General features: G+C 43.4%; 8 protein-coding genes across 9 annotated transcripts in view; 5 read left to right on the forward strand and 3 right to left on the reverse strand.

The window, feature by feature from the left end:
* The window catches only part of LOC310799032 (SPRY domain-containing protein 3-like), a 26,634-nt gene extending 25,407 nt beyond the window's left edge, over window positions 1-1,227 (reverse strand). The window contains exon 1 of the mRNA XM_083661602.1: window positions 1,115-1,227. The gene's annotated coding sequence lies outside the window, so the exon portion shown is untranslated. The remainder of the gene's footprint in view (window positions 1-1,114) is intronic.
* A 3,543-nt stretch (window positions 1,228-4,770) lies between these two features.
* On the forward strand, window positions 4,771-6,596 carry LOC310799364 (insulin-like growth factor-binding protein 6; the record flags this gene model as incomplete). The annotated part of the gene is made up of 4 exons (XM_083661955.1): window positions 4,771-5,077; window positions 6,080-6,105; window positions 6,214-6,333; window positions 6,483-6,596. The coding sequence occupies 4 exons, from the start codon at window positions 4,771-4,773 to the stop codon at window positions 6,594-6,596; spliced, it is 567 nt and encodes a 188-aa protein (XP_083518081.1).
* Window positions 6,597-12,714: 6,118 nt separating this feature from the next.
* On the forward strand, window positions 12,715-27,359 carry LOC310799203 (phosphatidylinositol 5-phosphate 4-kinase type-2 gamma-like). Of its 2 annotated transcripts, XM_083661766.1 has the most exons (10): window positions 12,715-12,986; window positions 13,277-13,374; window positions 15,585-15,681; window positions 18,461-18,610; window positions 19,182-19,328; window positions 21,605-21,643; window positions 24,003-24,116; window positions 24,214-24,448; window positions 25,894-25,997; window positions 26,808-27,359. In XM_083661766.1, exons 1-10 carry the CDS (start codon window positions 12,855-12,857, stop codon window positions 26,886-26,888), a joined length of 1,197 nt encoding a protein of 398 aa, XP_083517892.1. In that variant the 5' UTR covers window positions 12,715-12,854; the 3' UTR covers window positions 26,889-27,359. The 2 variants fall into 2 exon arrangements, with proteins under 2 accessions (XP_083517892.1, XP_083517893.1); XM_083661767.1 differs by lacking the exon at window positions 19,182-19,328.
* A 6,478-nt stretch (window positions 27,360-33,837) lies between these two features.
* LOC310799113 (arf-GAP with GTPase, ANK repeat and PH domain-containing protein 1-like) lies at window positions 33,838-55,517 on the reverse strand (the record flags this gene model as incomplete). Its single annotated transcript, XM_083661670.1, has 19 exons — window positions 33,838-34,098; window positions 34,531-34,867; window positions 35,351-35,573; window positions 36,485-36,575; window positions 37,637-37,788; window positions 40,635-40,694; window positions 40,988-41,125; window positions 43,705-43,833; window positions 45,121-45,280; window positions 45,412-45,516; window positions 46,361-46,444; window positions 46,858-47,022; window positions 47,229-47,350; window positions 48,567-48,701; window positions 48,799-48,940; window positions 49,626-49,711; window positions 49,814-49,901; window positions 50,057-50,115; window positions 54,374-55,517. The coding sequence occupies 19 exons, from the start codon at window positions 55,515-55,517 to the stop codon at window positions 33,838-33,840; spliced, it is 3,681 nt and encodes a 1,226-aa protein (XP_083517796.1).
* A 4,042-nt stretch (window positions 55,518-59,559) lies between these two features.
* On the reverse strand, window positions 59,560-80,694 carry cdk4 (cyclin dependent kinase 4). The gene is made up of 8 exons (XM_083661757.1): window positions 80,499-80,694; window positions 74,583-74,817; window positions 74,314-74,449; window positions 72,932-73,099; window positions 71,225-71,334; window positions 69,642-69,692; window positions 69,333-69,468; window positions 59,560-60,542 (listed from the first exon to the last, which is right to left on the reverse strand). The coding sequence occupies exons 2-8, from the start codon at window positions 74,798-74,800 to the stop codon at window positions 60,462-60,464; spliced, it is 900 nt and encodes a 299-aa protein (XP_083517883.1). The 5' UTR covers window positions 74,801-74,817; window positions 80,499-80,694; the 3' UTR covers window positions 59,560-60,461.
* A 5,930-nt stretch (window positions 80,695-86,624) lies between these two features.
* On the forward strand, window positions 86,625-99,150 carry LOC310799134 (E3 ubiquitin-protein ligase MARCHF9-like; the record flags this gene model as incomplete). Its single annotated transcript, XM_083661700.1, has 4 exons — window positions 86,625-86,957; window positions 93,871-94,026; window positions 96,491-96,683; window positions 98,828-99,150. 4 exons carry the CDS (start codon window positions 86,625-86,627, stop codon window positions 99,148-99,150), a joined length of 1,005 nt encoding a protein of 334 aa, XP_083517826.1.
* A 2,925-nt stretch (window positions 99,151-102,075) lies between these two features.
* mettl1 (methyltransferase 1, tRNA methylguanosine) lies at window positions 102,076-117,733 on the forward strand. Its single transcript, XM_083661689.1, has 6 exons — window positions 102,076-102,216; window positions 102,532-102,659; window positions 102,811-102,995; window positions 112,896-113,009; window positions 116,171-116,272; window positions 117,413-117,733. Exons 1-6 carry the CDS (start codon window positions 102,137-102,139, stop codon window positions 117,527-117,529), a joined length of 726 nt encoding a protein of 241 aa, XP_083517815.1. The 5' UTR covers window positions 102,076-102,136; the 3' UTR covers window positions 117,530-117,733.
* Window positions 117,734-137,211: 19,478 nt separating this feature from the next.
* The window catches only part of cyp27b1 (cytochrome P450, family 27, subfamily B, polypeptide 1), a gene marked incomplete at both ends in the record, with an annotated part of 7,775 nt that continues 807 nt past the window's right edge, over window positions 137,212-144,179 (forward strand). Inside the window, 8 exons of the mRNA XM_083661657.1 lie at window positions 137,212-137,433; window positions 138,273-138,463; window positions 139,225-139,415; window positions 140,847-141,047; window positions 141,913-142,076; window positions 143,076-143,242; window positions 143,353-143,434; window positions 143,774-143,971. Of these exons, the coding sequence (XP_083517783.1) occupies window positions 137,212-137,433; window positions 138,273-138,463; window positions 139,225-139,415; window positions 140,847-141,047; window positions 141,913-142,076; window positions 143,076-143,242; window positions 143,353-143,434; window positions 143,774-143,971 (1,416 nt within the window). The remainder of the gene's footprint in view (window positions 137,434-138,272; window positions 138,464-139,224; window positions 139,416-140,846; window positions 141,048-141,912; window positions 142,077-143,075; window positions 143,243-143,352; window positions 143,435-143,773; window positions 143,972-144,179) is intronic.

Genomic DNA, 144,179 nt, shown 5'->3' on the forward strand with positions numbered 1-144,179 from the left:
TATGGCAAAAAAAAGCTCCTTGTGTTTGTGGATGCAACATAATTTAAAGTGAATGGAAACAGATCAATCCTGCCAGTGCTTTGCCCTTGGTTTGCAGCACAAGTCATTGTCAATCACAGCACAAGACACGTGTGAAGCTGTCTGATAGGAGGGCTCAAAATAACACGGGCCCAGAAAAACATTCCTTTCATGTTTCTGTTGGTGATGCAGGTAGAACAATGTATCAATTTATGATGCTTCTGTTGGTGATGCAGGTAGAACAATGTATCAATTTATGATGCTTCTGTTGGTGATGCAGGTAGAACAATGTATCAATTTATGATGCTTCCATTGTAGAGAAATTGTGACTATGGAGTGAGAGTGTTGAGTGTGTCAGTCAGTCAGTACCGACTGCATCTGTTACAGAAGCAGCAGAGGAGGAAAAGGACTAGCAATGAATGTATTCAAAGAATGAAATGGGAGTATAGATCCTCCTTAAAAAGGGAGAAATCTGTGACCAAGCGATTAGGCCTAGCACTGTCACCTCACATGCAAGTAAAGTCAGAATGGACTGGAGACTCCACTTTGCCAATGAGCAGAGTTTCTATCTGTTAGCGTTGTGGTAGTCTTCTTCCTCGTTTAGAACGTTTATCACGTTGTGAGTTGTGAACTTTCAGTGGGGGCTATTTTCTTCTCAAGATAGATCTTGCTTAGAAAATATCCTCCACTGATAGTCAGGAAAGATGAGTTTGGTTAAAAAAAAAGCGTTGAAATATTTTCCGTTCCCCACATAAAAGGAAACAATTAATGGTCATATTTATTTCCCAAGTGCCTTGACAAAATCATCATCAGCCCAAACACGACTGAATCGTATGGGTGAATGAGATCTAACTGGTACTTATTTTAACAAAATAAGCCAAATAAAACAAATCCAAACGCTATCACCTCGCAAATACGCGTGATGTGGCCAGTGGGATAAATCTATCCGCCACTTTACACATTTACGAGCCTACCGCGAACGCAGCATCACATTTCCCAAACTACTAGCTACAACCAGAACTACAACCAGCCAGGATTCCGGCAACGTTACAAACTTGTCCAATTGTATGATAACAGAATGTGAACATGAATATACCTTATGGTATCCACATATTATCCAAAGCCCCTTGATGTCACTTTGATTCCTGCTTGTCTGCTTACTAACTTGTAGCGCCGTCGTCCTTTTGTTTTCGCTTCTGTCACTGTGTATGTCCAACCTGCACTGGAGGAAGTCCCGCCCACTCGACAATCGCATCAAAGGGTAAACGCGGATTTTTAACCCATGCCGTGCCAGACCATGCTAACCCGTGCTAACCACAGGAGGCAGAGAAAACGTGTGTGTAGGTAGCAAGTTTATCTCGACTTGACCAAAGAAAATATCCTCACACAGAAAAGGAAAACACCAAACAGTTATAATATTGACGGAAAGTTCTCTCTCTTTCGGGAGCAGTGTACAAAACCAAAGCTAAAACAGTTAAATTAGGCTATTACATTTTCACGTTTACTGCCACAGTTTTGCTATACGAGGGATCAGCCTAGCAGCATTTTGGTAAACAAACCGCGTCACTGGGTGGCAACGGCAATGGAATCCTATGGAGCCCAAGTGGCACGAGGCGTGAGTGTCGCTCTAGCCGGCTAACTCTGTTTACATTTAAAAAACTGCGACAGTTCACATAACTTTAACACAACATGCATATATACATCAAACTCTTGAGCTACTTCTGCTCTCACTCAGAATGTCAAAATATAAGCGATGTGATGTATAGTTTTTGAGATATTGACATTTGTTTGGCACAACTCATACTATTAACTGCCGTGGAGTTCCGCATTTCTGGGTGTCAAGTGAGGTCACGTTGATTCGTCCTATTAACATTGAATGACATTATTTGAGATTAAGCGATCCAAGGTTGCCCCATACATAGATAGGCATAATGATATTTTAAGTTATAGGCTAGAGTCTTCCATTGAATCATTATAGCCTACATGTGTGACTCACACACAGTGGAATTTGTGGAGTAGGACTTTTGCCCATGGCTATTAATGGCTTAGTCATCCAACCTGTAGAGTAGCACTCCTACGCCATAAAACCTTGTGCCTATCCTCAGGGCCGGCCCTGTACATCTGAGGGCCCTAAGCAGGATAAGTTTGGGGGGCCTGCCTCGCAGACAGACAGTGAAGTATTCATAGAACCAGCCATATGCAATTATAACCCTTATGCATGTTATTTGTACCTCTATCAACATGATAGGCCGCAGTTCTTTTACTGCTAATTAAATAGACTCAGTGAAACACTCAAAGTCAAGCTGACTGACTGCACTTGCCATTTTTACTTCTCTGTTTTTGTCTGAATGCTTGGTGTTGAATATTTTAAAATGGCATTAACTGTGTTTATCCACTAGGCGGCTCCAAACCTCACTTCAGCATTGCTCCTGAGAAAGTGATTTTTATTTATTTATTTTAATCCAAACATAATGCTAAATGTAAATTAATGTAAATCCAGGGGTAAATAACATTATATAACCATACAGCGGGTTTGGTTCCCCCTGGCGGCCAAGTAAAAAAATAAAAAATAAATAAAATGCTGTCATCACATTCCAATGGTATGAGGCCATGTTTCATCACACATGAATGCAATTGGGCTTTTTGGATTCACAGCTGGAGTCTCGGCTTTGTTGCCATACTGAAGGTCTACAATTCCAGGAGTGTTTAGGCACCACGAAATAGGGAAAGAAAAAAAAGTCGAGAATAACATATTTTCACTGATATTTTTTTCCTGTTTTCCTGTCTTCCTGTCTTCCTGTCTTTAGGACCCTGGAGCTCTTAAACCCTATGTCAGAGGTAAACATGGCTGTGAAGCTAGACTCCTGCGGTTCTAATGACTCCACCTTAATCCTTGTACATTTTGTATCGCTTTTGCACTTTTTAAGTGGAAATCTTTTACCTTTACCATGTTATTATTACCCTGCAAAGCACTTTGAATGGCCCCAGTAAGTGCACGCCTACTGCGATGAATATAGGTCTTAAAAGTCAGACACTGCTAAACTGATTGCAGCCATAATAGAGACACTGCATGAAATAGGCCGCGCCCATCACGGGGCAAAAGCTCCGTTCATTTCCACACACCAGCGTCATTTTCCTTGAATTAAACATAGCTAAAAGCTGTTGTGTGGTGGGCTGGGCAGACAACAAATGTAAAAAAATCGCCAGTTAAAGTTTTTTTGTACTCCTGAGCAAAACAAGGAAGCCATTGAGAATTGGCGAGAAGAAAAATGTGTATCTAGCTGTCAAGAAGTAAGTTGGAGTGTTCATCTTCTGTATATACGATATTTTTGTGCAACACGCAAGCATGTACGTGACATAGGAGAACGCCAGGATTGGACAGGAGTTTGTGTTTTCCTCCGTCTTGGGCGTGGTTTCTGAATGATGACGCGTGTCTCTATATAGGGCATTTATACAAAAGTAGTGGAGCAGCACTAAAAAACTAGGGGTTTCTTACATACTGTACACTATATTTATTACATCCAGCCTCCATTCCTCTTTGGATAAGCTACATGGGGCAACAGGGGACAAAGTGATTGGCATTTCTGATAAGAGGGCAATTATTCATTTGTAAGGAAGGGTTGGTGTATTAAAGTTGCGGCTTGATATCTTGATGTGAGAGCGAGGTCTAGGAACCCGTTTGAACAAATAGCCATGCCCATTTACCTTAGTAAAAAATAAACATCACCGACTTTGGTGCTATTTTACACCCACTTTCCAGTGAGCTAGCATAACAGGGTTGGTCCTATTCGTCTGGACGTCTAGTTTCCGCGAATACCAGAAGTTCTGCTCGAGCTTAAAAACTGAGCATGCGAGAGCTTGTCAAAGACGGACTGCGCCCTGCCATCTTCTTCCCACAGGGGCCCCCTGGTGGCTGCGGGGCACCTAAGCAGCTGCTTAGTTTGCTTATAGGGAGGGCCGGCTCTGCCTATCCTTCTGCCAACTGCTTTTTCAGTCTGAGAAGAACATCTTTAAGTTTTTGTTGTTGCTAGATCAAAGCAAAGTCATGACAACCTCATTCAAAAATCCACCCTGATATCAGCACTGATCACCACAATGTCAACTCCTTTTTTTTTTAAACATCACACTATGTGATTATAGGCTATAATGTGAAATGTAATACTCACCTTTGTAGGACACCACATTCTACTTATCACCCAATTTTTGACAAGCAGCAATCAATTTTAAAGGCATTTAATTGCTTGTCTACATAATGATTGGTTGATTGTACATGTATGCGTGTCAGCTCTGGAAATAAATTAATAAATCACTTGTTATTTATGTTGTTGAAAACATTACTGTTCTAGATGACAGACAAGGAGTGTGTGTGTGTGTGTGTGTGTGTGTGTGTGTGTGTGTGTGTGTGCGTGTGTGTGCGTGTGTGTGTGTGTGTGTCAGAGAGGGGAAATGGGGGTGTGCTCAGCAGTGTGGAAATGAGAGGGGAGACTCACATTCTCCATCACGTACACTCCCATACCTTTCCCTTAGTTTTGGCTCTTTAAAAGCTGCTGTCAGGGGTCTCTGCCAGCCTCATTATCACTGCGTCTTAGCTTGAGGGAATTCCAATCCACTTTGCCTCTGTAGTCAGTGGAACTAAACAGAAACAAGGGGAAGAGAAGTGACAATAGGCACTCATCACAGACAGCATTGTCACACTTAGGAGAGTGGAGCGTTCCCAACTGTTAGTGGACAAAAGGTGTGTAGTGACGTGAGATGCCTCTATACCTGAACATCCTGACCCCGCTCCTCTTGCAGCTGGCTCTGTCAAGCCCTCGGGCGCTGGCGACTTCCAGAGGGTGTCCCACCTGCCAGGGGCGTCAGGAGCGTACGAGCCCCTCGCAGAGCACCACTGTCCTGGCCATGGGAGACCCATGCGGGGTCTACACTCTGAGCTGTGCCCAGGGGGTTCGCTGCGTCCCTCCAGAGGATGACCCCCGGCCCCTGCAGGCCCTGCTGGAAGGCAGGGGCGTCTGCAGCAACACCAGCAGGAACAGCCCAACTGAGAGGCTCCGCACTGTGGGTAAGGCTGCCACTACACTTTGTATCTGCACGGGGACACATGCACAATATATCTGCAATCGTATCGGTATTGGCCAATGTTAGTCATTTTTTATATATCGTATCGGTCCGATGGGCAAAATAACAGCAAAATAACAGCAACAATGTTAATATTGGTTATCCATTTTCATATTGAGATGAAACAATGCGGTAAATCTATGATTTATGGGCTTTTTAAAATGTTTTGTAAATAAAGGAAAGCAATATTTTTCAAATTCACAGTGTTTACACGTGTTTTTCTGCGTACAAAATTTGATTATAATACAAACTTGTTTTTATACAGATCATATCGACATCAGTAAATATCGGTTGTCGGCCATAACAGCAATGTTAATAATCAGTTATCGCTATCAGTCAAAATTTCGATATTGATGCATCCCTAACTTAAAATGAGTGTCATTAACTTTATCTTTTCAACACTAACACCCAGTGTTTTTGCGATGTTAGTTTTGGTTGGACGAGGAGCTTGAATATCACTTTAAATCCAGAATTGATTGTTCAATTGCTTTTCCTGTAATGTGAGAGATGATTTCCTTTGTAATAGCCCAGAGGAGATAATGATAATATATGACTAAAACATGACAACATGACAGAAACACCATTCAGTTACTTTGTTCATGTGCTCAGTCCAGGATGTGGTTGTATATAAAGACTGATGTTTTAGGACAGTCAGTGAAATGTTACAAACAGTTGTGGGCAAACTATTTATACTTATAGCCACCACAGGACAGCAATGGGTTTTGGGTTCAGATAGCCAAATTTGCTATTAATAAACAAAATAAAAGGTTTGTTGACAAAAAATAATCAAGCTACCTCGCCCGCAGTCAAAAAGAGTTTCGTATAAGAGTCGTATAATAGTATAGGAGCATAATTGCTGCAGACGAAACAATAACACAAGTTTGTGTTTATTTTAACAGCTATTCACATAATTAACTGTTCCATCATTCTCTCTATTTGATCTCAGACCCACCTGCTGAGGATCCAGAGAAGGTAACCGTTCTCTCCATCTGCTGACTGCCATACTTCAGAGGAACAGGGAATTACCTGAAATTAGGCTTACGCTTATCTCTTGAAATCTGTGTGTCTCTTCCTCACTAGGCTCCATGTCGTAAACTGCTTTTCACAACTGTCCAAGGTCTGAATGCCCAGTTATTTCAGTCACATCACGAAATCTACATGCCCAATTGTGACAAGCGTGGGTTCTTCAGAAAGAAGCAAGTGAGTTGGTGGTGGTACAGTGTTCATCTAAATTGACATGAGATTTTCTTTTCAATCATAGTAACAAGAGCAAATGGCATATACATTTGAATATACATATTCAAATCTAAAATAGGGTTCCACCATGTGTTTGCATGTTGTCTTTGCAGTGTCGATCCTCTCGAGGTATGCAGCGGGGCAAGTGCTGGTGTGTGGATAAACATGGTATGCTTACGCCTCCATGTGTTCAAAAGGAGGGCGCCCTGATCTGTGACAGTGCATGAAGCCTAGGCTAAAGCTGAGGAGGCTCGGCCTGCATCGCCAATGTGACATGATACGGACAGAAGAGTAACGCACAGATTGTAAAAGGTGCTGTGGTCGAAACACAGTCTTCTCCACCACCTGCAAGCAGAATGTCCTTCTTGAAAAGCTTTTTTTCCCATCGTCAGTCGGTCTCCTTGCGCCCTCTACTGAACATAAGTCGTACAACTTCTTTAAACTGGGAAAGTGAGGAGAGCGTATACTGACAGAACTTTATTTCCATTACAGCACGCTGACATCTTTTCACATCTACAGATATTATGAGGTGGGAAACCACCCAGCCAAGTGTCACACGCTACCATGGCAATCCTGTTACGACAAACTATTATGTAGTCAATTATAACATGTCTACTGTCTGGTGACCCATCCTTATGTCTACATACTGTAGGTGTAACTGTGCCTACAGTGTAGGCATGCTCATCTTTGACTTTCAGGATTTTAGCTCCATACATAAACAAAATATCTCATGTCATGAATCAAACATCAGGAACAAATATGATTTTGTAACGTACATTTTTGTCATTACTACAGCAATAGCATACAGTATCTTTTCAAAGTTGTATAGGTCTATGTGCACTCGCCATAGCCTACGTCATGTATTTTTGTCTTTTTTTGATGTTCGTCGTGCGTTTTGCAGTTTTGTTTTGTTTTTCTTTACTTTTTCTATAACTTACCGCCATTTAATGACTGTAATTGGTGTATATATCTCGATGTCATTCTATTTATGTTCCCTGTAATACATTAATATTGATGCTATTTTTAATAATAATTATTATTATTATATGTATCAGTGCTTGCCTGAGAGCAGACACCAGAGGTACATTTATAATGAGAAGAACCTTTGTGTTTATAACACAGATTTAGGGGCATTCTTTTTTATTTCTGTTTTCATTGCATTTATCCTTAAACCAGTCACATTCAACATAAATATTACTTATACACAAGGATGGAACACAGTGAATACAAGGAGGAAATTCACCTCTTGAACTGTAAGAGGAAGTGTTAAAAAAGTTGAGAATGCAAAAATGCTCATCACTAAAAAGTTCTTGATAGACTTCAGGGATTGTTATAAAAAGAAACGCCTTTGTTGAAAATTAAACAAGGGCAAATTCGGCCCCAGACCACGTGCGGCGTGTGGCAACCACGGGGGCAGGCATCCCTGGGTTGTGGCTAGATGGGGTACAGCCACAGACGGAGTGATGCAAAATCATGGCAATTGTTATTCCATGTAATTTGTGTTACTTCTTATATAGTGTCATGACGAAAGCAAAGATACAACAGGGTGAGATAAAGGCTACATCGCCCAAATATTCAAGTAGCCTATAATACAGTGTGTGTGTGTGTGTGTGTGTATCCCCCTACAATGATGACCACAGGTACCCAATACATTAGAGGCAGGGCACATGATGTTGCCCCCATTCACTTCTATAGTAAACTTTGGTTGACTAATGAAGTTCATTGCCAAAATATAACTTAATATAAAATAAAGACTTTGTTTTTCAACCAACTCAATGATCATGTTGTTTAACACCTTACTCACTGTAGAAAAGAGACTAAGGCCCAATCCCAATTCTTATTGTTACCCCTACCCCTTGTTTTTGAGTGTCCCTCACTTTGACCCTTGCCCTTCAAAACGGAGCCACAAGGGGTAGGGATTGCAAACAATCACCTAGGAAATGGGACACCACTCATTACTTCATCATTTTGGCCAACTGTGATAATAAAGCTAGCTTTTGTCATCATATTGCATATTACCAGAAATTTATTATTTTTGTTGATAACTTACTAATATTTAAATTCTACTATTTTATTAGTTGACTGGTTTGCTCAGGAGTAACTGGAAAACATGATTATAACATTATAGGCCTATTCAAATTGATTGAGTTGATATTGTAGCTACATAATATTCTGGTTTTTTACATTTTATTCTGGCGATTGGGTTGCTTCATAATCGGGACATTAAACTATCCCATGTGGTTTTCACTGGGTCGGGTGTCCAAAAATAATCTATTTTGTAGCTCCATAGTCACGTTTCAGTGTTGCAGCTTTTTACACGGACCGTCTACAGTATGTTGAAATATTCGCAAAATACCTAACCTAAACTTGCGAAAATAAATAAATGTCTTCCTTTAATGTCGATACAAAGGATCACTCGGTCGGAATGTTGAAACACCCATTAAAGAAATCGATATTTGCAAAGATTGCTGTCCCTCTTCCAGAAGCAGGAAACCAGTGCCCGCAGCCAATGCAAGGCAAAAAACATGACCAAACATACCACAGTAACGTCCGCTAATTCATCCAGAAACTAATTCCACGCAGTTAGAGCATCCTGAGTCCTCCGTATCGACATTAAACTCAGAAGTTGACGTTTATTTGTAATGTCTGGCTCATTTCTGGCTGATTAATAGTGGTTTTCTTTCAGCCCTTGGTGTTCAGCACTGTGGGTCGTGCTGCAGTCGGTGTGTGTGTGTGTGTGTGTGTGTGTGTGTGTGTGTGTGTGTGTGTGTGTGTGTGTGTGTGTGTGTGAGTGTGTGTGAGAGAGAGAGTGTGGAGGTGTGTGTGACAGTGAGTCAGTGTGTGCTCTTCGAAATGAAGCCAGCGTCCCAAGCGGGCGGGGTCAGGCGTGCATTCAAACACACCACCCCTGTGGGGAACGAGAGTGAAAGTCATCCAGCGTCCCCACAAGAAAAGCGTCCTTTCCGTTCCAAATGACTGACTGATACTGAATGAATAGCGTGTTGACCAGCGTGCTATCGCACATGGTCAAAATATCTTTGCGCTGGAAGTAAAGTCCTCTAATCCCTTAATCCAACAATCGTTCTCATATGATCAGGGACCAGAGAACTGGGACAGGACTGCCCAACGTCCATGTTTGGAGTGGGTTTGGGGCGATTATTAGGATGACCTTTAGGGGGCTCAGCCCCTAATGAGAATGTGACATGCATAGTATTACATACAGTGCCTCGCAAAAGTGTTCAAATCCCCCTGCAAAATCATTCATTTCACAATTATTACATTTATATTTTTAAATAGCCTATACATTTGACTTTACAACAATACTACTTGTAATTACTAAGTAACATGAGTCTTAGACCACATTCTTTAAGAAAATTAAAAGTTGAATATGCTGTTTGAATAAGTATTCAATCCATTTGACTTTGGGAAACCTCAATTCAATGATGGAGTCCACTGCAATGAATTTGGGCAAAACAGAAGCTGCCTTGGCATAACTACACTCACTGGGTACTTTATTAGGAACACCTTACTAATATACAGGGTAGGTATCAGCTTTCAGCTCAGTGTCAACCATAAGTGACATCCAGTGTTACAAAGTAACGCATTACTGTAATCACATTACATGTGTCTGTAACGAGTAGTGTAAGGCATTACAGTCCCTAAATCCAGTAATCACATTACAGTTACTATTCAAATGCTTATGGAATTACTCGCATTACAAGTTCTTCAATTATCTGCAGGATCAGGATTGGATCTGCAGGATTGTGGGGGAAAAAACATCAAATGTGCGCTGCTTTTTCATGCACTCAATTACGCAACACAACAACTAGACTGGATGGGCTGGAGGGACGGGGAGGAGTGAGATCTTGTGTATGTCCTTATTGGGATTTTGTGCTGATATGGGCATATGTAAGGTTTCATGTTATATTGTTAACTGGCAATTAGGTGACAATGCATCTCAGGCGCTGCTGCGGATTAACGCAAAAGTAACGTAAGTTGTTACATTCCCAAAACACGAGTAGTGTAACGAATTACCTTCCCCCAGGGAGTAATTAAGTAAAGTAAGGCATAACGTTTTTAAGTAATGTGTAATATATTACTTTTTTGAGTAACGACCCCCAGCACTGATCTGCTTTAAGGTTTGACGTGTTGCATTCTGAGATGCTCTTCTGCTCACCACTCTAGAGACTGTTGTGAGATCAACAGTTTCAGAACTCAAACCAGCCCGTCTGGCACCAACAACCACGCCACGGTCAAAGTCACTGAGATCAAATCCCCATTCTGATGTTTGATGTGAACATGACCTGAATGCTCTTATGCACTGCACACTGGTGCCACATGATTGGCTGAATGGATAATTCAAGATTCAAGATTAATTTTAATAGACAGTAAATCACATTATAAAAAACAAAAAACTGGCGGAGATAACGAGGAATTTGACTTATAAGTGCAAGTATGCAGTGCAAGTATGCAGTGCAAGTATGCAGCGCATACGGAGGTAGCAGTTCCCGCAGGGGACCCCGAACTTTCCCTGGCCACATTAGCCAGCTCTGACTGGGGGGGTCCCGAGGCGTTCCCAGGCCAGAATGCATGGAGATACAATCTCTGCACCTAGCCCTCGCTCTGCCCTGTGGTCTCCTCCACGCTGGACGTGCCTGGAACACCATGGGAGGCAACCAGGTGGCATCCTTACCAGATGCCTGAACTATACCTCAACTGGCTCCTTTCTACCCAAAGGAGCAGCGGCTCTACTCTGAGTCCCTCACGGATGACTGAGCTTCTCAGCTTATCCCTAAGGAACATGCCAGCCACCCTCCTGAGAAAACCCATTTCGGCCGCTTGTATCCACGATCTTGTTCTTTTGGCCATGACCATCCTTCATGACCATAGGGTAGGAGGGTAGGAAACGAAGATCGAGCGGTAGATCGAGAGCTTTGCCTTCTGGCTCATCTCTCTTTTCATCACGACGGTGCGGTAAAGCGAACGCAATATCGCTCCCGCTGCTCTGACTCTCCGGACCATCTCCCGCTCCATTGTCCCTTCACTCGAGAGTCACAAAGTCCAGGTTTTGGGGGGCTTTCAGGTCTCATTGAAGAGGCAGATGGCAGTTGGGTAGAAGCTGTCCCTGTGCTGAGGGGGTCTGGTACTGCCAGACATCAGTCTTCTGCCATGGGGGAGGACCCTGAAGAGTTTATGTCCAGGTTGGGTGGGGTCAGCCATGATTTTCTGAGACTGCTTTAGCATCCTGATAGTGTGTAGGTCCTGAAGGGATGTCAGGCTGCACCTGGCCACGTTTTCAGCACGGCGGATGATGCACTGCAGTTTGGAGATGTCCTTGTGGGCAGCAACAGCATACCAGACGGACGGTGATGGACTCGACGGTGGAGGAGTAGAAAAGTGCCGATGGTGTCTTTGGCACCTTGAACTTCCTCAGCCGCAGAAGAAAGTATCTCCTCTGTAATTGCATGAATGAGCAGGTTTACATGTTTTCCTAATAAAGTGCTTGGTGAGTGTATGCGGTCTTGACCACCTGTCCACTTTCTCACCTGGTTCTCCCACTCTCTCTCTCTGCACCGACTTCCTGCTCCGCTCTTTCTCATTCTCTCCCTCTATATCCTCCTCTCTCCCTCTTTGTGATGTCAACCAAAAGGCAAATATAACAGCCAGAGTATTCATTATAAGAGGTATAAATTTGCCCATATCAATTTATAACATTCCGAGCATAGTTCAATATTGGGGGATATGTGTCGTTCCCTATGATTACGGCCGCCTATTGTTTTATTTTGTAGCCTATCTTATTTGCTTTTGAAATATGCAAATTAAATACATGAATTAAAGTGTAGCCTATATAAAAGGCTATTACATTATTATTATTATTATTATTATTATTATTATTATTATTATTATTATTATTATTATTATTATTATTATGTTGGTCAAATCTTTTTGTTAAAATGAGCAAATCTATTATGAGAAAATAGATTGAAGTTTACACAGAATTAAGAACTCACGCATTCTAATATCTCGAATGATGATCAGTGGCTAGTCTAATTGCAGCCTACACATTTTTAATGCTGATTTTGTCTGAGGTTGCCGCACTTGCCGGTAGTGATGAGTAGCCTACATAACACACGCATGTGTATGATTACATTATTATTGGCAACGGATAGCCCCCCCCCCCCCTCCCCTCCCTGACCGCGACGCAAAACGGCCAAACGGCAACAGGTGTTGCTGCGAGTCCACACACAGCACACAACAGAACAAGGCGTGGCGGCGGACTTCATCCTACTTTACATAGCCTGTAGTAGGCTACACCAGGCAGAGATGACAGCAACAGCAGCAACAGCAACAACAAGATCTATTCAGCAGCACGCCTGAATCACTTCCTGAGCAACGTTATTCCACAGTTTTGGCTCGTTTGTTGTCATGTAGACTAGCTTCGTCAAAGGTAAAACAGTTTAAGCTCGCCAACCTGTCACAGTGCGATGGCTTCTCCCAGCGCCAAAGTACCAAAGAGGAAGACCAAGAAGAAACACAGCTTTGTGCAGCAGAAAGTGGAGGTTTTCCGCGCAAGTGACCCCGTGTCCAGCGTGCTCATGTGGGGTGTCAATCACTCGGTATGCTAGTGCGTGTGGCTAGTGTGTGTGTGTGTGTGTGAGTGACAATGCAGGACATTTGTTTAAAAGTAATCCAAAAGTAACGGAAAGTAATCAGTTACATTACTTTAATTGTGATACTTGGATTGTTAAGATACTGATTACAATTTTTAACAGGTAATTAGTAATTGTATAAGATTGCATTTCTAAAGTAGGCTACGGTAACCCTCCCAAACATGTGTGTGTGTGTGTGTGTGTGTGTGTGTGTGTGTGTGTGTGTGTGTGTGTGTGTGTGTGTCCACCATCTGCAGATGAATGAGCTGAGCCAGGTGCCTGTTCCTGTCATGCTGCTTCCAGACGACTTCAAAGCCAACACCAAGATCAAAGTCAACAACCATCTCTTCAACAAGTAGGCTACAGTATGAGCCTCAACCCAGCATCTTGTGATTTGCAGAGATTTCTGTGGATCTTAAGATTGCTTATCAGTTTGCAGCCAGTGGCTACTTTACACAACAAGAATAAGAAACAGCAATGCTAACTACAGTGTATTTACTACATATTACTAGGCTACTGCCAATGCTATTGCTACTATACTACTATAGGGCTGGGCGATATGGACCAAAAATCTTATAGGACGAATCAGCGTGATGTCACTGCCACCCAAAAATGCGTAACCCCGCAGCAGTTAACTAGTATGAGTTGTGCCAAAAAACATTAATATCTCAAAAAGTGTACAGCACATCGCTTATATTTTGACATTCTGAGTGAGAGCAGAATTAGCTCAAGAGTTTGATGTATACTATATGCATGTCGTGTTAAAGTTGTGTGAACTGTCGCAGTTTTTAAATTGTAAACACGGTCAGCCGGCTAGAGTCAGATGCTCAAACGCAGGCTCCATAGGGTTCCATTGCCGTTGCCACACAGTGACGGGGTTTGTTTACCAAAATGCTGCTCGGCTGATTCCTCATATATCCTTTTGGCTGAATGGCGATACACAACATATATCTCAACATATATCTAGAACAGCTAGTAAGTCAGTAGGTCAGTAAGTTCAGAAAATTACTGAACACATATTCTGACATATTACAATATCCATAATCTAAGACAATCTAGTCTCATATCACAATATCGATCTAATACAGTACCAATATATTGCCCAGCCCTAACTACTACTACTACTATTACTCCTACTATCTACTACTACTACTACGCTACTACTACTTCTACTATCACTACTACTAAAAAGCAAAGACATGACAGAGAACAGTTGAGTAGATTCACTGAAAACAATGTGAAAACTTGATGGGGCTGACAGAGGAGACGTGTGGGGGAGAGACTAGAGGGAGAGTTTGACAGAATATGTTACAGTATTTCAAGCTGCGCCATCATGGGATACTGTGTTATACATTATGCTGCCTTGGACGTTTTCCATACAGACGCAATCTACAAAACTCTCAATGAGTGGCTTTCAATAATCCTTTAATCCGTTCAGGAATCCGGGGCCTGGTAAAGGACTCATAGACAGAGGTGGGAAGAACAATAAGAACAATATATTTTCTCAAGTAGAAGTGCTGTCGCCTCAGTGAAATTGTACTCAAGTACCGGTAGTCATATTAGTAAACCTATTTGTGCTGGAAACTGGTCAAGTAAAACAAAAACGAAAGATGCTCACTAAAAAGCACTCAAAACAGTCCTTAGATATTATATCATGAACATGACCCATGACCCAGTTTTCGATATACATTATGCAAAACTTTTCAGCAGTGAATTCTGACACTGCCTTGCCCTCAAACACATTCAGTGCATGTTTGAGTAGCATTCCGAAAATATATACATTGTGACTAGAGCATTGGATAAATGAATACATTTTTGTAATTGGTTACCTATACTTCTGCATAGATTTTTAATCTTGAAAGAGGATATGAGTGGCAAAAACCGCTGCCATTTGAATTATATAGCTATACCAGAAGAGAACAGGATATGCAATGTCTGTGATCTAAAAGATGTTGAAAATGAGTTTCATTTCATGTTTTATTGTACTTTATATGATGATTTGAGGATTTCCTTATTTGACGAAATGCAAAAGCAAAGACCTGAGCTCTTTTGGGCAGATGATGGCCAGAAGTTGGAGTGGTTGTTTAAGACTGAGGTATTTAAGACTGCTAACTTTATCTCTAGGGCCTGGAATAGAAGGCAAGCACAGCTCTTTAAGTAGGTTCAGGTGGTGGTTTTCATGCTGTACAACTTTACCGTATGTATTTTGGGTGTTTCTGTTGGTTTTATGTTTTGATCATTGTTTGTTTAAATGATGAACAGTCAAAGTGTCCTGTAAGCCCATATGGGCTGGGCTTCATTCAAAGCATGACACTTAAATAAAGAAAATCAATCAATCAATCAATCATATATAGTTCACCTTTTATGCACTTATGATCCACATACAGTCACACACGATTAGAACATTTGACTTTTGTACAATATTATATTCTTGCCCAAAGTAGGGAGAAGAGACCCTGAATAGGAGAGATAACAGTATTCAGTATTGATGCATGTACCATGTAGCGAAGTAAAGTGGGCACAGACAGTAAACCATTGAATCAAATGTTGTGTGCTTCCCCTCAGAGAGAATCTTCCGGGACAATTCAAATTCAAAGAGTACTGTCCACAGGTGTTCAGAAACCTCCGAGAGCGCTTTGGAATTGAAGACCAGGATTATCAGGTACGGGGTATGAATTCACAGCACAAATCCACACATTAACTAATATGTTTTTGTCATTTTGTTGTTTTTCGAATCAGAGAATTTCACAATTGTGCATATGGTGGCAATTTCCAGAATCAAATTTAAAAATAGCAAAAACACTCAACCTTAATTTTAGAGTGGAGATTTTAGACTTTGATCCCGTTTTCAGCTCCCATAAATTGACTCTACAATGGTTACAATGTGAAGGGGTAACAAGTGGTTCTGAAGCCACAGGAATCTTTCCAGCGTTGCGCCATTTTTCAATGTTTTTTTTTTTTATCCTCTAATGAAAACTAGACACCTATTTGTTTAACAAATTCTTTTGGTCTGTGTTGATGTGTGCCCTTCTAAATTTGTATAATATTTTGCGTGTGTCAGGTGGCGCACAGCCTAGTCTTCAATCTGCTCTCTAAACATTTGTTTAGCTCACATTATGTGAGACACACAGTATGTGCATTGTCATAAAACATTTAAATGATCTTTAAACGAATGTTACTGTTGACCTACAGCAGTGGTTCTCAACCTGGGGGTCGGGGTATAGGTTGGTAACATTCTGAGGGAGCTATATGTGACTAGGCAGGTTGGTAACATCCCTAGGCAGCTATAGGTGACTAGGTATGTTGGTAACATTCCTAGGCAGCTATAGGTGACTAGGTATGTTGGTAACATTCCTAGGCAGCTATAGGTGACTAGGTATGTTGGTAACATTCCTAGGCAGCTATGTGTCTAGGCAGGTTGGTAACATTCATAGGCAGCTATAGGTGACTAGGCAGGTTGGTAACATTCTAAGGCAGCTATAGGTGACTAGGTATGTTGGTAACATTCCTAGGCAGCTATGTGTCTAGGCAGGTTGGTAACATTCATAAGCAACTATGTTTCTAGGCAGGTTGGTAACATTCATAGGCAGCTATAGGTGACTAGGCAGGTTGGTAACATTCTAAGGCAGCTATAGGTGACTAGGCAGGTTGGTAACATTCTAAGGCAGCTATAGGTGACTAGGTATGTTGGTAACATTCCTAGGCAGCTATGTGTCTAGGCAGGTTGGTAACATTCATAAGCAACTATGTTTCTAGGCAGGTTGGTAACATTCATAGGCAGCTATAGGTGACTAGGCAGGTTGGTAACATTCTTATGCAGGTATAGGTTTGTTTGTTTTTAGTTTTTTTTTTTTTTTTACATTTACCCATTCATACATTGATGGCAGCAGGCTACCACACAGGGTGCTGGCACACCATTGGGAGCAATTTGGGGTTCAGTATCTTGCTCAAGGACACTTCGACATGCAGACTGGAGGAGGCGGGAATCGAACCACGACCAAAGCGATTAGTGGATGACCCGCTCTACCTCCTGAGCTACAGCCGCCCCTTAGACAGCTATAGGTGACTAGGCAGTAGGCAGGTTAGTAAAATTCTTAGGCAGCTATAGGTGACTAGACATGTTGGTAACATTCCTAGGCAGCTATAGGTGACTAGGCATGTTGGTAACATTCCTAGGCAGCTATAGGTGACTAGGCATGTTGGTAACATTCTTATGCAGCTATAGGTGACTAGGCATGTTGGTAACATTCCTAGGCAGCTATAGGTGACTAGGCATGTTGGTAACATTCCTAGGCAGCTATAGGTGACTAGACATGTTGGTAACATTCCTAGGCAGCTATAGGTGACTAGGCATGTTGGTAACATTCCTAGGCAGCTATAGGTGACTAGACATGTTGGTAACATTCCTAGGCAGCTATAGGTGACTAGGCATGTTGGTAACATTCCTAGGCAGCTATAGGTGACTAGGCATGTTGGTAACATTCTTATGCAGCTATAGGTGACTAGGCATGTTGGTAACATGCCTAGGCAGCTATAGGTGACTAGGCAGGTTAGTAAAATTCTTAGGCAGCTATAGGTAACTAGGCATGTTGGTAACATTCCTAGGCAGCTATAGGTGACTAGGCAGGTTGGTAACATTCTTATGCAGCTATAGGTGACTAGGCATGTTGGTAACATTCCTAGGCAGCTATAGGTGACTAGGCATGTTGGTAACATTCCTAGGCAGCTATAGGTGACTAGGCATGTTGGTAACATTCTTATGCAGCTATAGGTGACTAGGCATGTTGGTAACATTCCTAGGCAGCTATAGGTGACTAGGCATGTTGGTAACATGCCTAGGCAGCTATAGGTGACTAGGCAGGTTAGTAAAATTCTTAGGCAGCTATAGGTAACTAGGCATGTTGGTAACATTCCTAGGCAGCTATAGGTGACTAGGCAGTAGGCAGGTTAGTAAAATTCTTAGGCAGCTATAGGTGACTAGACATGTTGGTAACATTCCTAGGCAGCTATAGGTGACTAGGCATGTTGGTAACATTCCTAGGCAGCTATAGGTGACTAGGCATGTTGGTAACATTCCTAGGCAGCTATAGGTGACTAGGCAGGTTAGTAAAATTCTTAGGCAGCTATAGGTGACTAGGCAGGTTGGTAACATCCCTAGACAACTTTAGGTGAGGCAGGTTCCTTGACAAGTAAATCCTCTTCTCAACAGCCATATGTGTTTAATTTTATTATGGCTCAGGGTTAGTCATCATGACTATGAATACGTAATGTTCAGGGGCTTAAATACTGTACAGGTATAACTGCTGAATTTGTCAATATATCGGCTGACAGTATATCACACAGTAGGTATAAAAAGATTTCAGGACCCTGTGTAAGGGATGACCACTGTTCACGTTACATTTGAATCTTGTTAGACGTGCCATATTCTTACTCACCAACAGGTGTCTCTAGCCCGCTGTCCTCCAGTCAAAGATGGGGAGGGGCAGGGCATGGGGCCACTGCTGACATCATACGACCGCACTTTGGTCGTGAAAGAAATCTCCAGTGAGGAAGTGGAGGACATACACAATATTCTCTCTGAATATCACCAGGTGAGACACAAAGCGACACGCTGAATGCTCCTGTGTTACACTGTTCAGGCTGACTTTGAGATTTGATAGATATTATTAGATATGAATCACAATGACCGTTACCCTTCTTTGAGTGATTTCATGCATTTTCTTAGTCAGTGTATAGTAGTAGTCAATGAAATTTATGGATCTTCATTTATTTTTCACATGTTGTCCTGTATCCTCCTCTGCATGCTAGGATGCTACAGAGGAGAGCAGTTCATTTTATGATAGCTCTGGTTGTCATGGCAAAGGTTTGACAACATCAAAAGAAAAACATGAGAAGTCTCCTTTCATACAGAAAGAGTGCTTCATTGAGTGGTAATTATGACCATGGCTTTTACAGTGAAATTCAAGGTTATAGTCATAACTCTGTCAAGCAAAGAACTACAGAAAATCTTCTAGTCAAGGGTCTTTCTGCTTTCACCATAAAAAGTAATGTCGAGTGATTTCTTCATTTATCTTGCCACACGTTAACATTATTTTAGTTTTGACAACTAGTTGAGGTCCATTTGTCTTGTCTTAATGGTCGGGTATAACCATCCTCTTCCAGCACATTGTCACCTGCCACGGCAGCACGCTGCTGCCTCAGTTCCTGGCCATGTACAGAGTCTCTGTGGAGAGCGAGGACACCTATCTCTTAGTCATGAGGAACATGTTCAGCCACAGACTGCATGTACACTGGAAGTATGACCTCAAGGTACGAGCTGTAGCAGTCATTTAGGGGGAGGAGTATAGAGAGGCAAAGTGAACGTCACTTCCTGCCTCAGCCAGCACTGTACCAGAGGTTTTTTTCCTGCAATTTATTTTCCCATAGACATTTCGTAAAATGCTTATAAAAAGAGTTTTACTTGTTCAAACCAAACGGTTCAGCTATATTTAGAATCGGGAGAGACCATAGAACATTTCACTCGGACCCAAACTTAAAAACAACAACGTTGAAAAAATATTTTCTTTAAACCTGCATTTTTTTTAACGTTTTGGTCCGAGTGAAATGTTATGCGATCTCTCTTGTTTCTAAATATATCTGTACCGTTTGGTTTGAACAAGTAAAACTCTTTTTATAAGCATTTTACGAAATGTCTATGGGAAAATAAATGGCGGATGAAAATCTCTGGTACAGTGCTGAAGCAGGAAGTGACGTTCCACTTTGGCTCTCTATTCAGAGTGGGGTTTCTTTCAGTGCAATCAATACAAACCTCTGATTGTGAATGGGACATACTCTACTAGACAGTCATGTGGGTCATGTGTTGAGAGGATAATTTCTGAATGCCATTTGTTAGCCGAAATAGAATTGTTGAACGTTTGTATTGTGACGTTTTGTGTTACAGACTTTTGTTGCAGCCCTATAATTTGCTCAGCAAACTAAAATGGTTTAACCTGACGCTGCCAGTTGGCTTGTTTTCACATAGCCATCAGGGAACGAGTCGCTCACGAAACCATTTCAAAGGGCGGGCATTTAAAAAAAATGCCCGGCAGGTGATTGGATGAACCTGATGTCTTATCATAGGCTCGCCGTGCATTCATGTGCTGTCGGAGTCATCGAAAAATGTGATTCCGAGAGGGAAAATTCACGGCCGCTCAAGTCGGAACAACAAGTCGGCAACTCTGTGAGAATTTTGGTACACGAGTTGCCGACTTGACGTCATTATGCGGAAAACATGGTGGACAAGAGTGGATGTTTTGTTTGAGCTAAGAATCTTTTTATGTAATTAGTGTATTTTGCATCAACTATTTGCTCACGTCATCATATCGTTTAATATGGTATTACCGTTAGTTGCTGTCCTAGAGTGACCTAGTTTACTTAGAAAACGTATCTATTGCGTGCAGTGTTGGGCTTTCAAAATGTAATATACTACATATTACCAGTTACTTTCATTTGAAAGTAATAAGTTACTTTACAATATTACTGTCTGTGTAGAGTAACTCGTTACTTATTACACTACTTTTGCATTACTTTCACCAAAACAACAGCAGCAGCAGAATGACATCGCTGCCCCTGAATTTCACTGTAAACAATCCAAAATTCTAAATATTATTCTTTTCCTTTGTTATTGTCATCTATAGTGGTTATTTGCATAAAAACACACAGTTTGATTAGGAAATGATTGTATCTTTATTTAAATATGTGCTTTGATTAAAAAAAAAATACTCACTTTTTAACTTGAGTTACTTGACAAAGTAACTGGTATAATATTACTGAAATCCTATAAGTAAGAAGTTATATTACTGAGTTACTGCTAAAAGTAATATATTACATGTAATATGTTACTTTTGTAATGAGTTACCCCCAACACTGATTGTGTGATAACAACTTAGGTAGGAGCAATAACGTTATCTGCATGGTGCGCCTCCACCAGTAACGTTACCTTCCCACAGATATTGCTTGCAGACTACAACCAGTCTAGTTCAAAACTACTAATCTAAAGTTCCATATTGTTTCAGGCTACGTGGATAGCAACATAACTCTGCACTGCGGTTTCTATTTTTTTGCCGCTGTTTCCTATGATTTCCATATTTCCAATCATCCCGACACTACAAGTACATGAACACCCGCGCGTCGGAACAACGACTGGCCAACTCGGAAAATCGAACCATCCGAGGAGCACATGAATGCACGATCGCTCTCGCTGGCGTCACACTAAAGCCCGCCCATAGCTGCCTCATAGGACGCTGATTGGACACTGGTGGTTCAGATTCAAACCAATAGATTGGAGCGTGGCGAGGTGGATTTGTCATGTGATCGTGATCTCGTGATCTCGCACGAATCCAGCTGCCTCGCAAGGTTAGGAAATGTTTGAAAAAGAGAGCTTGAATAAATAAAGGTGAAATTAAATGTTAAGCCTTCTTAATAAATAGCAGATTTAGCAAATTGTGAATGTGAAAGCTGCGAGTGACAACTATATAATGTAATATAATATAATTAATATAATATAATTATCAAATGAAATGCTGTGGGCTCTCCTCTTCTCTTAGGGCTCCCTGGTGTCTCGTGAAGCAAGTTTCAAAGAGAAGGTGAGATCAGACAAGTGAAAAGTCATATGATTTGCTGTTGTTAATCTCTGCATTCTGCACGCCATATTTCTTTTAAAATCTTTGTCAAATGGGTATTAGCTAGTACTGTAGTCCCCTTCTGGTTACTTTTATCAGTTTATGTTGGTATGAGAAATGCTTGTGTTATCATTTCGATGGTAACTTTAATGGCTCATATATATACTCGATTTTCATACGTAAATTGATGCGTCCGTTTCAAACGTTATTATCGTCACTGACCACGTACCTCCATGCCTCTTTCACGTTGGTATCATGTTAAGCAATACATTCACCAGTGGGCAGTAGAGAGTCAAATGTATGAGCATTCAGATGAAGGACACCTTTATAGTGTGCATAATGACTCTCTAAGGAAGACACTCTTTGAGTTGCTGCTTGAATAGTTGAGCTTTCAACCCCTCAAAGTCCTTGACATTTTTTAATACCATCAGACAACAGCCTGCTTGTCGATGCAGATTTATGCGAACATGCAAATTTGAGCTCTGAGTAAGATATAGCAGCATGCACTTTATGAAGTTTTCCAACCAGAACTCTTTAAAGGAACGAGTGAATGAGCATCTTGGGGCCGTTTTAGGGATGTGGCTAGCTGCTGAAGCTGCAAAATATATAGTTCCCCATCTCCTCTTCAATGAAAAGTGGCATGAGATCATTAATTCAGTCTAGATGAAACTCTGCTGAAGACTGAGGGTGCGGTGTCTGGGATCTGAGCATCTCCAGGTTCTCTCTTCTATAACCAAAAGACGTGCTGCGCTGTTTCAAGTCTTCGTCGTGGTCTTTTCTTTGAGCTCTAGGACATCAGTAACTAAGATGTTTCATGAATCCTGGCCAAACTGCCACTAAATTAAGTAAAGTCAAATGAAATCTTCCGCACTTTGTTTAACGCTTAATGAGGATGACTTCGGTAATATTGTAAAACAGACATGATAACAGACAATAATCCAGCTTGACACAAAAAGCATTCAGGAGTGCTTTCTTCAGAAGTATGATCTGTCAAATATGGACAAGATCATTTCTCTTGTAGCCTCATCCAGTGTTTAACGTTGGTGACATATTTGCTGCCAAGTGTGGCCTAAGCCATATGTAATACATAAACAGGGCAGTGAGCGCTATTGCAATAATGTAGAACACGTTTTAGCGTGTACATACACAGAGAGACCAGAAGGAGGTGCAAAACTCCGAATCGAGTGATTTATTAAAAAGGGGTTGTGAAGGGGAAGTGGGGTGAAGAATCAAACCTCGGGGTGAAGGTGTGAGCAGAATCGCTCCAAGCGTTAGTTGCTGATGGAGGAAATGCAGAAGCAGCTTGGACTGTCTGCGTTCCCACCAGACTCTTGTGTCCTGGCTCTTATTGAACGAGCGCTCAATCATCTGCAGCTGTGGTAATGCACTGCAGTCCAGCTGAAGGTGTGGAGGATGAGGAGTCCCTGCCCTGCCACCATGTGCTCTTTGTTGACGTGTTGGATGCTGCTGTCCGTGGTGCTGATGTTTAGCTTTCACACAGGCTTCCCGTCACAGCATCTGCACACAAGCTCAGGAGCTGTCAGTCCCTCTGAGGTCCCAGCAGAGGGCAAGCTGCTTCTCCAGTGCTAGTTTGACAGATCTCTGGTGGCAAACAGTGAAATGTTTGAAGACGGTTTACATAAACTGTAGCTTTGGAAACTTTTGAGCTTACCTTTGGATGAGAAAAATGTGAAATGTTATTTTTTCTTCTTTCTTTTTTACTTTTCTCTCTCTCTCTTCCATTTCCTCCTCAATTGTACTTGGCCAATTCCCCCTGCTGTCCCAGTCATTGCTCCACCCCCCCTCTGCCGATCTGGTGAGAGTTGTAGACTAGCACCATGCTTCCTCCGATACATGTGCAGTCGCCCAGCCGCTTCTTTTCACCTGACAACGAGGGGTTTCACCTGCAAGGACGTAGCATGTGGGAGGCTCACTCTATTCCCCCCAGTTAGGCTCCGACCAGAGGAGGCGCTACTGCAGCGACCAGGCCACATACCCTTAATCCGGCTTCCCACCCCGCAGACACGGCCAATTGTGCCTGCATGGACGCCCGAGCAAGCCGGCGGCAACACGGGGGCTCGAACCTGCGACCCTCGTGTTTATAGACAGGGAATCTACTGCTGCACTATGTGGACGCCCTCTAATGTTAAATGGACTGAGACACAATGTGTTTTACCCGCAACGGTGATGAATTGCAGAAACTGAATTGCCCCTTGGGGATAAATAAAGTCTTCTGAATCTGAATCTAAATCTGGCTATTGTGGCATTGCTGTACGTTTTCTTGCTGAATGTAACTTAGTTGATCTTCACTCTGTATTTCCAGGTGAAAGAGTTGCCCACTTATAAAGACGTCGACTTCAGGAATAACATGCAAAAAGTTTATGTGAGTGGTGAGGAGAAGGAGAAGATCATGGAGAAGCTCAGTAGAGATGTAGAGGTAAGGAAAAGGTGTTGGAAAAAGTGTCTTGTGCACAGTGTTTTTGGTGTGTTTTTTTGGCTGGTTGCGTGTACTCCTCGCGTGTCTCTGTTTCCAGTTTCTGGTGCATATGAGGATCATGGACTACAGCCTGCTGCTGGGTATTCACGACGTTGAGCGGGCTGAGAGGGAGGAGGAGGAGGAGGAGATGGAGTCGTCCTATGAGGAGGAAGAGGAGGAGGAAAACTCCACCTCCCCCGAGGGGATCGCCGGCTACATGAACGCCTTCAAGCCCATGGGCCCGGGGGAGTTCGACCCTTATGTGGACGTGTACGCCGTCCAGAGCGCAATAGGTCAGTCCTGACTAGTCATCGGAGAACAGAGTGCCAACGTCTCGCCATCGCGAGATTTCCCATGGAAGTGAATTCCCCATTCATTTTCCCATTGACGTTCTGTAAAATCCATATAAAAATAGTTTTACTTGGACAAACCAAGCATTTCAGCTATATTCTTTTTTTTCCCCACATTTCTGTTTATTGAAGTTTTCAGGGCATAGATGATACAGCACATCAGTATTTCAATTTCACTGCCTGTTATAGGACTGGAAAGACAAGATAAAAAAAGGTGAAGATATGTGTATACGGTCGTAGGAAAACAGGTTCACTGGAAAAGAAGAGGAAAAACAAATACCTATACCATACCCTCCCTAACAGCAACAGTACAAAAGTAATCTTCTCACCCTGAGATACTTCCTTTTCCTTATTAACAAAAACAAAAACAAAACAAAAGTAAAACAATAATTGACATAGTCTGATCCGATCACCCATCAGAAACACAGTGCACAAGTACATCAAATATCCATAATCTACACAGCCCACCCACACAAGAGAAAAGAAGAGAAGACAGCACAACAGACAGACATCATCAGGCCCAACACATCACAGAGAAACAGAAATCAGTCCTTTGGGATCTCAGGAAACTGCAAACCCTCCACCACCCTAAAAAATAATCCCCATGTTTTCAAAAATCTAGTTGACGAGCCTCTCATCGTCCACCGAATTCTTTCCAATTTAATAAAATAAAGAATATCTCTGATCCATAAGGTGGGCTAACGGATTTCCATTTTAATAGAATTAGGCGCCTTGCTAAAAGTGTCGTATAGGCCACAAAGCCTGCTTGGTATTTTGATAATGATACTGTGGGGGGAGGGACTCCGAAAAGAGCTGTTAGAGCTGTAGGCTCAAGTGTCACTCCGACACTTTCTGAGATAGTATTAAAGATTTCTGTCCAATACTTGTGCAAAGAGGGGCATAACCAAAACATATGAATGTATGTGGCAGGGGCCGAGTGACATCTGTCACAAGTAGGGTCGATCATTTCAGCTATATTCAAAATCAGGAGAGACCGAAGAACATTTCACTAACCTCCCCCCCATTTATTTTTCATCAATCTATATTTCGTTTCTTTTTTTGTTCTTTTTTGTTGTTGGTCCAAGTGAAATGTATTCGTTATAGCTGAATCGCTTGGTTTGTCCAAGTAACACTCTTTCTTTTTACAAGGGTTTTACTAAACGTCTATGGGAAAATAAATGGGGAACGAAATCCCTTAGGCCCCGTGCCAAACCTGGAAGAGGGGCGTGACTTTGGCCCTCTACTTAAATAGGCAACTGCTCTTGCACTACACCGTCTACACCACATCCCAAGCTAGTGACCGGCGCAGGCTAGATGATGTGTACAGACCAAGATCACTGGACCACAGTGTGTGGCTGCTCACTGCTCCTCTGCATGCTGTGCTGTAGGTGCGCCCCAGAGGGAGGTCTACTTCATGGGTCTCATCGATGTGCTGACGCAATACGACACCAAGAAGAAAGCTGCTCACGCCGCCAAGGCTGTCAAGCACGGGGTGAGTGATCAGTGTCTGTGAAGGGGACTGGGCATAAAGGGGATATCACGTTCAATTTGGGTGTGTTGTTTTCCTTCACCAAACACATGCAGTGAAGCAGGGGTTCCCAACCTTTTTTGGCTCGTGACCCTACTTTGACGTCACGAAAAAACTAGGGACCCCGAGACATTCAAATTCCGGTACACCATCGATAATGTCATCAGTGACATCGTCAGTGATGTCACATAGTATGCTTACCCCCCCCCCCCCCCCCCGCTGAATTCTGACTTTAATCTCAAAACTAACTTTTTTCTCAAAATTCTGACAGTAACTCGGATTTCTGACTTTAATCTCAGAATTCTGACTTTATTCTCAGAATCCTGATTTAAAGTTATAATCTCAAAGATTTTCATCTAAAACAATGTTGATTGAGGCTATGGTCCATTGATGGAAGCCTTTGCAGGATAGTGACATTATGTGACATTATGAATGTCCATTGTTTGGATCTCACCTGCAATTACCTTTCAACGCCATAGGTGTCACCCAAGAGAACAAAGCTGAAATGTATATCATATATAGAGATTTATATCACTTTAAACTCAGAACTTAAAAAACCCTGCAAGTGACCCTAATCATCTTCAGTAGTATTAAATTGTGTGTGGTGTAAAAAAAAAAAAAAGAAATTTCAGGCGACCCTATTTTGATTTCCAGGCGACCCCACTTAGGGTCGAGACCCTAAGGTTGGGAACCACTGCAGTAAAGTATCCTGCAAAGTCTGAAAAAATAATCTGACGTCCCCCCCCCCCCCCCCCCCCCCCCCATCCCCACCAGGCAGGAGCAGAAATCTCAACAGTTCACCCAGAGCAGTACGCTAAACGTTTCCGAGAGTTCATTATGAAGATCTTCGCCTAGTTCAACGTTTTGCAGTCTGGGCTACCATAACCTTTCAGTACGAGGGGAGATCCACCATGCAACTGTTTCAAATCAGCATCAAGAAACAGGGAAGATTCACAGTTCATTTAATTTCTTAGTGATTTATTTGTGTTTTCAATATTCTCCCTCAATATATCACACTGCAGACATTCATTGTTTTTTAGTGGCCAGTACCACCCATATCCCCCTAGCCACTAAACCTACCCACCCCCTGACTCTCTAGCACCTTCCTATCCCTATGGCCCCTTTTCCCTTCGAAAATAGAGATGTAGTAGGGCACCAATTGTTGCTATTGTTAAGCTTCTTTTTGGCACATATTTTGTAAATGAAAATTGAATGGTTTAGACAACTTTTAAAAAATCTACTACTGTATGTGATCATGTTACATAAATAGATATTGAGGCCATTTGAAATGTTGATTGTTCATTGATGAATGTATTATTAATCATGACAGCCTATAATAAATAATAAATATATTAAAACGCCTCATGTACAAAGTAAACAAATATACCAGCTTTCTCTTACTGTAGGTGAGGAGCAACTTAATGAAAAACTAAAGAACTGAGTAACATTACCGGTAGCTTCCCAGCGTCATCAGAGATTCTCACCAATTTATAGCCCGAGGGAGCACTTACCTGCTTCTGGGAACTAATTCTGTGCTGAGTGAAAAAATATAAATCAAATTATATCAATATAACGCTAGCTAATGCTGTAAATACATAGGGGACAAATGATGTATCTACAGTGTAAATGTGGGTACAGCAAGTTATCTGTGTGTGTGTGTGTGCGCGCGTGTGTGTGTGCGCGCGTGTGTGTGTGTGTGTGTGTGTGTTGCAAGCCTGTGCAACGCTGTCATGTGTAGTGGAGGGAGGATGGTGCAGCAGAAGCTTGCATCATCTGCAGAGCACTGCAGCACATCAAATACTGAACTGTAAGTTGATCAAAGAGCTTTTATGTCAAAAACGTGTGGCTTGGATCCAACCCATCGACTGAGAAAAGCAATTAACTTGAGGAAGGGATAGAACCATCACAAAATGAGCCATTACTCTGACCATCTGTCCAATCACCACAAAACTGTACATGTTTTTTTTTTGTTTTTTTTTATCCTTTATTTATACAGGGGGAGTCTCACTGAGAGCAATGCTCTCAGTTTCAGGAGTGCCCTGTTCACATTCACACACACATTCATACCTGGAAGCTGACCAGTACAACCACAGTCTGATCTGCTGGCTACTGATCAGCTCCACTGGAGCAGTTGGGGTTAATGGCCTTGCTCAAGGGCACCTCAGTGGTGGTAATGAGGGAGGGGCAAGCGCTGCCTTTTCACTTTCCCCACCCAGATTTATCCTGTCGGTCCCGGGGATCGAACCGACGACCTTCCGGTCACAAGCCCGCTTCTCTAACCATTGGGCCACCACTGCCCACATGGTATTGTTGAGCACATGTAAGGAACCAGAATTACAGGGGTATTTTAAACTAACCAACTCAGTGTCAACTAGAGGGCACTCTGTAGAGTGCATAGCTGTACCTCCTCCAACTTTTCTACAAAGGTTTGTGGTGTTATGTGAATCCATTTGGTGGAAGATAAGCGCCTTGACCATGGCCATTGCTACACCCCCTTTTGGCTAGTAGGCGTGTCCGTGGAAAGTTAGTTAGTTCGTCTTTGTCCCATGACCAACCTCTCTACAAATGATTTTATTGATGATTTTCATTTATGTAGGGCGTCCTCGGAAAAGAGAGCTTGCTCTCTATGGTCCTCCCCGTTTAAATAAAGGTCAAATAAAAAAATAACGGTATGTTATGTGAATCCATTACTTTTTGTAAATGGCTACGTCCATCACCACAACCTCTTTTGGCCAGTGGGCGTGTAAAGTGAATCAGTTGTAAGTTGGCCCATGACCTACTGTCTACAAGGCTTCATGCAAATCCGTTCATAACTTATTGTGATATCCTGCAGACATCCCGGTCAGGTAAAAATGCCATAAATGAATCCTGTGAATCATTCTGTAATGACATAATAGCCCCTCACCTTCCCTATACACCCTGGTATACTCATATCACTTCCATCACATCCATATGGATGCCCTTTATGAGATGCATCAAAACCTCATATTTTAACATTTCTAAAATTAGCTCCTGAACCCCGACCAGTGTTGGGCAAGTTACTTTTAAAAAATAATATATTACTCATTACTCGTTACTATTTTCAAAAGTAATATTATTACTTTACTTATTACTCCCTGCCAAAAGTAACTCGTTACATATCCGTTATATTACTTTTCCGTTACATCCAACAAAATTGGTAATTGCATCCTTTGTCATCATAATTCACACTTTGCATGAGTTTTGCCAGCACCTTGACACAGCTTACACCTGACTTCGATGTTCTTGTTGTCATCTTTTCCCGCCCCGAGAAGATCGAAATAGTGGGAATATCTCCAGCCGCTGAACGTAAGAGTTTCCCTACGTTCCGCCATCTTTCAAACTAACGTGGTTGTCGTCGCTTTGTGGGCTTTGCGGCACGGAAGTGACGTCGGTAATAAACAAAGACGAGTGAGTCGAGACAAGAGAAAGAACGGAAATGTAACGAGTCCTTTTGTCTTGGGGTAACGGTAATATTACTACTTCTATTCTATAGTCATTCGTTACACTACTCGTTACTTGGAAAACGCGTTACTAGTAACTCGTTACTTCCCAACACTGACCCCGACAGCTACAAATCTCAAACATAATGTTTGGGATTTGCTTGAAACATTCCCAACCCTCAAACTGCACTTGCTGTTACTCTGTGTGTAAAATGTCTGTATGTGTTTGTCCATCAAGATACCTTTACAGCTTAATAAAAATTAGAGCCATGAAACAAAACAAAACAAAAAACGGACATCGTCATCGTACAAAAGTGAATCCGTGGCTCTGACTTTGTCTAAAGTAGGTTATGGTCAACTGAGGCTCGTTAACGAGGGCAAAGTTTTGTTCCAGAAGATATCACTTTAAAGTAGCTAGTCTAACTGAAGGCTACTGGCTACTGGCAGGTGCTACCTGTTCACAAAATACTCCCAGCCTGGTTTGACACGTGAACTCTCTGCACAGCGGCTCAATGACACACCTATACTGTACTGTACAGTAACAGATGTTGCTGTCTGCTGCAGCTGCCACCCTCCTGAGGTGTTTGTCTGGAAAACACATATGGAAGTTAATTGGCCGTGTCTGTGGGTGGGAAGCTGGTGGGGGCATGAGTCCTGGTCACTGCACTAGCGCCTCCTCTGGTTGGTCAGGGCGCCTGTTAGGGGGGGGGAGAACTGGGGGGAATAGCGTGATCATCATTCTACGAGCTACGCCGGTGAAATTCCTCACTGTCAGGTGAAAAGAAGCGGCTGGCAGGGGGTGGCTGGGGGGGTGGAGCAACGACCGGGACACCCAATTGGCCAAGTACAATTGGGGAAAAATAGGAGAAAAATCAGAAGAAGAAGAAAAAACGTGATTAAAAAAGAAGGAAATATGAAGTCCTTTTAACTGAGGTGTAGGAGCCTTTTTAAAGGGTTTAAATACATTGCATCCGGTCACCACATCATGGAAATAAACCAGCTCTGAATATATTATACGCACAATAAACATCAACACATACCGCACTGTGAAATAGGTTCCCGTCTCACTCACTCACTCACTCACTCACTCACTCACACACACACACACACACACACACCAAATAGAACATGAGAGCTAGTTGTATTGATAACCAATGCTGTATGAATCATTGCATGAGTAAAAAAAAACCCAAAACAAATGGAAAGATATGCTTACATCACAGATGTGTACAATCAATGGTTTGTTTTTATGCCAGGTTTTCAAGTGTCAGTTTGTGCAACAATCAATCCTATAGAGTGCCAAAGTCACAGCCTTTTCTGAGTTTGCCATGGGATCTAATTTTCCCATATATCAGATTACTTACTGTGGCTATTAACTCATTGAATGCCATGGACGTCCTTCGACGTCCAATTAAATAGTGACGTAGAATGCCACGGACGTCCTTCGACGTCCAATGCGTTTTTTGACGGTGGGACGTCGATCAAAGCCTTCCGCAGCTCCTGTACAACTATAGTAGCTAATGGAGGTGTATAACCTATTTTACGGACTCATTAGGTGGCGACAGTGCTTGCTCGGTGCAGTCCAGATTAGAGACAGGTCCGAGAAACAGCCTAAAAGCCGTGGATCAAAGACAACCCGATGCATGCTCCCAGAGCCATTTGCTCTGTCGCGGGAGCTGACATTGGCTCCGAACAGGAGTCAATCCGCGCTCACAACTGAGCCCCTCTGTCCCTGTCTGTCTGTCTGTCTGTCTGTATAGTTTCTCCAACCGATTAGCAGCCAGGAAAGCAGCCCCTGACGCCAAACCATTCAGCAATCCGGGTTGGCTCTTCCCTGCCGTGGCGCTGAGAGCCGACAGCAGCACACAAACGCAGCACTCCGAAAATATAATGGTTGCGTGAGGCTGTGTGCAGTGTGGGGAGGAGTTTACGGGGGGAGGGGGGGAGGGGGGGAGGGGGGTGGTGCACGCAGGGCATCACACAACAACTACGTCACTACATCAGAAAATATTATCTTCAGACTCAGTGAATGTGCTTGAAATGCTGCATTTCACAAAAGGCGGATTATCTCAGCTAATAATTTGAAAAGCCTGAAAACGCTGAAAACAACCTATCTTCTCCGGCTCATAACTAAAGAACGGAAAATGGTATCAATAAACTTTTTTTTGCTGATGATACAATAGAGCCAGCTCGTTCTTGTGCGTGTTCGGTGTTTACATAGTAATATCACACAATATTCTGTGGGCCTCGAGAAATCACTGAAAACGCTCTGAAAACTCTGGCACTGGGAGCATCCGTTCTCCAAAAGTGGCTGGCACTGAATGAGTTAAAGTGAATCTTGAATTCAGAGTCACTTAGACCAAAACTGAAAATAAATGTTATAGGTTATAATATGATGTCTCCTGATTCTGAATGTAGCTGAATCTCTTGGTTTGACCGAGTCAAACTCTTTTTAGAAGAATTATTCGAAACTGGCGAATGAAATCCCCGGAAGAGGGTGTGACTTAGGCACTCTGTCTCTATGTTGATTTGTAGCCACTTATAAATATAGTCATTAGAGGGCACAGTTTTACAGATGGGAACCTTTGCCAAATTTCAAGAGTTACAGTATGCCTACTAATAGTTTAGTTGTACAAGAGGAGTAATGTTAGTTTAATCATAAAAACCCCCTCTGACAGTGCACCAAAACAAAGGTCGAACCACAGCTGTATCATCCGAATTTTAGATAATACACGCATTCTTATTTGAAATAAAAAACTGGAATACATTCAGTCAAAATCAAGGCATTTCATTTGTTGATTTACTTGGCATGTCTAGTAGCCGAGACAAGGGACTGCTGCTGGGAGTGTTGATGCATTTAGTTATGTGTGAGTTCAGCACAGCCATACAAACATAAAGTACACATCTCTGGCTTTGATGTCAAAGAGATTTTTAAAGAAGAATCATCAACTGGCTATCAAAGGAAAACTTGTAACCAACTATAGACTATCGGTAAATTGTAAATCTCTGAACAGCTATAAGGTAACCCTTTGAGTATTATACACAGAACCAACTGTACAAATAACAATCTTGAAAATGGAGCACTTTTAAATTGTCATAATTATAGTATATAGTGTTTTATCAATTCGTTTCTGTACAGTTATTTTCTATCATCTTTAAACTATCCTCCCCCATCCCAGCCATTGGATTTTTTTTTTTTTTATTCACTTACACAGCATTATTTTAAGTAAACACATGACTGGTTGTGTTGATCATATCATAACACAGTCTATGCACTTTGAATTTATAACCGATATTTTTTTTTGTCAATAAAAGTGATAAACCGCTGATGCCTTTAAGATTGAAATTTCAAGCGGATAGAGACAGAACCAGCCTTGAAGATAGAAACATCCATCTCTCAAACAGTCAAATTATTGCACTTCTTTCAAGGCTCTAGGCTGAGATACGGGACATGATGGATCATTCATCATATCAGTTGGTGTGCAGTACAATCAGTTCCTACCCGACGTGGCCGTTGGGGGCCATGTGGATGTCACTTTCTCGCTCTGTCTTATGAAGCAGAGAACAGGGATTGTGGTGATTACACAGTTTTGCCGGGAGCAGTTACGGCGAACCCATTCAGTGGCGTGTCCAGGCCATTTTGACTGGGGCCGGCCCCAGGTGGGGCACACAGACTCAAGCGATGGTGTCACTGAGTGCGGCATTTAGGTAGGATGTAGAAAAGTTTTCCCTCGCCAAAGTTTAGCCTAGATGTGGTGCGTGATTAACCCCCCTTATCAACCAGCTAGAATGACAAGGTTGGTACCACTGGATGCCTTAGGTCTTCTAGTTTAATATGATATCAGTATCTTCACTGTAGCTTTAAAAATGAGCCCGCTACAGCCTCTGTTAAACAGTAATGTCGGCCACAGATGCCAGCAGCACCCTCAGGATTTTGGGGTGGCCAATTCGATTTCAGGGGTGGCCAGTGCCACCCCCTGGCCACTCCCTACAAACGCCCCTGATTCTAACCAACTGACGAGGTCTGTGTCAGTACAATGGGCGCATTGAGTAGCCTCATCCCTGTCTCTCTCTCACTCACACGCACGCACGCACGCGCGCACACACACACACACACACACACACCTTTTACAAACCCATCTGGCTTTAGAGGTGAGAGATTTGGCAGCTTGTTCATCAGTCCTGCCAGCCTGTGTCTGTGTCCAGAGTATGGGTACTTTACAGTAAACACTATGAGGGCAAAGCGACCTATTCAATACCGGTGGAAAAACACACACACACACACACACACACACACACACACACACACACACGATACGATACGATACCACACCACATTTTGATTATGACACTGCTCTTCTGGAGCTGCTGTAACTCAAGCTGGTGGCGCTGCTCTTGTGCGAGATCTTGAGTGTCGTGGCAGCCGATAGGCTGGGCGTCGTCATGGCAACAGGGAAGCTGGCTGTTGTGGCGATGGAGGGGGCTGGTTCATTTGGGCACCCGTACTGGAGCAAGATGTCAACACACTCCTGACTGCCAGCGCTGCGTGCCAGTGCCAGGGCCGTCTGCCCCTGTCCATCCCGATACCGGACATCGCCACCATACTGCACGCAACGAGAGAAGAAAATATAAAGGAGATTAGATTTCTTTCCCCCCACTATAATTATCCTCTATTCCATTTCTTAAGGCAGGTTTACCATACTATATGGTGAGAACATCGATCTATTTAATTTGGCCTGATAGGACTGACTCTCCCGACTAAAGGCAGTCACACATATCAATCAATGGTCTGCTCAGTTATCTTGATTGCCACTTTCACCATACTGTTCAAACTATATATATATATATATATTTATTAATTTTTTTCTAGCTTGAAAATACTGTACATTCGCTGTGAATAGAACTAAGTGATGGTTGTAGCTGTTTTTTTTTTACATTATTGGTATGAACGGGATCCTCAACGGGGATGTTATTTTGTTGACATCCTACAACACAATCAAACAGCCGCCGTAACAAACAAACGAGGAGAAACATACCCAGACGAGCAGCTGAGTCATGACCACATCAGCCTGCTGACAGGCGGCGTGCAGGGCGGTGCTGGGGAGACCCCTGGAGGAGGCGAGCGGCAGGCTGAGCGGGCTGTTAATGTCCTCCTTGCTGCAGTGAGCCAGCAGGAGGAGCAGTCTGGGGAGGTTGTGCTCCATCACTGCCAAGAGGAGACGTCCGGAGAGCGTGGTGTCCGGCCCCTCGCCGGGGGTGAGACGTCCAGAGAGCGTGGTGTCCGCCGGCCCCTCGCCGGGCGTGGGAGGAGGCAACGGCGCCACAAACAACCTCAGCTCATATTTGGCCCTGATCCACGACTCCCGCTCCTCTCTGCAAAGTAGTGAGTGAACACAAGGAGGTGAATAATCAGTGTAACACTTTCTTTCTTTATCAAGGTTTTCGGTTTTTCTCCCATTTTCTCCCCAACTGTACATGGCCAACTCCACCACTGCTGCTGTCCCAGGGCGTTGCTCCACCCCCTCTGTCGATCTGGGGAGAGCTGTAGACTAGCACCATGCTTCCTCCGATACATGTGCAGTCGTCAGCCGCTTCTTGTCACCTGACAGCCGGGAGTTTCACCGGCAGGACGTAGCACGTGGGAGGATCATGCTATTCCCCCCAGCCCCCCCCCCCCCCCCCCCTCCCGAACAGCTGGCGCCCTGACCGACCAGAGAAGACAATAGTGCAGCGACCAGGACCCACAGCCCACCGGCTTCCCACCCACAGACACGGCCAATTGTGTCTGTTGGAACTTCTACGTTTCAACAATAGTCACCTATGCAGTCACATAGGTCTAGGTCCCCCTGCCCTTACCGTGTGGCATCAGGTGTTGGCTTATGGTGGCCCAGTGTGCGGCCCTCCCAGATGCTGTTGGCCATGTGGTTGCCGATGGCACTGAGAACCAGCGTGAGCTCTCGTGGCAGGTCATCGAGGTCCAGGGACCGAACACGTGACAGGTGGGTCCCCAGGTTTCTGTGGATCCCAGAACACTCGATGCATATGAGTGCACCCAGGTTCAGGCTGGCCCAGGTGGGATCTTGGAGAGGGACGGCACACAGATCCAGGGTCAGGCAGTCAGTTCGGTTTAAAATACACTATGTGTATATACAGTAGTTGATAGATTCCTGTTTTTTTGTTTTTTGTAAGCAGTCCTTGGTGCAAAGCATTCAAAGGCGACGCTGGGTTAGCTGGCTCAGCCTGGCTGGAGGCGTGGTCAGGGTGGGGTAAATCCCCCGTTCGATCCATTCAGCAAAGTTAGAATTTAGCTGCTAGCCCAGCCCAGGCAGACAGACACGATCAGGGATTCAACCACCGCAGTAAACGTACATCTGAATAGACGTCTTGTGTTCTGCTCTAGAATCCCCAAAACTGTAGTTGGCACCTTCCTTTGGTGAGTCAGCCCATTGAGATATATCGGCAATTTTACCCCACTCGCGCGCCGGCCGTATAACATTTTGTGGGCGTTCCCACACATGCCGACTGTCTCTATTCTAGCCAATTGAAAAAGTGCCATGCCAGAAAATTGTCTGTTATTGTGTCAAATTCGGACTGGGCACGTTCTAAAGCAAGGCTGCCAACTGTGGGCCTGTACGCCAAATTTCATCTTCCCTCAAAGGTCTGGATCTTCAAAATGTCCCAAAAAGTGTTACGATTTTCAGGATTTTGATCCGTTTTTATTCAGTTTAGTCTTTCAGAGGAAAATTGCTCCATTATAAACTTATAATCAGCATTTAAAAAAAATTAAATGCGTTTTTTTATGCAATTTTCAGAAAATGCTTCAAAAGTCTTGAAACTGGACTTTGAATTTGGTTCATTCAAATATCAACACGAAAGACTGAAAAGGAAAAACAATTAAGCAAAGCGTAAGGGTACTTTGGGTTGAAATAAGTTGATCAAATAAAAAACACAGATATGAATATGTGTGAAAGTATGGAGTGTGTCACTAACTGGGAGCATCACAGTCCACACAGAAGTTGTTGCCCTTTGCGTTACGGATACCCTGCAGAACCACTGCTTCACTCTGGCTGCTCCTGCGGGCCTGTGAACATACAGGGGCAAAATAAAGGAAACACCATACACACTTTTGCTCTGTGATTGTTATATTTTCAGAATCTTCCAGTAATATGATGTGGTGGTATGATAATGATCTTAAAGGGGCACTTCACCGAAAAACATTGCTCAAGTTGAGCACCAGTGATGTCATCACAAGACTTGTAATTCATATGATTCAATAATAATAATAATAATAATAATAATAATGATTCAGTGCCTTCCAATGACATCACTGGTGCTCAACTTAACTCAACTAGTCAACTCTCAATAACTGTCAAACTAAATGAATGTCTGCAAAACCGTTTTCAGATATGTGTGCAATATAAATCAGCATTGTTTTTCGGTGAAGTGCCCCTTTAAGATCATTATCATGCACTGTGGGGATCATTCATGATAGGGGGTTGATATCCTGGAACATACCATTCCCATTGAAATGCATGATGGGATTGAGGTGATCATTCAGAATAGTTACATTAGTAGCTGTTATAATAATTAGAGATGAATGGACTGATTTCATCCCCAGTCCAGTACATTGGCATTTCCTTTATTCTGAATACATTATACTGTAGTACTGTTTTACGAGAGTAATTAGGAATGATCATCAATAATCTTTTCATAATCATAATCTTTTCATCTAAATGCAGTAAATCATAGAGAAGCAGTTCCCAACCTTTTCCGACTCATGGATCACTTGAAAATCTCAAAAATGTTTGCGGCCCACATCCGACCGTAAACAGTACGGAGGCTAAAAAAAAGTGTTTTTGATTTTAATGATAAAAGGAGCTGTCCATCAGCACCACACAGAAATCAGAAACTAAAAGTGTTGGCTGCAATAGGCTAATTCATGAATAATTGATTACAAATTAAATAACGGCATCATTCACCAATGGAGAAATGCATTATCATACATAATAATAACATATTTCACTTTTTCCCATGAAGACCGTAATGGGAACTTGCAATACCTTCAGGTTGGGAATGACTGATTAGACTCGTATATTATGCTGTCTGTGCAGTGAGCACTGGTTGTCTCTGGAGCTCGCTTGCCTTGTTTTTGCTGCTCTCACACAGCTGCAGGCAGGCCAGGATCTGGCTCTCGATGGCTTGGACCCAGGAGTCTCTCTCCTCCACACTCTGGGCTTCAAAGTGCCACGTCTGGCCCGTGCTCGACACAACCAGGAAGTCAAAATTATCCTCATCTGACCGAGAAAAACATCAACAGGTTTGTGTCATCGGCACAGGTAAACTGCAGCTGAAGAGTCAGACAGGATTCAGAGTTGACAGGTGGCGGATCTCTAAGCACTTAAAAGAAAAGAAAAATCTAGCAGACATCTGAACCGACCAGTCGACCAAAACAGACAATGGACAAATGCAGCCCAATCGTTCTAATATCCTTAAATGCATGTAATTAAAGGCATTTCAGCTGCAGATTATTAGACCATACAGGGTGATGTGTGTTGATGAATTTGCCCAGTGATTTCAACATATTTCAATAATAGAAATGTAATTGCATAGTAACAGATAATTTGAGATGCCAAAAAGGCACGGGGGAGTGTGCCTCTGTTATATATTGCACCCTCATAAACCAAACATTAGCTAATTGCAATCGCACAGTCAGTGCCAATTAATTTCATCTAGCCTCTGGAGCACTCTGTAGATGTGCGACATCACTTAAAAGTCTAATAGAATTATCACACCCAATGCTTTCTATTTCTGCCAAGAAAGAGTGGGAGAAAGACATGTCTCATGAGAAGAAAGGTAGACTGTCTGGGATGCAGTATAGAGACAGTGCGCATGTCTGGGAACGCCCATACAGGCTCTAGGAGCTGGCTCAGCCTGGCTGGGGGCATGGTCAGGGTGGGGTAAATCCCCCGTTCTATCCATTCAGCAAAGTTAGAATTTAGCTGATAGCCCAGCCCAGGCAGACACGATCGGGGATTTAACCACCGCAGTAAACGCACATCTGAGCAGACGTCTTGTGTTCTGCTCTAGAACCCCACAAACCTGTAGTTTAGAGCCGCAGCACCGTCTTTTGATGAGTCAGCCCATGAGATATATCGGCGGTTTTACCCCACTCGCGCGCCAGCCGTTTAACATTTTGTGGGCGTTCCCACACATGCCGACTGTCTCTATGGGACAATGGTGCAGGGTCCTGACCTTGAAAAATCCCAATCACCAATTTATTCATCTGAAAATATGTCACAAGACTAGGCTCTTTGGGACTGCCCTGAAGCGGACCCTTTTTGGACCTAAGTAGTGAGTGAACACGGTCTCTTCACTGACGGGCATGTATTGTCCTGTTGAATCTGCTCTCCACCTTCTGAACGATGACTCAACGATGCAAATGACAGAGAGGGCACATAAACTCGTCTCGCTAGCCAGCGTGACTGCAGCCAAAAATTGTCCAGCGCCTTACACTCTCATTAAAACACTGGCTGAACTGTGCCTCACACTCTCATTAAAACACTGGCTGAACTGTGCCTCACACTCTCTCATTAAAACACTGGCTGATCTGCGCCTCACACTCTCTCATTAAAACACTGGCTGATCTGCGCCTCACACTCTCTCATTAAAACACTGGCTGATCTGCGCCTCACACTCATTAAAACACTGGCTGAACTGTGCCTCACACTCTCATTAAAACACTGGCTGATCTGCGCCTCACTCTCTCATTAAAACACTGGCTGAACTGTGCCTCACACTCATTAAAACACTGGCTGAACTGTGCCTCACACTCTCTCATTAAAACACTGGCTGATCTGCGCCTCACACTCTCTCATTAAAACACTGGCTGATCTGCGCCTCACACTCTCTCATTAAAACACTGGCTGATCTGCGCCTCACACTCTCTCATTAAAACACTGGCTGATCTGCGCCTCACACTCATTAAAACACTGGCTGAACTGTGCCTCACACTCTCATTAAAACACTGGCTGATCTGCGCCTCACTCTCTCATTAAAACACTGGCTGAACTGTGCCTCACACTCTCTCATTAAAACACTGGCTGATCTGCGCCTCACACTCTCTCATTAAAACACTGGCTGATCTGCGCCTCACACTCTCTCATTAAAACACTGGCTGATCTGCGCCTCACACTCTCTCATTAAAACACTGGCTGATCTGCGCCTCACACTCTCTCATTAAAACACTGGCTGAACTGTGCCTCACACTCTCTCATTAAAACACTGGCTGAACTGTGCCTCACACTCTCTCATTAAAACACTGGCTGATCTGCGCCTCACACTCATTAAAACACTGGCTGATCTGCGCCTCACACTCATTAAAACACAGGCTGATCTGCGCCTCACACTCATTAAAACACTGGCTGATCTGCGCCTCACACTCTCTCATTAAAACACTGGCTGAACTGCTCTCCACATTCTATTTCTTGAGCTCTCATCTTCCAGTATTAACAGAGCCAGTCCCAATACCCTACTAATGTGGAAAAGTGGAATTACTACTGTGAAAAACCTACTGCTAACATAATGCAAATCTTGTGACTATTTTTGTTACTACTTATATATTAATTTGTACCTATTCATTTGCAATGATTGTAATTTATTTCAATGTCACTGTACTGTTTTAGTACTGTATGTTATTTATAACTAAGATTATAAACAAGTCATCTTATAGATTGTGTAAGTAAACGGTTCAATTACATGTAAAAACAGAACTTGACCCCTGACCCTATATCGTAATCAAGTCGGAGAGCTGTTCTGTAGTCAGTAATATTACACACAGAACGGACTTTTTTTCCATTACATATTTGCAGAGCTGAAATTAAATAGGCTACTCAAACTTTGCTAAGAATGATCATGCATACTTAAAGGTAATAAAAAAAAATGAAGATGCATGGAGAAGAATGTCAATGAACTAATGGCGATGACATGGTTGAATTCAGCCATGCTTGTCAGCAGTGTTGTATATTACAGGGTGTAATCCGATGTGACAAGGAGACAAGGAGACAAGCGAAACAGGGTGGCATCTGCACAGGGTCAGTGAGAGTGTGCAGAGCATACTGTAGGCATGACAGAACAGCATTACCTGTCTTGTTTATGTTTCTTAAGCTACCAAAGCTTTTTAGCTTCCACATTTTGCGCTTGGCTACAGGGGACAAGAGCAAACGTCCCGGAAAAGCAAAGGGAAGGGGGAGAGAGAGAGAGAGAGAGAGAGAGAGAGAGCGCAAAGGCAGATCAAGGGAAAATGCATAAAAGTGATACAAGGCAAAACCATTTCTTCACATTCATTTTCTATCAACCTTCAATGATTGAATTTTATATCACATCCATATTATTAGCATTTTATTATTAGCATTATTGTCGTCATTATTATGTGCTTATTATTATGGAATGATGTAAGGAGCTTAATGTAATGTCATGGATCAGACATCGCTTTACCATCTGTTTGACCAATGGTTGCATCCCCTTTTTGGTTCATGCTCTTCTTCCTGCGGTGCTTCTTCCTGTCCGTCACTGGGGAGGCGGAGCCAATGTCTTTAGTGGAGGAGGAGCTGGACACGCCCTCAACTGCAGAGTCTGGTGACGAAATCACAGGAAACATTCAAAATGAATGCTGTACATTTACAAAGATATATATGATTTCAAATTAATAATAATTGATTGCATTTAAATTATATATATTAAAGTCCCTGGAAACCAAAATCCACAAAAACCTTCTAACTATTAAATTTAGGGTCTTATGTGAGTAATTGTGTGCCTCAGAAATTAATTGACATTACCGTAAATTCCGGACTATAAGGCGCACCGGTGTATAAGCCGCACCTGCAAAGTTGACTATTTTTTTCTTATATAAGCCGCACCGGACTATAAGCCGCGGGTGTTTTAATGGTATTTTTTTTTTTTTTTTTTTTTTTTTTTGTGTTTTAATGTTTAATTACCATATGTAATGCTCCCATTTATTAACATTTCAACAAAACAACATAACACAACACCACCTGTGTTGTTATTTACAGTGCACACAGTGTCATACAGTGTCATACAGTGTCATACAGTGTCATACAGTGTGGTGAAAAGAGGGCAAGAGAGGAAATTAAAACAGAAGTGGCTTTATAGTTAGAAAGAGTGCTAAAAAAAGAGAGATTTCTTTTTTTTTTTTTTTTTTTGAAAAAATCCATAGATAAGCCGCACCGTTATATAAGCCGCAGGGGCCAAAAAAGCCCAAAAAACGGGAAAAAAGGTGCGGCTTATAGTCCGGAATTTACGGTACTTTCAACCCTAACCCCAAAAATCGACACTTTTCTACAAGGTCTGGATTTCCATTTCCTCATTGAAGAGAGCGGTGCGCGCGGTGCTAAAATGCATGATCTTATCACGTCATAAGATTTAATCGAATCTCACACACGCATGCACGCACGCGCGCGCACACACACACTGACACACACACAGTAGCGCAGCGGCAGAGATGTCTTCCTCTCTGTAAACCCTCTCTGTCTGTGCTATGCGCCGAGCAACGCGCGAACACACACACACACACACACTCCATCTCTCTTTCCTGCTCTCTCTCTCCTTCTCTCTCTCTCCGTTAACGGAGAGAGGTCTCCTCCGAGCAGGTCTCCTCCAGCAGGTCTCCTCCATCTCCTCCGAGAGAGAGAGAGGAGACCTGCTGCAGACGGGACACGCCCACACAGTCCGCGGGAGAAAATACACTCTAAAATCTAATTGATTCTCATGACTTTTGCCATGACTGTCAAACCTAAATTTATATACTTTGCGACGTTCATCATCGTTCAAATTTGGCTGGTGGCTTATTAACATAGGTCCCTGTGATGTGATGAACTCAAAATGCTAAATAATAAAAAAATATTTCTGGTTTCCAGGGACTTTAAATTATATATTTTCGAGGCACTTCAAAGCGCTTCACATATCTGAGCGTGTGTATGGGCGACTCATCCACCACTGATGTGTAGCACCCGGGAGCATCTCTGTCAGATCCGTCAGAGCGTTTGTGAGCTCTCATTGTTTAGTTTAACTGTCAATCTATGCTGTTGTTAAGATCAGACGTCATTCAGGAACAATCATTGTTTAGTCGTGAGCAGTCATTGGTTAGTTTAGCTGTCAATCTCTCGCCATAGTCAAATTAATGTGGGTAAATGTGATTGGTTACCTGCTAGGTGGGTGGACCGTTAAAGACAATTGTTTTCACCTGCTCGCGAGGATGGACAGTGTAGTCAGAGCCATGTTCGGCTGCGAGAGGAAGCAGCATGGACACATCAGAAATGGCGTGGTTTAGGAAGAAGTTTGCATACTAGTCTCGAGAGAAAACTGTATTGGTGAAAGCAGGAAGTTATTACTATTATTTATTTTTTTATTTTTTTTGTTCAATTTTGAAAGCAGGAAGTTATTTGCGACAGGCAAGCCCTGCTGTGTCAAGAGAGGAACTTCAATGCCTAAAACCAGGAAAGAGACTGGTTTTGACTGGTTTGTTTGTAGCATGTTTCGCCTGTTTGATCTGTCTCGTAAGATGCTCATGGCTGGATTAGCTTGGATGTTAAACGAAGCAGACAGTATGTGAATATAGAAAAAGATTCAAACCCCCTAGACAAAAACGAGATTGAAACTAATGAGCCAGAGTAGTTATATTAATAGGCTAAAAATACATCAAGTTAAACTCCACCGTGACACTATCCCTAACGAACGTGGCCTGCATACTCAGAATGTCTTGCGGTCTGAAGAAGGCCGAGCTGAGGGAGGGGGGACAGAAAAACACCATACGAAAGTTCCACCACAATCGTGGTCGGGCCTTGTCTTGTGGAGGAGGGGTTTAGTGATTGCCTGCAGTGCGGGAGACTGGGGTTCGGTTCCTGGCTAAGCCACATTTAAATTTTTAACAAAGGCCCGTGTGGGAATTTACCCCTCCTCTTGCCGAAGAGTGCCGATGGGATCTTTATTGACCTCGGTTTAACGTCTCATCCGAAGGACGGTGCTCACTCACAGAACAGAGTCCCTGTCTCTGCCCTGTGGGGCATTGCGGATATTATTCAAGATGAGACTAGAGGGGAGAGCACCTCCTACTGGTCCTCCAACACCAAAAGTTGGTCTCCCACCCATCCCAAATTACAATCAATATGTTCACAAAACGGTGTTTCTTTTCTCACCAACACTTTGTGCGTGGTTAGAGAGTGTGGAGGGGCATCGCTGCACCCCTCTGTTACTCCTTAGGAATAATGTTCCACCCAGTCCTTCCATCTCCTCCACTTGCAGGAAGCTGCTGGCACTCACAGGACCTGCAGGGATGACAGCAAATGTGTTTATTCAAACAAATCAAATCATTAATAAACATTAATAAACATTGCTCTTGCAATCGATCAGTGAACACCAGCAAAATAAAAGACACAAAGTAATCGTGCAGAAGTCCCAAAAAAGTCATGGAAGGGGATTACTTTTGTTCTTTCAAACACCTTTGCTAAACCTTTGAAAATTCCCTTCGGATGCTCTCTTGTTCGCTCACAAAGGTTTTGCATTCCTTTGCATTTTTCCCCCCATTCTGTCATGGTGTGACCTCCCAAAGGACTTCGGAAATGCAATGTATTTAGGCTACTATAGTGCAACTAACTGGTCTTTCCACCATCCCACCAGTTTACGTTGTGCCCAAATATGATTGTTGTCGTCAACTATATTATTCAATGCTTACGCGTCTAATAGAGGATCTCATCACGTTATTTTGTAAAAAAAAAAAAAAAAGTCTACGCTCCCTGGTCTACTTGTCATGGGCGCACAAGCTGCTTATTCATCTCAGTTTTCGTCCATTTGCGCTCTTGCCTTAGATCGCTGTCTCTATAGAATTATGTATTTTTGTAGGCCAACCCGGAAGTTAACATCGCGCTGGGTTCCCTGTATTGGAAGTCAATGGGATTTTTGTATGCCGATTTTGCCTGATACCCACAGACCTTATTTCTATTTCAGGCATCTAACCAAAATCCCCATAGCTTCCGGGTTTTAGGACACATTCCTGCGGCACTCTATACGAGGGATCAGCTGAGCAGCATTTTGGTAAACAAACCGCGTCACTGGGTGGCAACGGCAATGGAACCCTATGGAGCCCACTTCCGTTCACTAGAGTCAGCGAATGTCTGACTCTAGCTGGCTAACTCTGTTTACATTTTAAAAACTGCGACAGTTCACACAACTTTAACACGACATGCATATACTGTATACATCAAACTCTTGAGCTAATTCTGCTCTGCACTCAGAATGTCAAAATATAAGCGATGTGATGTATAGTTTTTGAGATATTAACGTTTGTTTGGCACAACTATTAACTGCCGCAGGGTTCCCCATTTCTGGGTGGCAAGTGACGTCATGCTGATTCGTCCTATAGCCTCACTCTATCTGTGTGAAGACTGCTTGGGAAATGGTGGTCACATTTATAATAAATTGTATATATACTGTATATATTAATTGGATGTATAAATTGGTGAGATGTTTATGCAGAGACTTAGGGAAAGGGAACATAAAGTAAAATTCCCCATCATGGTGTCGAAGGCAAAGGGCTGTGCTGTGTATTGGTTGACCTGGGCCGACCCCCTCGGGTCCCTGCACGTCTTTGAGCCGCCCGTTGAGGCCGCCGGGCGGCCCGGGGGCCGGCGCGGCTCGAGGCGGCCGCTTCCCCGGCACCTTCACGGTCACCCGCAGCAGGTCCATCTCTTTCCCCGGGGCGTTCAGCATGTAGTCCTGCCAAGACAAACGCCAGCCTTTACAAGCGGCCCTGCCAGCCACACCACTGCTGCTGTTTACTGAACACGCTGCTGGCTGCAGCGCACTCTGGCAGGCTGCCAGTGGCAGCTGTCAAAACACCGACTCACGTTGACGCTGGAGTGATAGGAGAGCACGCCGTCGTTGGACAGAGTGACATATTTCTTCTTCCACTCCTTGTTGAGGGAGTTCCCGCTGCGCTTCAGCAAGATGCTCTGGCGAAGGAGACAAGAGAGAAGAGGGACTCTTGCTATTTAATTTACTGGATGTCTGTCTCACACATTTTGGCAGCATAATTAGAGAAGCCAGCGGTACAATTCATCTGGCTAATTTAAAGTGAGTGCTGCTGGTGTGATCTCCACTACAGAGGCTTAAAGGGACAGTTCGCCAAAATCAAAAATCTATATTCTTCCTCTTACCTGTAGCGCTATTTATCCATCGTTATCTTTCTGGAGAGATGTCTGCCTTCTCTCATACTGTAGCAGCTAGCAGGTGTATAGTCAAAAGAAAAATAAGCAGCAGCTGGCGGCTGTAGTTTGGGTGAAAGAAAAATAGTTCCTACATGAAACTGCTTAAAACAAGGTGCTGTGGATTATCTTGAGTAGCCGGGTCATGATTTATGGAAAGAGACATTGCTGTTGAGTTTTTAAAATGTATTTTTTGGGGCTTTGGGCACCACACGCGTGCCATCCAGTTTCATTGTATTCGCAAGAAGGCAGACATCTCTATGGCCGATATCTCCAAAACTCATAAACTGACACCAAAACGATCTAGTTGGATGAATAGCACTACAGGTAAGGAAAAATATGGATTTTTAATTTTGGGGAGGACTGTTCGTTCCATGTTAGTGTCTATCCGCCTTTTTCACAGCAGACATTTTGTGTCTCAAAGGCAGGAAGTCACACAGGTGCAAGCAGAACATTAATGAGGGTTTCAATCCATTTAGGTGTTCCAGTGGTGGGGCCCTCATTAATGTTTTGCTTGCACCTGTGTTCCTTCCTGCCTTTTAGACACAAAATGGCTGCTGTGAAAAAGGCGGATAGGAGACCTGTGACCTACCTGTTTAATGGGAATGGAACGTCCGCTGCCCAGATCCCCCTTACAGTCTGCACTCCTTCTGTTTGAGTCACTGCCTCTCCGGCCCTGTGTAGAGCAGAGGAGGAGTCAAACAGATCAGAGATCAGATCAGAGCGCTGTGTGGATGGTAATATGTGTAGAGCAGAGGAGGAGTCATCAAACAGATCAGAGATCAGATCAGAGCGCTGTGTGGATGGTAATATGTGTAGAGCAGAGGAGGAGTCATCAAACAGATCAGAGCGCTGTGTGGATGGTAATATGTGTAGAGCAGAGGAGGAGTCATCAAACAGATCAGAGATCAGATCAGAGCGCTGTGTGGATGGTAATATGTGTAGAGCAGAGGAGTCGTCATCAAACAGATCAGAGATCAGATCAGAGCGCTGTGTGGATGGTAATATGTGTAGAGCAGAGGAGTCGTCATCAAACAGATCAGAGATCAGATCAGAGCGCTGTGTGGACGGTAACGGAGCGGTACATACGGTAAAGCGGGACGTGCGTCTGCGAGGGGCGCTGCTGCGGACAGACCCAGGGGTGGCGCTGTCCTGCCGCTCGCCTCTCGCTGTCCTGCAGATCTCTTTATGACTAATGACAGGAGTGGAGGGAAGGGAAGAGGAATAGTCGCTGCTCTGACCGCCATTACTGGCCTAGAGGAGGGAGAGAGTGGGGAGCAAGGAAGGGGGAGGAGGGGAGATAACAGTTGGACAGAACAGGGAGGTCAGTTTGGCAACAACAGCATGCACGTTATAAATAGCCTGTCAGATAAACAACTACAACAAACAATAGAAAAAAGACTACAGACAAAAGTTTTTTTTTCTGACAGGGTAGAACAGATGGTCACTGACAGTTTTACCTGTCCTGGAAAGACTCCCGACACTGGGGTGGAGCCTCCGGAATGACTGGGAGAGTTAGGGAGGGACTTACAACAAGCCAGTAGAGCAGCTTGCTTCTTGGCTGCCATGATCTTCTGAGCAGCTGTGGCACAGAGAGTAGAACATGAGCATCAGCATCACCATCACCTCTCTGTATCTGTATCTTCTACATCACCTCTCTGTATCTTCTTCTGTCTGGGTATGTAGACACATCACCTCTCTGTATCTGTATCTTCTGCTGTCTGGGTATGTAGACACATCACCTCTCTGTATCTGTATCTTCTGCTGTCTGGGTATGTAGACACTAGCCTGGTAAACCAGCCCGTCACGTGAACTCACATTTCATTTGGTTCTCCGTGACGGTCTGGCCCCGGCGCCATGGGGGGGGGGTTTAGCAGGGGCGGGAGCATGGGCGGGCGTAGTTGCCTTGACAGACAACTCCTTCAGCCAATCAGCGTCGGATCCAATCAAACCCAAATCCACTCGGGAGAACGGCAAAAACATATTTTCCGCTGAGAAACTCTGCGGTTGCGGCGCCACTCCTGTACTTGTTTAATTGTTGTTATTGAGTCTATTTCTGCAATAACTGCACTTTATGGCTGTTTAAACTAGACAAACGCTGACATGACCCCTCGAGAAGATCAGGCAAGGAGGCGGCCATTACTGTTTTGTTACTGCAGTGCTAGTGGCGTTCCTGATTGGCCAACTTGCGCTGTCAATCACAGCGGAGTCGCTGATTGGCTCTTCCGCTCTTCCGCTTCTGCTAAACCCTCCCCATGGCGCCGGGGCCAGACCGTCACAGAAAACCAAATGAAATGTGAGTTCACGTGACGGGCTGGTTTACCAGGCTATGTAGACACATCACCTCTCTGTATCTGTATCTTCTTCTGTCTGGGTATGTAGAGGTAAAGCACTCGCCTACCACAGTGGAGACCCAGCTTTACTTCTCGGCAGTGGTACTTCCGGCTTGGTCAGATGTTCCTACAGACACAATTGGCCATTTCTGCGGATAGGAAGCCGGTGGGGTTATGGGAGGGGGGGGGGGACTGGGGGGTTACTGTGACCCTCCCATGCACTACGTCCTGCCGGTGAAACTCCTCACTGTCAGGTGAAAAGAAGCGGCTGGCGAATGCACATGTATCGGAGAAAGCATGTGCGAGTCTACAACTCTCCCCTGATCGGCAGAGGGGGTGTGGCAACGACCAGGGCAGCAGGGGGAATTGGCCAAGTACGGTACAATTGGGGAGAAAATGGGAGAAGAAAACCCCCCCAAAAACATGACCTTTGATGATGCGTTTTGTGGTCTGGCTTTGACATACCGTCAGTGAAGACTCTGTTCACGTTGAGGCCGTACGTAGCGCAGGTTTCATAGTAAGTGCAGCGTCGCACGTCAGAGCAGAGTTGTCTGGCCCTGGCATCGTCTATCACTCTAGGGTTGCTGCTGCTGATTTTATCTAGATAAAACGCACAAATCACAAATACAACTACAGTCCACCTCTATCAATGAAAACTCAATTCAAAGCACGGTTTGTATTGATGTGTGCGTCTTACCCTGAGTGCCCACTACTACGAAAGGTATCTCAGCAATGGGCCGATGGACGCCGAGCTGGTTGTAGATTCTGTAAACTTCCTGGAAGCTGGCTTCGTTTTCCAAACTGAAGACCAAGATGACCGCATCCACCCAGCTTGCAAACTGGAGAGAGGGGATGGGAGAAGAGAGAAAGGAGGAGATGAGAGGAGTGCTGCTTATAGGAAGACTAGTTCTGATACCCGTTGGGAGGACACAATCCCTAATGGGTCATTTTAGTCAGGCCTCGCTCACAGAGTTGGCATGCAGCCTCTCCTCTCTCTCTCTCCCCAGAGGGCTTTCATGGTCCACTTCCGTGGCTGATTCCAACTCGGCTGAGGTGTGCTCCATCAGTAGCTAACGGATGGAGGTCTCCATGGTGCTGAACCTGTGTTCACTCATTTTGGCCACAAATTAGCCATTTTTGCCCATTTCGTCTGCCTTAATGACTTCATTTTAAAATCCGGACGTGTCCCAAATATGAGTGCCGTCAGGCCGATGGTGGCCAAGAAAATGGAACCAGACAGACAGACATCCATCCATCAGGCTACCCCCAGGGTTCTCCAATTTAATTTGAAGACTTTTTAAGGCCTTCGTTTTTAATACCACTGAGAATGAAATGTAAACTTCACTACTGCCATACTGGCAGAAGTATGAAGGATAGAATGGAAAACCTACGTATTGATATGTAGGTTTGCTCATTGATGCGTACGATGTGGTTACATGAGAGTAGGCTGATTCTAAATAATCTGTCATGTGAAGTTTAGTTATAGCCTACACATTGTTCCGTTTCCTTCAAGTACCAACCTACCTGAGCAGCTGGAAGTCCCGTTTCTTCTCTGATTACCAACAGGTGGCTCTGTCCGTCAACCTGCACCTCCTTAATATACTGGCGCCCTGGCAGCAGACACAGGAACAAGCATTATTGACAGCTGTGTGTGCTAATATAGCGTCACAGGAAAACACTATACATGTGGATGGAGATGTTCTGAAACCAACCATCAGCGTTCTCCAAGGCCAGGTAACTTCCAGTCATGTGTCTGTGAACCAGAGCAGACTTCCCACTGCACAGACCTCCTAAAACACCCTGAACACACACACACACACACACACACACACACACACACACACACACACACACACACACACACACACACACACACACACACACACACACACAGGTATCAACAAATGCCATTTCCACTAGTATTTGTGAGAGCAGTGCCTTACTTCTTCACTTACCAGGTGAAGTTCTTGTACAGTTTGGCTGATGGTCCATTCTTGACTGCTGGCGCCTGCAGCTGGACCCAGGAGAGAAAGAGACAAGAGAATGAAGAGGCAATCCTTGATACTAATCAAAAATAAGATCAGTACTGTAATGTCTGTGTAATGTAATGTCTGCCCAGGCCTGGCTGGCTGGACACACATACTGTCATCTCTCGGGGCGTCTGGGTAGCTCAGTGGTAGATTTCCCTGCCTACCAACATGAGGGTCGCAGGCTCGAGCCCCCGTGCCTTGGTCGGGCATCTATACAGGCACAATTTGGCATGTCTGCAGGTGAGAAGCCGGCAGGGCCGGCCCGCCCTATATGCGAACTAAGCGGCTGCCTAGAGCCCCGGGAGTTGCCAGGGGCCCCCTCAATTTTTTTTTTTTTTTTTTTTTATAAACATAGGCTATAATATTATAGGCTGTGTGTGGTAGTTAAAACATAGGTTGACATTTATTTAGGTTTGTAGTTTAAACAAAAACATAAATACTGTAGGCTACATACAGTACAACACAAAAGGCTGTTATTTACCTTTTGTCGCCACCTGGTGAGTAAATATATATGTAACAACCGGTCCTGCATGTATCTACCGGTCCTTGGCACAAAAAAGGTTGGGAACCCCTGGTTTAACTGACCTGGCAACCCCTATGGCTGCTGGGTTCTACACGCTTGCTTGACACTGATAGGGCTACAAACGAGCGTCATTGTCATGTTTGTTTGTTTTAAATATTCTTCTAAATATGGCTAAAAGTCCAAAAAACGTAAAATTTTCTTCGGCGCCGAGAGTCCCCTCCTTACAGCACCCCCTACTTAAAAGTACTTCCAGCGTGGATGCTCCCAAACCCCCGCCCCTGGGAGGGGGCCCCTAATCTATATCCTGCTTAGGGCCCCCAGATGGCTAGGGCCGGCCCTGGAAGCCGGATTAAGGGTATGTGTCCTGGTCGCTGCACTAGTGCCTCCTCTGGTCGATCGGGGTGCCTGTTCAGGGGGAGGGGGACTGGGGGGACTGGGGGGAATAAAGCGATGCTCCCACGCGCTATGTACTGCCGGTGAAATTCCTCACTTTTCAGGTGAAGAGAAGTGGCTGGCGACTGCACATGTATCGGAAGAAGCATCATGCTAGTCTACCATCTTGGGTAACCAGGTCATGATTTCTGGAAAGAGACATTGTTATTGATTTTGCAAATGTATCTTTTTGGGTGCTTGGAGCACCACAAGCCGAGTGCCATCCGGTTCCATTGTATTGGAGAGAAGGCAGAAAACTATACAGCCGATATCTCCAAAACTCAGCAACTGGCACGAAAACGATCTAGATGGTTAAATAGCACTAACAGGCGAGAGGAAAAACATGTATTTTGGATTTTAGGGTGAGCTGTCCCTTTAATGCTCTGTTTGTATGTTGCCTTTATTGCACCTCCTGTGATTTGGTTATTGCGATTTTGATTAATTGTGCAGCCCTACTGTGCAGCCGCCTTGCTGTGCCACACCTCCACCAGGCCAGAGCCACACCTCCACCAGGCCAGAGCCACACCTCCACCAGGCCAGAGCCACACCTCCACCAGGCCAGAGCCACACCTCCACCAGGCCAGAGCCACACCTCCACCAGGCCAGAGCCACACCTCCACCAGGCCAGAGCCACACCTCCACCAGGCCAGAGCCACACCTCCACCAGGCCAGAGCCACACCTCCACCAGGCCAGAGCCACACCTCCACCAGGCCAGAGCCACACTGCCACACCTCCACCAGGCCGCCAGAGCCACACCTCCACCAGGCCAGAGCCACACCTCCACCAGGCCAGAGCCACACCTCCACCAGGCCGCCAGAGCCACACCTCCACCAGGCCAGAGCCACACCTCCACCAGGCCAGAGCCACACCTCCACCAGGCCAGAGCCACACTGCCACACCTCCACCAGGCCGCCAGAGCCGCACCTCCACCAGGCCAGGGCCACATCTCCACCAGGCCAGAGCCACACCTCCACCAGGCCAGAGCCAGGAGCCAGGGCTTGGTTTGTCTCTTGAGGGAGAGCGCTTCTAACTTTAAAACCCTGTGCCTCTCTGCCCCATCCCCATCTGTGCAGGGCAATCCCACCGCCCACTCCCCTCCATCAGCACCGTCACACCACAGGCCAAATAGCATCTCTCATGCTTGCTGTTGCCATGGCAACTCCATTTTCCAGAAGCCTCCTCCTGCCTGGGTCTCCATACAATAAATGGTCTCATGGCTACGGCAGTGTGTGAGAGGCATAGATAGATGATGTCCATTACACACGCATGATGCTGAAAACGTGCCGGCGAGAGTTTCACACACACACACACACACACACACACACACACACACACACACACACACACACACACACACACACACACACACACACACACACACACACACACTCACACACACACACACACACACACTCACACTCACACTCACACTCACACACACACACACACACACATCTGAATTGAATAGCATCAGTGTTCATCTGTCAAGGCCTTCATACTGGAATTATATGCCAGAATTAATACAGTAGTACACATTTCTGCATCTCTGTGGAGTATGCTGTTCTGCAACACCTAAACACAAAGAGTCAGTGAATGGCTCCATTAGTAGGCTGATTCCCTCCATGCACAGAGCAGAGCAGGAAGTGGCCAGCCCTCAGATGAACACAGCACCGTGTATCCCCAACCTTAATTATTCATGTCCCACTTACCCCTGACAAATTATTCAGAGCCGACTCCAACGTTACATCCTCCGCCACATATCCACCACATATGATATGCTTATAAGAATATATAATTAATAAAGATTAAGGATAGATAAAACTATAGCATGGTAATAGAGAGACACCTGAATATTTCATCCAGTACTTTCCTACTTTTTAACTAAGGCTGAACTCACTTCCATTCATTTGGTTTTCATGCTTGGGGCGAATTACTTAGCAATCCATGTGCCTACACATACGGTATACAGAGATAGTGGACATGTTGAAAGCAACATGATTTCTGTACAATAGCTGATAGCATTTACTTCAGCTATTGCATTTCTTCACCATTCATACCTTCAGTAAGATTTTAGCTAAGGTTGCAACCAAACAACCCGGTTTCATTGTTTATCAATGTGTTGGCAGGTAGTACTGTAAAATTGTAGCCATTTTTAATTTTTATTTTTTTTATATATATATTTTATTTTTGTAACTAAGCTCGCTCTCCAGCAGACGTCTTGTAGTTCTAGGAGCTTTGTCACTTGTTGATTTGACTTCAGAGGCAGGAGTCTGCCAGGCCAGCAGATGATTTGGCTGTGTCTTCACTGCTGGTATGTTCACAATCCAGTAGCTTCACACCGATGATACTTTTTCATAGCAAATTTAGAGATCGAGTGAAATTGAAATCTCAGTTATGTTTGCCCATTGTGCCATGAAAGAAATCCATAGTATTTTTTGAAGTCATCCGAACTTGTTGCTTGTGTGGTCTGATTATGAAGTCACTGTCACAGTCTGAAAATGTACCATTTTATATACCTCAAAATACATAACTCCTCACTGTCACAGTCTGAAAATGTACCATTTTATATACCTCAAAATACATAACAACCCTATGCGTCTGTGTGTGTGTGTGTGTGTGTGTGTGTGTGTGTGTGTGTATATATACATATATATACACACACGGCGCTATATATATATATATATAATGTATGTATACACACACAACATTAAGAGCCCTTAGTAGTAATGACTATGCAGAATATTCTAATACTGTGTTAAATCACCAGCTCCTCTCCGTGGCACATACCTCATCCACGATACTGAAGTATTAAATCACCACCGCCCGACCGACCAGAGGAGGCACTAGTGCAGCGACCAGGACACACATACCCTTAATCCAGCTTCCAACCCGCAGACACGGCCAAGCCGGGGGTAACACAGGGGCTCGAACCTGCGACCTTCGGCAGGGAATCTACCGCTGCACTATGATGCTCCCAAATGTATCACGAAAGAAGTGTTGCATCTTTCAGATACATGTAGTTGTGCTGCTGGCTCATGTGGCCAAAAGCTCTATCATGACGTTAAATCTTGGCGTTTCTTTTATTTTGGTAGTTATGTGTAGCACTTTGGGTCGGCAAATTGCTTAAATTCATCCCAGCCTCTGTAAAGAATATAGAATATTCTATATAAAACATATAGAGCCAAAATGTATGAGCTCATGTGAGCAGTAAAAGTTGGTCAGGAAAGCCTAACATACATGCGTGTGTGCACTGCACGTGTGTTTAAAGAGACGAGGGGGGTCTTACCTTCCTCCTCACTAGACCCCCTCTCCACAGCTGTATAGAGGGGGGGCGCAGCACTGCTGCTCGGTGGCACAGCGGTGCTTTTGGTGAAGATTCCGCTAATGAACTTGAGCATCTTGCGGTCACGAGCCGGAGCCCGCTGCATGGTTCCTCCCTGGCCTTCCTTGCCCTTCTTCAGCTCCTCGGAGAGAGAATGTAGGTCACTGTTGTCCAGCGTGCGGCTCTTGCCTTTTCTCTGAGCCTTGGACACCAGGGTGGCAGGAGGTGGTGCAGGCAGGGACGCGGACACCGTCTTCAGCCTGTCCCCCTGAGGGCCGTCCCGTGTCATCATACCCGTGTATCCTCCGCCCGTGGGAGCGCCGGGGCGGATGAGCGTGCCCTTACCGTCGCTGTCGGCCCAGGACGCCCTGTAAGGCCCGAGGGTCCCGGCCGCCATCATGGGGGACTGCTCCCCCCCGAAACGGTTGTCTTTGCGGTCCAAAGTCTTAGCGGCGTTGAACGCGCTCTGGTTGGCCTCTCGCGCTTCCCACCAGCACGCGGAGTCGCCCCCCGCGTGTGACCTCATCAGGACCTCGGGACGCTGGCTGACGTGCGGCGGGACAGAGAAGGGCAGGCTGCAACGTGACCGACTGCTCAGGTCAGCTCCGTTCTCGCCTTGAAGAAATAGCACGGGCGGCTCCCTGTAGAGCTCAGTCCTGGGGCGCAATCCGTCCGCGCGGGGCCCCTCTCTGCGCACCCCTCCCTCGGAGAAAGGCCCTCCATACACTTTGATTGGGTCTTTGACAGGTGGATGGACAACAGGAGCTTCTTTGCTTTGACCAATTGATGCAATGTCTTTTTGGCATCCATGGGTTCCTCGCCTCTCAGCCTTCGCCCGGCTCTGAACGGGGCTGCCGTGCTTCACCTGCACCTGTTCCACTTCCTCTGGCTCTTTGTTCTCTTCTCCGACCACTTCTGCACATGGCTCTCCTTCCTCCTTTGCAGTGGCCTCGCTCACCTCCTCTGTCTCAGGACCACCGTCTCTCCCTGGGAGAGGTGCCTCCTGCACTTGGGCCTCCGCTGCATCCTCTGGCACGGCCTCAACCTTCACCAGAGTGAGGGAGATAAGGTAGGTGGTGCGCCTCTGTGGATTGCCCGTGGTGCTCATGGGGGCGGCAGACTTCAGCACAGCAGCACCTGCTCTCTGACCTAGTCGGACCTGCAGACCACACTCATGGCAAGCAGAAAAGGGCTGGTGCAAAAGAGACAGAAAATCTTAGAGAACAAACATGGGTAAAAACACAGATACATGATCAAATCTTGTGGAACTGATTATGTCTTATGTGGCGCATCTGCACTTCACAGGGATCCTGCTTCTCTCGGGCTTTTAAGGCCTCGATGAAGACATGAATAGTCAGCAAATACATGAGCATGTTCCTAGTCAACTGTGAATCAAAGATCATATATTTAAAAGGCTGACCCACTCGTGAATCAAGTCTCGTCTAGACTGTTCTTTTTTTGTCTCCATTAATTCTCTTCTATGCACGCCGCTACTACTGGTCTCCACTGATTCATTCATAATCCTTTCCTGTGTCTGTGTTGCTTTCTCTCAAAAAAAAATCTATAGAGATGGTAAATATTCCATAGAATGCCAACCTATAGACACATGAATGAATGAATGAATGAATGAAGATATTTTTTCTTCAGTGTTGATGTCTCTGGTTACAGCCTGGAATTATGCAAGTCAACAAATGCGGTGGATCGATTAGGATCAATCGATCGATTAGGACTGTACTTGATACGGGAGTCTGGCTGAATGATGCCATCTTACCATGTGTATTGGCTTTGGCTCAGATCACATACCTTGATTTTCTCCGACGAATATCCATTGCACAATCCCTAATAGGTTTGATTTGTGTCTCTTGCCATCAGATTCTGATGAATACCAAATTGTACATCAAACAAGGCAGACAAAAAAAAAAACGAGCTGCGGTTGATCAGTCCAGGGGGGGGGAAACACAGGTGACAGTGAACAGGACGAGAAAAAACATCAAAATGGAAATCATCCACTTGTCACGAAGCGTCTGGTAGCCGGAGTCTCCATTCGACAATGTCATGCATGGAATCCCGTATGCACGGTGTGTGAGGGTCATTGAGAGATGCTGGAAAACATCTGTTGTTTCTCCGGCAACGAAGGAGGAGGGGGGGGAGAGAAAGGCAATAAAGTCGGTGGATTTACATAACACAAGCGATGCTTCCTTGCGCCCGCAGCAGCAGCCCTCCTCTTGAAAGCAGCTCCTCTCGGTCACCGCATCCTCTCTCTCTCCTCCGAGTGTCTGATCCAATTAGCAAGTCAATACAATGTGTCTGTGAGAGGCAGAGGAAGCCCACCAGCTCACCACAGCACAGCCCCTCCTCCTTTTCTGCCTCCTCTCTCCTCAGGCTGCCACAGAGCCTTTTCCAGACCCCCACGGCACGCCGTTAGCCCCGCCGCACGACCAGCAGCACCGCAGCAGATCCAAACGCACAGACAGAGCCCGGGCTGTAAATGAATGAAGCTCGCGCAGAGATGGTGGTCTTTTTTGCCCACGGTTATGTGCTCAGATTTGCGCCTGTGTGTGCCGACAAAGCGCCCTCTCCTGGATGTGGATTTGCTCTGGCTCTCTCTCTCTCTCTCTTTTTCAAGGCAATCTCTGGGCAGTTCCTGCTCTCTCTCTCTCTCTCTCTCTCCTGAGTAATGATGGAGGGATGGGGGGGTGGGGGGGGATCCAGATGTCACACGGATAATTGAAAGAAGGAATAATAGGGATGCACGATATATCGGCAATCATATCGGTATCGGCCGATGTTAGTCATTTTTTAACATATCGGTCATATCGGTATCGGTCAGATGTTAATATCGGTTATCATTATCAGCCAAATTTTCCAAAGGCTTTGCAAATAAAGAAATGCATAACTTTTTCAAATTCAGTGTCAACATGTGTTTTTCAGTATGTACAAAATGTGATGATCATAAAAATGTGGTTTTATACAGATCATATCGACATCGGTAAATATCGGTTATCGGCCATAACAGCAATGTTAATATCGGTTATCGGCATCGGCCAAAATTTTCATATCGGTGCATCCCTAATAATAATTCATAAGAAGGACAGGAAGCAGATTGACAGAGGAGAAGTGGAATAGGAGAGAAATATTAACCTCAGAATACCTGTATGTAGGGAAGGATAAAACAGAAACTGAATGAGGTGGCAATACAATGAACAAAGCATTATAGAAGATGGGGGGTGGGAACAGACAGGTTAGGGGAATAACTGATGGAGGACAGTAGAGGAATACAGATACGATTTTGTCCCAGGCTCCACCCCCCCCCCCCCCATCTGATTTTTCGTAAGCAGTACACTGGGCCCAGGTGCACCCAATCAGCCCAACAACTCCAACACCAGGCTCCTTCCTGCAAGACAGCGACAGGATAGTGGGAGGGTCGTCACACTGTGATGTTTTATTACAGGAAGTGTATGAAACCCATCGCCAAAATAGGCATGCATTCTGTCATTGTGTTAATGTGCTTATGGTTGGAATTGTAATGGGCGAAAGAAATATTACACTTGGACCCCTAGGGGTCCCCCCCGGACCCCACTTTGAGAACCACTGCTACAGAGGAAATCACACTCATCCGCATCGCTGCAAAGATCTACAATACACTTCTACTCAAGTTTAGAAATTGAGGACCAGAGTGCAGCGATGCAGAAGCGTGCCGTATGGAAGCAAGTTGTACAGGGAGTCCCGACCACTCGCGTGGTATACTGTTTTCACCAGAGCGCAACCCCACAGCACTTCCTTTTTCTCAGCATTCAGCAAACTGCAGAAATATTCACTTGACATTGTTACTTTTGTTTTCGCCGCTCAGCTGTATAGACCATCGACCTATATTATATCTCAATGGTATAGACGGTTTTCACGGAATGGTCAGTCCTGCACTTGAATGCTTTTTTTTCTTTTATGTCCATAGCAAACACTGCAACAGGAAGTGAGTGGGGGTTCAATTTAGAATGTTTTTGTTGTCAAGTTAAAACCGTCTATACCATACTATACACACATACTTATATACGCAAGTGCCTTATTTATGTCACTTTAACCCTTTGGAAATGAACTAATTAGAAGACAATCAGCAATTATATAGAAACAATTAATCTTCAGTTGTACTTTACATTAGTGGCAAGTGGGAACAATTTACAAAAGAATGTAAGTTAAAGTGATAAATGGCCACCTTGGCTGGACTAATGTGTGCCTGTGTGTGTGTGTGTGTGTGTGTGTGTGTGTGTGTGTGTGAATATGGGTAAGGGTTTGAGTGTGTACATTCTGTGCATGCATGTACATGAACGAGAAAGGCAGCAGTGCTACCATGAGGGGCAAAACATCTTCTCTACTCTACTGTAATGCATTATCCCCCTATCCAAGTTAGTCTTTCCTCATTACCTTGTTGTGGCTCATCAACATTGAGAAACACTATTCAGAAGGACAGACAATACATTCCACACAATGCTTATATTTTCTCAAACCACCCCTAACTACAATCTCAATATACAATGTTGAGTAGCATAGGCCTATTTGGGCTATGCATGCAGTGTGAAATGTTAAACAGTTGGCTGTAACACAATTTGTTCTAATAATGAAACTGTGTTGATAGTGGGCCACTGCAATGCTAGTTTTAAATGTTGCCCATTTTATTGAAATGGGGTAAGTGCTGCTGGTTGGATCCTTATGCCAAACTTAAAAGCAGCCTTTAGGCCGTGTATAAATGTTACCAAATTTTGGAATGCAGTTTGATGTGATGTTCTTATATACTGGGACTAGAATATCTATATTTTAGTGTAGTACTTAATGAATCAGATTGACAAATAACAAAATCACTTGCTGCGCTGGCTAACTGAAATGCTTTCCTAGCAATATTCTACAGGCCCTGAGCTATAATTCTTGCCTTAAACAGAGTTGACTTGATCCATATTGGAGGATCAAGAATACTATTTGATGCCAACGCTTCCTAACAGTTACAGGTACAGTAATACCTGTACTTCTTTTTGGCTTGCATTTAGTATTCATCACAATTTCACAACAATATTCTAATCGTACTAGGTTCAGATTTCTGAGGTCCGGATATTAATGTGGTTCCACTGCACATAATGCATCAAGGGAGCCTGAATATGATTACAACAGTTTTTATTAATTGGTCTTTGCAGTGCTGGTTGATTGCAGGTGGTTTTTAGGAATGGAGCAACAAACAAACAATGCATACATCACAATACATAATCACTATGGCCCATCAATCCAACAAATTAAAACATTTTATATGTGCATAATATTACTGTATGGAAGTCACTAGACTTATATTTTCCCAATGATTGATGTGTTGATTTTCAAACAGCATCTCACTGCATGTTAAACAAAACACTGCAACAGTTGTCCACACTAACCCATGAAGGTGTCACTTTTCTCAGACTATGTTCAGCCAGTAACAGGCGACAAACTGGATCATTCCGCCCCTCTGTAGATTCTGTACAAAAGTAGAGTAGCATGGGGCGATCTTTCAGGAAGTAACACCTCGGGGGGGTTGGCAAACCGTCAATTGTTGCAATGTGAATGGGTTTTTTAACGTTTTTAAAAAGACATTTTCAGACACAACGGGAGCCGACAGCGGAGATCATTCACTGGAGATATGGCTGCTAAATATATCACTGACAGTCAATATTGGCAACATTGATTCACAAACCAAGTGTAAAAAAACACTAGCGGTGTCTTTGAAGACGTGACATGATGTGACGTGAACATCATTAATTTTGGCATTTCTATGTTGAAAGTATTCCGGTGAGCCTTTCATTTCATTCCTCTTCACTTTCATATTCCATTTCTCACACCTCAATTAAGGAATCCAGTGGATGCAAGAGTCTGCAAGCGTTATACTGCAGGGTAACAACACATAATCCACGGCATAACCCAGACACTTACATTGGCAATGCATTGAATGAAACTGAAAGGTTATGTCAGGTCTAGACTCACTCTTATTTCTCCCCATACCATTCACCGCATTTCAGCTTTTTGTCCGATCATTTTGTCAATTCTCATCCTGGAAATATGGGTGTTCTAGTGCATTCAGGGCAGATGTCCGTCTCAGGGGGTCAAAGCATAGCATTTCCTATGGGAGTAAGAACAGTCTAAGATTAGGCGAAGGCGTCAGGTTTAAAAGATAAAACTCATTAAGATTTTAGTGCAAAAACCGTTTGTAGAATCGACAGAGGAACAATTACGTGAAATTTGGACGCAATTTAGAGGCGAGTCTGCATGGCTCTCATTTCACCAGCACACGTTGACAATATGACTGCAGCTGCATTTCATAACAATCTCCGTTCTCCGCTTCAATTTTGTCCCCGAAGTGATGTCACTCAACTGTGATGTCATCAGTGATGTCACTTGAGCAATTGTTCATTGTGACTTCACTGATGATGTCATAGGCATTGGTGGCTGCCTTTTGTAATTATGAGATACTTCAAAAGTTAAAGTCCTTTCTCATTTGTCCACCACCCTTTATTTTCTATATTTTGATTGATCTATATTATTATACTGTATATAATTAACCTAAGTTAGTTCCGAGCAATCGGATTGGACAAGAGGCATTCCATGTTGATATCTCACTACTATAATAAGGCGACCACGTGCGTGACCCACAATTGCTCAATATGCCAGTTGAGCAGGCGATGATTGCTCTGCAGGACCTCAAGGACGAGCCAACGAGGCACGGTAGAAATGAGCACTCCACTACTAGTTTAGTATAACACTCTGCTTCACAGCTGTTCTAAAGTTACCTCCATGATGAGGTTGCGCTCAAACAGCGTAGGGACAGCGATATCAAGACATTTGACCTTAATTATGAACGGTGAGCTGAAATAATCTGTTCTAACCTCAATGTAGCTAAGGTTAGCTTAGGCCTTAGCTACAGTAGCTTGCATTGGGGAAACTGCAGACAGCAAGTTTACCTGTTGCTTGGCAACGCTTGGTAGTGCAATCCTGAGGGAACTGTTTTTGTTGGCGAAGACAAATGACAGACAAAAATCATCTGTCGTTTCAAATTACTTCAAAAAATGCTATAATTACTTGATGAATAGCTTTGTTTATACTCTGCAACTGTTGTATAAAAGACTCGAGGTTGTGCTGTTGTTACTGGATATCAGCACGGGCACAGCTGTGATTATCTTCGGCACTCTGCCTTTGGCCTCGTGTCAACAACCGAGTCACAGCCGTGTTGATAGGCAGTACTGCAGCACTCCCTCTCGTGTGATATTAAATATATAGTAAAGTACCTGCTACAGTAGGCAAGCAACGTTTGCATTTCTTCTTTCCGAGCTGCTGGTTGATTAAATCTCATTCAAGGATAAAGTTTTTAGATTTTAGTCGGCGCTGCGTGCGTGAATGTGATGTAGAAACAATTTAGCCTTAATAAATGACATTAGCCACACAAATTTCACATGTTGCACAGATAAATTATTGTTGTGGCTCCTGTTAATGATCACCAGACTATGAGGAAAGGGATTTTTTTTTAGGAAAGAGATATTACATGTGTGATTTAAGCATCTGTGATTACATGTGTGATATAAGGTGGTGTCTGTGATTACATGTTTAATATAAGGTGGTGTCTGTGATTACATGGTGTCTGTGATTACATGTGTGATGTAAGGTGGTGTCTGTGATTACATGTGTAATGTAAGGCGGTGTCTGTGATTACATGTGTAATGTAAGGCGGTGTCTGTGATTACATGTTTGATGTAAGGCGGTGTCTGTGATTACATGTGTGATGTAAGGCGGTGTCTGTGATTACATGTGTAATGTAAGGCGGTGTCTGTGATTACATGTTTGATGTAAGGTGGTGTCTGTGATTACATGTGTAATGTAAGGCGGTGTCTGTGATTACATGTTTGATGTAAGGCGGTGTCTGTGATTACATGTGTGATGTAAGGCGGTGTCTGTGATTACATGTTTAATGTAAGGTGGTGTCTGCAATTACATGTGTGATGTAAGGTGGTGTCTGTGATTACATGTGTGATGTAAGGCGGTGTCTGTGATTACATGTGTAATGTAAGGCGGTGTCTGTGATTACATGTGTGATGTAAGGCGGTGTCTGTGATTACATGTGTAATGTAAGATGGTGTCTGTGATTACATGTGTAATGTAAGGTGGTGTCTGTGATTACATGTGTAATGTAAGATGGTGTCTGTGATTACATGTGTGATGTAAGGCGGTGTCTGTGATTACATGTGTAATGTAAGATGGTGTCTGTGATTACATGTGTAATGTAAGGTGGTGTCTGTGATTACATGTGTAATGTAAGATGGTGTCTGTGATTACATGTGTGATGTAAGGCGGTGTCTGTGATTACATGTGTAATGTAAGATGGTGTCTGTGATTACATGTGTGATGTAAGGTGGTGTCTGTGATCACATGTGTAATGTAAGATGGTGTCTGTGATTACATGTGTAATGTAAGGTGGTGTCTGTGATTACATGTGTAATGTAAGGTGGTGTCTGTGATTACATGTGTAATGTAAGATGGTGTCTGTGATTACATGTGTAATGTAAGGTGGTGTCTGTGATTACATGTGTAATGTAAGATGGTGTCTGTGATTACATGTGTAATGTAAGGTGGTGTCTGTGATTACATGTGTAATGTAAGATGGTGTCTGTGATTACATGTGTGATGTAAGGCGGTGTCTGTGATTACATGTGTAATGTAAGATGGTGTCTGTGATTACATGTGTAATGTAAGGTGGTGTCTGTGATTACATGTGTAATGTAAGATGGTGTCTGTGATTACATGTGTGATGTAAGGCGGTGTCTGTGATTACATGTGTAATGTAAGATGGTGTCTGTGATTACATGTGTGATGTAAGGTGGTGTCTGTGATCACATGTGTAATGTAAGATGGTGTCTGTGATTACATGTGTAATGTAAGGTGGTGTCTGTGATTACATGTGTAATGTAAGGTGGTGTCTGTGATTACATGTGTGATGTAAGGCGGTGTCTGTGATTACATGTGTAATGTAAGATGGTGTCTGTGATTACATGTGTAATGTAAGGTGGTGTCTGTGATTACATGTGTAATGTAAGGTGGTGTCTGTGATTACATGTGTAATGTAAGGTGGTGTCTGTGATTACATGTGTAATGTAAGGTGGTGTCTGTGATTACATGTGTAATGTAAGGTGGTGTCTGTGATTACATGTGTAATGTAAGGTGGTGTCTGTGATTACATGTATAATGTAAGATGGTGTCTGTGATTACATGTGTAATGTAAGGTGGTGTCTGTGATTACATGTATAATGTAAGATGGTGTCTGTGATTACATGTGTGATGTAAGGTGGTGTCTGTGATTACATGTGTAATGTAAGGTGGTGTCTGTGATTACATGTGTGATGTAAGATGGTGTCTGTGATCACATGTGTAATGTAAGATGGTGTCTGTGATTACATGTATAATGTAAGATGGTGTCTGTGATTACATGTGTAATGTAAGGTGGTGTCTGTGATTACATGTGTAATGTAAGGTGGTGTCTGTGATTACATGTGTAATGTAAGGTGGTGTCTGTGATTACATGTGTAATGTAAGATGGTGTCTGTGATTACATGTATAATGTAAGATGGTGTCTGTGATTACATGTGTGATGTAAGATGGTGTCTGTGATTACATGTGTAATGTAAGGTGGTGTCTGTGATTACATGTGTAATGTAAGATGGTGTCTGTGATTACATGTGTAATGTAAGGTGGTGTCTGTGATTACATGTGTAATGTAAGATGGTGTCTGTGATTACATGTATAATGTAAGGTGGTGTCTGTGATTACATGTGTGATGTAAGGCGGTGTCTGTGATTACATGTTTAATGTAAGATGGTGTCTGTGATTACATGTGTGATGTAAGGCGGTGTCTGTGATTACATGTGTGATGTAAGGTGGTGTCTGTGATTACATGTGTAATGTAAGATGGTGTCTGTGATTACATGTGTGATGTAAGGCGGTGTCTGTGATTACATGTGTAATGTAAGATGGTGTCTGTGATTACATGTGTGATGTAAGATGGTGTCTGTGATTACATGTGTGATGTAAGGCGGTGTCTGTGATTACATGTGTAATGTAAGGCGGTGTCTGTGATTACATGTGTGATGTAAGGCGGTGTCTGTGATTACATGTTTAATGTAAGGCGGTGTCTGTGATTACATGTGTGATGTAAGGCGGTGTCTGTGATTACATGTGTAATGTAAGGTGGTGTCTGTGATTACATGTGTGATGTAAGGCGGTGTCTGTGATTACATGTGTAATGTAAGATGGTGTCTGTGATTACATGTGTAATGTAAGATGGTGTCTGTGATTACATGTATAAAGTAAGGTGGTGTCTGTGATTACATGTGTGATGTAAGATGGTGTCTGTGATTACATGTGTGATGTAAGGCGGTGTCTGTGATTACATGTGTGATGTAAGGTGGTGTCTGTGATTACATGGTGTCTGTGATTACATGTGTGATGTAAGGTGGTGTCTGTGATTACATGTATAATGTAAGGTGGTGTCTGTGATTACATGTGTAATGTAAGGCGGTGTCTGTGATTACATGTGTAATGTAAGGCAGTGTCTGTGATTACATGTGTGATGTAAGGTGGTGTCTGTGATTACATGTATAATGTAAGGTGGTGTCTGTGATTACATGTGTAATGTAAGGCAGTGTCTGTGATTACATGTGTGATGTAAGGTGGTGTCTGTGATTACATGTGTAATGTAAGGTGGTGTCTGTGATTACATGTGTGATGTAAGATGGTGTCTGTGATTACATGTGTAATGTAAGGTGGTGTCTGTGATTACATGTGTGATGTAAGGTGGTGTCTGTGATTACATGTATAATGTAAGGTGGTGTCTGTGATTACATGTGTGATGTAAGATGGTGTCTGTGATTACATGTGTAATGTAAGGTGGTGTCTGTGATTACATGTGTGATGTAAGATGGTGTCTGTGATTACATGTGTGATGTAAGGCGGTGTCTGTGATTACATGTGTAATGTAAGGTGGTGTCTGTGATTACATGTGTAATGTAAGATGGTGTCTGTGATTACATGTGTGATGTAAGGTGGTGTCTGTGATTACATGTGTAATGTAAGGCAGTGTCTGTGATTACATGTGTGATGTAAGATGGTGTCTGTGATTACATGTGTGATGTAAGGTGGTGTCTGTGATTACATGTTTAATGTAAGGCAGTGTCTGTGATTACATGTGTAATGTAAGATGGTGTCTGTGATTACATGTGTAATGTAAGATGGTGTCTGTGATTACATGTGTAATGTAAGGTGGTGTCTGTGATTACATGTGTAATGTAAGATGGTGTCTGTGATTACATGTGTAATGTAAGATGGTGTCTGTGATTACATGTGTAATGTAAGGTGGTGTCTGTGATTACATGTGTAATGTAAGATGGTGTCTGTGATTACATGTGTGATGTAAGGTGGTGTCTGTGATTACATGTGTAATGTAAGATGGTGTCTGTGATTACATGTGTAATGTAAGGTGGTGTCTGTGATTACATGTGTAATGTAAGATGGTGTCTGTGATTACATGTGTGATGTAAGATGGTGTCTGTGATTACATGTGTGATGTAAGGCGGTGTCTGTGATTACATGTGTAATGTAAGGCGGTGTCTGTGATTACATGTGTGATGTAAGGCGGTGTCTGTGATTACATGTTTAATGTAAGGCGGTGTCTGTGATTACATGTGTGATGTAAGGCGGTGTCTGTGATTACATGTGTAATGTAAGGTGGTGTCTGTGATTACATGTGTGATGTAAGGCGGTGTCTGTGATTACATGTGTAATGTAAGATGGTGTCTGTGATTACATGTGTAATGTAAGATGGTGTCTGTGATTACATGTATAATGTAAGGTGGTGTCTGTGATTACATGTGTGATGTAAGATGGTGTCTGTGATTACATGTGTGATGTAAGGTGGTGTCTGTGATTACATGTGTGATGTAAGGTGGTGTCTGTGATTACATGGTGTCTGTGATTACATGTGTGATGTAAGGTGGTGTCTGTGATTACATGTATAATGTAAGGTGGTGTCTGTGATTACATGTGTAATGTAAGGCGGTGTCTGTGATTACATGTGTAATGTAAGATGGTGTCTGTGATTACATGTGTAATGTAAGGCGGTGTCTGTGATTACATGTGTGATGTAAGATGGTGTCTGTGATTACATGTGTAATGTAAGATGGTGTCTGTGATTACATGTGTGATGTAAGGTGGTGTCTGTGATTACATGTGTGATGTAAGGTGGTGTCTGTGATTACATGTTTAATGTAAGGTGGTGTCTGTGATTACATGTGTGATGTAAGGTGGTGTCTGTGATTACATGTTTGATGTAAGGCAGTGTCTGTGATTACATGTGTGATGTAAGGTGGTGTCTGTGATCACATGTGTGATGTAAGGCGGTGTCTGTGATTACATGTGTGATGTAAGGTGGTGTCTGTGATTACATGTGTAATGTAAGGCAGTGTCTGTGATTACATGTGTGATGTAAGATGGTGTCTGTGATTACATGTGTGATGTAAGGTGGTGTCTGTGATTACATGTTTAATGTAAGGCAGTGTCTGTGATTACATGTGTAATGTAAGATGGTGTCTGTGATTACATGTGTAATGTAAGATGGTGTCTGTGATTACATGTGTAATGTAAGATGGTGTCTGTGATTACATGTGTGATGTAAGGTGGTGTCTGTGATTACATGTGTAATGTAAGATGGTGTCTGTGATTACATGTGTAATGTAAGATGGTGTCTGTGATTACATGTGTAATGTAAGATGGTGTCTGTGATTACATGTGTAATGTAAGATGGTGTCTGTGATTACATGTGTAATGTAAGATGGTGTCTGTGATTACATGTGTAATGTAAGGTGGTGTCTGTGATTACATGTGTAATGTAAGGCGGTGTCTGTGATTACATGTGTGATGTAAGATGGTGTCTGTGATTACATGTGTAATGTAAGATGGTGTCTGTGATTACATGTTTGATGTAAGGCAGTGTCTGTGATTACATGTGTGATGTAAGGTGGTGTCTGTGATCACATGTGTGATGTAAGGCGGTGTCTGTGATTACATGTGTGATGTAAGGTGGTGTCTGTGATTACATGTGTAATGTAAGGCAGTGTCTGTGATTACATGTGTGATGTAAGATGGTGTCTGTGATTACATGTGTGATGTAAGGTGGTGTCTGTGATTACATGTTTAATGTAAGGCAGTGTCTGTGATTACATGTGTAATGTAAGATGGTGTCTGTGATTACATGTGTAATGTAAGATGGTGTCTGTGATTACATGTGTAATGTAAGGTGGTGTCTGTGATTACATGTGTAATGTAAGATGGTGTCTGTGATTACATGTGTAATGTAAGATGGTGTCTGTGATTACATGTGTAATGTAAGGTGGTGTCTGTGATTACATGTGTAATGTAAGATGGTGTCTGTGATTACATGTGTGATGTAAGGTGGTGTCTGTGATTACATGTGTAATGTAAGGTGGTGTCTGTGATTACATGTGTGATGTAAGGTGGTGTCTGTGATTACATGTGTGATGTAAGGCGGTGTCTGTGATTACATGTGTAATGTAAGATGGTGTCTGTGATTACATGTGTGATGTAAGGTGGTGTCTGTGATTACATGTGTAATGTAAGATGGTGTCTGTGATTACATGTGTAATGTAAGGCGGTGTCTGTGATTACATGTGTAATGTAAGGTGGTGTCTGTGATTACATGTTTAATGTAAGGCAGTGTCTGTGATTACATGTGTGATGTAAGGTGGTGTCTGTGATTACATGTTTAATGTAAGGCAGTGTCTGTGATTACATGTGTAATGTAAGGTGGTGTCTGTGATTACATGTTTAATGTAAGGCGGTGTCTGTGATTACATGTGTAATGTAAGGTGGTGTCTGTGATTACATGTGTAATGTAAGGCGGTGTCTGTGATTACATGTTTAATGTAAGATGGTGTCTGTGATTACATGTGTGATGTAAGGTGGTGTCTGTGATTACATGTGTAATGTAAGGTGGTGTCTGTGATTACATGTGTAATGTAAGGCGGTGTCTGTGATTACATGTTTAATGTAAGATGGTGTCTGTGATTACATGTGTGATGTAAGGTGGTGTCTGTGATTACATGTTTAATGTAAGGCAGTGTCTGTGATTACATGTAAGGTGGTGTCTGTGATTACATGTTTAATGTAAGATGGTGTCTGTGATTACATGTGTAATGTAAGATGGTGTCTGTGATTACATGTTTAATGTAAGATGGTGTCTGTGATTACATGTGTGATGTAAGATGGTGTCTGTGATTACATGTGTGATGTAAGGTGGTGGTGTCTGTGATTACATGTGTGATGTAAGATGGTGTCTGTGATTACATGTGTAATGTAAGATGGTGTCTGTGATTACATGTGTGATGTAAGATGGTGTCTGTGATTACATGTTTAATGTAAGATGGTGTCTGTGATTACATGTGTGATGTAAGATGGTGTCTGTGATTACATGTGTAATGTAAGATGGTGTCTGTGATTACATGTGTGATGTAAGATGGTGTCTGTGATTACATGTGTGATGTAAGATGGTGTCTGTGATTACATGTGTGATGTAAGATGGTGTCTGTGATTACATGTGTGATGTAAGATGGTGTCTGTGATTACATGTGTAATGTAAGATGGTGTCTGTGATTACATGTGTGATGTAAGATGGTGTCTGTGATTACATGTGTAATGTAAGATGGTGTCTGTGATTACATGTGTGATGTAAGATGGTGTCTGTGATTACATGTGTGATGTAAGATGGTGTCTGTGATTACATGTGTAATGTAAGGCGGTGTCTGTGATTACATGTTTAATGTAAGGCAGTGTCTGTGTTGCAAAGTGAATAACGTACCAGCAGCAGATGCGCCCCCTGCTCATTGATCTCTGGAACAAAGTCTGTGATTGGCCGGGGGAAGAGAGGCGGGAAGGTTTTCCTTGAGAGGGTAACATCGGTTGGCCACTCTTCTTCTGGCGGCAAGCCAATTACTCTGAAAGGACACAAATTACAAACAGAAAGGTGATTATATGATCCACTGTCAGGATCCACAACTTCTCGAGATAACTTTAGTTATGTTTTGGCGCTATATAAATACAATTGACTCGACTTCTTGTAGCCAGTTCAATGTTGTTGTTTTTTTCAAAGTGATATATTTATACTCACTGAAATATTTTCCCCAGTTGGTCCACTTCTGATTCTCCGCAGAACAAAGGTCTAACAAACAGAAGAGTTTGTGCCAGTTAATATACTGATGAAGATGCATCAGTGTTTCTCTGCCAATCCCGTGCACTTCCTGTCTATGCACCTGGGTGACCAGTAATACATCATGATTTACATTTAGGCAGCTTCATGAACCAAGGGCCATGAAAGATTCTCCTCCATTTATTAATACTGTGCAATATCTCATTAACATCAACAGGAATGTGGCCATGACATGTTCACGATTCAGTGAGCTATGAACCTTTATAGCGCGCTCTCTGTTGCATGATTCTGAGAGGATTCCTCAAACCAGCCTGGAGGCTGAGGGATGCAATACACCTTTTTAACCACTAGATGGGAGTACTGTGTATAATAATCAAGCATTACATTTTGTTCTCAGCTTAGCTGGGAGAAGTGTTGCAGACGAGATTTACGAGTTAGAATTTACTTCTGGCTTCCTGGTACACTTCACCGCAGGAGGCCACATCACCAAGGTGTAAGAGGTGTTTGTGCACATGCCATATGACTCTGGCAAGTGATATGGGTCTGTGGAAGAAGCTCATACTTGTGAGCGTAGCATTAACAAGCTGTCCGTAGTTTGTGCCAGTGTGCATGCTGCTAGCCCCTTTAGCAGTGTTACAGTGAAGCATTAGCTTTATATACTGTATGTCAGGCAGCGGCAGCGCCCAGGAAGACACACATGAATTAGTGCCAGTAGAACCTTTTCAAGCCAGGGAAAGATGCCCACATCCACTTCATTTGAGGAATGGGCAATAATAACCAGAAACGAGCAGGTCAGTCACAAAATTCAATGCCGTCAAGATTTATTTGTGTGTGTTTGGAGTCCATTCTTAAGCCTGGTTACGACCTAGTTAGACTGACCATATAGACGTTGTGTAACATCATTTTGTATTGTATGTAGACACGCTGCAGCTGACTGAAAGAATTGGTCACATTTCTTGTCAGCTTTTTCAAATGTTGCAATGCGCTAATAGGAAGTGGGTGTTTGTTGCGGTAGGAACAGCACCATTACTGTAGATGTAAAGAGAAAAGTATGTCGACATGTTTGCTGTATATCGTACGTATGTGACATATACACACAGTGTGAATAATGTGATATCGGTCTAAACACGGGCAAGGAGAAAGAGGCTTTATGCAACGCTCCTAAGTGAATCCCTCAGCTTCGATAAATAAATTGCCTAAGGGACGAACTTAAAGTTTGAAACCGTAGGCACTGAGGAGATGGGAATGGGGACACACCCCCAGCGTCCATAGCATCCCAGGCGGGAATCGAACCCAGGACCTTCTGGCTGTGAGGCGACAGTGCTGCCACTGTGCCACCGTGGCCCCTGCATACCTCATTACAAAAGCTGGCATTTGTGCAGACAATTCAAATTGAATTTAGACCTTGGAGGCCGCATATACCTCAGATATACCTGGATTCAAAACACTCCCAAAGGCACAGCGGTATCAAACAATCAGACAAAGTCAATAAAACTAATTTATAGAGTATATCTTATCTGGCCATTTCTATTCTGCTCACTCACTTGCGTCTGAACATCTCAGCAAAGATACACCCAGTGCTCCAGATATCCACAGGTGTGGCGTATGTGGACTGCAGCAGAACCTCAGGGGGCCGGTACCACAGAGTCACTACCTGGGAGACACAAGCATAGGACCGTCAGTACTGGCTGTTTATGATGTCATTTTAAAAGAACTAGGCAATTCCTCGCTAGCTCGACTGCTGTGCAGCCTCGCCTGCCCTGCAGGCAGCTCGGCTGCTGCGGGCTGATGACGTCATCAGTGATGTCACAATGCCTTTTTGTGTGTGTGCCCCCTTATGACATCTCTGATGACATCAGTGTGTGTGTGCCCCATTATGACATCACTGATGACATCAGTCATAATGACATCACTGATGACATCATCAGTGATGTCACAATGTCTCTGTGTGTCAGTGGGACAAAATTTTTAATCTAACAGAGCACACATTGCCAAATTTATAGATACTAGGGATCTCGCGCGCTCGATTCCTAGGCTCGCTCGCTACGCGGCCTCGCCCGCCCTGCAGCTCGCCCAGCATACGCCCATACGCAGGTCGGGCGCTGTGCGGGCTCGCCCTGGGCTGCTCCTTGATGGCATACTTCAGGGATGCTGGATCACATGTCCTGGAGCTGGCAACATTCAGCTGTCCATGGCTGAAGACGGGGGTCTGAAGGCAGACGCCCACTTCTTTTTTGTGACATCACTGATCACTGATGGGATTTATGACATCACTGATGATGTCAGTGGGATTTATGACATCACTGGGATTTATGACATCACTGATGATGTCACAGTGGGATTTATGACATCACAGTGGGACAGAGAAACAAACAGAAACAAACAAGCAGAGCCCCAGCTCCCATTTATATACTGATGATGTAGATAGATAGATAGATAGATAGATAGATAGATAGATAGATAGATAGATAGATAGATAGATAGATAGATATAGATAGACATATTTGTGAGCATTGGAAAGCACGCCCACTTACGAGTTAGGCATACATGTACGCAGCAAGACATTTTATCCGCCATTTATTTTCCCATAGACATTTCATAAAATGCTTATAAAATAGTTTTACTTGTCAAACCAAACGATTCAGCTATATTTAGAAACCGGAGAGACCATAGAACATTTCACTCGGACCAAAAAGTAAAAACAAACAGCGGATTAAAAAAAAAAGTTTTGGTCTGATTGAAATGTTCTATGTCTATGGGAAAAATAAATGGCGAATGAAATGTCTTGGTGCGCATGCTGAAGCAGGAAGTGGCATCAACTTTGGCTCTCTATATAACAAATAGAGGGAAGGGACTGTGATGCTTAGTTACCACAGGAGTGAGAGCCATGTGGCAGCTGTAGATCTGTGATGCTTACCACAGGAGTGAGAGCCATGTGGCAGCTGTAGATCTGTGATGCTTACCACAGGAGTGAGAGCCATGTGGCAGCTGTAGATCTGTGATGCTTACCACAGGAGTGAGAGCCATGTGGCAGCTGTAGATCTGTGATGCTTACCACAGGAGTGAGAGCCATGTGGCAGCTGTAGATCTGTGATGCTTACTTACCACAGGAGTGAGAGCCATGTGGCAGCTGTAGATCTGTGATGCTTACCACAGGAGTGAGAGCCATGTGGCAGCTGTAGATCTGTGATGCTTACTTACCACAGGAGTGAGAGCCATGTGGCAGCTGTAGATCTGTGATGCTTACTTACCACAGGAGTGAGAGCCATGTGGCAGCTGTAGATCCTGGCCAGGCCGAAGTCGGCGAGCTTCACCTGGCCTTGGCTGGTCACCAGAATGTTCTCTGGCTTCAGGTCTCTGTGCATCACATGGTTAGAGTGAAGGAATGCCAGACCGCACAGCAACTGCCGCATCAAGTCCTGCAATAACACACGGGCATATTTTATCGACAGCCTCCTTGCTAAATCATTGAACAGACCAGAGGTTTGCAACGTGGGAGGAGGGGGGTTTAGGGGTACATTAGTTATTACATTAGTTATCAAAAGGAGACCACATATTAATAACATAAATGTGTGTGACTTGCTTAGAGAGATAATTCCGAGATACAGTAGTTTGGGGGGGATTTTACAGTTTTTCCCACTTCACCCGAGTCAGAAACAAATACCGTAAATTCCGGACTATAAGGCGCACCGGTGTATAAGCCGCACCTTCAAAGTTGACTATTTTTTTCTTATATAAGCCGCACCGGACTATAAGCCGCGGGTGTTTTAATGGGTTTTTTTTTTTTTTTTTGTGTTTTAATGTTTAATTACCATATGTAATGCTCCCATTTATTAACATTTCAACAAAACAACATAACACAACACCACCTGTGTTGTTATTTACAGTGCACACAGTGTCATACAGTGTCATACAGTGTCATACAGTGTGGTGAAAAGAGGGCAAGAGAGGAAATTAAAACAGAAGTGGATTTATAGTTAGAAAGAGTGCTAAAAAAGAGAGATTTTTTTTTTTTTTTTTTTTTTTAAATCCATAGATAAGCCGCACCGTTATATAAGCCGCAGGGGCCAAAAAAGGCCAAAAAACGGGAAAAAAGGTGCGGCTTATAGTCCGGAATTTACGGTAAATGCCTTCAGACAGACCTCTATGTATTTGGTGTCGTCTGTAGTTATGTCAAACAGCAATATCAGGCTATCCTGGCTCAATTGTTGAGTGTCTATGGAATCAAATAACATATTAATCATGATCCCATAGGCATCCAGTAATAGACCCCCTTCTCACGGGGGCCATTTTGTGTCGAAAAGGCAGAACAAACACAGGTGCGAGCAAAACACTAATGAGGGTTTCCAAATTCCAATCGTGGAAGTTTGAAACCCTCGTTAGTGTTTTGCTTGCACCCGTGTTGACCCTGCCTTTTCGACACAAAACGGCCCCCGTGCGAAGGGTCTATTGAGTGAAACTAAGCAAGTAAACGGGGGAGGGGGGCTTTTTCCCCGAGCTTTGAGGGGAGGCCCACTTTGGAAAAGAACCCTGGAATAGAGCATTTTGAAACTCCTCTACAGCATATAGCCTCAATCACTAAATGATCAAGTCTTTCCACTCCAACTGAGGACGGCGACCTCTCAGCTCTTACCTTCACGCGGCCGGAGGAGAGCCCTGCTGCAGGCGCTCTCTCTAGGTAGGTCTTGAGATCTTGGTCCACGTGCTCAAACACCAGGGTGACTTTTGTCTCTTGGGCCGTCCTCTGGATAGCGCATACATCCATAAGCCTGGGACGTCCCAAAAAAACACACACACACACACACACACATTATGAGAGGGCATTTCACAAGTGCATTGTGGGAAAATACACTTCAGCGAGACATTACGACAGACATATATGAACCTTGATAATTGTCTTACTTGACCACATTGGGATGGTCAAACTGCTCCAGTCTTTTCAGCAGCGCCACCTCTCGGACCGTGGAGACGGGGAGGCCATCTTGGTTGGTCTGGACACGCACACTCTTCAGGGCCACAAACTGTCCGCTCTCCGTGTCCCGGGCCTTATATACCGTCCCATAAGCGCCCCCTCCTATCTCTGCCACTGGCTCATACTGGACACTGGCGCCGTGGGCCATGGCCAGGCGTACACAGACTGAGACAGGCAGAGATGCAAAAAGAAATGATGAAAACTACATACATTGGGTTTAGCCATTCTTAAATAAAAGGCTTTTTAACTTGGAGACTGGGTGCCTTTGGTTTTTGTAGTAGGGCCCACTGCCCAGCTACTTTTCTATTTTTTATGGACAAGAACCCCACCTCCGAATGAGCACCTCTCCACATTGATCACACATTTTTAAGCCAAGCAGCGTTCCTTTTTTTTTTTCTACTTTACATACATTGTTGTTACAGACATCGGACTACTTTGAATAACATTGAAATACTTGCTACATACTTGCCCACCTGCCCCATATACAACTTCTTCTATGATGCAGATTCAGGTCCCTATTAAAAAGGCATAAAACTACTGAAGAATTCATATGAGGTATTCTGACTTCTTAGGAAAGTCCAATGCATCTCTCCCAAAGGTAGGAAATAAACATATACATTCTATCACATCATACCAATGTACAGCCTGAAGCCGTTGTACTGACAACGAACAAGGGACTAACTCTGAAAAATCATCCAGTTTGCCTGAGCGTTTGTATCCAAAGTGGCTTCACAGAGGACAGTGATCGCTATCCTGGGCGTGCGGGTAGTGTAGCGGTAGATTCCCTGCCTACCAATATGAGCATCCACGCAGACACGATTGGCTGTGTCTGCGGGCGGGAAGCCGGATTGAGGGTATGTGTCCTGGTCGGCGCACTAGCGCCTCCTCTGGTCGGTTCGGGGCGCCTTTTTGGGCCGGAAGGGAAGTGGTGGGAATAGTGTGATCCTCCCACGTGCTACGTCCTATTCCATAGTGAAGCTCCCCGCTGTCAGGTGAAAAGAAGCGGCTGGCAACTGCATGTGTGGGAGGAGGCACGGTGCTAGTCTACGGCTCTGCCCAGATCGGCAGAAGGGGTGGAGCAGCGACCGAGGCAGGTGATGGTGTGTGTTGGTGTAGGCTACACCTTAAAATCAAATAGCCTACGTGTTTGATTTTAAGATATTTTTACCCCAAAAATAAGTAAGGCTACCCTGTTTAGCCCAATGTTTTTTGTGTCTTTTAATCAATCACCTAAATATCATATTATCATATATTCTCTTAATTGTATTATATGATCTAATTTGATATCTTATAATGTATAATATATAATCTATATCTAGATAGATTTATAGATAGCCTATATACAATTGGATCTGATCAGTGTTGTAGCTACATTACTGATGTAAAATGTTATTTTAGGGGTAAAAAAAATGTCAAAGAAAATATTGAATACTAGAAAATCTGGCCCTCACAAACACAACAAAAAACATAATGATGCAATCAAATCTGTTTGAAAAGTCTGTAGGTGATGATGAATTGATGTAATAATTATGTATTAGAAAACATTCACTTTAGTAAACGTAACCCCCCGCCCCCCCGTCTTTTTTGGTGCAAGGCACTCTGGGTATTAGTGTAGTTATGGAAGCAGCGGCAGCTGAGGGGGCGCGATGCGCTGGATGCGAGGCGGTATTGAATAGATACTTTACGACTTGGATTATTTTGGAGCAGAAAACGTCAAACTGGTGACTAAAGTAAAGCTGGGAAGTGGAAACAGTTTGCAAACTGCTCTGGAAGGAGTCACGTTTCCTGCATTTCCTTGGCTATACCGCAGCGTGCCACCCAAAGGCTCAGGCTTCCTCGGATTGGCGTGCAGATGACCAGATCGGCTCGCAGATCGGCTCGCAGATCGGCACGCAAATAGAGTGGGCATGTAGGCTCTACGGGGCGCCGCTAGCGCTGGCCCAAAAAAGTGTCAAACTATATCCTGGGGTCCTGACGGCTCCATGCTTTTCCAATTTATCCTCTACGAACGTACATGGAGAGAAATAGAACGCCTCTCCTATTTCTGGCTGATGGATGTTGAATAATAAAGACGGAACTGTCCTCAGGCTGAGGAATAACATAATTGCAAAAGATGAAATTCAATGGCGTTCCCCCCCTCCAAACCTTTTACTTATTAAATTTTTAAATCATGTTCAGTCACGCTGCCAGTCTTCGCCCGGCAAAGCACTTTAACAGCTTTCAAGTGTCGACAGATTAGGCTTTTATGTGCTGCCGAGTGTCAGCTGTAAGTGCTTGAATAAAGAACGCTGTACATCAATTCTCAATTTCACCTGTGGCAGGACTACCATTTGTTTTTGCTCTAAATCTCGCTAATAAAAGTAAGGACTGTCTGTGAGTGTGTGTGTGTGTGTGTGTCTGTCTGAGAGTGTGTCTGTCTGTGAGTGTGTGTGACTGTCTGTCTGAGAGTGTGTCTGTCTGTGAGTGTGTCTGTCTGTCTGAGAGTGTGTCTGTCTGTGAGTGTGTGTGTGTCTGTCTGTGAGTGTGTGTCTGTCTGAGTGTGTGTGTCTGTCTGTCTGAGAGTGTGTCTGTCTGTGAGTGAGTGTGTCTGTCTGTCTGAGAGTGTGTCTGTCTGTGAGTGTGTGTGTCTGTCTGTCTGAGAGTGTGTCTGTCTGTGTGTCCTTCGCATATCTCAACAACCGTTCGTCACCTACTGGCAAGCAACACAGAAAGTGGTTTATTGCTACAAACCCCCCCCTCCTCCTCGCGCTAACAATTCACCCTAGAGGAAACACCCTGGACAACAACAAATCCTTGTTGCACAACACGGACACTTTCATTCCTTCTGTTGTGAAATATTTACTACATTTGTTTGCTCTTGTTTTTTAATCCTTTGAAAGAAGTGCTTTCAGGGTTTGTACAGCTTTTTAACAGTAAAAATAAAAGCACTTTCAGAGCGCTGAGAGCAGAGCCCGAAATTAACAGTCGCCAAGCGCCAAGATTAGACTAGGCGACTAGATTTACGTTCTGGCGGGCTGTCCACTCGGGCTGTCAAAATTGGCCCAAAATCATATTAGAATATTCCCTCTAAACAAAACATATTCATTCGAATACTAAAAAATAAAAAAATAAAAACGTTTGTGGCAAGGCAAACCAATACAACCAGAGAGTGCTTATATAACTACTTGGTATATTTATTTAAACATATTTTTTTCCCCCAACATAAACATTGTTTTTCCCCCATATTTATTCGGTCAGCATTAAGGCCCAATTATACTCCATTTTCATACGAAAATAAATGTGTCCGTTTCAAACTGGAATCGTCACGGCCCACATACTTCCATTCGTCTTTCACGTTGGTATCATGTTAAGCAATACATCCATCAGTGGGCAGTAGAGCGTGAAATGTGTGAGTGTGTGTGTGTGGTTCTGCTCCGTTTCATGCATATCCGTAAGCTTTCAGAGGACGGACAGAAATACGCACGAAATGAACACAGAGTACAGACAGAAGGCTCTCTCACGTGTGTGTTTGTTTCTATGCGGCTCTGAGGAAGGCAAATCACTAGGGGTGTCACGATACACTCAGTTCACGATACGATACGTATCACAATACTGGGTTCACGATAACCCTACAAATCACCGCATGGTGAAACGATGCATTTAGCTGCTAAATGTGCTAAATTTTAGCACATGTTATCACAACAAAACAGCAGACTTTCAATAGTCAAAGATATTACTGAATCACATTTACAATATTTTAGATCTACTAGAGTCGAGACTCTGGAGAGGATGTGCCATGTGCGCACTTTTTTGGGTGTGACCAACACCAGTGATGTTATGTCACCAGTGATGTCACTTGCGCAGTTGTGATGTCACTTGAGTAATTGTGATGTCATCAGTGTGGTCACTCAAGCAATTGTGACGTCATCGGTGATGTCACTCAAGCAACAGTGCACTGCGGAGTAGAACTGGGCCACCTTATTATAGTAGTAAGAAGATAATGCAAATCTCAGCATAGACCTTTGGCTTCCGTTTCATTAACCGCTGCCTCAGCTGAGGCAAACGTCTCATCTCTTAAATAATAAAACTTTAAAAATCTGCCTCTGCACAAAGGGCAGACTTTCTAACCAGATTTACAAGTTATAGAATATAGTAAGGGAAAAAAACAAGCTAAATCTCATAATTTTAACTTTAAGATGTATGCACTGAGAACCTGCGATAGGGATACCACAATCCATTGCATCAGTAGAAATATGGGATCAGACAGTAAAAAGTAATGATTACGATCTATTCGTTGAGGTACGCTGATGTAGCCTAGACATGCTCTAAATATTAAGATGCTGCCAAGCCATAGTCGTTTAAGCAGTTGTTAATCAACTGGAGTTAATAAGAGGAAGTGTTATGGCATAGTTCATGTTGCACACTGCTTTTTTTCCGTCGTTACGCAAGGAAAGTTGAGCCAGTGTCTGTGGATCACATTCTTGCTTGTTGCATGACATCTACAAAACATATTCACTTTGGACTTGGCTATTAGCATGTTAATTTACTTGTTTCGTTTTTATGTTTGTTTTATTTTTTATGTGATACTATGTGGGGTTATGCTCGCCGCAACACAAATCGTCCTTTTGGGACAATTAATAAACTTGAGCAAAGAGTAAATTGTATTATTATTATCGTCCTCGTCATCATCATTTTATTTATTTGTTCATTATTTTATTGATCGATTTCAAAGTGCAAACAGTTATGTCTGAGTCCTATAAATCAAAATGTATTTTCCTATCGCTGGCTTTTCAAACAGTTCACATGATTGCAAAGAATGAAAGTAGCCTACGGAAAGTGAGTCACTTGTTTGTGAATGATCTCAAACCACATGTGTCCATTGATGCTACAGGAAGTTGTCAGGCCATAATGCATTGAGGACAAAAAGTCACAAGGAAACAACATTGAGAGCATCTTGCTTCCATAATTAACCGGACATATTTTCTGGTTAAACAGGATGTTGGGGCGGGATGGAGGAGGCGTCATTGTAAAAAGTGTAACCAATGGGTGATCAGTTAGGAAGAGAAAGCCAGTTTTATTTGATGACAGGGACAAAGGGGCGGGATTGTTCAAAAAAAGTCAACGATTGTTTCATTGGTTGGAAATGCTACATGTGTACGCCTACTGGCACAACATGAGGTAACCATTAAACCACTGTTTTTATTATATGAAATAAAAGTAATGGGCATTTGATTTTAAAATACAAGAAAATAATGTACCTTTTGCCATATATTGTTAAATGGGCGTGTGTGTATACCAGTACGACGACGTGGAAACTTAGCTAACAGGTGAAAAAGTCCCATTTTCCATTTCATTGTGACTTTAAATGATACAAACTTTCGAACATTGATTGATTGTCCAATAGACGAAGTTCACATTTCGCTCACATAGGCTATTTTATATTTAGGCTATTTATTTGTTATTATCCCCCAGACCAGACGCATATGGGTCAGTGTCTGTTAGGCAGAGCCTGGGTGAAACAGGGCACTGGGGCAGGATATCAGAAAGCCCTCTGTCTCTCGACACGTGGTGCTCCTCCATGGTTCTCTTTTGTTGATTAATCGGAGCAGAAAAGTGTAGCAACAACAGGCCAGACACGGACTTACCTCCTTATATAGCCTACCTAGACACTGACGTGGCAACGAAAACTATGGAATACTTGTGTAAAAAGTAGCCTACATATGGGAGTGGGCAAAACACGCCACTGCCCAGCAGCTTCTACATTCACATTTCTTACCATTACACAAACATGATGTAGCTAATCGATCGCAAGCAGGACCATTTCATTTTAACGACAGTTTTAAATACCGTAGAGACATTATACTTACCACGTCTGTCCTTTTATGTGGCAGGCAAGCTTATTTGAGCTTTATAAAGAAGACATCCTCATTCATCTACCGCGTGAAGTCCTATATATACATGAATGTGAAGTGTCGCCGCGTGTCTAGGCTTGGATGTGGAGGCTAGGAGTGAATCTGCTGTGGATAAGCCAGTCATCGATATGATTTGGGCCTCCACTCTTTTTTTCTAGCCTGCAATCTTTTGGGGGTAAAACTGCCTGTCGCTTCCTGTTGCTTCAAGCAACTCTTGGAGGCGGAGCCAAAGCCTCCTGCGCTCAAATAATAATGAGAACTTATCAATGAGCTCTTCGTGAGCCCAGAATGGTTGTGATCTTGGAATCCTGTCTCCAATAGCCTATATAGTTTCTTATTTTCTGGTGTAAATACATGTTTTTATTATATTATTTTATATGCAACAAAAAACTTTTTTTTGCAATTTTGTATAACACAAATATAAATATTGACAGCTAATTAATTGGTTATACTCATATCATTCATATCATATGGATATCTCAGATAATGCATATTTTTACTCAGCATAGGCTACTATAAATGTGTTTCCTAGCAAATATGTCCTGTTTCTATCATTGTGGCAATAATGGAAACTGGAAGTCTGAAAAGACACTCGCATCAATGTTTAAATCACAGTCATTATCAAGGATCAAGTAATGAATACAAAAATAAAGAATCAATAAATAATCTGATGGATTCTTTGAATTTTAAGAAAAAAATACACACTTTCCCAATAGCACCAATGTTTATTTTATATTCATAGACAATGGACAACTAGTCTAGACTAGGCCTATAAATTAATGATGAAAACATCCATTTCCTAAAGAAGGGATTAAATATTGGGTGAAAGTGGGGGGACAGAAGAGCTTGCTCTCCCTTATATTTCAGTAAATCCATAAAAAAGTTAGACTTTTTGCTGGTTGAAGCAGGGCGTGCATCCCTCTGGATTGAGGCCACATGGATTTAACTGACTCATTTCTGATTTTTCAAGTTCACAAGCCTAAAACAGAACAAAGCCCTACCCACCTAAATCAAGGGATTATAGCTGTGCAAGCAGCATTACAAACCCAATATCTGTGACATGTAATAAAAAAGAAAACATTTAAAGAACGCACGGTGCATGCAAACAATTACATGAAAGATTGTGCACTAGTAAATAATGCTACTTCATTAACATGATGACTATTATTATCACTGATAGATACAACTTATTACATTATAACTTTAAATAACCTTATATTTGGATAACAAATTAAAGTAAGGTGTGAGTAAAAAAATAATACCATAAAGTACAGGGTAACAGGATCTGTACTTACAGGTTATGTACGGGGTACCACACCTGTACTTACAGGATAAGTATGGGGTACAAGAAGTGAATTTACCCTGTGAGTACAGGGTACCAAATCTGTACTTACAGGGTACTACACCTGTAAGTACAGGGTACTACACCTGTACTTACAGGGTAAGTATGGGGTACAGGAAGTGAATTTACCCTGTCAGGGTACCAAATCTGTACTTACTGGATAAGTACAGGGTACTACCACATTTGTACTGTAGTTACAATGTAGTTACTATGTAAGTACGGGGGAATAGACACTGCTTTAGAATACAGCCCGCGCCCCTGTAGTTACACTGTAGTTACTATGTAAGTACAGGGGAATTGACACTGCTTTAGAATATAGCCCGCACCCCTGTAGTTACACTGTAGTTACTATGTAAGTACAGGGGAATTGACACTGCTTTAGAATACAGCCCACGCCCCTGTAGTTGCACTGTAGTTACTATGTAAGTACAGGGGAATTGACACTGCTTTAGAATACAGCCCACGCCCCTGTAGTTGCACTGTAGTTACTATGTAAGTACAGGGGAATTGACACTGCTTTAGAATACAGCCCACGCCCCTGTAGTTACACTGTAGTTACTATGTAAGTACAGGGGAATTGACACTGCTTTAGAATACAGCCCGCGCCCCTGTAGTTACACTGTAGTTACTATGTAAGTACAGGGGAATTGACACTGCTTTAGAATACAGCCCGCACCCCTGTAGTTACACTGTAGTTACTATGTAAGTACAGGGGAATTGACTCTGCTTTAGAAAACAGCCCGCACCCCGGTAGTTACACTGTAATTACTATGTAAGAACAGGAGAATTGACTCTGCTTTAGAATACCTACCTCACTACCTAACTATGAGCAGTTCTAAAGCAGTGTCAACCCCCCGCACTTACATAGTAACTACAGTGTAACTACAGGGGTGCGGGCTGTATTAAAGCAGTGTCAATTCCCCCGTACTTACATAGTAACTACAGGGGCAGGGGCTGTATTCTAAAGCAGTGTAAAATCCCCCGTATGATACATAGTAACTCCAGTGTAAACTACAGTACACATGTGGTGCCTTGGTACCCTGTATACTTACAGGGTAAATTCACTTCTTGTGCGCCGTACTGACCCTGTAAGTACAGATTTAGTTAAGTACAGGTGTGGTACCCTGTACGTACACCGTAAGTGTAAATTCACATCTTGTACCCCATACTTTCCCTGTAAGTACAGGTGTGGTACCCCGTTCTTACCCTGTAAGTACAGATTTGGTACCCTGTACTTACAGGGTAAATTCACTTATTGTACCGCATACTTTCCCTGTAAGTACAGGTGTGGTACCCTAAGTACAGGTGCGGTACCCCGTACTTACCCTGTAAGTAGAGATTTGGTACCCTGTACTTACAGGGTAAATTCACATCTTGTACCCCGTACTTACCCTGTACAGTAAGTACAGGTGTGGTGATCTTGTTACCCTGTACTTACAGGGTAATTTGCGGGCTGTATTCTAAAGCCTTACCAAATAGGATTGTATTTACTTGAATTATTTTCCAGTGTGCAGGAATGCACCCAGGGGATTGTGGGTATCTGGTCATCAGTGCCACCTCACGTTAGCTATATGTGCATCACCCAGAAATGTTTACTGTGTGTCAGTCTAGCAGAAAACACATGGCCTGCATATTCCAACTCCATCTACAATGATGATGAGAGAGGGATCACAAATGGGAATCAACGAGTCTTCAGCAGCAGTGCACCAGCACCTCAAAAGTGACTGGGCCTCAGTAAAGGCTGATGTACACTCTCACGTGGTCTGCATGATGTGCATGTCAGAGACTCAGACAAGTGGTTTGGTTGTGGCTGTCTCTATAAGAAAGTCCAGTTGGGCAGTTGTAGGCTCCACATGTTCGGCACAACTAATGCATGCATTTGGGATTCGGTTTGTGAGATCCTCTTGCTTCTTGCTGCATGCTATAGAAGGAAAAAACTAGACCCTGTCAGTGTCGTTCCTTGGAGGCAGAAATAATGGGGATGTGCATGCTCAGTGACAGCGGTGTCCTCACTCTCTCGCTGGCTGGGCCACAAATCTGAAACAAGGCATTCAAAAGGCTGTGCTGCTGCCCGAGACTGCACTCGGCAGGAGGTAACTCTTTGAAAAAGTGTATTTGTGTGACTTCTGAAATAGGGATTTTTATTCAAACCATTTTTTTTATTGTCATCATAATAATAGATGTGTTTACATAAACTCCTCAAAAAAAGTTTGGAAACTTGTGTTTGGTTGATCATATCTCTGCTGTTACTGTATCCTCGGTAATTGTATCTTATCTCATTGGAAAGCCTGTTCGTTTCCCTTTACAATGATGTCTCATTTGTAAGCATCCTGCATTTGTGGGATGAGCAGCACAGCTGTTTAGGCGAGTAGTGCCAAAGTTAAAACTTTCAAATTGCCCTGCCAATGTCAAACAGTGTATCATCCTGTTAGTATTGACTGTTGTTTTGAGTTGTTTTGGGGGATTGATGATTCAACTCTCTAACAATGAACAAAACAAGACATATTTGGCAATTTGACACAGATCCGGGGCATGTTTGGAGCAGACACCAAATTACCACTTTGGTAGAGAGCAGCACGCAGCAGGATGCTCCAGGTGCTGCCAACCAGGTGTTGTACGTGCTAGAGTGACCAACACAACCATGTTGGCTGACCTGCGACGAAATCCTGGTTGAGGAATGCAATTCCATCCCACAGCAAAGCGTGAGCAGTGAAAAATTGCCGATGTCTTGTCCAAGGTACAAGTAGAGGTATTTTATATACATCTTAAAACATGACTTTAGGGGCTCTTTAAACAGAAAATCATCCCATAAAGCCTAACTATTTCTCAGACTGACTGTGACAAAATAAGAACATGATATAGCCTATGACAGTATTCAGTGCTTGGAAATGGCACATGAAGCTAACAATGTTGTCCAATAGGGACTGCTCAAAACAAGGTGTACCAAATTATTGAATACTTCAAATAGTCACAAAGCCTATATGATTGTGAAAGAAAACTGCAACACCAAGGGAGTACAAGTAGTACATGAAAGATATAAGGCAAAATAAATAAATATAACATTATTAGGCCTACTTCCAGGATGCTTTTACTATAGATGATTTTGTGAATGGGGGATAACAATCTTTTTAATTAATCCACAATGACCCAACCAGGGATGGGTATTTATTGTTCTGTTCATTGCAGGCAGGGAGAGAGGGAGAGAGAGAAGGGAGGGGGGGGGAGAGAGACAGACAGAGAGAGAGAGAGAGAGGGAGAGGGAGAGAGAGAGAGAGAGATAGTTTCTCAGAGTAGCTACTGATTTTTGATCAGCCGATTAATGTCAGCACCACGTGGCCTCCACGTCACATGACAGTCAGCACCTTGGACAGCAGCCTCTTCTCTGGCTGTCAGCCCGCTGCCCTGCTATGGACCAGTCTGCTCCACGGCTGCACGGAGGGAAGGCTGCTCCTGTTTTAATGTAAATCCTCTGGACTGGACCATGACAATGTTATAGACAAAACAAGTGTGTGTTTTCAGCTGGCGTGGCTCGGAGCCAACTGGAAATCACGTTTGGACGCCGTCGAGAGAGGAGGGAGGCATCGCGCCAGGCATCGCTACACAATGTGAAATGGCATTTTGATTGTTATTGATTGGTGAAGGCCTTGCCACGATTTGTTGACGCTATGTTGCTGTGCAGACAGCGCCGCTGTTTGTAAGGGGACTCGGAAGGGACAGTTGATGATGTTGCCGCTTCGTGTTTTCAGGGAACCATTATCTCCGTTGTCCTGATTTGTTGCGCAGGGATGCTTGGGGAAAAGAAGAAAATTGGCTCTGGAAGTTTCCGTGAAATGGATTTTTATGATTCTTTAGATGTTATTCTCGCTCTTTAACGAAATGCGAAACCGTTGGATTGTAAATGGGCTCTCGGACCTGCGTAGGGGAGGAAAGGTGTGGGACGACCAGCCAAAAAAACACAGCCAAGAAGAAGACACCAGGGGAGACGTGCTAACATGCCGCTGAGAGACAACAAAAGATACATGGCTGTCATCTCGCGTCATTTGATTTTCCCCTCCAGGTTGACGAGAAACTCACATATAAATCGGAATTTACATAGTTGAGGATTTAATATAATCCCCCCCCCCCCACACATACAGTAGCCTACACCCCCGCTTTCTGCCCGAGGAAGAATAGGCTGCAACATTTTGTTGCGAACGTTGGACAGTGCTATTTTAATAGGTCTACACCGGGGTTTGAGCCGTAGGCTGCTGAAAGAAGAAATACTGGACTGACTGACAATAGGCAGGAGGAGAGGATGCATTTGGAGCCTCTGACTCTTGACTGTTATGATTACAGTTCGGGGCTTTCAGCCTCCATTGAATCCCAGAAGAAAACGCCTCTACCCATGAAAATAAATGCTTCCCTATTGGCTGGATTGTGGTGCACATGCTATGAGAACAGGATATGCAAAGAAGAGCTGGGGGCTAATATGTTTTGACCGAGATTTCTACCCAGTGTTTTAAAAAGGATGTGAGCTATTACAGTCCACTTGATTCAAATTGTTCAGATGCAAATAAAAAATAATAACAACAACAACAATAATAACAATAACAACAACAGTAATAATAACAATAATAACACCTACAGCCTGATGATCGACCTAACTGTTGTTAATGGAGTCAAAGGGAAGCTGAAGGCTGTTTTGCTTCACAGAGCAGCGTAGGCTTACTGTAGGTCTGGTTCAACTAGTTCCAGTAAGAATGTTCAAGTACCGGATCCGCATGTTTTTCAATGAACTGAAAGTGTTGGTACTGATGCGGTCTGGATCAAGGACCGATACAGACACAGATCCAGACAGACGAACCAGGATGCGAGGCCTGGGTATAGGAGGCTGTGGGTGGCCCCCTTTGGACTGCTCCGACCGGGACGACGAGGAGGAATACTATGGCACAAACCCCCGGCCGCGGAGCCTGGCGTTTGAGGAAAAGGATCCCGGCAAACTCCAGGGAGGCCTGGATGCCGTTTCGCTCCCCAGCCTCACAGATGGGATGCGCTCACCGCAGTGCCGGATCTGCTTCCAGGGCCCTGAGCAGGTAAACTTTGATGATGATGATGATGATGTGTTACTTCATAGATTCAGGTATTAGGGTCCTTCTCTTTTTTTGCCTTCACCCCTTCCACGGAGGTCAGAGGTCAGGGTCAGGTGCTCCAGAATAGGAGCGATCGATCTGGTGGGCGTTCAGTATCTTGCTCAAGGGCACTTCAGCTGGGCCGATGCCTGCTGCTGAATCCGAGGCTTGAACCCAACTGGTCCTCCAGTTGAAGGGAGTCTCTCTTAAACCACACGGTGCCAGGGCTGGACTGGCATACAGGGCATTTGCCCGGTGGGCCGACCTGCCCTGTTTGCCGGTCAGGGGGAAAAAAGGAAAAGAAAAAATAATTGTCTGACCGGCCCATAAAGCGGGTAGATTTTGTGTTTTTAGGGAGTAGCATGGTTGGTATGGGGAGCGCGAAGGTGCGTGGTGTCGTGTGTGGTCGATTGTGGTGGGGGAGGGGTCTGACTCAGAAGTCAGAACCTCCGGCATGGGAGGTGGATGTTCTAGCGAGGAGGCTAAAACCCATGGACCCTATAGCGTCTGTCACTAGAGCGTGAGCGAAGTAAGGATGACTCACTGCACAGCATGACCACTGGCTCCCATTACACCCAGTTCTCCCTTCCATCGCTTTTTGGGCCAAATGGTCAAGAGAAATGAATGGGACAATCAAAACTGAACAGCAACATTCCACGAAAACGTGTGTTTTTCCTACGTTTCCCCATGTAAGAATCTAACATGTCTCTTCATAGCACCAGTTCAGTTGATCTGCGGTGAGCAAGCCACCAAACAAACACGAGGTTATTTAGTTGAATCTAGCAATAAATTGATTCTTGAAAATTCGTAACAAAGATGATGTTTAGTGTGGCCATGCTCATTACTTCAATACCAAACTCTTTCAAATATCTGCACGCAGCCAACTCTGCTCTCAGGACTGGGGAAGGTAACAACTGAGGCGGGCCAAACAGTCACCACTCACCAAGGGTACAAATAAGCAGTTTGTCATATGGGGATTTCAGTACCTTCACATTGAGCTGTACTTGTTCAGAATTTGGTCAAAGCAGTGGGCGAAGTTCATAATGGGGATCAGCGTCTCTGTCAACCAGGAGTTCAGAGGTCAGGCAGCCAAGGAAACAAGCCCAGATCGATCATTATAACGCGAAATGGCTCAAGGCTACACCAAATAAAGAAATAATCTATCAACACTGATCTGCAAATAGCACTGACTGTACATGCTGAGAGGGACAGGTGAGAGTTGGCTATTATCCATGACTGTGTGAAGCAGTGAAGTCCTGGCAGCAAAAGAATCCAACATCTGCTGCACAAAAATTAGGCCGTTTCAAGGAAGGTTTCAGAAAAAGAGAGCAGATACAGATTCCTTCAAATAAGCGTTACACATTTATATTGAGTGATTTTCAGATGCGAGAGGAGGTAAAGGTTCAGTGACCCATCAGCAGGACAAACCTGTGATCCTTCCATTAGGGGACGGTCACACTAAGCACTACTCCACCCACCCATACATTTAGCGTGTCAATCTAATCGTGTTAAGGTCAACAGGGAATCTAAGGGGGGTACAGATATAACAAAACAAAGGAAATTGTCTTTTAAACGTTTTTAAGTTTGTCAACTGATTCTAAGAAGTGGAGGTCTGAATGTGTCTAATCAACCCTGAAAAGATACATTTGCCTACAGAAGGCCTCAAGAACTTTGTGCTATGTGCATCCCTCAGATATCCCATTAATCAAAGATCTAGCACACCGATGGATGTCGGGTCCCACCACAGTGCAACAAGACAGAAAATACAGTGTGATATACAGCAGTGTCATACAGCAATATAGCAGTGTCCTGTCCCGTTTGGCGGCCTGAGGGAGTCAGTCCTGCACTGACAACACAAACCTGCCACCAGATGTCCTGCCATTTTTTATGGAGGCTTGAAAATAAGTCTAACCAAAGTTCAAGTTCAAGCAACTTTATTAATCCCACTAGGGGTAATTGGATTTGAGTAGCTCTATGAGCAGTATACAGTTATACAAAAACACAGAATCATCAAACATACAAACTGTACGCCAAGGAGTAATGTGGAGTAACACCATAAAAGGGACAATGCAAAGTCAAAAGTATAAATAAATGGTACATAAAACGTTCCCACCCATACAATCTATGAAGCATTTAAAAGTCTGATTGCAGAGGGAATAAACAATTTAGAATGACGGTTAGTTGGTTGGTGGTTTGTTAGTTGCAGAAACAATTGAGATCTGTTGGTTTCACACCAATGATCTTGGAACAGATTTTTTTACAGTGCTGTAAGAGTAAGGCTGTGAAACCAGTACACGAAAGAAAAGCTCAAGAGACTCCCAATAAAAGATTCATAAAAATGACACAGAATGAAAGGCCTGACAGAAAAAGAATTTAGTTTGCGGAGAAGGTGACTTCTCTGCTTTACAATGGCCTCAATGTTCTCATCAAACTTAAGATGGTCGTCAAATAAAAAAGTACCCAAATATTTGAATGATGTGACAATTTCCACCTTTTCATTATGCTATGTCTAAAATCAATAATCAGTTCCTTGGTTTTTAGACACATTTAAGTCACCAGGAAATACAATCAGAGAGAGCATTCTGAACCGGGAGTGCAGCGCAGTGTCATCAGAAAATACGACCAAATAGCTGCCCTGCTGAAGGCTCCTGCAACAGTTGGTGTAGAAAATGAAGAGGGTGGCCGAAAGAACACCCTTGCGGCGAACCAGTGGACATAGCCACTAGGTGTGGGAATCACCAGATGCCCCCTACGATACGATATTATCACGATACTTAAGTCGCGATATGATAGTATTGCGATATTGCGATACGCTAGTATTGCGATATATTCAGTATTGCGATATTGCGATATATTGTGATTTATTACCTTTTTTCAACTGCAAATTATGTCCCCAAAGGTAAAAACTTTGTCAACATCTGTTTTATCTAATGAGATCAAGTTTCCAGTCTGTTCATCTCACTTCAATCATTTTTATTGCAATAAAATGGGATTGTCAAGCAGACAGAGTGACCAACACTGTCATAAAAGCCTGTCATAAATGTTGCATGCACTTGACATTTTGTATAATAAAATATCACAATACTTGACATTCGATACGATACGATATATTGCCCACAAAATATCACGATACTAATGCTGTATCAATTCCCCCCCACCCCTAATAGCCACAAAATCTGAAAATAACAAGACACAAAAGATGCAAACTATCTCCAGATCGTGGCATTTAGCAGGGATAGACAGATAAACATGTAAAAATGCATTTTGTTACACATTTCAATTACTCATTTATATTCAAACAAACTCAACATGCTGACATGAAGGATGAAAGTATAGCTGGGCAAACCAAACAGCATTGCAATTGTTGAGGAGAAGCTGCCAGACAGAAGATTGTAAAGTAATAAAAAGACAATATCAAAGAACCCTGTCACAAGTTGAGATAAACAATATAGCTTAAATACAAGGCAGACAAGGCAGATAAAGGAGCTATGGCAAGAGAGTATATAAACAGTATAAGATAATTCATTGTTTTAGTCACAGCTGTGGTGTCTGGAGTTAATGCTGATGTAGTCTCGCTGGCCAGCCTCCTCTCCCTTCCGTCCGATGAGTCTGGCGCCACAGGTCTCCATAGTGGGATTGCGATGGGCGGCGCTTAGCGGCAGTGGCCTTGGAAAATAGTTTCAAACAATCCAACTTGCCGTTTTCAGCAACGAGCAACGAGCTAGGTTTCTGCCGTTAGCTTGCTAGCTAGTTAGCGTTGTTGTTTTCACTGCGGCGGCAGGGCACTATTTACAGCGACACACAGGGAGGAGGGAGCGGAAGCCGCTCTGATTGACATGGTCGGAGCCAATGACAGAGCTTGTAATAAGCCGGGAGCCGACATCCGGCTGCCACCGAAACAGTTGCTCCAATGGGAGAGCAGAGTAGAGCAGGGGAGGGTTTATCCCAGTTATGGAGACCTGCGGCGCCAGACTCCTCGGACGGAAGGGAGAGGAGGCTGGTCAGCGAGACTAAGGCTGATGTGAAGAGAAACATGTGAGATAGCTTCAACAACAATGACAATTTGGAAAGAATGATTAGTTGTGTTGTTATTGTTAGGAAACATTACGTTAGCACAAGTGCTAATGTAGCATTAGTGGGCAGTGGTGGCCGAAAGCTTAGAGAAGCGAGCTTGTGACCGGAAGGTCGTCTGTTCAATCCCCGGGACCGGCAGGATAAATCTGGGTGGGGAACGTGAAAAGGCAGCGCTTGCCCCTCCCTCATTACCACCACTGAGGTGCCCTTGAGCAAGGCCCTAACCCCAACCGCTCCAGTGGAGCTGCTCAGTGGCCAGCAGATCAGACTGTGGTTGTACTGGTCAGCTTCCACGTATGAATGTGTGTGTGAATGTGAACAGGGCGCTCTTGAAAAAGAGAGCATTGCTCTCAGGGAGACTCCCCTGTATAAAGTAAAGGTAAAAAGAAAGCAGTGCTGTGTAAGGGGCGGGTTACCTTTGTCTGACATAACAAGCTGTTCTCACTCCCAGCGGTCTTGAACGTAACGACAGTCTGAGGTTTAAGTAGGTCACAGGCGCGCTAGGGAGTAGCCTATAGCTTTCCTGACTTGCAACTTTCTCCTCACGAGGGAGCTAGTTCGAACCCCGACCCCAAACCATAAAACCCAACCAAGTTGCTTTTGTTGCCTAAACCCAACCAATGTTTTAGTTGCCTGAACCCACCCAAGAATGTGTTGCGCATAATGAAGGAGGGGGGGGGGGGGGGGGGGGGACTCACAGTGTCAAGAAGCTGTAGTGAGATGTGCACCCAGGAGCTTGGCAGATGAACTGAAAAGGCCCAGAAAAGAAGCAGTCTCGCAAGAACAACAGCTGGCAATGAAACCTGAACTGTAGAGCAGGGGTTTTCAAAGTCTGAGACTATGTGGGCCTCCCCCCCCAGACCAAACCTGGGAACCCCCCCTCCACCCCTTGCTCAATTCCTGGATGCCTATGGGATCATGCTTATGTTATTTGATCCCATAGACACTCAAGAATTATGTCTGTCTGAAGGCATTCATCTGTTTCTGACTCTGGGAAAAAGTGGGGGGAAACTGTCAAATTCCCCACTGCATCTCTCAACTATCTCTTGAACCAAATCACACAAATTTAGGCGATTCTAATTTATGTGATCTCCTTTTGATAACTAATGTCATATTTTTTCACTTCCATTCACTGAGCCTCCCCTGAAACGGCTTGGAGACCCCCCCTGAGGAGGCCCGCCCCACCTCCCACTTTGAAAACCTCTGCTGTAGGGTAACTGTAACAGTATAGGATACATTGCCATCTATGGAAAAACACACCATCCCCACGTAAACAAAGGGCGGTGGAACAGGTATGTTGGAGGTATATGCCAAAAAAACAGTTTTTCCACACCAAGCAGATCAGGAAGGTGTAGGAGAGGGAGAACATTAGCTGGGAAGATCTGTGGTCAACCACATGGGTTAACTTCATCATCATCAAAGAAACATAGGCTACTGTTACCACCACCACCCCAAAACCTGGACCAGTGGCTAAATGGAGACATTACAGCCAATGGAGATATCCACCGTACTCTGTGACAGCAGTACAAAACAGATGGAACAGCAGTGGAGCAGTCTGTGCACATTACTGACCCGTAGCCTTGTGATTACACTCTGCCTCCAGGCTGAGCGCTTGGGAATTAAATCACTCCCGAGTAAACACCAACATTCAGGTCGGTAATAAGTCCGCTGGGCGCTGAACAGAAAATTCCTCAAGTTTACACAAACACTTATACAGTTTCCTTTGTATGGCACCAATTACAACATTATTATATCTTTCAATTGAATAGCCGAGCGTATTTTGAGGAATATATCAGTAAAAAGTGATCAAGACAGCTATTCAGGTGCATGGAGAGAAAAGCATGAAAATAGTCCAAGGCTGATTCACTGTCACAGGTCTCAACTAGCCATTTTGAAGGTGATTGCTGACAGCTCCCTTCCCTTTATTATTTATATATTAGCTAGGGATGCACGATATATCGGCAATCATATCAATATTGGCCGATGTTAGTCATTTTTTTAACATATCCACATCGGTCCGATGTTGCAATGTTAATACGATTATCGGTATCAGCCAAAATTCTCACAGTGAGAGGAAACAATCTGGTAAATCTATGATTTATGGGCTTTTCAAAATGTTTTGGAAATAAAGTAATGCATTACTTCAAATTCACAGTGTTTACGTGTGTTTTTCAGTATGGACAACATTTGATTATCATAGAAATGTGTTTTTATACAGATCATATCAGCATTGGTAAATATTGGTTATCGGCCAAAACAGCAATGTTATATCGGTTATCGCTATCGACCAAAATTTTACATCCCTAATCTTAGCCATTATTACATCTTTAAAATCCACAAAATTTGATCTAAATTTCATGTTGCCTTTTGCAGTCAATTTTTGCTTAATTCACCTTTTTACTTCATTTGCATGCATATTTCCATGTGTATGAGTAGAGCGGGACACTACTCACACCATGGGTCCAGCCAGGGTTATTCAAGTTGATTTTGGGTGTGAAAGGGAACCTGAGTTGCCGACTTGAGGTGGGTCGGATCAGGGTTGGACAAGGGTTAATTTCAGTGTGAATTGACAAAACAAGGCTTATACATGGGTCAAGTAACCAGCCTGGTCTGATTCTGGTCGTTGGTGTGAACGTGATATAACACTATCAGCGTTAGGGATTTGATTCCCCCTGGTGCCACCCATGCTAAAACTCTTTTCATGGTGCTGGCCTGGAAAGCACCTTGGATAAAAGTGTAATACAGACTGAAAATTGCAGAAGCAGCAGCCAGTCTGAATACAGTTGTTGTCTGTGTCCTGCAGGGGGAGCTGTTGAGCCCCTGTCGCTGTGCCGGCTCTGTGCGCTGTACCCACCAGCCCTGCCTTATCCGCTGGATCAGTGAGAGAGGCTCCTGGAGCTGCGAGCTCTGCTACTTCAAATACCATGTACTGGCCATCAGCACCAAGAACCCACTGCAGGTACTCTCTCTCTCCCGCCCCCTCTTTCTCTCTCTCTCTCTCCCTCTCTTTCTCTCTCTCATCTCTCTTTCTGTGTGCATGACTGTGTGTGTGTGTGTGTGTGTGTGTGTGTGTGTGTGTGTGTGTGTGTGTGTGTGTGTGTGCGTGTGCATGCGTGCGTGCGTGTGTGTGCGTGCGTGCGTGCGTGCGTGGGGGGGGGGGAGGCATCAGTCTCTCTCTATCTCAATCATTCTCTTTGGCAAACACTCCCACTGAGGCACACACATTTAAACATACGTATACTTAGTGGAGTAGGAGAAAATTACCCAAATTAGACCTGCCCTGCTAATATGTGATGTGTGCCATGCATAAACTATTAGTGCCCTGCTATATGTGACGTGTGCCATGCATAAACTATTAGTGGAGCACACCGGCAGAAAAATACACTATATGTTGTATACGTGGTAATTGCTTGCAGGCGAGGCCATTCGGCGGTTGCATACCATCTCTTGATTCTGACCAATCACCTATTCCCAAAAGGAGGCACGTCGCCATTGCACGTTACAAACTGTAACTGACCATATTTGCCAACATTAGTTTGGAGTGAGGAGCCAGTGGGGACTGTAAGATGGATTCATACTGTTTTATAATGTGAAGGAGAAAAGAAGATTATTATGAGGGCCTATATAAGGAGGTCAAGAACAAAGAGGCTGAGTTGGCACACGATTGAACCAAAGTGTGTGGCAGTGGCACATGGACGGCAGAGGATCACCGAGTGATTTCACACATTTATGTTGGAGCCAGAGCCGTGTAGATAGAAGAGTCCCGACATCTCCATTCACTCCAATGGACCAGTTTTTTTCTGGTAGTAAAAAAAAAGCAGCACTGTCGAGTTGCAGCAAAATAGACAGTTTGTGTTGTGCTTTGAAAGGGTTTTTCATCCCTTGAATCAAATTGTACATTATCAGCTTTATTTTAGCATGCAAAAGTAGCGCGCGCGAGACCCATTCCTGGCTGTTCATTGGCTAATGAGTCTTGCACTTTGGTCCTCCGCTGACGCCACTCTCTCACTAGAGGACACTAGTTGGAGCTATAGTACATTACATGCTGTCCAATCACAAGCCTTAATCTTTAGTGAATCTGGGCAATAAAGCATCTGTCTCACCAATGATATATTATGCAGCCATTCTGAATGGAACATGCCTTGACAAATAGGTGAGTGGAAGCCTGGCTATTGATGGAGGCCATTAAACCCCACATTAATCCTACACTGAGCATGCGAGGTCCAGAACCTCCATTCTGGAGGGAGAGAGCAAGCAGGCTATCTCACACTATAGCAATTATAGCCACCTTACATCCATCAAGTCATTTAATCTAGTTATTGAAGCTTCACAGCTCTTTTCCTTCTCTTTGGAAAATCTTCATTTGGTTCTGGATTAGTGGAGTGATGTGCATTCTACGCGTATGTGTAGAAACCTCAGCCATTATGGCCTGCGCTCTCAGGATATCATTCAGACGCAGGTCCCGAGAGTCAGAACTGAACTGGGTAAAAAGACGTTTAAATTGTCTGCCCCCTCCACCTGGAATGATGTGCAGAAGGACTTGAAACTATCAAATCTTATAGCTCTGGGGGGAATTCAAGTCAATCTTAAGAGACAGAGAAATGAGTTCTCTTGGCTCTTGCGATTGCCCTGCGGTGTAACCTCACTGTTGTTTCCTGAGTGTGTGACTGACTGTATTTTATCTGTTTATTTTGTGTTTGTGTGTATTGATGTAACTGTCTTTATGCTGCCGTTTTGGCCAGGTCGCTCTTGGAAAAGAGGTTTTTAATCTCAATGAGTTTTTTTTACCTGGTAAAATAAATGATATTGATATTGATTGATTGATTATACTTAATTTCACTCACTCCACTGAATCTCTACTGGAAACAAGAGTGGCAGAATTGTTGCTTGTTTAAGTCATATTTGAAGACTGAAAATGAGAATGTTACGATTTTGCAATGCATGCTGCCATAGAGAAGCAGGGCCAAATATGGCCTGTTGAAGTTGGACTGAGTTCAAAATTGTGTAACTCTTCTATCTCTATGGCTCTGGACATCTTGCCATGCTTCAATCGATTGGTTTGAATCCAAACCATCAGCGGTTTGCACCAATCAGCGTCCTATCAGCCAGCTATGGGCGGGCGATGCCAGCGAGTGCGAGGCCGTGATGGATAGACAGATGGCTCATCCAATCACCTGCCAGTTATTTTTTGAAAGTGCACACCCTTTGAAACGGTTTCCCGATGACTCGTTCCCAGGTGGTTATGTGAAAACAAACCATCTGGCAGCGTCAGGTTATGCAGCACAGTGCTCTTTAGAGAGGATTCTGGGCAGCCGCCTGATTTACATCGATTTCCTGGAGAATAAAGACACATAGTCGAGGAGCAGCGAATTGCAACACAGGCCCTCAGTCTATTTTTGTCTCGCTCTCTCCACTCTCTCCAGTGGCAGGCCATCTCTCTGACTGTGATTGAGAAGGTCCAGATTGCCGCCATCATCCTGGGCTCTTTGTTCCTCATCGCCAGTATCTCCTGGCTGGTCTGGTCCTCTCTCAGCCCCTCAGCCAAGTGGCAGCGCCAGGACCTCCTGTTCCAGATCTGTTACGGCATGTACGGCTTCATGGACATAGTATGTATAGGTAAGACACCGGCGGCTGCCATGTTGTGTTACTGTATTTCAGAGGAGCACAAATCCAACATGTGGTTTGAATATCATCAGTCTGGGTTTGATTTGTCACATTCACTGATTTGACACCCACTACTTTAAACTAAAGGGTAAGTTCACCCCAAAATGAAAATCCGGTGATTATCTACTCACCCCCATGCCGATGGAAGGACAGGTGACATTTTTTTAGTGCACAAAACTGTCCTGGAGTTTCACAGCAAAACACTGTTGCAGAACTCTCCTAAGTGGCTGGTCACCAACTTTCAAAAACTTTCAAACATAAAAAGCCTCCTACTGCTCACCTGGCAATAATGCAAGTCTCTACAAGCCCTGAGATGGCAAGTTGACTTGAATAGATGTCATTTACACTTCTTTTTAGCTGCGATCGTCACGTGACTTTTTGTGACATCATTTGCCCCGGAAGTAAGTTCCGCATTCATTTTCTCCATAGACATTTGGATAAATCCTTATATAACCAGTTTTAAGGCTGGAACCAAGCCAACCCGTGACCTACTGAATCACGAGTGACCATAAAACACTCGGTTTAAGCAAGAACATTTTGTTATTTGTTGTTTTGTCACTTTTTGTTCTTGCTTAAACCGAATGTTTTATGGTCACTCACGACTCTCTGGAAGACTGGTTGGCTTGGTTCCAGCCTTAAAACTCGTTATATAAGGATTTATCGAAATGTCTATGGAGAAAATGAATGCCGGAACTTACTTCTGGGGCAAATGACGTCACGTGTGTGCGTGTGTGTGTGTGTGTGTGTGTGTGTGTGTGTGTGTGTGTGTGTACGTGCCTGCGCGCGCGCGCGTATGTATGTGTGCGTGCGTGTGTGTGTGTGAGCACGTGCGCGCGCGCGCATGCGAGTGTGTGGGTGGATGGATGTGTTGTTTTTTTTACATTTTAAAGTTGGTCACCGTTCACTGCAACTGTTGAGAAGAATTCCACAACAGTGTTCTGCTGTGAAACTCCACAAATATTTTGCGGACTAAAAAAAACGTCACCCGCCCTTCCATCGGCATCGAGGTGAGTCGATATTAACCGAATTTTCATTTTTGGGTGGACTTATCCATTAAATCACTTTTGAAAAGATTTGTATTTTTCTGCAAGCATGGACAAACGCCATCTGTGGCGCATGAGCCATTTCTGTTCCGTTCTGTCTCTCTGCCCGTCTGTATTTTCTTGCCAAGTCATCGGTTTCATACAGCACATAATATATCTAACCAAACAGCTACATATTTGAACTGTCGTGTAAATCATTCCAAAAATATCCACAGACCTGTCTTGCATATCCAGTCGTTTTCATGGAGTTTAGAGCTTGTGGTTGCTTGTAGGCTCCTTTCCCCTATATACAGTATGTAAGGGATAATGTATATTGAGGCGGTGATTACGGGGGAAATAATGACCGACAGGTGGATTGAGCCCGACGCGCCAGCGTCGGGCTCAAAAAAATCATCAAAAATCACCACAAAAAAAATCACCTGAAGGTCATTATTTCCCAGTAATCACCGCCTCAATATACATTATCCCGCTTAGAACACGGCCTACAACTAAATCATTCAATAATCTGACAAAAATAATTATTCACATAGATTTTTTAATAGCGTTTTCAACGACAAAGCGGTGTCATTCGTAATTGGCACACAAGACACCACAGCTGCAACTGGTTGGCCTAATTAGTAGTGTCTTGCTGACAAAAAGCTCTTATCAACTGATTAATCCAGGTGTGGCAGAGCAGCGGTCGGGTTGTCGAGAAATAATGACCGGTGAATATTGTTGATTGACCAATCAGAATCGAGTATTCAAGAGAGCCGTGTTCTAAATCCCTATATATCCCTAGAAAATGTGTTTCTGCCACCCTGATGACAACGTTATGTTGAAACGTCCATACGCTTAAATAAATACAAGCTCATCCATTGTGGCGATGACTGTGCTGCTACTTTATATCCATTTTTATTTGTATTCCAGTGACCTTTGAGTTTGCTCTTCTGGTCTAACATGATCTGTTCCCCCTGCTACCCGTTTTCTAGTGTTTTCCAACACTCATCGAACTAACGTGTCTGTGTCCAGTATGTAATCCTGTATACCTCTAACCTTTCTCCTCTGTGCCTATAGGCCTTATAATCCATGAAGGATCATCTGTTTACCGGATCTTTAAGCGCTGGCAGGCGGTGAACCAGCAGTGGAAAGTTCTGAACTATGAGAAATCGAAGGACTTGGGAGACCCCATGAGCTCCAGCCGCGGCGCGAGGAACCCTCCTCACGGCGCGGCTGTCGCAGGCGGCGGCGGCGGCGGCGGCAGGGCGAGTCGGCACGTTCGGACTATCCTCAACCACCACTGTGGCTACACCGTTTTGTACATCCTCAACCAGCTGAGACCCAACAATCCACACATCAGTTCCAGCCATGAGGTGGTCATGAGGGTGACCACTGTATGAGGCCAGTTCCGGCCACCAGGTGGTCGTGAGGGGTGACCACTGTAGGCGGCCCGGGCTACACAGAGGAAAGGGCTCCGATGTTGAAGGAGTTATGGGACGTAAAGGGGTTGATAGACCCTTTTCACGGCGGCCATTTTGTGTCGAAAAGGCAGGATAAACACAGGTGCGAGCAAAACACTAATGAGGGTTTCCAAATGCCAATCGTGGAAGTTTGAAACCCTCATTAGTGTTTTGCTTGCACCTGTGTTTACCCTGCCTTTTTCGACACAAAATGGCCCCCGTGAGAAGGGTCCATTGGGGCTTGATGAAAAGTCCTGACCTAACCACACAAACACTGCCGTTTAGTTCTGGTCCCGTATTTGCTCTCAGATTCTCCCTCCCTAAACACAAGGGTCAGCTCACTCTTTATCTGAGTCTTTATCTGTTAAAGACAAATACAGCTTTCATTCCAAAAGCTGTGTACCACTGTTGCCACCATTACAAAAGTTATAAAAAAAAGTCCAAGCCTAAGGGCATGTGTCCACATAGTGTTTGTCAGCATTATTATTATTATTATTATTATTATTATTATTATTATTATTATTATTATTATTATTATTATTATTTATTTATTTTATTTTATTTTTTTGCGTGGAAATAACGCTAACCACTCTGCCAAGAGAGCTAGCTCCCTTGGCGGAGTTGGCGAGTGAGTTGGACCAACTTACTACCACTCGGGACTCACGAGGAAATGGCACTGGTGCTCAGTAAAAAAACGCTATATGGACACAGCCTAGTGGGGGGAATGTTCTTGCATCGGCTGTTACACATTTTCCCACCATGGCCGCCCCCATCATTCATTTGACTTATTTCTTAGGGTTCTCCATAATGAGCTGTCTTAACTTAAGGCATACATAAAAACACATAAAACACACAAAAGAGTCAAAACAAAAAAAAACGAAACAAAAAACTTTTTTGGGGGGGGGGGGGGGGGGGGCATGACACAATTGCTTATAATATCTAAAAGTTCAATACATCTTTTGTAATAAAGACTTTGTTCGTGCCAAAGGGAAACTGTGTTTTGTCTCATTTTTAGGCCATGGGTCTTGTCTTTCTTATGCTGTGGCTTGAAAACAGATTTGCAGATCTCAAGATTCGAGCCTGTCTAACTGGAAAAGATATTCTAGAAATGAATGTGATTTGACTGTGACTTTCAAATAAAAGTAAAAGCTTGTTTAAAATATATTCACCCTTGTTTCATCTGGCTAAATGTGCCTTACTGGCAGACGTTTGTTTGGATTTTTTCCTCCATGTTTTGTTCAAAATTGTTCTGATTCTGTCTTTCTAAGAAATCTGATACCAGGTTTCCTCTGTGACTTAATGTTGCATCTCACCAGGATTTTAGGGTAGATTCTGCTTGTACTGTAGGTCCGATTTCTGTCCACTATACATATCTTCTGTCCACTACCATACACACATAAAGTAGGCGTAACTATTTAAGCCTACTACATTATCTTCTGAAGAAGCAGTAAACATAAGCTGGACATTTAGAATAATTATCCTCCCTTAAGATAGCTAGCTACATGCCTCTGATGGCCAATATGAATATTTCTGTATTTCAAGTTGAATTTGTACCTGTTGAATTTGGTTGTGATTGGTCAATGTGGCTATTATTATCATATAGTGCTTCATAACTTCCTGTGAGATTGTCTATGCTAGATACCTAAATCTTTGTACAATAATTAAAAGATGATACTAGTGACTGGCAGCCTGAGCGCTTCAGGCAGGTTTTCGAGCCTCAGTCGGGTCTCTGATGGTAAAGCCAGCCAGGCTGCACCAGGGTGGGGATTTCACAGAGGCCATGGCTGGCGTTGCCCCCTCCCACTGGCCGTGAAGCCGTAGGGCCGTAGGGCCACCTTGGCAGCTGGGCCCTGCTAGCAGCCTGCTACTGTCAGTTGGCCTCGAAAAATGAAAAGAAAGATGGGAGAGAAAAGAAAGGGCGTAGGCCTATGTCACCCAATTTTTCACAAAAGACGGAGGAAGAAGGAAAAACATATTACATTACTTACAGTATCAAAAGTATATCATTTTACTGTTTTGCCCACTGTCCGAGAATCAGAAACTGCCTTACACAGACCTTTTTTATGTATGCTTATTTGGTATACCGGTAGTCTGAATGATGTCAAACAGCAATATCAGGCTGCAGTTGGCTCAATTGTTTGGTTTCTATGGGATCAAATAACAATCCTGATCACATAGGAATTCAGGAATTTAGGCAAAGTCAATTAAGCTGGGGTTCAAGCTTTGTCTGAGGGGAGGCCCACATTCTGACACTTTGAAAGCCTCTTATGTAGCCTATGCAAAGGATGTGTAATTGGCTCATTTTCACAGCATTTCAGAAAAATTGCTCTTCTTCGCGATGTCAATAGAGTCGCAGCAATGGCCTTTGTGTCCTGGCTTGTGGCCTTGGGCCCTAAAAAAAATGCGACACACATAATGTTATTTATTTATTTATTTATTTATTTATTTATTTATTTATTTATTTATTTATTTATTTATTTATTTATTTATTTGTTTATTTATTTGTTTATTTATTTTTAAGTAGGCTACAAAACTGGACCCTATCATTTTCCAACAGCTCTTAAAAACGTATTGGCTGTCTGACATGTATGATCAATTCCCTGGCAACATAAGCTTGCCTTGAACATTGTAGAAATGCTGTCTATGGAGGTTCTTTGATACCACTACCATCACAGTCTGTGCTGAGGAACAAGCCTCGGGTTACTGTGCTTATTTTACTGTTATCCTTCGGAAAATCTGGCAACCCTGAACAGTCGCTCGGTGCTGACGTAGAAGAGAGTGCGACGCGTAGCCGGTGGTCACTGTTCAACGTGACTATCTGAAGAGCTTAAAATTGACGGGTGGAAGCAGTTTGTGTTTAATTTTTTTAAAACTCGCACTTTTAAACATATATTTTTTCGAATAACGTTGATCTTTTTAATCCAAGATGAGTTCGTCAATGCCCCAGAAACGTTACTACAGACAGCGAGCCCATTCAAACCCAATGGCAGACCACACGTTTGAGTAGTGAGTGATGCACATGTGTCTCTATAACTAACTTATCTACAGTCAATACTGCAATGAATAACTTAACTAGCTGCTGTAACCTTACTGAACTAGTCTTTCTTTTACTAACTGTTAAGAGAGAGAGAGAGTGAGTGAGTGAGTGAGTGAGTGAGTGAGTGAGTGAGTGAGTGTGTGTGTGTGTGTGTGTGTGTGTGTGTGTGTGTGTGTGTGTGTGTGTTGACAAGAAAAGCTTACCTACTATACCTGCTCTGCTTGCCAGTTCCTCGTCTAAAGTTTATTTATAAAACTCATTTTTTTCTTCCTGTAATCCATCAGCCCCGTGTGTCCTGAGGACATGGACTGGTCCCAGCTGTACCCACACTTGTTCCCTGGCAGCCAGTCTGAGACAGAGGGGTCTCAAGTGGAGTTTGCAGACATCGGCTGTGGATACGGAGGGCTTTTAGGTAGCTGTGTCACTGATCTGCTGGCGTTTTTACAGCTATCACCAGCTTGTCGTTTGCTGAAATAATTAAAGCAAAGAAACGATTCTAACTAGAAATCCATCCACACTCTCTCATGTCCCCTTCATGTCTCTGTCTGTTTGCCTTCTCTCAGTGGAGTTGTCGCCACTCTTCCCAGACAAGCTGATCCTGGGCCTGGAAATCCGTGTGAAAGTGTCCGATTATGTGCAGGACCGTGTCCGATCTCTGCGCGCCTCAACACCTGGAAGCTACCAGAACATCGCCTGCCTTCGCAGTAATGCCATGAAGTACCTCCCCAACTTCTTCTCTAAGGGACAGGTAGGTTTGGGCCTCTCCATTCACACTGCTGTCAAATCACACGACAGGTGGACGCGTTTCACTTTAGTTAGGGGCTGCACGCCTTTCCCTCGCAGTGGTGCGCTCCCCCCCTCCTCCAAAGCTCAAACACACTCACTGCGGTGCGTGTCGTTTCAGCTCCAGTCGAGAACAGAGACCCGGCGTGTTTGTCCATTTCTTTTTAAACCTTGCTTGGTAGAAGATGACGGTTCAAAAGAGAGAAAATTATTATGATTAATATCGGTATCGGCCGATGTTTCAAATTCATAGTGTTTACATGTGTTTTTCAGTATGTACACAATTTGATTATCATACAAACGTGTTTTTATACAGATCATATCAACATCGGTAAATATCGGTTATCGGCCATAAGAGGAATGTTAATATCGGTTATTGGTATCGGCCAACATTTTCATATCGGTGGATCCCTAAAAAGAAGCAAGCACGAGCAAAATTGGACAAGTTGCTTGAAAAATCGCTCTCTTCATTGTATTCACGAGTTTCCTGGTGAGACCGTGGGCGCTTCCACGACACCCTCCCTCCCTGCTTCCAGCTGCCGGTTGCCTGTTTAAGCCCAGGACCGTTCATAGTGAAAGAGACTGAAAATAATCATAATAATTGTTTGTTGTTGACCTTTGTTGTACCTACCTATGTCTTGTAATGGAGTTCCCCAGCACAATAATTTCACATGTGCATAATTGTACAACGCAGTGACAATATCTTGAATCTTGAAAGAAAAGCTCCGTTCAATGACCAAATAATAAGAGTTCCGGTTTGGACGTTTAGCCTTCAAAACAAAAGCGGCCGCTATGCAACCACATACTATTTTTAGCAATTTCGGCTAAAATAAGCCCATAGAGTACGAGTGAATTGACATTCACCTCGTTTTTGTAAAATATCGCCGCTATGCAACCACACAACGTTACTATTTTTAGCCATTTCGGATCAAACAAGCCAAACGTTCCCACTCTTTGACAGCGACGCGCACGTCCTTGCTAGTGAAAAAAATGTAAACAGGAAGTCGGCAAGCGGCAACCGCTGAGAATCATGGGAAACGTAAGTCCAGGAATAAGGTGAATATGGATCATATCTGATATGTTTTGCAATCTTCTGGTGATACCTGCAGCGTGGAGCGGCATCCAACCTTCTTGCATACTCGCTTTCCTCTATATTATTAGAATAGAATATGAATGTGTTGCTGACAAAACAAATGCTTTCCTTCCTAATTTTTAAAGGTATACTATGCAACTACAAAAAAAACCTACAAAAGTTTCCCCTATCAATCATCACTTAATGGCCCATTGGAATTGTGTGAGGGTGTGTTTACATGGAGGGACACTGCCCTCTGCCTGTCTTAGACAATGTTTTGGTTTTCCGGGACATTTTGGGTGGATATATTGTGTTAGAGGTCCATGTGGTGGGAGCTGTATAATGCCCAGCCAATAACATCGCTCACAGCGCAACAGCCAGCCAATAACATCGCTCACAGCGCAACAGCCAGCCAATAACATCGCTCACAGCGCAACAGCCAGCCAGTAGCATCGCTAAGATGTTCTCAGAGGAATCCCTCAGCAGAGCCGACTCATCGTGGACTAAAACCAGGACATATCGCTCCTTCCCAGATCAATGTTTGAGCTGTTTGGCGCTCATCCCTCGATGGTTTGAAGGTATGTGTGTGTGTGTTGTTTATTTGTGTTTTTATAGCATAACCGCTGTGAAGCTATCAGGGAATAATGTTTAATCCCTGCCTTTGAACAGTTTACCGGCGCTCTCTCTCTCCACATAACTACAACCTCGCTCGACCACATAAACACAGAACACAGCAAAATAATGTCCCATCTCTAAAATACACACAGGGTGCAGCGTCTCTCAACATAAACACACTGCCACATCATTATATGGGCCAGAAGTGATCGTTTTGAGGGGAAACTTTTGTATAATTATATATATATATTTCTTATGAAATAGTTGCATAGTATACATTTAAGATATGGAGGGTTTATAACGTCAACTTGGTCGTACAAATTACCTCTAACCTCATCAGGGTAGAGTTAATAAGAATTGCACAATAAATCCAGGATTCCACAACAATGGGGTTATTGAATGATATGCCAGACATCAGCTGACTCCAGAACCGTGCAAGACGCCACTTATCCGTTCCAATAAGCTGTAGTAATCTATAACTTGTTGAAAGAAGCATTAGATTACAGTGGGCTTAGTCTACCAGGGTTAAACGAGCTCTGGATAACACTTTACCTGAAATGCCCTGTGTGTTATAGAGTATGGATTCCCCCACCCCCCAATAAATGCACAATGTTCCCGAAAGTCAAACCGTTATCTCAATATTGATAAAAAATAATTGTGCTTATCATTTTGTGCAGCCCTAGCTTTAGTACACATTAATATTCCTGCTGCTAAACAGATGCTTGTTGTGTGAATGTAGTCAGTAACTCTGTCACTGCTTACTGAGGGGCATCTGTTGAAAATTAATTTGGTGGTGGTGGTGGTGGTGGGGGGTGACGAAGAAAAAAGCTGATATCAAACAAATGTGACATTTCCTGACATTTCATTTGAAAAGAATGGAAATGTCACAATAACATGAAATATCTGATTTGTACCAAATTTGTTATCGCACCAAATGTATTCTTGATGATAAAATTTAAAACAAGACGTGAAGAAATAGATGGTGCAAAATGTCTGTTTCTAGAGCAGGTAGCTGTCCAAAAACATATAAAATATTACAATACGGTATTACATCATGAAGCAAATTATTTTTCTAATTTTCATTAAACATACTACAATTGTCTTTTGATAGGCATGAGTGGAGTTATATATGTACATGGGGTGTTTTAGTCTCCATACACAATACTCCCCCACCTCATCTGTTTTTTGACTGGTCATATTTCACTCTGTTTGTCCCTTGAGCACCAGCCATTAGACACAGCCGCCTTCCTTATCTCCTCTGTTTCATTTCATGGCCACAGATATCATTTCCCATTACATGCAGATCACGTTCTCTTTTTAGAAACTATATTGAGGTCTCAATCTCCTGGTTTTCCCTCAGGCACTCCGGTGGAAACACTCATTTAGCTACCTCGGGGCTTACAATATGTCCCAACTATTTCAGAGATAGTGCAAGATCATTTTGACTTGACCCTGAATAAATTCAAAATTGATATTCAAATGTGGGATAACCTTGAAGGATCTCGCCATGCGGAGTCACGACAGCCAAGATGAGCATATTGCCGGGGGAAAACGGTTTGCTTTTCATGTCACCGCTACAGTGTACCATCTTCTTTGATAATATTGGTCTCGGGAAATTGGTGCCTAGACCCGATTGGACCCGTCTATTATTAGAAAGCTTAGACCCGGACCAGTACAGAACTGATAAATGTTGGACCCGGCCCGGACCCGGAGTCACTTCTTTTGAATGGACCCGAGTCCTGGCCGGGTCCGGGTCGGGTATTCGGGGGTTCGGGCATACCCCAAGACCTCTAGTCAAGTGCTCATTTTTCGGATAATTTTGTTTTTACTTAGTTATTTGACGATATAAAAAGGAGTGATTGACAGCTGCGACAGCCACTCACTCGGGTCCTGTTGGACCCGGCATTTCACTGTCAGAGACCCGAGACCCCGTGACAAACGGACCCAGTCCCGTCCCGGACCCGGAGTCACTTCTTTTGAATGGACGTGAGACCCGGCCGGGTCTGGGTCGGGTCCTCACCCCAAAGACCTTTTACTACACGGTTTCTATATTTATGTGGGCTGGCATCACGCTGGAATTCATCCCACAACATTAATACTGATATTATCATCAAAACATATTAACTGGCCCTTCAGATTCCATGTCCTTGCATATGGTGAGATTTAGATTGTAAAGTGCTGTGTGGAGCAGTAGAGGCAGCTTGGGTTAAGTTCACATCTTCTGTGAGTTCACTTAAATTTCAAAACCTTCAACGCGTTATTCAGGTGATAATGTGGGGTGGCGATGTGCCAAAAAGTGAGCGCCTGCGTTGCACATCACCCAAAAGTCGGCTGTCAAAATAGTGGTCGCAGTAACGTTAAAGTCCCTGGAAACCAAAATCCACAAAAACGTTCTAACTATGTTATTTAGGGTCTTATGTTAGTAATTGTGTGTCTCAGAAATTATTATACATTACTTTCAACACAAAGCCTTAAAATCGACACTTTTCTACAAGATTCTACAAGGTACTTCCTCATTGAAGAGAGCAGTGCGCGAGGTGCTAAAATGCAGGAGCTTATGACGTCATAAGCTCTATATAACCTTTGTACACGCGCGCAACCCGCCCTACTGTGTGTGTGTGTGTGAGTAACCTCGCGTCACCAGGCTGTGTCGAGCGCTATGCTGCTCTCTCTCTCTCTCTCACTAGTCCCGAGAGAGAGAGAGAGAGAGAGAAGCATAGCGCACACACAGCACACAGAGTGGGATGGAGACAGACACTGAGCGAGCGCTGTGGGGGCAAAGAACGGACAGAGATCTCTTCCTCTCAGTACGCTATGCGCGAGGCGGAGCAACGCGCGAACACACACACACACACACACACACCCTTCTCTCCCTCTCTCTCCGAGAGAGGGAGGTTTGACATGACTGTCAAACCTAAATTTATATACTTTGCGACGTTCATCATCGTTCAAATTTGGCTGGTGGCTTATTAACATAGGGTCCTGTGATGTGATGAACTCAAAATGCTAAATAATAAAGAAATATTTCTGGTTTCCAGGGACTTTAAACGCTGGGTAAGGTGGTTTTACAAGGGGCCATTCAAGTCATATCTGACCCGTTTTCAATTTATTTCTCCCCACAAAAGTTATCTCTCGAATATAATAACTTAATACAACACTATCATGTTCTTGTTGCATTTTATTCTGCCGATCGGGTTAGGAAACGATGTGCCAAAAAGTGAGCGCCTGTTTGCACATGGCCCAAAAGTCGGCTGTCAAATAGTGATCGTGGTAACGCTGAAAAATATGATTTTACAAGGGGCATTCAAGTCATATCTGAGCCATTTTCAATTTATTTCTCCCCACAAGAGTTATCTCTCGAATATAATAGCCTAATGCAACACTATCGTCTTCTTGTTGCTTATCATGATTCAAACTGGCAGGCAGAGAGGGAAATAAACCATTCAACTTTGACTTGTTTTCTCACCAATTTGGCTCTCTTCCAAATAATCCAGCCACGTAACTAACTACTACGTCCATTCATGAAATGGAATAGCACGGGAACATTAATGGTTTGTAAAAGTGCCATTTAACTATAACAGAAGTAATCCCAGCATCATCAACTCGCTCCCTCTGGACATCTTGCTGTAGTATTCAGACATGTGCTGCTCTGTGAGCGACACGGACATAGTACCAGGGGCTTGGGTGGTTAAGACCTGTTTGCGCGGGGGGCGTGCTCAACAACGGACAATTGCGTTCATACATACATGCATCCCATCCGAGTAGCGTGTAGATCTCTTCAGGAGTTCACTGCATGTCTGAAAAGGGCTTAGATGTCGCACTAGATCAGCTGCATCCGACACAAACAAATCAGATGCAGACTCAAACTCGAGGGCTAGGGAATGCTTTGCAACATGGGTACCTAATGTTAATATCTTCGCAAATAACCATACAAAAATGACAAAAACAACAAGAAAAAAAACCATATCTTTACATTGCGTAACGTTATAGCCCCCAGATGTCCGTCAATTATTGTGCCTGTTGACGAGCGATTTAAACAGAGCGACAGAGCGATTCCAAAGGGTTGAACCGAGCGACGGAGAGAAAAATAAAAATCTCTGTGTGAACACAGCTTAAGAGAAAGTGAGAGCAAACTTCTCAAGTTTCAAGCTTATTCGCCATTTACATTAGAAGGCATTGGAATTTCTTCTTGGTCACAAGCCTCGCCTCAACGTGGTATAAAAAAGAACAGAAACAGAAACAGAAAACAGAAAACATGTAAAAACAAGCTAAGACATGGATACATTCAGCATTGTCAGCACAGTGCAAAGGTTGTAAAAGGTGCAAAAAAATAAAGTGCAAGACAATACTTATTGTATATGTATTTTATGTTATTGTATGTGATGTGGCACTATAGGTACAGTATTGCTGTTCCGGTTTGAATGTACTTTTTGTTTTAGCAGTTTTTACCATCTTACTGCCCAGGGACTACGGTTGAAAATTAGCCAAGCTGGCTAAACTGGCGCATTTACAGAAATGTTTATTAATGTGCACTGTCCCTGTAATTTTAAACTCAATAAATGAAAAAAATGAAAAAATAGCAGAGTCACTTAGTAAGGTGCAGCAGTGCTATCCCTTTAAGAACCAGACCGCGTCCGGGTAGAAACTATTTACAAGTCTACTTGTGTGAACCCTATGCTTTGCCCTTCTGTCTGGGCAGCACTCCCAGTTGTCACGTCTGCCTGATGGTAGGGTGATAGGGCCATTGCCTGGGTGGCTGGGATCCCTGACTTATTTCCTGGACCCTGTCACGTCACCTTTTAGCATAGATACCGTATCTCTCACAGATGACAAATCTGCTCCAATAATCTTCTGTGCTGTTCTTACAACCCTGTCAATTAATGTGCGCTCCTCCGCCGGGCAGCTTCCGTACCAGACAGATAGAGATCCTGTGAGGAGCCCTTCAACGGTGGATGTGTAGAAGTTAATTAGTGTCTTAGTGGACACGCCGGCCTTCTTTAGGCATCTTGAGAAATAACGACGCTGTTGTGCCTTTTTGACAACAGCAGAACAATTAAGTAGGGATGGGCATCGAATTTCGAATTTTCGAATAATCGTTGTTATTATCAAGGTCGACTTTTATTATTGAAATTCGAAATTCGGAAGAAAAAAAAAAAGATTTTTTTTTTTTTTTGAGTGAAATGTTGCATTGTCTCCCCTGATTCTAAGTATAGTCAAATCGCTTGGTTTGAGCAAGTAAAACAATTTTTATAAGCATTTTAAGCAAGGTTTATGGAAAAATGAATGGCGGATGAAATCCCATGAAGAGGGAGAGGGGGTGACTTTGGCACCCCTTTGGCACTCAGACCTGAGCCTACTAAATATTTAATGAACCACTCATGATTGTCAAAACTGTTTTTTATTTTCGAAAATGTCAATGTCATGTAACATGTTCTTTACTTCAGTGGTGCAATGCTTGTTTGAGCTAAAAATCCACAGCAGAAGCTTTTTATATTAATTAATAAAGCCGTAGACTTAGAATCAGGGGAGACAATGCAACATTTCTGTCACAAAAAAAAAAAAAAATTACATTTGAATTTTTTTTTACATTTTTATTTTTATTTTCGAATTTCGAATTAAATTCGAATTTGGCCAGCGAATTTCGAATAGTGTTTTTGCTAGAAATGCCCATCCCTACAATTAAGAGACCATCTTGAGTTCTTCCTGGTAAGATTAATGCAGCCTGAAGAATAGTGCAAATTATGAATTGTGACGTATGTGGAAATTCCCGCTAAAGTGATACGAATGCGGAGCCGACAAACATTCATTTGTTGCTGACAAATGTTCTCAACAGTGAAAACGTTCAGCCAAATTGGAATAAGAGGGTTCCAGGTGGTCAACAGTAAAGGACATGTGTGTAGATAGAAAAACCTTTTTACCTGGGCACTTCAAACAGGTGATGTCTGTCTTCCTCAGAGTCAAAGAAGAATGTTTTCCTTCTTCATGTTTAACATATGGAGGGTTTAATAATAATAATAAGATTTAAGATAATAAGATAATAAGAGTTAATAAGAAGAACTAAATCCAGGATTCCACAACAATGGGGTTATTGAATGATATGCCAGACATCAGCTGTCTACAGAACCGCGCAAGACGCCACTCATCCGTTCCAATAAGCTGCAGCAATCTATAACTTGTTGAAACAAGCATTACATTACAGTGGGCTTAGTGTACGAGGGTTCAAATAGGTACCCTGGATACAACTTTACCTGAAATGCCCTGTGTGCTATAGAGTATGGACTATTCATGACTTGCCACGGAATGTTTGTTTTTGTTGTGGCGGCCATCTTGATGCCCGGACGCAGCGCACAGTACCTGTTTTTACAATGTAAGTCTATGGGAGGACTGTTCAAAACTATGCCCTCTTTCATACTTGAAGCTAGACACTCCATTCAAACTTTAAACAGGTCACCACTTTGACTACTTTATTCAGCTTTTTGATACCTTTTGTACTTTTTGGAGAAGTTTTAAGTTTGATACTTTTATCCAACTTTATAACGATCGCTTATGGAGTTAGAGCAGCGATGTGAGATGATAGAGTTATGGAGCTAGAGCAGCGATGTTATAATTCACTCTAGTTGACTCCGACAGGCTACACTTTTTTTTTTTTAACTAAACACACATTTTAAAACTGACAGTTCACACAACCTTAACACTACATACTTGTCTTATACATCAAACCCTTCAGCTACTTCTGCTCTCACTCAGTCACAATCTCAAAATATAATAAGCAATGTGATGTATAGTTTTTGCGATATTGTCGTTTGTTTTTTGACACTAGGGTTCCAATCTATTTCTAATTGCGCAGCAAATAGTAGGCATCAAGATGGCGGGCCACAACAAAAACCTTCCCACAACGCCAGTGAATATTATGAAATGAGCTTAAACAGAAAAGTGTCAAGTGCTGCATCAGCACAAGGCGCATTTATGCAAAAATAAAATGGAAATCATGTGGGAGTTTTAACGATAAAGAACAAAAATGTTGATTGATTGATTTTTGATCTGACTGTGCTATTTGACTAATATTTGCACAGCACGTTTTTAAATGAGCTGAAGAGTGAGTTACCGTCCTTTTGTAAATCACCGCACCTTCATTCCTTGAAGTATTTAAGAGCCACACCGTGGACGTAGAGGCTCGACCTGAAGACTGTTATTTCAGTCTCCACCATTTGACATAAGGGTGCTTTATTCAGACAATGCCGCCGTCTTGGGGGCACATACTATATGAACAGCATCCCTGGAGATGAAAGTTTTACTAGCTGGCTTCACCCTTGGAAGACAACCGTCCAGACTAGCGCTTAAAATCCACTTCCAGCCCTTCCCACGTGCACGGTGTAAGTGTTGAAACAACACACTCTAATCCCCCACAAAATGTCGTCTTAATGCTTTTTTTGCAAATGAAAATAATTCAAAGTGCAACTGGTTTTTCCATCTTCCATCAGCACGGAATCAGCACCTGAGGCTACGGCAGTCCCCAGTGATTATCCCCACGTCTCTCTGTCTTTACCTGACATTATTTATTTTAGCTAATAAAAGTGGTATTAGTTTAACTAATAAAATGGGTTTTAATGTATCAGCCAGACTATTATCAGTCTGGTTATTGTATACTTCATGTCAAAGACAGAGACATGGGGAACTTTATGGAAAAAGGGGGGGGGGGGAATCAAGGGGGGAGATTCCGTTTTTGGAATCCAGGCTGTTTAATGACTTAACAACGGGTCATTGGCGGCGCCTGGTCGGGACGGAAGGGAACTGGTGGGAATAGCGTGATCCTCCCACGTGATGCGTCCTGCCGGTGAAGCTCCCCGCTGTCAGGTGAAAAGAAGCGGCTGGCATGTGTGGGAGGAAGCATGGTGCTAGACCACGGCTCTCCCCAGATCAGCAGAGGGTGGAGCAGTGACCGGGACAGCAGGGGGGAATTGGCCAAGCACAATTGGGGATAAAAATGTGTGTGGGGAGAGGGGGGCTGGGATCTGGAAGAAAAAAACAACAAAATATTATGGGGGGCCACACATTTAAGTGATGACAATCATATATTGTATAACTACAGTGAAAAAGTGAATTCAAGAAAATGTGATTTTGAGGTCAAATCCAGTTGAAAACATACTCATCTCGCTGTGTTTGGTCTCTGTCCCTTAGCTCAGCAAGATGTTCTTTCTCTTCCCGGACCCTCACTTTAAGAAGACCAAGCACAAGTGGAGGATCATTAGTCCCACTCTGCTGGCAGAGTATGCCTACATACTGAGAGCCGGGGTGAGTGCAGCCTGCGTGGAGCTTTCCTTCACTTTGGGGAACTTACAGCGTGTTTGTCATGTGTACCAGGCCATGCAGGTAGGCATAGAGGGCCTGTCACGCCCTCTTCCGGGTTTGGCATGGGGCCTAAGGGATTTCATTCCCCATTCATTTCCCCATAGACGTTTCATAAAATCCTTACATTATAAAAGGAGTTTTACTTGGACAAACCAAACGATTCAGATATACAGTCTCTCGTGATTCTGAATATAGCTGAATCTCTTGGTTTGCCCAAGGAAAACTCTTTAAATAAGCATCTTAAGAAACGTCTATGGGGAAAGGAATGGAGAATTCACATCCTCCGGTTCCATGGGCAATCTCGCGATGGCGATATGAACGACGATGCTGCGCACGTTTGGAGACACGTCGTTTTCTCAATTCTACTATTTCTAAATTCAGTTCCGACACTTCCTTCAGTAGTTGTATGGAAGCTCTTCTACTTTACAGTTATCAGTTATTTGAAGTTTTGAAGAAATCCACTCCCTGAATTGATTGAAATGAAAATGGAACAGCCACCATGGCCTGCAGGTGGTTGGCTTCTGCACACACAGCCCCCTCTCCTACCTGTCAGAGATCTGAGTTACAGTGGAGGAGCGCTTGATTTACGGCCCCTCTCCTACCTGTCAGAGATCTGAGTTACAGTGGAGGAGCGCTTGATTTATGGCCCCTCTCCTACCTGTCGGACATCTTGAGTTGCAGTGGAGGAGCACTTGATTTACGGCCCCTCTCCTACCTGTCAGAGATCTGAGTTGCAGTGGAGGAGCGCTTGATTTATGGCCCCTCTCCTACCTGTCGGACATCTTGAGTTGCAGTGGAGGAGCACTTGATTTACGGCCCCTCTCCTACCTGTCAGAGATCTGAGTTGCAGTGGAGGAGCGCTTGATTTACGGCCCCTCTCCTACCTGACAGAGATCTGAGTTGCAGTGGAGCGCTTGGTTTTTATGCCTATCGAGGTTATGGGGAACAATGGAAGGCTTGTATCTAAATTTGGCTTAATAATTTGTCCTTGTCTGTGTGTGTGTGTGTGTGTGTGTGTGTGTGTGTGTGTGTGCGCGCATGTGAGTGTGTATGTGCATGTGAGTGTGCATGTAAGCTCTACAAGGACGTTAAGCACTGGCATGCAGCCAAAACCTGTGCTGGTGGGTGGAGAGACTGTCAGGATCACTCTCCCTCTGCAGTTCCATACCCACATAAACCTGCCCAGATACCAAGCTCTCATCCCCTCTTCTATCTCTCCACATCCTGGCTTTACTCCAGCACACACTCCTGTGAAATCTGAATTTTCCAAGAAATCGATGTTCTACTAATACTATCTGTCCAGGCTCCAAAGTAAACTACAATGACATGGGTGATTAACCTCTGTGTTGTCTTTAGGCTATTTATATATATATATATAGCAAGGAACATTGCTCTTTAGAGTATTGAGATGACTTTACTCATCCTGGAACGTTTAGAAACGTAAAAGAAAGATTTTTTTTTTTTTAAAGACAAAGACATGTTTGTATTTGCCATCCTTTGTCAATACTGAAACCCGAGGGTGCATTTTTCATGTGATTCAAAAAGGTGTATTTGTTTGATCACCAGTAATGTTTTGTCAAGTTTTTCTGTAAAGTAACTGTATTAGGTAGGGCTGGACATAAAGTAACTATTAGGTAGGGCTGGGCATAAAGTAACTGTATTAGGTAGGGCTGAGCATGAATTAGCTATTAGGTAGGGCTGGGCATAAAGTAACTATTAGGTAGGGCTGGGTGTAAAGTAACTATTAGGTATGGCTAGGTGTAAAGTAACTATTAGGTAGGGCTGGGCGTAAAGTAACTGTATTAGGTAGGGCTGAGCATGAATTAACTATTAGGTAGGGCTGGGCATAAAGTAACTGTATTAGGTAGGGCTGAGCATGAATTAACTATTAGGTAGGGCTGGGCATAAAGTAACTATTAGGTAGGGCTGGGTGTAAAGTAACTATTAGGTATGGCTAGGTGTAAAGTAACTATTAGGTAGGGCTGGGCGTAAAGTAACTGTATTAGGTAGGGCTGGGCGTAAAGTAACTATTAGGTAGGGCTGAGCATAAAGTAACTGTATTAGGTAGGGCTGGGCGTAAAGTAACTGTATTAGGAAGGGCTGGGCATAAAGTAACTATTAGGTAGGGCTGGGCGTAAAGTACGGTAACTATTTGGTAGGGCTGGGTGTAAAGTAACTATTAGGTAGGGCTGGGCGTAAAGTAACTATTAGGTAGATTTGGGCGTAAAGTAACTATTGGGTAGGGCTGGACATAAAGTAAGTGTATTAGGTAGGGCTGGGCGTAAAGTAACTATTAGGTAGGGCTGGGCATAAAGTAAGTGTATTAGGTAGGGCTGAGCGTAAAGTAACTATTAGGTAGGGCTGAGCGTAAAGTAACTATTAGGTAGGGCTGAGCGATAATTCGATATTATCGTTTGTCATCCCTCAGTGAAATCATATTGTGATATGATGATTTGGGGATATCGTGACAAACAATTCCGCGGTCTGAGTTAAGGATATCAAGCAAATTTTACTCACTTTACTTCAGGGTATCCGTGGGGTCTTGAAAAGTACGGTATTAAAAGTTGATGAAGCAATTTTGGGAAAATGTAAGGCCCTTAAAAAGTCTTAATTGCCATTTGAGAGGTATTCAATTTTGTAGAATTGTGCTGATGGTGTTAAATGAGCATATGATATCGTCCCATATCGATCGCAGACCCCTGAATTTACTGTCGTATTGTGGCAGACTTTATATGAGCACATACACGACAGTGGCGTTGAGGTCTTGAAAAAGTCTTAAAAAAGGTCTTAAAAGGTATTGAATTTAACTTCAGGATTCCTGCATATACCCTGTACTTACTTACTTTACTTGTCAAAATGAAGTATGAATTTGTTTTTAAGGATTATTATTTGAATATTTCTATATTGTTTGACATCACACCTAACTGGATTTAACCAGATTGTGCATATGTGAGCCTGCCATATCGTGAAATATATCGATACCGGGAGAGAGAAAAATATTTGTAAGTTATCGTGATATTGATTTCAACCATATCGCCCAGCCCTAGATTAGGTCTTAACTGTATTAACTAACCTTAACTTGTGTGTTTGCCTGCTCATTTCAGGGTTTGGTGTACACCAACACGGATGTGGAGGAAGTTCATCTCTGGATTGTGAAACATTTCACTGAGCATCCTCTATTTAAACGCGTCCCTGATGAAGAACTGGTATGCTGACGAGAAGCTTTTCATCATTCAGATAAGATATGATAAGATAGAACTTTATTGATCTCCTTGGGGAAATTCAGGACATCATCATCATGGTGAATCATGGGTAATCTATGACCTCGCATCAATGCTCAGCATTAGGCCAACAACCACCAGTATCAATAACAAGCACAAACCGCCCCCCCCCCCCCTCCTTGCACCCCCCACAACCGCCTATGTCCCCCTAGTCACTCCCTCACTCCCCCTACCCACCCCTCAAATCCTGACTCTACCACCTTCCCATCCCTAGCTACTTCCCATTTTCCCACTAAACTCACTAAACGTCCAGTGACCTAAGTGTCCTGCCTTTTCCATCTTCTGACCCCGGTGGGGATCCTACTGGCCCAGCATCGTGGGGAAAAAACAATGATATTTTCAATATAGAAATCAATTTGGTTTATTTTCCTGAAAAGACACAATTTTTAGTTAACATACTTCAGTTTGATACCACTGATTATAATATTATGCTATGAATTTATCTCAAAGATTTCTATATACTAGGGATGTCACAATATATCGTCCCACAATATATCACGATATCAAAACGTGACAATATGTATCGTTGAGATGAAATCTCATATCGTGAGAAAAAGAAGCTGAACATGGTGGCACTGATCTGCATCTGATTGCATGCTCGCTCTCCTTTTCATTGCTTTGTTTGAACAGACGAGGGACGTTACAGACACGGAGGATGAAAATGGTGAAATTACTCAAATTAGCGTGGAGGATGCCCCCTCAACTTACAAATCGATCGCAAAAAAATATTGTTAAAATATCGTATCGTATCGTTATCATGAACCCAATATCGTGTATCGTATTGTATCGTGAACTGAGTGTATCGTGACACCCCTACTATATATGGTAACTGAAAAGGTTGAAACTGTCACAAATGGATGAACTGATCATGTATGGATGCATGTTAACCCATTGATACCTGATGCAGCATTTGCGTGTATATCCCTCATTTGTGTGCGTATCCCTTTAAGACCGCGAACCGCGTTAACGCGGTTCGCGGTCTTAAAGGGATACGCACACAAATGCTGCATCAGGTATCAATGGGTTAAGTCAGCTTTAAGAGAAACGTGCGTTGTTGCTTGGCAGGCTGGGGACGTCATCCTAAACCGCCTGGGTACCTGTACAGAGGAAGGGAAGAAGGTGCAGAGGAATGGAGGGAAGAATTTCCTCGCAGTTTTCCGGAGGATAGAGGATTCAAACTAGGACCTAACTTTGCACAACAGCTTGGATGTGAGATAAACTGGAAATAAGGATCTTCAACAGTCATCCATGCGTGGACAGCTCAATGGATCTACCAACAGTCATCCATGCATGGACAGCTCAATGGGCGACCAAAAAGACATTTGGAGAAAGTATGTTGGACTTTTTTTTTTTTTTTTTGTGCAATCTGTTGTCAGTTCACAAAGATGTGCCAGGTGCAAAGTAAATCTACAAGGACTATACTGTATGTTTTGTAGAGCTTTTTCTTATCCACCTTATTTTTGAATGCGCCACTGTAAAATAATTATGGGTACAAGGTCCGGTATAACGTGACTTGATTGTTGCAGCTTGCCATTTCCTTTGTTATACTCTTTGGCTGTATTCAGACCCGAATTATAAACCAGAAACCGGAGTACGATATAAACGTTATACATATATTCACGTTATAAACAACTAGCCAACGCTGGGGATCCGTATGGAAACAGTGTTACTCGAAATGGAAATAGTGTTACTCGAAATGGTTAAAAGTTCAATCAATTTGGTCATTCAGTGGCGTTTTACTGCCATGTAAAGTAACTAACGTTAGCCGCTAGCATTAGCCACAGTAGCCGACTACCCATAATGCATTACGTTATCCCAGCACCCGAACGACATTTAATGCATAAAATAAAGCTGATAACGAAAACCAGATTTCTAAATAGCCGTTATTTTGATAAACTCAGCACACAAGGGTAATCTAAATGGTTACTTTGTCCGTCTACATTTTTTTCTAAACTTATAAAAGTGACATATTAACCCTTAAGGCGCTGACAGGGTTTTGCGCACCCTTGACTTGGAGCCTTGCCGCCGACTAGCGGCGACAGCGAGACTATGCAATACTCGTACATAACTCGGCGCGTTGGCTGCGGTACACATCCAAAACACTAGGTGGCTTGTGGTACACTTACTGTATGTCCATTACGTTATCGTGTCGTTTACCAAGAACTTGCAATCATGTCGGTGGGGGACATTTTATTGTCCCTCCATTTCAAAACTCATTCCGGTGAGCCTGCAGCAGGCTTTGCTAGATGAGGGACAAGCACTGTTAAATGAGGAAATGGCATTTCCTCATTCCTCACAACAAGTACTTCAGCGGATATGTGCAAGGCAACGGCCAATCACAGCTCTCGTGCTGGTCACGTCACGTCTGCGTTGACGCCGCGGAGTCACATTTTCGAGGAGCTGCACGCCCCCCTCCGCCGCGCAGCGCCGATAGGACGCCCAGCTGCGGCGACCCCCTCGGCGCAGTCAGCGTTGGCAATTTCGTGTGAGCATAATTTGCGCTTTACGGCTGTAGAGCAGAATGGCTCTGCTGTAAAACCCTCATAGACGTTTTTTTTTGTCAAGTTAAAACCATCTATTACACTGGAAGAAGCACCCATAGGCATCATGGCAGCTAGAAATAAGGTGGGTAGCCTAATTTTTCATTCTTTTTAACTCATTCACTGCCATTATACTATAGACGTCAACCCGTCTTTTCACCGCCATGCGATAGATGGCAGTCTTGGCCACCTTATGAAGTGCTACCGGCATACTCGTATATTCCTCTGCTAACCAGAGTTATTGCCTCACAAAACCCAGCGAGCGTTTTCAGCATTGATCTCCCTTCATGGAGTTAGTGTATAAAACACGTCCAGCCTGGAGCCTCAAAGCGGCGCATGGACATGTTTGCCCCCGGGCTCTGCACATTGTGACACGGGCTCGTGACAGTCACTCAACGCTGGAGGATTTCTTTCACTAGAAGCATGGCGGGGAATGAGTTAATTATGGACTGCAGACTCTGCGGTTACCATAAATACTTTCTATTTATAACAGAAGAAGGAAATGTTGGTTTTGGTTCCATGCTACCAATGGTGGGGACATTGTCTGGAAACGGGGGAAGAGAGCAGGAATGAGGGAAATGGATTGATTTAAGATTAAAGACCTGTCTTCAGATATTTTTTTCTCGCCATAGTGATTATCTTTGTGTTTTGTTGCTTTTTAACTTGTTTGAAAACCTTTCAAATGGCTAAAGTTTTAGGAGATGTTTTGCGGTGTTCATGCAGTGAATTATTGTCTCCTTTGACTTTGAGATTACACTCCTAATGTGAATTCAAACATCAAGATTAAGGACTTTGCTATAATGCATTCCAGATTGATCCAAAAGGGCAGTGAGCCAAAGGGTATTTTCCTTGTGCCAGTTTCACATAAAGTAATTGCAGTTTAAAATACAGACTTATATTATTAATAATATTGGTATTTTTTAATAAAACAAATTCTCAGTCTCTTTCCCCCCCTTCCCTTTTCTCCCCAAATTGTACTTGACAAATTCCCCCTGCTGTCTGTGTTGTCACTCCACCCCCTCTGCCAATCTGGGGAGAGTTGTCGAATGAAGATATAAAGCACAATTCCTTAGGAAATAATTCAACTCCCTTGCCTTTTTCTACATTTTGTGGAGTTTTGTAGTGGGCAGGGTGAATTCTAAATCGAATGAAATCTGAATTTTGCCAACAATATACACGAAACACCCCAGAAGTGATAATTTGATTTAAACTGAACAAAATTAGAAATGCAACATGTTTGTTTTTGCTTTCTATGCACACAAAAGGCTAAAGTTCCCTAGATTTTTGTTCACAAATGTGTTTAAATCCATGTTAGTGAGCACTTCCTCTTTGCCAAGATAATCCATTCACCTGACCAGGGGCATAGTGGAGCCATTCACCTGACCAGGGGCATAGTGGAGGCTAAACACAGTTTACCCTGAGATTTTACTCACTGTATAAATCAGTGAGGGGAAACACGGTGGGTAAACTACTCCTCCCCTTGGATAGTTTGCCCACCTCTGTATTTTACCACTACCTGCCTGCACCTGACAGGTATGACATATCAAGACGCTGATTAAACAGCAGGATTATTGTACAGGTGTGCCTTGGACTGGTTTTAATGATCAATTATTTTGTTTATGATATTTAAAATAAAATGAGCAAGCATCTCAGCAGCCACAAATATATTTATAATAAAACAGATTATTAATATATATTAATTCATAATATTAATGTGTATAATAATATAACAGATTTTCTTTCTATTAGGTTTGACATGTTTGGCATCATGGCTGATTTCCATCGACAACCTAACATCCTTTTAGCAGCTGTGAGAGCCGTCAAGAGGCACCTATCATTTGTAGTTTGCTCCAAGGAGGAGGTGTCATTAAGAAATACAGTAGCAAGCCAGCAATGTGAGTGAGTGCTGGATCTCTCCATAATACTAGACATAATACTTGAGACACGTTCTCAAAGTCGAATAACCTCTGGGCAATAGGGGGTGGGACGATACATCGATCTGCATCAATTCAATGATCAACGATCCAATAGCATCGATGCACAGTGAAAACATCATCATCATAAAGGGAGTAACTGGGCTCAGTTTAAATTTTTGTCCCACATTGGATGATGTCATCAGCGAGTGACATCACTGATTTTGTGATATCTGCAAATAAACCCCTACTAAGCAATATAAAAACAAGTGCCATTGGTATTGATTGTTTGGACAGAAGTCACAACTGTGTGTGTTGGACTGGTCACAATCAAAGGCCATTCTAAAATGTGCAGTTTTATCACCAGATAGCCTGACTGACTGACTGACTGGTCTTCAAACAAATGCATATCTGTAGCCCTAGTCATGTGAGATCCATAGTTCAGTGTGCATTAAATGTCATTTTTTCTTTTCAAGATAAAACTGCACTAGATTTTGGAACATAAATTGTGGCTGCAATCTAACGTCTGGCATGGTAAAAGCAGGTTCTCTTGAAGAATTTGTTACAGGAGAGACTGCTGGCACTCAAAGAGCTGACTGCCACGTTTAAAAGTGTGGAGAAGCAGATAAAGGTAGTGTAGAAATGGATGAAAGCCAAGGCCTAAATGCTTACAAGTACCTTATCTGAATTAAAACTTTTGAGTGCAAACACTCTCTCCTGTTATGTAAATCTTATGGTTAAGCAGATTTTCTGACTTGAGTGCACCGAAGCATTTGCTTTTTGCAGTCGGGAATTTGTCTGTTTGGCTCACTTCACAGTCCGCTCTATCCTTACAACTCCCCCAGTCCCTGACGGTGAAGAGACCCCCACAGCCATGATGCTGCCCACCACCATGCTTCACGGTAGGGATGGTGTTAGTGCGTGATGAGGTGTGCCCAGTTTCCACCAGACATAGCACTTTGTCTTATAGCTGAGGCGTTCACATTTCATTTCAACAGACCGCCATCATTTTCTTTTACTTTGATTTTTCAAATACCACGGATGGTGCTGTGGCTTTTTTTTTTTCCAGGAGTGTCTTCCTTCTGGCCACTCGACCATATTAGCTTCACTGAGCATTGTCCTTTCAGCAGATCTCCCTTCACAGCCGAGGAACTCTGCAGTTGTGTAAGAGGTGCGGTGGCTCAGTGGTTAGCACTGGTGCCTCACAGCAGAGATGGAGACTTGGACTTGGGACTTGGACTTGAGTCGCACACAGTGGCTTGAGACTCGTCCTCAAAGACTTGAGACTTGACTTGGACTTGAGGTTTGGGACTTGTGAATAATCTTTATTTAAAAAAAATTTGTGCATTAACATTAAGTCAATGTCTACTAATGTCATCCAATCAATGTTGATACTGTATGCTTATAAAGAAGTGAAGATAATACAGTACATGCTTTGAATTCCTTAGTCTTAGCTATGCAGTGTTCTAAGCAGACCGGATGACATGCAGCAGATGATAGAACATTCATCCATAAGAGACTTGAGACTTGACTTGGACTTGTGATTAAAGATTTGAGACTTCACTTGGACTTGCCCCTCAAAGACTTGAGACTTGACTTGGACTTAAAAAATGACTTGTGAACATCTCTGCCTCACAGCAAGAAGCTCCCGGGTTTGAACCCCGGTCCGTCCCAGGTCCGTTCTGTGTGGAGTATGCATGTTCTCCCTGTGTTTGTGTGGGTTTCCTCCGGGGGGCTCCGGTTTTCTCCCGTCATCAAACCGCTCCAGTGGAGCTGATCAGTGGCCAGCAGATCAGACTGGTCGTAGTGGTCAGCTTCCAGGTATGAATGTGTGTGTGTGAATGTGAACAGGGCACTCCTGAAAAAGAGAGCATTGCTCTCACTGACACTCCCCCTGTATAAATAAAGGTTAAATAAATAAATCAAAGACTTACTTTAGGGTTAATACTCCTGTCAGTGCCCCTGACCAAGGCAATGAAGAAGAATTGGAGTTGGTCCCCGGGCGCTGCACAGTGGCTGCCCACTGCACCTAGTTCTAGGAAGGTTCCTAGTAGAAGATGGGTCAAATGCAGAGGATGAATTTCCCCACAGGGACAATAAAGGATAACTTAACATAGTGGTCTTTGGTCTGTTTGGTCAGATGGACAGTTCTAGGAACAGTCTAGGACTAGTAGGACTAGGTCAACCCCCCCCCCCCCCCCCCCCCCCCAATAGAGCCTCTGTGATCTTGTACAATCGCCAAAGTTTAGAAATACTTTCCCCGGATATGTGTCCTCTCACACTTTTGTGTGACAGTCCCTTGGACTTAGTGGCAGAGTTTATGCTCTAACATTCATTCACTGTCATCTGTTGGACATCCAAAGGGATTTGTATGCACCTTAATTCAGTTTGTCACTGCAAAGCCATTTTTTTACATTTTGGATTTATATAAAAAAAAACGTTTTGGGTTATGTGTACAGTAGGTCAATGACCAAAAGCAAATCTTAATTCATTGTGAATTCAAGCTATAACACCACAAAATGAGGAAAAAGTCATGGGGGGTTGAATACTTTATGAAGGCACTGTAGATGATGCTACATTAAAGTTTTTTTTTGTCCAGACATTTTTTTATTATGGTCTGTAGTAGGATAATTCATATTTACTTATTTGAAATGACCATGACTACCTCTACATGTGCCTCAAAACTGCCTACTAAATGCCCTCATTTTGATGCTTTTATAACTATATAATGCAGGTGGGTATTTTTGTCTGTCAGGAGTTGGGAAACGGGACGTGCAGGTTTGAAGTCTGCCCCTTTGCAGCTGCAGGGGGTGGTGGTTAGGAGCAGGACAGCACATGCCTCAAGGATATACATGGGACTAATGTAGAGTGTAATGTACAGTAAGCACTCATACACGCAAAGTAGAAAATGAGGGGATAGGGTTCAACTCACAAAACAATACACTTCACATACTTAATATATGTTTTGTTGAACGGATCATTCTTCCACATCATAAACCAACTGATTTGTTCCCCAGTGGATCAAATAACTTCAGTTACACGCCCAACTTCCAAGTGTTGCATCTCACATTTTGGATTGTAATGTTCGTATAACCACTAACACTTTGCCAAGCACACACTTTGAAAGTATTAGATAGCCTTGCACCATACATGTAATTTACACAAGTCTGGTGGTATGGACCATAGGTATAAATATGCTATGGACCATACCAGCAGACTTGTGTAAATTACATTTTTACCTTCAGTTATGTCTCTTTGCATGCATCACCTGCCCTGAATCCACTCACATAAGTTGCAGCTGCCTGTCAACCACTTCTCAAATTCTCATGTGCAGGAATTCACTGGTACTGTCAATATTTCCACAAATGCCCCGTAACAAATGTTTAGTTAAACACACAATGAGCAGTCTGCCCACAGGATTGCAGTAGAGACCATCACTTTAGATAGTGGACCTAGTGGACCTTATTGATCCACTGTCATACCAGGCATGTGTTTCCCAGGAGCTATCCAGAGCCAAACATGACTGAGATTAGGGATGCACCCATCCACATTTTTTCACTTCCGATCCGATTCCGATACCTGAATTTGGATATCTGCCGATAGTACCGATATTTTTCTTGAATATACAGTATAGGCAAAGATTTGGCCAATTAAAGATTTTTTTTTTTAAATATACCTGACAAAATTAAGAAAATATACAAGGCAAAGAAGGATACTATTATACATGGGCACTGTGCGGCCGGCGCTGGAATTGCAAAAAAAAAAAATCCTGAATCCAATCCGATTCGTGAATTATGTCAGTATCGGCACCCGATACCGATATTGGATCGGATCGTCCCATCTCTAACTGAGATCTCTATTCCTGAAACCCAGTCTGCTTCTCTGGACAGGCAATGAGCAGACAGTGGGCTTTACCCCCCCCCCCCCCCCCTCCCCAATAATCCTATAGGAATACTGCAAGTTATTCTCCATGAGCATGGTTGCTCCATCTGTGGACATGATAAACACACACATAAATACATGCACACGTGTGTGTGTGTGTGTGTGTGTGTGTGTGTGTGTGTGTGTGTGTGTGTGCGCACGCGCACATGTGTGTGCGTGTGCGTATGGGGTTGGAGTTCCATCTTCCCTCCCGATTTCCCCCGGCAGTTCACTGCTGAGTTTCTCTGGCTCGAGCCAATTCCTTGCACTTGGATTCAGGATTGGAGAGTGCCGTTCCTTCCTTTTGGGCAGAATCAAGTAGTATTTACACTAGTAAATCACTTATAGCCTCACCTTTAGTATTTACACTAGTAAATCACTTATAGCCTCACCTTTATGACAGTGATGTCAACAGTGACATTATCTGTGACATCTGATGTCAACAGTGGGAAGGGGGGAAGCAGGGAAGGGATGCTGATGATGGCGGCTCTGTGAGTGTGAAGGCCTAAAAATACAAAATATTTCGCCCTAGTGCCCCCCCCCCCCCGCCCTTTCCCCCCATGGGCAGATTTATTTTATTTTATTAAAAAGAAATTTGCACCAGATTCCAGACGAAACATGTTTTGGCAAATATGGAGGCGATCGACACAGCTTGCAACTCTGAACAGACAAACAAACAGACAGCTCTCCAATTACAGTATTATGATAAGATAAAATATGGAGATTAATATCCCCTTCTTATCATTAAGCATGCAATGACGATGGAAAATAGCTTAATTAAAGGAAATCACAGGAACATTTTTCCTTGATACACATTTTTTAAACATGACCTGTGTTGATTTTTTAAGTATATATTTGCCAAGTGCATTGCATTTAGCATAGCATCTATCCATCAGACAGTATGGTTTTAATTGAACAATTTCATTTAAATTGGAAACACGTTTAGATTACATTACATTTCTACTACAACACCTTTTTTGCTGAAAACAAAAAACTATCATCTATTTCTAAGTTTTCTATTTAAGTTTCCCTCGCTCAAGCCAATTTCTTGCGCTTGACTTCGGTATTGGAGAGCGCTACAGCAATATTTTATGTAGACCAATCACAGCTCACGCTGCTATGACATCACTGCAGCAATATTTTACGTAAACCAATCACAGCTCATGCTGCTATGACATCGCTGATGTGGTCAGAAATCACTGATGATGTCATAGACTATAGTTCAGGGTTCGGCCTGGCATGCCACCACTATAGTACCACTATAGTGATATATCACCGCGCCTTGCAACTCACTGATGACATCACTCGAGCCATTGTGAGATGATGTCACAATGTCTATGGTGAGTGTGAAGGCATAAAATATGTAAAATATTGCTGTACCGCCCCCCCCCTTCCTATATATGCCTTTTTTATGCATCAAATTCATGCCAGACCCCTGAACAGTATTTCGGCAAATTTGAGATGCGAGGGCGTGCCTTACAACTCTGGACAGACAGACAGACAGACAGACAGACAGACAGACAGACAGACAGACAGACAGACAGACAGACAGACAGACAGACATGCCGCTAATTATAGTAGTAGGATTTGTCAACACTATGCAGTAAAGGGATGTGGATGTTGCCTTTGTTTCTTGGCCAAGGAATGTGTTGTGTCTGGAACATCAGAATGTCAAAGGTCAAAAGTCAACAGGAGGTCAAAGGTGAATCCCCCTCTCTGCTTATTTACAGAGACAGCTGTCCACTGTTTTAGTCAGTGCGTCATCTGACACTATCAACCACAAGACTCCCCTAGCTGACCCCGTCCTGAGCAGGGAGACTTAGGATCTGGGACTCCTGTCGTTCGCCTCCTACCTATCCAGCCACACTCATCAGGTATCATGTAGTGGGGCGCGGACTCTGTCTACTCTTCATCCACCCCCACCGCCATACTTCCCCCTCCCTACACTAGACCTCTTGGCTCTGCAATTGCATTCCACAATGTTTCCTGGTTGCTACTTCTGCCACGTCACTGACACTCAACTCTTTCTTTTGCTTCCCGATACTCAGGTTGAGGCGCGCATCCCTGACAGACGTCTCCCATCGCTGACAGACGTCTCCCGTTGGGTGTCTGCCCAGCAGCCTAGACAACACTGAGCTGCTATTCTTCCCTGACAAACCCCTGTCCTCTGAAAGACCTCTCTGTCACCCTTCAACAACACGACAGTGACTCGTGCCTAGACCACCGACAAGCTCGGCGTGGTCGCAGCAGCAACACCATCCGCCATCCACAGCACTCGGCAACATACAGAGGACCAAACAACCCTTCCTCACCAGGGACTCTTTCCTCAAGCTGAAGTTATATCAAGTCTGGACTACAGACCGCCTGGCTCCGAGCCAAATCTCTTCATCCCCTTCCACTCATCCAGAATGCTGTAGTTCTTATCGTCAAATTGTCCCATCATGCCGCCACCCCCCCACCCCTGCACTCCCAAACACTGTGGCTATTCATATCAAATGAAAATTCCCCAGCTGAACTTTACCTCAATACATCCAGGTGGTCATGCCTTATGCACCAGTCTCTACTCCAGTGTTGGGCAAGTTACCTTCAAAATGTAATATACTACATATTAGTAAGTTATTTTCATTTAAAAGTAATACGTTACTTTACAATATTACTGTCTGTGTAGAGTAACTCGTTACTTATTACACTACTTTTGCATTACTTTCACCAAAACAACAGCAGCAGCAGAATGGCATCGCTGCCCCGGAACCATCCCGAAAAATAATGTCAACCGCCTTGAAGTCAGTGTAAACAATCCAAAATTCTAAATGTTATTCTTTTCCTTTGTCATTGTCATCTATAGTGGTTATTTGCATAAAAACACAGTTTGATTAGGAAATGATTGTATCTTTATTTAAATATGTGCTTTGATTTAAAAAATAAAATAAAATAACTAAATTTGTAACTTGAGTTACTTGACAAAGTAACTGGTATAATATTACTGAAACCCTATAAGTAAGGTTAAATTACTGAGTTACTGCTAAAAGGAATATATTACATGTAATATGTTACTTTTGTAATGAGTTACCCCCAACACCGCTCTACTCTGCACCCACCACTTGGTCAGCACTCCAGCCAACTTCCACTCTCTCTCAGTCAGGCCTGCAGGGTCAGTCTCCGTCAAGAAGCACGTCACATCAGCCTCTGATCACATCTCCCTTTCCCATATCTCGCTCGTTTACATGGTCCAATATGTTCTTATCTTGGCTAAAGAAAACGTTCTACCTTTGCCATTCTAAGGTCACAGAACTAATTTGTTACATTCATCGTCCTCGACCTTGTACTCCTTACACTTTTGACTGGCTGTTGATGGTGATCTATGAACTTTTTCTGCCATTGCATTCACTGGATTCATTGGAAGTTGTGAAATGCCTAAAGTTGTGAATATCAAAATGTAGGTATGAAACATCCTCTAGCTGAGGCAGAATATTTAATATTATTAGATTACTTGCTGATATATAGTTTGGGTATTTCTCTTTGGTAGACAGAGCACTTGGCATACCATTTCATAAATGGAACACAGTTTCCAACTACAACTTCAGTTATTGGTGCTACAAACAATGTGCTTATTATTGGCTATCATATGTACATGTTTGCTATTTATCACATCCAAACCCATGACACAGCAAGTCTCTGGTGAAGGCAGCATGAACACAAACAAGCATTTGACTGTATGGACGGTGTATGTTTGATGTAAGATTGTCAGGGGGTTTCCTCATCATTCCCTTCTTCCCTACCAGGGTTGACAAACAGGACCAAGCAGAGTCAGGTGTGAGTGGAATGACATATCCTTGTTAATTATAGATTTTAGTGAGAATCTATGGAAAAATAAAGAATTGACATCATGCCCTTTGATTAATTCCATTGATGTCATACATTGCAGATGTGCTTGTGAGATAATAAGCAGTTATCAAAGCCAAAGAAGAAAATCCTCAGTGAGTGCTAAGTAACGCTGTAGTGGTTCTCAAACTTTTTCACGTCAAGGAGGAGCCCCAAACTGACACAAATTAGACCCCCATTTGATCAGATTTTGTCCCAGGGCCCCCTCATCTGATAAGATTTGAGCTTTTTGTGACGACCCTCCCACTCTCCTGGCCCTGTCTTGCAGGAGCCTGGTGTTGGGGTCGGTAGGCTGATTGGGTGCACCTGGGCATGTGCACTCATTGGGCTCAGAGCTATTGAGATATTAAGAGTTGTGTGTGATCTCCATTCACTCCAATGGACTCGTTTTTAAGGTTCTGGATTAAACAGCACTGTAGAGTTGCAGCAGAATGGACCGTTTGTGATGCGCTTCGAAAGGGTTAGACGTTTAAAGAATCAAATTGTTTAATCAAATTGTATATTATCAGCATTTATTTTATGCAGTCAAATGGCCCACCAGGGCCCTAACCCTGCTTCTGACCCTAACCACAACCAATCACCACTCCCCATGCCTAAACTCAACCCCTAAACCCAACCAATATTTACTCCTCATGCCCCCCTGGCCGATCCATTCTAGCATCAACTTGGAAGTATCTGAAGCTATATGTGAATCAAGCATTTTGGACTTCCGCTCGCCCGACTCCCTCTTCAAAGCTCTGATTGGGCTTAAGAAGAGGCCCTTTTTTACAGCAACTGTTTTGAGGTGGTGTAAAGCATGGAGGAAAGCAGGTGTAACCAATACCATGATGGTTCCATTCCATTTAGGTGGTCCAGTGCCAGGGCCCTCATTTATGTTAGTGGTTACACCAGCTTTACTTCCTGCTTTACCACCTCAAGACGGTTCCTGTGAACAGGGCCTGCAGACCATTAATTCGCCTCAGCGACCTCTGGGGGTCCCCCGGACCCCACTTTGAGAACCACTGCTGTAATAGACCGTATCAAAAACTCTTTCTTGTAAAGCAAGTAGGAATCAGAGGTTGAAAGAAAGGTAATCGGTCATAGAAGATAAAGTACAGTGCGGCTGGAGTCAGTGCCATGGTGGCCCCCTGTGCTCTGAATGGCACTTAAAAAACACAGATGCTCTTCATCACAAGTGATTTCAAAAACAGGCCATAGTAATGAGCTATGGCAATAAGTCATTTCATTATTTACTCTCTGTTCTTTATTACCACATCCACAGATTTAATCAGCTGCTGCCGTTGGACATTTGGCTAGCATTACAAACTCCATGCACACCCCCACTGCTCAACTCGCATTATATTACTTCCGGGTTCGTCAGGGGAAAAGTGAAGTTCTTTTTTATTTTGCTCACTTAGACGTATTCTACTAATTTTTGCTTCTATCGCATTTACTACTGTTTATCCTATGCTATGTTGTGTTCTTATTCTTATTCTTATTCTTCTTACTCTGCTTATTTTGCATTTACTATTGTTTACTTCATGCTATGTGTGTTCTGTGAGCGAGCTACTGTAACTTGTCCCAATTTCCCCCCGGGGATCATTAAAGTCTTTCTGATTCTGATTCTGATTCTGATTCTGATTCTGATTTTAGAATGGGGGTTTCACTTAAATGCATAAAATAAGGCCTGTGGTTAACAAAAGTTCATGGGAGCGTGAATTTGGGTTCAGCTCGATAATCTTGCTGTGATCATTAATTTATTATAGAATTAATTATAATTTGGGCTTTTATTTGTAAATCTATCTAAAGGCGATCCCGTCTGTCTTTCACATATCTCGAGAACTTTTCGTTGAATCGACTTCAAACTCGGGTAGTGCGCTTAGGGAGACCTGATGGAGTGCGGTGCCGAATGTCATGCAATCCGGACACGCGCATAGTCATAGCGTCACCTACTGGCAACACAAATAGTAGTTTTTATTTGTAAATCTATTTGTAAATCTATCTGTCTGTCTTCTGCTGCAGTGCCGAATTGCATGCAATTCAGACACATAGTCATATTACCACCTACTGGCAACAAAAAAATTGTTTATCTTGAGAATTGTTTGTCCGATCGACTTCAAACTTGGCGGGTGCACTGCTGGGGACCCAATAAAGTGCTGTGTCGAACTTCCTGCAATTCAACCAAGCGGTGCACGCAGGGGGAGGATGTGTGAAGAGTGGGAGAGCATGATGTGTGAATGGGGGGAGGGGAGGGAGGAGGGAGGGGAACAGGCACTGCACTACTGAATAATTATGAATGATTTGCATTTAGATCACAGAAAGCATATCCTAAACACTGAACATTGTGGAGCGAGGTATGGGATGTAACGCTATGCAATTTATGTACGCTATCTACCAAAACACCGGTATTTCACAATACTAATCACCCCTTTAATTAAATTACTAATAAATGTACTATGTAGGCTATGTATTCTTGCTTTGAAGAATAATATTGATTTATTGAACTGAAACGTGTGTGTGTGCCTGTGACCCAATAACAATCTTGTAATCTAGTGCCGTTTAATAATGTATTGTAAATTACAAAGTCCACCTATATGCAAATCAATATTGCTAGCAACTTGAAGTGTGATGTTTACATTTTTTCCCCACTAGCTGTCCTGAGCGGAGCTGTGGATATATAACCCTCCACTGTAGTGCTGTGCGGCGCCATGCTTACATTTATACCGTGGGCTCGGTAGCTACTACAGGGAAAGGCTTATACAGTTCAGAACCGTGGTTGCTTAATACCGCAGAATACCTTCAAACGGTATACCCTCAGGTCCATCACACCCCTAACACCTGTGATGTGTGATAGTTCAATGTGAAGTGTCAACGTTGTTGTACATCCCTGTGAAGAAAAAACAATGACTACAGGGATCAAGACAGCGCTTTGATGTGCAATTTAAGTAATTATCACCACAAGCGCTGAATTACGTATCTCTCACAATACGCACTCAAGGATTATAACACCCACAATGTTGAATCCCTCTCCTCTTGCAGTGTACATGAGGTCACTCTCGATGTGACGTGTGTGACATGTGTGACATGTGTGACAAACGTGCATGCCATTCAAGCAGAGGCGGAGCAAGGGGGGGCTACACCATGCCATTATCACCATCCTTGCTGCTGAGTGACGGAAAACAGTCTAACAAGCCCCCGGACTTAGTCATGTACATTAGGTGCATTATGCACACATGCAGAGACGCTCTCCAAACAGCACCCAGACAGGCAGACTGCAGCCATGAACTTTCACACAGTCGTCTGGGAGGAGCAGCCTGCCTTCTGGGCACTGGGCCAATACAGTAGAGGGAAAGACCTCCGCAGGCTTCTGCCCGCCATAGCATGATGTACTAGTGGGCCACATCCGTTGCACACAAAGCACAAAGAGACCATTCTTTCGCAGGTTTTCATATTATGTTTTTAATAATCAATATTAAGCCTCTTTTGGCATGAGGCAGATTCATTAAAACGTGCGGGTTTTGGAGACAGTTTTGTTTGTTGTGTTGGTGTCTTGTGTGGTCTTCAAACCAAGGAGGGGTTGGGCGGTGAAGATGAGCATGCTGAGTCGCTGTGCCACTGTGCCAGGCTAAGGATGTTTTGATAAATGTTTTCCCCTCCCCCCCCCGTTTTGCAGTCTTTCATCCAATCATGAATATGCAGCCGTAGTGCCGTACATCCAAAAACCCGAACACCTTTCTCCCGCAAGTCGATAAATACTCATTTCTAATAATCAACTGTCAAACGATATATCCTGGGAGTGATTTGTTTGCAATGTGTTGCCTAAGAGTGCAACCGAAATTGAATGAGACCATGGAAAAAGCCGTGGTTTAAAAGTTGTTTGTGTGCTAATGTAAATGTCAGAGGTCACTGGTTATCTCTCACACTTGAAGATAATAACTGTACATCTCCCATTGAGTGATCATCATGCGATGCTGGGATGTTGTAGGAGTCTCGTGTACATGTCTCCTCGTGTAGGCTATAGATCTGGTTCAGACAGATTGGGCTTGATCTTTGTTCTACGTTGAAGCTTTCCTCCTCATAACTCATAACTTGGCATTACAATTTGTTTTGTGCTTTCCATAAAAGGAGTGTGCTTCACGTGCCCGGGTCAAGTAAGTAGAGAGGTCAGATCTGAGGGGTCAGATCTGAGGGGTCCGCTCTGCTTTCAAGTGCTCTTGCAGTAACTCTCTTGCCTTCATTTGTTCTAGCTGGAGCCAGCGGTGTTTTTATAGAATAATACACAAACAAGAAAAACAAACTCAGACACAGGAAAGAAAAGAAAAAACAAAACAAACAAACAAACAAAAATACATCATTAAAATTCAACATTACAACATGGTGCTACCGGCCGCATAAGGTGCTTGTGTTTGTAAAAGATATTGCGCGTGGGATCCCACGCAAGGGGTCCATGAAAGACCAGACGGGCGAGCCATCCGCCACCTCTAACCTCAGTCACTCAGTCATTCTTAACCTCATAGAAGTAGGCCAAGAACGGGTCCCAGATAGTTGAGAACCTTCTAAGCGAGTTGGTTCTCAGGCACCTGAGTCTCTCCATCTGTATAAAAGAGGTCATGTCCATCAGCCACATGTGAAAAGAAGGTGAAGAGGCGACAGTTGTCCCCAGTGGCAGAGATTGTTGCAAAGCTGTAGGGAAGTTCAGAGAGGACTCCGAGCATCCGAAGATAGCGAGTTCCGCCTCCAGTTGCAGGGTTATTTTGTAGGCCTTACGCCGGGATTCCACTGAGTGCATTTGCATTGCGTTGCGGCTGTGCTCCGGTTTTGCTCCGTGCTCTGTGCTCCGCAAACACTAACCGGCTGCGTGCAGAGCACGTCACGGCTCCGCTCCGCAGACAGCTGGAGTGACGAGACCGACAGGTTCTCGTGGTGAAATTGCGCGCATTCGCGCGAGACAATTTGTATGTGGGATAAATACAACAACAAACAGGCAGAAGATCATTGTTCCCAACTGGAGAAGCAGAGGAGGGGTGGACTTGCTTGGTGTTGTCCTTGTAAAAAGGATGTGTCGTGTCATATATTATTTTGTGGTTTTCCACAAACTTTTCCTCATCCATGTTTGTCCTCTGGCTTGATCTTGAATGCTGTAAGCACCTCTGACCTGTTGACTCCAGGCCTGGCTAGTGCCCAACTTGCTGTGGCTTTGCTCTGACATCCGTGAAAAATAGAAGCCTTGCGTATCTGCTTCGGAGAGCTCCGGATCGTCGGAGCTGGGACGGAGTAGACTCCGCAACGCAGCGGAGTTGGTGGAAGTTGACACATTGATTAGAGTGGAAACGTATTAGCTCCAAAGACGGACGGACAGACGGACCGAACCCGGACTCAGTGGAATTTGGTCGTTAGAGTAGCAATCAAATATTTTCGCCCAGAACCCCGTTAGTAAAGGGCAGAACCAGAAGGCATGAGATAGTGTGCCCTCTGACACCCGACACCTGTCACACAGTGGTGAGACAGAAGGGTAGATCTTGTGCAATTTATGCTTGGAGTAGTGAAGAAGGTGAGCAACTTTAAATTGGATCAGCTGGTGTCTGCTATTAATTGAGCAGAGTTGTACCACAGACAGACTCCTTTCCCATAATAATGTCAGATAAATCAATACCAAGCTCCCCCCTGCCACGCTTCTCTAATCTTAGCCAGCGGTGGTTTTGACCATTAGGTAAAGGTAGGCGACTGCCTTGGGCCCCAGCAGCCAGAGCGCCTAACTAATGTCAACTTAAAAATGCACTTCTTGAAAAAAGCCAAGCTACATAAATGTTGCAGAAAAACAACAAAAAAATTGCCCTCGCATGCATCGTTTTCTCGGTCCCAACTTGATGGTAATATATGGATTAAGAAGGTAGATGGTTGGGATTCAGGGGGCCCCCATGCTTACCTTTGCCTCGGGCCCCCAAATCATTAAGTCCACCCCTGGCTGGAGCACTGCAGCTCCCCACCACCTGAGACTTCTCATCAAGCTCACGTTCATCGACTTGCATGATGATCGTTGTGCAAACTGATCTAACCCTGTTATATCTGTTATACCTTCACTGCTGTCTTGATCATGCATCTGTCGCACCACTTCCCTTTTCTTGTACTTAATGTAAATGGTGCTTGCTTGTTTTCTTAAAATACAGCCTGTTACTCACCTCTGACCTCTAAGCATTGGATGGAATTCGTGACTTTCTATGAAATATTGACCATTGTCTGTGTGAATCTCTTTCAGTTATTCTCTCAGTTTATCACATGTAGAAACAATGCCTATTATTCATAGTATTCTTGTATGCTTCCTAATTTTGCATCATTATTGTTTTATTTACACTTTTAACTGCTTCCATTTCTCATATGTATGCCCCGCGCCCTGCCCCCCTCCGCCCCCACGCCTCCCGGCAAAGCTCCATGCATTTGTGCCTTAGCGTGCCGACATGTGAGCACCAAAACACAATGTCTGTTTGTAGAAGTGTTCTGCACACCATCCCAATAATCCCAAGTGGCCCATGGCAAAAACAAACAAACAAACAAACAAACAAACATATTATGGCAAAAGTAACCCTTTAACCCATGCCAGACGTAATGTTGCAGTGAGAATAATTCTCTGTGGAATTAATTTTGCTTACTCACTGTTCCACTCCATAAAACACTGTGCTGTGCCTCACAGAGCAGTGGTTTACTCCAACCTAAATAATGTGCTGGTACTCTGGGTCCACTGTTATTGTTGATCTCATGGACTACAGTAAGCATCTGAAGAAAGCTGACACTTTGGTGCTTTAGTAGGCTGCTGTGCTCAGTTTTAGGCATCAATCCATACAGCTTTTCCTTTCAGTCTGATACAGGCCACACAGAGTTTATACAGCATTTGATTAGTGGGCCTATAGACGGTTTTAACTTGACAACAAAAACATTCTAAATTGAACCCCCGCTCACTTGCTGTTGCAGTGTTTGCTATGGACATAAAAGAGAAAAAAACATTCAAGTGCAGGACTGACCATTCTGTGAAAACTGTCTATACAGCTGAGCGGCGAAAACAAAAGTAACGATGTCGAGTGAATATTTCTGCAGTTTGCCGAATGCTGAGAAAAAGGAAGTGCTGTGGGGTTGCGCTCTGGTGAAAACCGTCTATAGTTAGTCATATTTACTCCTTTTAAATGGGGAAAGACTGATGAGTGATTGATCATTATTTATTTCACAAAAAGATCCCTTTGGAAAGGATTCCATACAAACACGCAGCAAAACTGTAAAAACCTATATGAACATCATAGAGAAGAGATGTTTGTTCGCCAGCCAATTTTTGTTTATTTTTATGGTCTGTCCTGGCAGCCTGCATACAGGCAGTCAACTTCATTGCCATATTTCTGTGAAACTGGGCAATCTAAGAGGTCGCTAGAGCAAATGTGAAAGCAGATTCTGAGTATACAGCCTGGGGTTACTTCACACCAGTCTACACACATGGCGCTTTGGACAGAGTCCAGTTCAAATTAAATCAGGTCAGGATTTTCTCTCGAGCCAGGAAACCCCCAACTCAGCAAAGACTTGGTAATAGGTAGGCCAGCAATGAGCGCCACCAGGCCTGGAAAATCTCTGCTTATTTGGCATCCATTATAGGTTAACAATAAAACCCCAGTCTCCTTGTCACTGCGACTAATGCAAGGTCATTATGATATTCCCATAGGAATGTAGCCTATGGCGTGTCTGGTGCTTATTCCTATAGGCTTGATCATTATTTGTGGTATTTTTATGTCCTATGGCGTGTGGTTCTCCATCTTTTTCATATCAAGGACCCCTAAACTGACACAAATTAGACCACAGATACGGTTTCGTATACCAGGGTCCCCCATCTGCTTGCTTTTAGATGTTTTATTAGCCTACAGAAAGTGTATGAAACCAATTACCAAAATAGTCACACATTCTGTCATTGTGTTATTTAAGGATGGAATTATAGTGAAAATAAATGATCCCCCTTGTTGCAGGGGACCCCCTGAAATCCCCTCAGGAAACCCTGACTGGGGGTCCCCAGTGCTCCCCACACCCCACTTTGAGAACCACCATCCACAATAGGACAATCGTCTGAAGGTGAAACTAAACTCCATGTTCATTTTGTAAACAATGATGGTGGTGGGCTATTGACAAGTTTGTCCCTACCCTATTTAGATAAACATAATCCATATAACATTGGCCTTTCTTGAAGGTGTGCTTTCTTTTATCTCAGCACACAAGAAGACATCCTATCTACAAGTTCACGCTCATTCTAAATGTGTCCGTCTGCTGCTGACTGCCTGTCAAAGAGCAAAGTGCTTTAGGAGCAGAGATAAGCGTAGAGACGGTCAAGAATTCATGTATTATTTAGCTCACTCTCCACGTGTGCCGTTTCTGGGCTGGTCTGTCCTCGGCCTCTGATTGGACACACCTTCCTCACTGTTCACGCCTTCGTCCCCATGCACACACGGGGGCGGGGCTTTGGGCTGCAATACACCCGTGATTGGCGTAGAATCAGCAAATTTACAGCAAATTTACAGTCGTGAGTTATAAATAGAGCCTCCAGTGGAGGGGGGTAAATGAAACACTGATCTCCAAGAGACCTGCATCATCTGGCCACCGTCTTATGATCTATGTGAGGAGGATGCTGCAACAAGCGCTGAAAGTGACCGGGAGGAGCGCCTCTCCCCTGCTCAAGTGGATGGAGAGGTGGGCTGAGGGCGCAGCAGCCGGCCCGGCCGCGCAGCAGGCAGTCAGGACGCTGGACCAGATGCCCGGACCGTCCGTCGCCAGCTTCGCCTGGGACCTGTTCGCCAGACGGGGGCTGTCACGACTCCATGAGTTACAGGTAGGCCTAGACCCCCCCCCAAAAAAGTTTTGCAGATAGTCTCCTAGATTAGCAGCAGGGCAGGGGTGAAGTGCAAAAGAAGGAGAGCTCCAGGTTACTGCAGATTCAGTTTACCCACAGTTTTAGCCTGCCTGACTTTGTGTCAAATCTTTTCATAGTAGGCTATGCATCATTGTAAGTTGTAGTAGGCTATGAAGTAAGTTAAAACATCAGTAAACTAAAAAAGAAAACTGATGTTTGAGAAAAACTGATCTGAAACCATAATTTCTGTTAGCAACAAACAAACAAACAAAAAACAAAAAAACAAACAAACAGATGATATAAAAAGTAATTAAAAGAAAAAAATAATATTATTCAGTTTTATAATTTTTTAATTTATGCCAAATGGCTTTTTTAGAGACCCCTTTAAGAAGGGATCATCCTGTGTGCTTGTGTCAATAAATTGATGTGTATTTTTGTGAGAATTTCCAGTATTTCTAGGCTTCTGTAGATCTGTTAAACATCTTGTAAACCAGTTTGGCCTCCAGCCATCAAGTTATGAGTCAAGTATAGAACATGAGGTTATGGGTGGGGGAAGGCACATTATGCCCTCCCTCACTTCCCCCTCCCATAACCTCAGATAACATTAGCCTACTTGGCATGAATTGCCAAGGCAAGTCAATCATTAGTCACATCTAATCCTAGTCTAATCCTCGGTGGATTAGAAAACCGGAGGGCAGCATCAGTGATGCCTCGGTCTATAAAAGTAAAGCTTATGCATCTCAAATGATGCCAATCATCCTGTAGCCTACAGTGTTTCACCAACACAAACCTGCCCCCCCCCCTGTCTGTCCCTGCAGCTGGAAGGCGTGCAGCGCTACGGGCCCATGTGGAAGGCCAGCTTTGGCCCCATCCTGACGGTGCACGTGGCCGAGCCGGCGCTCATAGAGCAGGTCCTGAGGCAGGAGGGCCAGCACCCCATGCGCTCTGACCTTTCCTCCTGGAAAGACTACCGGAAGCTCAGAGGACATCACTATGGACTCCTAACATCGTGAGTGTTGTTCTGCTGGCATCATAGGCCACACTTTTGCACCACCTACCCCTACTCACTACTAGGCATTTCCACTCTTCTGTCTTCTCCTCTCATCTCACTCTGAAAGTAACGTCCAGAAGCCCCCCGAATCACGGAACCGTTTCAAACTGAGCGGAAAATAACACGATTTGTAAATTCAGCTCCTTGATCCTCGTCAATTTTTCACTTGTTCATAATGTGAATTTCATCATGCATGACCTTACTGATGCTGAATGAAACAACTTACAGCAAAAACATTAGTTACTATTTGAACCAAAGATGGCGACTCACAGGAGTCAGTCAGAAAATGGTCAGACCTCTGTCCACCTCACCTCATTCAGTTGAATAAAGACATACATACGACCAAGACCACTCCCAAAGTCGGGCATATGAAAACCAGAACAGTAAAGGTACTTAACCTGAACACCTGTCTACAATTTCACAAAGGGTGATAATGACACGGCAAACTTCCAAGACTTTAAATTATTAACTCTCTTACTGAGTAACATGTCATGGTGTCAAGTTCTTCAATGTGAATGAGGTTGGCTATAGTGGACGAGGCTTTTCAATATTTCAATGAGCGCACAAATGTATGTCAGTATGTTAACTTTCTGTCTCTGTGTCAACCGTGTGTGTGTGTGTGTGTGTGTGTGTGTGTGTGTGTGTCTGCATGTGTGTGTGTGTGTATGTGCGTGTGCGCGTGCGCGTGTGCATGTGTGTGCATGCTCGCGTGTGCCTAGTGAGGGTGATGAATGGCAGGCGGTGAGGAGTCTCTTGGGGAAGCAAATGTTGCGGCCGAAGGCAGTTGAAGCTTATGATAAAACCCTCAACGGCGTGGTCGGTGACCTCATTGCCAAACTTCGCCTTCGCAGGCGTCCCCAAGGCCTCGTCACTGACATCGCCAGCGAGTTCTACCGCTTCGGCCTGGAGGGTACGGTTTCAAATCACGCATCCCTGCAGGGCGTACCACACCATGTAAACATTGGCTATTTGGGTCAGCCACATTCACGCACCAAGATCATCTGCAACCACTGACATTTGTGCACATGTGTTCAAGTCAGGATATATCAATGCTCTAATAAGCTTAGTACGGAGAAATTAATGGTGGCATAAAGAACAAAGGTCAATATAAAAATCCTTTATAGTGACAATAAATAAATAAATAAATAAATAAATAAATAAATAAATAAATAAATAAATAAATAAATAAATAAATAAAGTAGTTTACCTCGTCTATTTTTATTTTTATTTTTTACTTTTAATTAAGTTTGTTACAGGACAGTTTATTGATTATCTAGCAAAGACTTTCTTAATCTGGGCTCCTTTCACTACAGTAGTCATTATTGAATAGAACTAAAACCATGATACAGATCACTTGTGGCTCTGTAATGGATGGAGTTTGCACCAGAGTAGATAATGGTATCATCTGCATAATAAATGCAGTTCTTTGACCTTCATTCACCCCGCTCCTCTGCTGCTGCCACTGGAGGTGAGCTGCCTCCAGGGCGGCGCCGCTGCAACTGTTGATGAGGGAGGAGAACGCATTACTCATTCATTTTCCTTGCCCAGATTTTCTCAGTCAGTCCCCGCAGAGTCAAACCAGCGACCTTACAGTCACACGCCCAGGTCTCCAACATTTTGGAAATGGAATTGGTCCTAGAACTGAACCCTGAAGCATAGCTTTGATTATTAATAAAAAAAAAAAAAAGACTGAATTCCGTAAACCTGCATATTTAGTCCTATTGTGCAAATACTTTTGAAATGTAGTGCTTTGCAATTGCAAGGCAACTAAGCAAAACCAATATTACGGTACTACAGAAATTGAGTAAAACATTTTGAGGTAGGCTATAGGTAAAAAGGAAGAACATGGATTAGGTTAGGGCCTTAACCATTGAACAGAACTGAACCGGTCACCACTAGAGACTTTCAATCTGCACAGCTATACAATTCATATGAAAAATAGCTATCAGCAAGGCAAGTAACACCAGACAGACCATATTCAAGCAGGAAAAACGGTGCATCAAATATCACCACAAGTTGGTGATAAACTGCTGCAGTAGGCAATTTGGCAGCCCCAAGTGGCAGTGAGAGATAACTGTTAAACATTTCAAATGCCTTCAACTTCATTACTCAGAAATCGTGTCACATGGTATCAGTAAAGAAGCTAAATTATGTAGTTGACAGTGCATCCAATATTCGTGGGATGGACCATATATATATATATATATATATAATGTATATATATATATAAAGATGTGGTTTTACCTCTTTGTGCATCCCATCTTCACTGTCAGTCCATGTACTGTATATGTCTTTCTCTCTCTCTCTCTAACCTTCTCACTTTGCCCATTTTTCTTGACAGGCATCTCCTCCGTGTTGTTTGAATCCAGAATTGGCTGCTTGGATCCTGTTGTTCCTGCAGAGACGGAACGCTTCATCCAGTCAATCAACACCATGTTTGTAATGACCCTTCTTACTATGGCCATGCCAAAGTGGGTACACCAGCTGGTCCCCAAGCCCTGGAACACCTTCTGTCAGTGCTGGGACTACATGTTTGACTTTGGTGAGTTGCGCAGTGTCATAGTTATATTCGAAATATTTTTTATTTAATTTAATTTTTTTATTTATTTCTGTGTTGCGTGACTTGATTTTGGTGTCAAAAGAGGGAATGGTAGCATAATCTATGCCTTGTTGTTACAGACAAATATACTTTTCAAGCACAGACCAGACAATGCTTTCCAGATTTGATTTGCTGACCCGATCACACTACAGCAGGAGTTCATTAAGACTTGTCCACCAGTTCAAGTCGTTAAATCCAGACATGTCCCCCGCCCCCACCCCCATTTTCTCCCCAATTGTACTTGGCCAATTTCCCCCTGCTGCCCCGGTCGCTGCTCCACCCTCTGCCGATCTGGGGAGAGCCGTAGACTAGCACCATGCTTCCTCCGACACATGCGCAGTAAAACCCAAACATGTTTTAAATGATTATGCTGGTCCCAACTGGATCGGAAGGCAAGAGATTACAGTCCTAAACCCTCACACACGACAAGATAATCTGTGGACTTAGTCTGATTTTTAAAATCAGCCATGATGGCCAAAATGTGGCTATAATCCCCCTAATACTCATGTAATGTGTTCCCAGCTTTAGAAAGCCCACAAGTGTAATAAGGATTTAGCAAGTCTGTGATATAATCAGTATGAAATCAATGTCAAAATACTGTCAAAATGTTCAAAATACGGGACATAAACCTTGCAATTTGCAATTAAAAATGTAAACCTCAGCAGATCCTTAGGGTCATTTGGCTATCAGGATAACCCTTTGCCTGACAAGGCGCTATTGATGTGTTCAAATGTTCCTATGATCCGTTTGGTCTGGTTCAGTAGGGAATCATCAGTAATATGGATCCCTACCCTCTGTCCCTCTATAGCTAAAGGCCACATCGACCAACGTCTGAAGGAAGAAGCGGAGAAGCTGACCCGCGGAGAGAAGGTGGAGGGCCGATATCTCACCTACTTCCTGTCGCGGACGGGCCTGCCCATGAAGACAGTCTACAGCAATGTCACAGAGCTTCTTCTGGCGGGGGTCGACACGGTAAGAACTACCCCGTTCTCCGTTTTCATCCATTTGCTTCCTTGCCTTAGATAGTTGTCTGTAGAGCAACCACCAGCGTATATATATATTGTATATGTGAATGACCTATCCTGCTTTATAGTGGATCCATACTGTTGCACGGGCACCATAATGCAAAACGTCCTTTTAACAGATTTAACATTTTAACAGTTTAATGTACCTAATACAGTCCTTTTTTGACCAAGTGTTTTTTCAGATTCCTCCCCAACACTGATATCTGTATTCCATTTATGAGACGCCCAAATATGACACCTGGGACACACACATAGCTATTAGATACAGAGCTATAAGTTTCCATTCAGATGTTTGTTTTCGTTTGTTTTCATTTTTTGATCACGGTTTTCCCGATTTTTTTCTCCCATTTTCTCCCCAATTGTACTTGGCCCAATTCCCCCTGCTGTCCCAGTCGTTGCTCCTCCACCCCGTCTGCTGAGCTGGGGAGAGCCCGTAGACTAGCAGCACATGCTTCCTCCGATACATGTGCAGTCGCCAGCCGCTTCTTTTCACCTGACAGCGAGGCGTTTCACCGGCAGGACGTACGTAGCGTGTGGAAGGATCACAATATTCCCCCCAGTTCCCCTCCCCCCAAACAGGCATCCGAACTGAACCAGTGCAGCAACCAGGACTCATACACCACCGGCTTCCCACCCGCAGACACGGCCAATTGTATCTGTGGGAAGTTGAACGTCTGACCAAGCCGGAAGTCCCGCTTCCGGGAATTGAACCCGGGTCTCTGTGTGTTTTGACCTCTACACGGCCCCGGCAGCCCGATACAGTCCTAATAAAGATGCAGCAATTGTTTTTTACGTCTTCACTTAGTATTAAGGCTGACTTTACCCAGTCAGAATATGCTGAAGCTCAGTCTTCCCTCCCTCCATCCGCTGGCACAGTGACGACTTTGTTTGAATCTTCTCTCAGGCCCACTCACCCTTTGCGCTGTTGTGCTCTGTGCGTTTGCAGATCTCCAGCACCATGTCCTGGTCGTTGTACGAGCTGTCCCGTCACCCGGAGGTGCAGGCCTCTCTCCGGGACGAGGTGCTGACGGTGCTGGAAGGTCGCAGCATCCCTGAGGCAGCAGATGTGGCTCGCATGCCTCTCATGAAGGCCACAGTCAAGGAAGTGCTCAGGTATAATTCAATAGGTTGCAGTTATTATTATTATTATCATGATGTTGTTTTTCACAGTATTCGCTGAGAGATGCTAGTGGAACTTACATTATTGAGCTTTGGTTTTGCAGATTGTATCCTGTTATTCCAGCCAATGCTCGGGTCATTACAGAGAAAGACATCCAGGTTGGAGGCTACCTCATCCCTAAAAATGTGAGTATATTTACAAAAAACTACTACTACTACTACTACTACTACTACTACTACTGATAATGATAATAATAATAAAATTCAAGATGCCCCTTGTGGCTGACTGAACTAGTGCACTTTCTTGACAAATTATCCATTTATGGATTCAAACCTGGCTCATGCCCACACTGATTTCTGTTTTTAAAATAAAATACTGAAGTGGGTTGACTCCCCCCCCCCCCCCCTTTCTCTCTCTCAAAAATAAATAAATAAACATCCTTATTATGCTGAATGATTATACAACTGTTAGTGGTTCACCTTTTCAATAGAAGAGATATCTGACATTGAAATCTTTCCACCCAGACTCTGATTACCCTGTGCCACTTTGCGACGTCACGGGATCCAGCAGTGTTTCCAAACCCTGATGAGTTCCAGCCCTGGCGCTGGCTGAGCAGGGAGCAGGGTCACCACCCGTACGCCTCGGTGCCCTTTGGGGTGGGCAAACGCAGCTGCATAGGCCGCCGCATCGCCGAGCTGGAGCTCTACCTTGCACTTGCCAGGGTGAGTAGACTGGATCAGTCCGAACATAATATATAACCCTGACCAGGGGAATACATTTGTGGTTGATTATTTATTAGCTTGTAGAAACTAAGGACTCAAGAGTGGTTTTAGTCTAGAGCTAGGCCTATCCATTTGACAAATGCAATAGTGTTACAATTTTGGCAGTGGTGGGTACCATATCAGTGTACTTGCCGGTGTTAGTTGTGGC

Source organism: Poromitra crassiceps (assembly GCF_964638095.1).
Source record: "Poromitra crassiceps genome assembly, chromosome: 27".
NCBI lineage: Eukaryota > Metazoa > Chordata > Actinopteri > Beryciformes > Melamphaidae > Poromitra > Poromitra crassiceps.

Coding starts and splice junctions, on each gene's coding strand:
- cdk4 (XM_083661757.1), bottom strand. CDS start 74,800: ATGGCCCACGGCGCCAGTGTCCAGTATGAGCCAGTGGCAGAGATAGGA. Junction 71,335..72,931: donor ACATGGCTCTCACTCCTGTG/GTAAGTAAGCAT, acceptor TGTGTCTCCCAG/GTAGTGACTCTGTGGTACCG. Junction 69,693..71,224: donor GCTGAGATGTTCAGACGCAA/GTGAGTGAGCAG, acceptor TCTGTTTGTTAG/ACCTTTGTTCTGCGGAGAAT.
- mettl1 (XM_083661689.1), top strand. CDS start 102,137: ATGAGTTCGTCAATGCCCCAGAAACGTTACTACAGACAGCGAGCCCAT. Junction 102,217..102,531: donor GCAGACCACACGTTTGAGTA/GTGAGTGATGCA, acceptor GTAATCCATCAG/CCCCGTGTGTCCTGAGGACA. Junction 113,010..116,170: donor CCTACATACTGAGAGCCGGG/GTGAGTGCAGCC, acceptor TGCTCATTTCAG/GGTTTGGTGTACACCAACAC.
- LOC310799203 (XM_083661766.1), top strand. CDS start 12,855: ATGGCTTCTCCCAGCGCCAAAGTACCAAAGAGGAAGACCAAGAAGAAA. Junction 12,987..13,276: donor TGTGGGGTGTCAATCACTCG/GTATGCTAGTGC, acceptor CACCATCTGCAG/ATGAATGAGCTGAGCCAGGT. Junction 18,611..19,181: donor TTCTCTCTGAATATCACCAG/GTGAGACACAAA, acceptor ATCCTCTTCCAG/CACATTGTCACCTGCCACGG.